The sequence below is a fragment of the Sylvia atricapilla genome, chromosome 13 (assembly GCF_009819655.1).
Source record: "Sylvia atricapilla isolate bSylAtr1 chromosome 13, bSylAtr1.pri, whole genome shotgun sequence".
NCBI lineage: Eukaryota > Metazoa > Chordata > Aves > Passeriformes > Sylviidae > Sylvia > Sylvia atricapilla.
This window is the reverse complement of record NC_089152.1, coordinates 10440271-10542378: the sequence shown is the minus strand read 5'-3', so window position 1 is coordinate 10542378 and position 102108 is coordinate 10440271. Positions and strand designations below refer to the sequence as shown.

Sequence of the window (102108 nt, the reverse complement as noted above, 5' to 3'; positions counted from 1 at the left end):
CGGCCAGCGAGCGCGGCAGGTGCGCTGCGGGCCCGTCTGCTCGCGGGCGGCGCCGGGGGAGGATCAGGCCCACGGTGTCCTTGACATTATCTGGAACAGCGAGGGGAAAGAAAACCAAAAAACCCGCTGTGATTTATTTAGAGGCAGAATTCTAAAAATGTCGCACCAGCGTCTGGAGTGCAGGGCTGTGCTGTGGAGCGGGTCCCGTGTGTGCAGGGACTGGGGCGGCAGCAAAGCGGGGCGAGTCTGAGACGAGAGGTTGGGCACAGCTTGTGTGACGTTCCTTTATTTTTCTTTTTTCTCGTTCGTTTATTTGCCGCCCTGCTTTTAATATGTGGTTAATTATGGGTAACGCCGAATAAATCCGTGAGACCGTGTTCACCCCGCGCCTGCAGAATGGGAGACTGCAGAAATCGGAGCCGGCGCTGCATAACAGCACATGATGCCGTACGTGTGTTGTGCAGGGGATGTCCCCGCACTTCATGGCGCTAATAGGCCTGCTGCCTTGGGTTTAATGGAAATGAGGCGTGATTTATTTACAACTCGGCAACTTACTTGATTCATGGGAAGGAAAAAAAAAAAAAAGCAGAACTAGACTAAGTTCCTTTGTGAAAGAAGTTGACAAAATACACAAAAGCTGTCCCAGATCAGACTCTTGAGCGCTTCCAGGTGAAATACATTATATATGTATTGTGTATTAATAAGAGTCAGGTTCCTGCTTGATAGATGTTCTTTTAAGGAATAAATGGCTTGCTTTTTAAAGAATCAAGTAAGAAAGCCTCTATTTGTATTTGACGGCAGTAAAAGCTATCAAGAATGTCTTGGCAGAGCAATCTTGCTATAGCTTCCTAAATTGAACCTTTTTTTGATAATTATTTAATCTTTCCACATTTATGTTCATGATACCATGTAAGAATTTTTCCTATGTTATAAAAATTTTATTTATTGGATAAACCCACGTAATCCCTTTGTATTTTCAAAGGAGTTGCTCTTGGCCATTAAAACTTTGTATGTAACATATGGGATTATGAAGAAGGCTGTTGCATTGCACAGCAAGATCTCATCTTGCAAACAGATGACACGAACAGAGAATTGTGCAGACTATCACTGCCTTCTGTGCTATTCCATCTACAGCAGCAGCAGCATCATCTAAGTGTAACTTTTGCCTAGATGTCTGCAAAATGACGTATGTTATGTGATTGAAGTTTTTATGAGGTCACAGTACACAAAATCATAGGTCCCACTGAGCATATGGGAAAGAGTGGGCCAGGTTGTAATCCCAATTAAATTTAACTTTCAGGTTTTTACTAACTCAGTGAGGATAGTGTTTTACTACCAGTGAAGAGAGCAGAGCTGCTGCAGTGTCCTGATACAGAAAGCTCATCTGAGCTGGAGAAGCTGCAGCAGTTGTATGCTTTATTTGCATTTCTGGATCCCAGCACTTTTCTTGACAAGATTAAATGGTCAGCAGAACTCATGTAAATGTTTATAATACTGGGAAGCCATTTCAAGGTGGTAAGACAGACTAATTTGAGGTTATGAGGTTATGTTCCCAGGGGCTTTTACACAATGAGATCTGTTATTTCAACACAAGAAGTCATGAAAGTAGAACTGGGTATTAAGCTGGTTGTACACAGAGCTTTCAGCTGATGCAATGGAACAGCATTTCATCAGTAATTGATGAACTTAAATATGAGATGGAAATCTACAGATAAATAATTATGAAACATAAGCTACCTAAACTTCTTCTCACTTAAATAAGAAATCTCTACTGAGAAAAATGCATTTCATTCCCAGTAGTTGAATGTGTTTTGCTTATTTGTGTGAAATAAGGTTGATTTATTTAAACTTACTTTTCATGTCCAAGTAATGTGGGAGAACTTGCCTGACTGGACAGAAAACTGAAAAAAACCCACTGAAACAGCTAGAACAATTGTCTTCTTGTATTAGCACACTAGTGTTTCAGTATGGAATGCAGCTTAATTTGTTCAAATTGATGCTGACCATGGAATATATATTATGACATTTGCTTAAGATAGTTGCTGTGTTTTTAAAAAATAATGACTCATTATGGCAAGGCTGTCCGTTATGAAATTATTCTTTTGTTCCCAAGATACATACCAACAGAAAGGTCACACTTGAAAGGGCTTATGCACACTCAAATAACAGGAATGTCTAAGATCTAAATTGGGCAGTGATTAAATAGACATCAGATCTACATAAATCTATACAATATACATAATACAGAAAGTCATGCTGGGTGACCTGAGTGGCCACCCAAGTGAAAAAAACCTCAACTCTCCCATAAAATTGAACTGTGTTATCACCAAAAAGAAAACAAACCAAAGCTCTCAGAACCAGTTATGTTAGATCCTCTATCCAGAGCTATCACAGATATGCCAGGGTATCTGGTTACAACATCATCTTGATCGAGTCTTGTGTAAGAGAACTTGACAATGTCACAGTTCTCTTAAGGAAGCCATCCAAAAATTCTAAAAACCCTGTTGAATTTTAAAACACTTGGTAGCTGCACATGGTTGAATTTGAACACCCTTGGCAGCTGATTTTGAATACTCAATTATAAGAGTCCCTGGCAGTTTGTAAACAATAACTGCTACTTCTTTGCTGCAACACAGAGTAAGTGAATAGTTAGTAAGCAAAAATGATGGTTGAACTCAGAAGGTGCTGACTGCAATTTTGCTACTAAGTTTTTGGCTTTATTGGTGCATCTACTGGGTAGTGGAGATATCCCTCCTGATCATAAGGGAGGACACAGATCAAATGAAGAAGAAAATCTAGGTCGACACAAAAATAAAAAATGGATGTCTAAACCAAAATATCTCAGCAATATGGAAAATCACTTGGTGTAATGACTGTATTCAGAATTAAAATCACAAGATTACAAGCAAATCTAACAGCAGAAATCTAACAGAACACATGGGTTCTGTTTACATCTAGTGCATACAAAGTCCTATGAAACACAAGGATGGGATTACACGTCTCACTGAAGTCAAGGCAGATTCTTATATGGAAAGCTTGAACATATGTATAAGGTTAATGGCAGTGGCATGGCAGCATGAAATAAGGGTTCTCAGTAACACCCTCTGCCTGAGGTCCAGGCAGGCTCAGACTCCACGGCACAGGCACCACCTGAAGAGGGACTGCCAGCAGCATTAGTGGGGCTGGAGGCTGCCGTGGTGAGCAAGTGGAAAAGGCAGCAGAAATGAAGCAGACTCCAAAATGACAGTTTTACTGGCCTGGGACTAAAATCTTCAGCATAATCACTGAAAAAGACAAGTAGAGAATGCAAAGTATATCTTGGCAAATGAGACCGTATCTGGCGATGTGACATGTGGTGTCCTGCACAGGCAGACACAGCAGGGAACAGAACTGAACCAAAGTGGGAAGGTGAGCTGGGAACGACTCCAGGAACCTGAGAATCACGATTCCAACAGCGATTACTACCTGGCAGCAGCAAGAGTGAGCCCAGCACTCCCACCAAGAGCAGCTGCAGCGAGGCAGCAGAGCCAGCCAGGACAGAACTGCCAGGCAACTCTCCTAACACGGCCAGGAAGGGATTAGCCTTTACTCTTGCTGTCATGCTTACACATATTACATCTAAAATTTAGCACTACATATGCAATTATTCTATCACAGATAGTTTGCAATCCACCTTACCACACAGTTAGAGGTATTTAAGATGGTGATAATCCTTTCTTAAAATCTTAATTAACACTTATATAGTTGTGTAGCTTGTAATGTAGTTTACCTGGTTCACTAACCTGGTTCTAAAATACATTTTTAGCACTTAGAAAATAATAAAATAATACCACACTTTTATATTTCAAATCCATATTACCATCTATATATGGAAATCTAGTTTTGTATTTAGGCTGTATTTTTGAGAAAGCGAGGGGTACTGTCCCAAGTGATGTCATTTTACTCTACTCCTTACATACACAGATCCTACTCAAATTAATTCACTATCTCTCAAAGAAAAAATATGAAAATACAATCTTCGATTAGACATAATGTTTTACAGCTGACAACTCCTGATTAATTACAAAATCAGAGTTTATATACAGACTAAAATTCAAATAACTTTTCTATTATTCTGCTGGGTGTATTTCAGCTGCATTGCCATTTTTCTGGGGGTTGTTGTTCAATGTATTTTCAGGACTTTTTTAAAGGAAAAGGAAATAGAATTGGTTTCAGATCCAATCCCTTAGAACAGGACTTGGAGATGCACAAAGAATACATTTCTTCAAAGTATGTTTGATTAAAAATAATAGTAAAAATCTAAAATGTAGGCACAGCACCCACATCCTCCCAGATTTGTCTATTGTTCAGTTTTAATGCATAAGCTGTGCATTAAAGCTGCCAGCAACTCAAAAGGAGGGTTTATATATACACAGCTTAATCACTGTTGTAATTTTACGTAGGATTACAACAGCCATTAAAATGTTCTTTTGCAAACACTGTTATGGTAAGTAGCTAAAATGCCAGTTTGTCTTGTACCAGCAGCAACAAGAGGTGTATAAAAACACTAAGAAGTTGTGACAAGTGTGGGTCTGATAATTAACAACAATTGCAGAAATTTAATGATTGGACCCAAGATTGAGAATGCAGTGAGGCTGCTTACCATATCTCAACCAACCTGCAGTGCAATGGTGTTTCTTGAAAGGAAAAAAAAAAAAACATTCACCCTTTTCCTTCAAGTGCTGGTTCACTTTTCCTGAGGAGGCAGAAATGACATCAGAACCAGATCTACCAGGGACTGTAGGTGGGCTGTAGCAGCTAGTGTTGTTTTCTGCTGCAGTTGTATGACAACAGCTCCCTCAGTATTTCCCCCGAGAAAATCTTCATCTTCCAGGTTAAGAATTCTGAGAACTCAGAAAAGGGGTAGAATCCCTTAGGGATTATATTAATCTTCCTTATGTGCCTAGAGCACAGATGCTAAGGCACTGTGCACACAGTAAGAGCTGATACATGCCAAAACACACAACCACTTCTTAGAGGCAGACTGACTCTCTTTCTGTCTAAAAACATTGGTAGCCCTCACTGTTCAGACTGACAGTCCTTCAGTAGTGGGACTAATCCTACAATTAGTCCTTGAGAACAAAAAGATAAAATAAGGGAACTAGACTGATATGACAAGATTTACTGCAGTATTCCCATTTCCTTCTTGAAAAAAATAAAAAAAAAGCCAAAATGCCTCCCCAGCAGACATAGCTGGGATGGAAAAGGTTACATCAGGTACAATAGACAAAATCAAGAAGACTTTTATTTTCAGTGATTATAAGTTTATGGACAGTTCTCTTTTTCTCCTTCCTTTAGAAGAGAGGAGTTGTTCTTTCCCACAGAAAGGGTGATGGGAAATGGCAGAGAAAGGAAACCTACTCAAATAAATTGCTGTCACTGTCCCCTATCTCCATGGGAAGGAGAAGCTTGAAATAGCTCTGACAATCCCTTGTCCCCCTGTCCATGGGAGGAAGGACCTTGTAAGATTTGCTATCCAGAATAAAGTCTCTGGCTCTCTAGGTAAGGGTCCCAATGACTGTGCACTGTTGTTAAGTTCACATCACCAGGTATTACTGGAATTTTCAAAGTAAAAACTGCATTACACATCACAGCATTATAAGAAAACAAAACACAAGGTGTTTTAGTCAAATGTTATATACAAATTTTACAGAGGAAAGAAACTTTGCTTAAAAATTTAAGTTTTACTATTGTTTTAAGCTGATAAATTAACACCTATTGGTAAAAAAATACATGAGTGAAGAAGAAATTCTCACCCAAGATTCAACATCACGCTACTACACATTAAGTTTTATGGTGTAAACACTAGGAAAAAAATCACTTGCTTTGACAACTGCAGAGCAAAATAATTTTCTAAGGGACATAACTATTCCTCAGATTGAAGTTAATTTTATCCTATTTAATTAAACTCTGTTACCAATTTAAATCCTGCCCTAGAACATTGAGTTTACCACTCTGCCTTACATGTATATGATGGACATTTGTGATTTATTAAGCTTTTTCATTTTTTTTGAGGTGTTGTTAATTACATACAAATTTTTCCTTGTATTATTACAATGGCTGTGTGTGGCACTGTTTGTGTACCATCACACACTACTCTCAGCTTTAAGCTGGAATACTTGCATTTATGGAAAATTTTACCTTTTTCACTACATTTCTGAGACCTGCAAGAGAATTTTTTTGTCAGCTCTAATGTGCTACAGGAATAAAATTTGCTGTGGTCAACATTATATTTATTTTAAAATAATCTGATGATCCCACAATCTTAGGACACAAAAGGCATGTGGCTATAGTGTGGTAGGGAACAGCAGCTCTGAAGGGATTGCAATACATTCAGACATTTGGGACAGAACAGATTCCATTACCAGCAAGGTCACTGTCCTTGGTGCCCACTCCATACACACAGTGTCATTTTGTGTACACTGAATCTGCTTAAAAAGACCACAGGCTCTGCACCTCTATTCCCACGGAGTTGCGTGGAAAATCTCAATTCCTGAAGTAGCAAAATAAAAACCAAGCATATCCCTGAGAGATGCCAAATACCTACCAACATAATGAGACAGGACAAATAATAGTTTGGCATCTTGAAGACAGAAGTTACTTAGCAAGACTGCTAAATGTCAGCTCTTTAGTATTTATGTTTCACTATTTCAAGGAGGGAAAAAAAAAAAAAAAAAAAAAAAAAAAAAAAAAAAAAAAAAAAAAAGAAGAAAAATCAACAGCACACATACCAAGGGGTTCATACTTAGAATCTCCATACTGTCCTTCACGAATGTGATGAGATCAGGTAATACTTATTTTTTTAAAAAAATAACAAAAGTAAAATTCAAGTATAATGAAAGCACATCAAGAAACAAACTGTACAATTTCTGAACTGCACTGTTTATTTTGCTGCTTGAAACCTAAGTGACAGTATGCCACTATAATTATGGGGTTTCTTCTAAACCTTTACTACACTGCAGGTACAGAAATATATGGACACATTTTTGGAGAACTGACATTTTGCAAAATGCAGCAAACATTTCAATTTATACATGAGAAAAGGAAGTGTTCAAAAGGGTATGCATTTCAAGTTATTGCAGGTTATTTCTGTGAGAGAATTTCTGCAGGTAAAACATGTTTAAATTTAACCAACAGTAACGTGTCAGTGTATTTAAAATCATGACAAAAATCTTCTCTCTGGTCATTAATTGCCCCTTGACAAATTACTAGGATGTTGTATGTTTAGGGCAAGATGTCAATACAGCATAAATCCCGTGGCATTTTGGTTTTCTTCTGGAGATTAAAGCTGTTTTTTTCTTGGGATAAATGCAGCAGCAAAACACAAACCAGCTGATCAAAAAAGCACTTCTGCCATAACTCCAATAATTTCAGGGCACACCAACCGACAGTAGTTTTGCCATTCCCAGTTCTTTTAAGGTTTACATCACTGCACTGTTGCCTTAAGTACGTTTGTAGAAGCTTGGTTTCTGTTAGGCCAGCTTGCTGACTACAGCCTGGTTGAGAGAATTTAGTTGGTTGGTCCATTTATCTAACGCAGTATAACGTGCACCACCTCTCTTCTGATGATCCAGTTCTAGGAGCTGGTTGACTTGATCAATTCGGCCATGTATAGTGCTAGAAGTAAATAAATAACAACTATAAATTGCTAATGGACATGGAAATAGGAGCTACCAAAAACTTAAGAGGTGAAATAAGAGGTCTTAAACAAGAGAGGCACAAAGTTCATTTCAGAATTCAGCACTTACAATTATTGTCCTGGGCAGTACTCCCTATTAAGCTGTCATCATGACTAGAAATCCAATGAACCAGTTCATTGGGCAATGCATATTTTATCTGCTTGGCTATGACCCCACACAGAGTCTGAAGCAGTATGTCATAAACAGTTCTTGAAAGTCAAAGAACCATGAAAAATGGCGATTTACATGAAGAGAAATCAAACAATACAAGCCCATGTATGGATTATATTTTTGTAGTAGTTATAACAAATTACCCTCCAGAAAAATAGGTTTTACAAATTGTAGTTAAATTTCTCGAGTTAAGAGAGCAGATTACCAATCTGTCAACTTGAAAATGCACTCAAAAATACACATGGGTCTAAGCAGCAATTACTAAGAATAACAACCTTCATAATTTCAGAATAATTCAGGGAATTTATTATGTAATTAAGAATTAAAGTAGAAAGATCCCACTCAATCTCCCTGCATAATTTTCTTGGCTCCCATCTTTCAAACATACTTTACTGCTCAGAAAGCAAGCAAATCCAAAGTCAGCACCATTAACTTTCACTTCTAGAATCAACCAGTATTATCACAACGCCCCAAAATCTTGTTTTGTAGCTTCTTCTATAATTTGATAATTTTAAAGTAATCAGAGATCAATAATCAAGAATCAGGTACATACTTATCCAATATGCACTGCACAAGCAAGCTTTCCACATCAGCTACATCTATGTTTAACTCCTGAAACAAAAAAAAAACCTCATTATGCTGCTACTATGTTCGGCAACATTAAAACCCTCCAGTCTTTATCTTCATATACAGAATTTGGTTCAACCTCTGTTTCTTACTGTTCATAAGTAGCAATTCAAGAATGATCTATTAAGCAAAGACCTCCACCCAAAGGACACGTGGTCAAGAACCAAGAAACCAGTAACCTCTCAGAAAGAGCTGAAGAAGCGAAAGCAGAATTTTAGAATCTCTAGAAATGAGTTGCTTTACTGAGTTACTGAGAAAACAAAGATTAAAAAATATCCTCCAAAAAACAACAACAAAATAAACCACAACCACAAAAACCCAGGAAATGAAATAAAACAATAATTATCAGAAAAGAATGGATCTGCACTCAAAACCATTTAGAGACATAATTGCATCCTCTGGCTCAAGCAAGTTCTACAATTGTTAAGTCTAGCTTAAAAAAATAAAAGGCATACAGAGTTCCAAAGAGAATTTAAGCATAAAAAATAGGGATCCCTAATATTTCATGATGTATTTTGTAATGCTGTGAATTTTTTCAGGCGAAATCACAGAACCCACAGGAGATGGAAATAATCATGTATTACCACTGGGTTTGTATTGAATTATTTGCAGATTAGCTAGTGAAATCAGTGATTCTATGGTAATACTTGGTTTGTTCTACTACCACATTTCTGTAACTTGTACAACACAAACATGTGAAGATAGCTTATGAACAAAAGGGATTAAAATTTTAATTTTTACATTCATAAAATTTATGGTCATAATTACATTTTTTATTATACAAGTGTCACTTTTTATACTTTTCTTAAGAAATGTTATTTTCTACACCAAGTAGAATATGGTAGTTGAATATTTTAGAAGTGTATCATAGTACATATTATAAAAAGCAGTTGGATGACACTTGAAATTTACATTTTTGCACTGCAAAGCTGCCAGCATTGCATCATTAGTACTTTATGGTTTAGAGTGTATTTTAGATGTTCTATTTCTGGAAGCACTGTATTTATTTAAAAGCTTTTATTCACAGTTAATCATTTACTTAAGCAAATGCGAGGCTCCACTGACACATACCTTAGAAATAAAAGGAATATGTATTCTTGTGTAAGGCTTAATTAATTTTATAAGCACTTGTGTTCTGATGTTTCGCAAAAGCTCTGTAAGAGAAGAAAACATAAACACTGTAAAAACAACAGTATTGAAATAAAGCTGCTATACCTCTCCATATAGAAAGATATACCAAACACCATGATCTTTGAAAGTAGTAATTCAATGGGTGGGGAAGCTCAGCAAAATAACAATCCCTCCTTTTCCAGGGATCCAAGCAATATGTAACTCTGAAGGTGGACAGAGCTGAAAACTGTTCAAACATGGACCAACATGTTCTCCAGTAAAAAATTAATTAATCAAGTTAACTGGATAAATAATAGAGATCATTGCCTGGTATGTCTGTCCCCCTAATTTATGGCTAGAATGCTTGCCTTGTACAGAAGTGAAAAGGGGCATTCTTAGGGTATTCTTATGCAACTTAAAATTGTCTGTGCATTTAACTTCATGGGGAATATTCACATTTAACGTTAAAAGTCAGGGCCTAACAGTGTCATTACGATGAGGAACTGAAGTCATAAAATGGTCTGCATGGAGACACTGACTTTGCTTAGATAAAATAATGCAGTCATTGTTTTATACATTTTTACATTATTAAAGACAGTTGGGATAAAATAAAAGCATAAATTACAATTATAAATGAACAGAGGAAAAACCTAGATCCCTTTTTACCTGTTTAAACAAGGACTGTTTATATAATAAAATATATGAACACCACACTTAACACCAGATTATGTGTCTCAATAAACTATGGAGATTAAAAGAACAACGAGGCAAGGTATGTAAACATCACCATGAACATGTTGTGTATCACTACAGAGTGAAAATGGAGACACATCAGTAGCATATAAGGAGTGATGCTCAAATTCTCTTCAGTGCCTTAATTCAGCTTCCTCCTCTTGCTCTCCAGTTCTGTCACACCCTCCTCCATGAGCACCCAGCTCTAATCTTACTGAGTCTCCCTCCAAGACTTTGCAGCTCACCAGCAGTTCACATGGAACAGCAGTAGTAGGTTATATTTAGTTTCCCCTTCTGTTTGCCCTGTTCTCTTTTACAAACAAATATAAGAAAACCAGGTCTCTGGATTTAACTCTTTTCTTTCATGTAACTATCCAGCTAAATGATCTTGCACTGCCACAGTCAGACTCACTCTTGGAAACAATTAGTGAAGAACTGAGCACTATATTCAAGTGAAGAGACTCTTCAATTCTCAGGTACATGAAAAATGGATGAGGTGACTTTGTCACATTAATGGAGGAGAAAGGCATGTGTTAATGTGTTCCCATTCTATTAAGCAGAGGTACTATAACTCCAACCATTGTTTACAAGATACAAATGAAAAGTCTGCACCTTTTTACATATTATATTACATTCATTACATTGTCTATGTATTTTGTCTGTAATCTGAAGCAGTAAATTAACTTTATAAACTAGCAAACATCAAACTGGATGAGACTGATACAAACCATCTTTGCAGGCGAGGGCTGCTCTCATTTCACTATTCCAATGGGAAAAGAACAAAAACAACACTCAGAATCTTCAAGTGTCTTAACACCACCATAGGTATCTTACAATATCCACTACTCTAGAACTTTCTCCATCAATCCTGCACATCTTTGCAGTCATGCCACACACCTGGACACAAGTTAGTCCTGACCAACTTCTAAATAACTTGTAAAGGAATCATCCACAAGTAATTACAAGGAACTCTTAGTGCCAAAAAGAAAAATAAACCAAGGTGGGAGGAAGAAAAAAAAAAAAGGAGCTTACAAAGAAGTGAAAAGAAAAATGACTATAATAGCCTTTAAAATACCTTCAATGTGCTCCCTTATGAAGGGATCGTCCATGATGTTGCTGTGATTTGTTTTCAGAATCTTCTCAAATTCAGTGATGTCATTATTCTGATAGGCACTTCAGAAAAAAACCCAAGAGACTGAGTTATTAATTTTAAAAGTTAAACAGACTCATATGATTATGCTCTACAACTCTAAAAAAAACATGTATTAAGCATTGGTGGAAAATATTTATATTCAGAACCTTTATAAGCAAAAACTCTTTGAAGATGAAATGTAACAGAAATTACCTTTCTCCTGTTTCAATTTTAGCAGCATTTACTGAAGTTTAGTATGAACATTTAGTTGTTCCACAAGCACACTCTAGTTTTAAAACTTTTGTACTTTAAGAAGCTATTCTTACATACTCTGTTTTGAAAAGTATCATTATATGAATTTTGGCTTCATGAAGTCATACTTTATGGACTAAATAAGAGCTAAAAAAAATCTACAAGGCTGATGCTGTCTCTACAATGTCCAGCTTAAGCTCAATGCTAAAAATACTGCAAGATGAAAGTAATACAGACTTCCAGGATTATGCATCAGTAATTCTGGCATAATACTACTTTTTAGATTTTTATTTATAGCTTATTTATGTATATATATATATTCACAAGTCAATCCTGTCATCTGAGAAAGCATTGCAAAAAGAAGCTGCCACCACAGCATCACTTAAAGGTCAAGAGCTGGAGCCTCTGAAGAAGTAATTTTTTCTTGAAAAACATTCTTTCCAAACAAAACTTTCAACTTCTGTTCAAGACTAACATCAAACATTTTAGTAACAACATCTACTTGTCCATCATATTCTGTACATTTTGAATTTGTTTTGAAATGGGTAAAAAAAAATTTGTGCATTATTAAAATGGCCAAGAAAAAGACCTGTTTAGTTTAGAGGTAGAATGTGAGCAGTTTATAAATAGTTAGGTGAGTGGCATGGACTGTATCACATGTAAACAGTAAATTTTACTGCATAATAAAAGGAATTTCAGTTCAGTGTATTTTATTGTTTATTTCAGAGGTGTCTTTTTATCATATGTAAAGCATGCAAGTTCCCACTGTAGAGTATAGGAAGGATTAAAAACATAATTGTATCTTTGAAATTAATTTTATCTTCTGTGTATTTCTTATCAACACTGCTTTAATTGCATTATTAATTTTAAAGAAGGAGTTATATTCAAATGTCAAGATAAAAGATATAAATTAGAAATACCAATAAAATCAGATTGGGTAAGGCCATCTGGAGTTCCTTCTGCTTCAAATGAAACATGAAACTGTGACAGTGAATTAAAAAAAACCCACCTAAAGTGGAATGAATTACTGGAAATAGTCCCTTGATAAATTGCCAAATAATTTATTCAATCACCATGTCAATAATGGATGAATATCCCAATTGTTCAGAAACAATTTGTATGTATACAATGGTAAAGCACAACAGCAATATCACAGCAGTTTGTTTCAACACAGGATCAACTGCTTCAAAATGTGAGCAGACATTACTTGTTTTGTAGGAAAAAGATGGGAAAAGGCGCAGAGGCAGGCCAGAGAGGATACAGTAGGTGAGTTTCAAAAGCCAGTGTACAAACCCTGCCTCAGTTCATTGACCTAATGACCTTCATACACTAGGAAGTTCTCAGTTGCCTGTAAGAGGTAATGAGACTTTCTTTTAATTTTCACGTGTTTGAAGGATACAGGAGATCATGGAGAGTTAAGTTTCATATTCCTAACTTAGGAAATCTTCACATATCCATGCAGCAAATTATTCTATTGGCTTTGGTATGAGATGTCAGCTCAATTTTTCTTATGTCATCAGCCAGAGCCTAAAAAGACCAGTTGCAGTACAAGATGGAACAACTTTATTTAAGGGGAGAAATGAGCTTTTTGTCACACCATAAAGTGACAAAAGTACACAGTTTCTGTACCTCTACATAGTAAGAGCATTTATACTGTGGCCTCTCATAGTACGTTTCTAATAAAAAACAGTCCTCAAATATTTGCCCAGTATTTATGAATAACTGCATTAGGTGTGCAGAGAAAAGCCATTTCTAAAAATATTCCCTTTCAGGTTGGACAATCTTTTTTATCTTTGTGTTCTCCAGAAGAATAAAAATCTTACCTTACTAAATTTGTCATTGCTAGAATCTCTGGATCATTTTTGTATGGTTTAGCCTACACAGAACAGAAAGCACAGTATGCAAGTTTAGATTTTTTTTGTTCCACTTCCATCCTTTGGGTAATTTCTCTAAATGTTCATAAAAGGGTGAGGGGATGAGGGGAGGGGGAGGTAGGAGGACAGTGTGAAGGAAAAAGAAAAAAATACCTCCTGAGAATCAAATGGATTTATTCCAGACTTCATGAGCATGTTTGCTAAGACCAAATATTTTAAGCAAGTGGTTCTTCTGGGGCTCCCTGATTCATCATAATTCTTGAATGCTTCAAAAAAATCAGTATGTGCCTTTTCAAACTCTCCTTCTCTTAAGTGCATTTTGCCTCCACATTCTGAAAAGAAAACAGATGAAAAGGAACACTGTGTGCTTGTTGCTGACTACAATAATTGTACTCAAGTTCCATGCTATTTCTAAATAGATTACTGAAACATTTTCAGAAGTCATTTGGTTCTGAAATCACTAGGAAAAAAAAGCATTAGGGCCCTAGCATACAGCACTGCCACTTGAATAAACCCATTCCCAAGAAGAAAAAATAAAACCCAACCTGCACCATAAAACTTAAAGAACACAAATCCTCACAGCCAATAATTATGTCGCCATTATGTTAAAATACTGCAAAAATACTGAGACAGAATTTATCTCCATTTCAGTGGCAACAGCCTTGTATATTTATGGAATTTTCCCTATCTGTTGAGCAAAACCACACACAAAAAAAGAGAAATACTACTATCTATATCTGTTTATTTCTGAAGTACCCACTGCTGCCTGATTGCCTGGCATAACAGTGTTCTGAAGAAAGTTGGGGTTTTTTTCAAGACACATGGCTTGTTTCACTACAGTTCATTACTGCAGATCATAAATAATATTTTCAAGCACATCTTAAAGCCCTTTGGTTCCTGCTGAGTTTTAGCAAGATGAGACACCAATTTATAAAAAGGGACTGCAGGAACAGCAGTCCCTTCTGCTAGCAATCCTGCCAAGGCTTTGTTTTTATCCCCTGCAGATGCCTTTGCAGTCATCTTTTGCTGCCTGCCATGGTGTCATACAGCAAGTTTCTTCTTCCTCTTCTCTTTCTATAGCTTCTCTCCTAACAGTTATTTAGCCAATTGTCCTGCCCTTCTGACCAGTGCCTCTGGAACTTGGGCACCAGAACTGCAGAGCTGAAGTCCTGCAAGAAGAAAACGATGAGCCTGAATCTACAGAAACCTCTGTCTTTATAGCTGGAGCTGGAAAAAAACATTGGTTATGAGATTTTCATGGAACAAATCTCTGCAACAGAAGACAAATGAAAAATTCAAGATGAACTTGCCTCTGATAACTCCCATGATCAGTGGATGAGGAATGGCTGACTTGATGTGCAATGACTGTTCATATAGTGCTTTAAGTTTTTTGTTATTTTTCTGTGCTGTATACATTTGAATTTCCAAAGCATAGATTTCCAATAGCTGAGTACCTTTTTTTAGATCATCTTCCCCATCATCAGTCTAGGATAGATTAAGTAATAAATACTGTGAAATTTTAAGAGAACAGCAATTTCAGTTTTATACTAGTAAAATACTGATAACCAAATACTCTCAGTAATTTCCTGTCAAAAACAAGAATATTCCTGAAACTCTGAAATTCTGATGTAACTACTAACACAAAACATAGCATTCAAAGAACTTACCACAGGCTACATTTTGAAGCCCTTTATTTAAAACATTGTTATTTTTAATGAAATGTTTTCCTTGAAACTTTTCCACTTTCCTTAAACCACACGCCTAGTATATAAATACAATGACTGACACAAATGCATAAATATACAGGTAATACATATGACTCTTCTGCTGCCTCTAACAGAATAATTTCCCAGATATTTGTAACCTATTTTCATACTGAAGGAGGAAAAGTGTCACAAACAAGCCCAGCAGACTGCATGGCTAATTTATTTTTTCCCCTTCCAGATGGGAAAGTAGCAACTGTACTTTCAGTTTTGAACCGAGCTCACTTGGAATCCTTGCTATATTTTAAAATAAATGTCTATGGATTACAGGTTATTGATATGTGATTCTCATCCTTGCACCTGAAGTGAAACTCAATCAGCAGAGGTGAATAATTTTTTAAAACTCATCTTTAAGGAAGGAATAAAGCACTCGGCATTTTTTGTTCATGTTATCAAGCAGATAAAAAATAAAATCAGACACAGTACTTCTTCCCTCTGTACTAAAGCTCAGCAAAATGCCTCAAAGGCCAACAACAGATGTTTTTAAAAAGAAGCCAAACTAATGCATCAATGTTGTTTACTAAGCCACAGTGATTTAGAATATAAAGGTACCTGGCACGACTGATGCAACTGACGCAAAATCTTTTGTAACTTTCCATATTCTTCTCGTTCTAAATATAACTTGCCAAGCTGTAATGAAAAGAAAGTTAAAATACTGAGGTCTATTAAAATTTCACAATTATAATTTATAAGAATTAGCTGAAGGTGTGAAAGAAAAGCAAAAAATAGGAAGTTATATATTTTACCTTTGTGTTTGTCTTAAACCACAATCTATCATTCTTAGCATCTTTCAGAGCTTCAAGTGTTGTTTCATAGAATTCCTGAAGCAAATCCATCTGACATAAAAAATCAGAATTCTATAATTGTAAACAGCAAATTTGTACCTGTTAATAAAGTCAATCTGAACAAACTAAAAGTGCATGCTTGAACTTCAAAATAAAAAAGGTATCTTCATCTTATTTAATGTCTGCATTTAAACTGCAAACAGCTTCTAAAGTAACCAAACTAAATACACTATCTTTTCTTATATGAAACAGATGTAATTAAAAAGTATTCACATTTTAAGGTTTGTACCCGTCTGAGAAAAACGAAAGCCACCTTATAAAATCCATCTTATATAACCAAGATGTTGTGTAACAAACACAGGCAATATTGTTCCCACTTAAAAGAATAAAAATAATTTACATATCAAAAAAAGAATATGCTTTACAAAAAGAGGGAAATGGTCAAAGGAAAAGATGCTGCTTTCTTTCTGGACTAGCAATGTCGAGTGGAAGAACACTCTTGAGCACATCAAACTGTTTCTTTGCAAAAAACCCAAAAATACAACAGCTGAAGTGGAAATTGAAGTGCTGAGTGTTACCTTTCACAAGGGTTCTATCAAGAATGCATTAGTATTGTCCATGGCCACTGTTCCTTTGGGGGTAACAGATCTGTGACTATACATCAAGTTAAGATTTCCAGACTGCCCCTCCAGGTCTGGTTCTGCTACAAACGCGAGACACTGACCTCTGCCAAGAAGGGACAGCCTAAGACAATTCTTTAAACCTCAAGAGTAACCCAACATCCAACTTCCACTTCTAAGAGTGGCAGGACAGGAAGGGTTGTGATAATGACCAAGGACTCAGCCCTCAAGACCAATGATCCTCCATATGAAGGTGCTACTTTGAGATAGTCAATGAGAGCAGCTTCCTACTCTCTAAAGCGTGTATCTATGGACACGTACCTCACTTGCACAGTGCACTGGACAGGCCGTATTTCACACCAACACTTCACTGCAAAGACTCCCCTCTGCCTCAAAATTAATTTTAAACCTCCCATTGTTTAATTAAAAATTATATTTGACAGGGCATTTGCATCATGTAGCTATGCTAAAAAAAGTTCTTATTTATTAAGTTTGAAATTCCAGGTAAATATTGCCAAAAAAGGACAAGTTTATGAAGACCTATCTGTGTTAATAGAATCCACTCTATGTGGGAAATATATTTTCACATATGACAGCAAATGAATACTCAGAATTCCTCTATTATGATCAAAAAAGCCCAAACTAAACACAAAAAATGTCTATAATTAAAAATGCAAAATTGAAAACTATGAAGATGAAAGAATTGATGATCCAACCTGCTTGGAAGTAGAGATATAATCAAGAATAGAATTGATGGATTTTTCAGAGTAATTCCTTGTAACTGCACTCCGTATGTAGGTCAATAGCTGTTTATACCTGTTCATCATTTCAGGAAAGTTAGTCTAAAAGGAAGCACAAAATCACATTATAATTTTTGTTTTAATTATTAAAACTGATATATTTTCAAAGTGTACATACAGGAAAAAAGGCATAAAGAAAGACAATGCACTAGTGACTGCTATTAAACTTTTCTTATCATCACTTTATTCATAATCTGCAGAATCAGAAATAACTTCAGGACTACACAGAACAGAGATTTAAAATATTTATCTCAGTGAAAAAAACAGAGCTGGCCATACAACTCTTGGAATGGTTGCATACCTAGCATATAAATTTTTCACTCTTTTGTCCTGGTGCAGTACACACAGAAAAACATGACCACTTCCAGTGGTGTGACACCTCAGCACAGCAAGGACTGAGCCTCACACTTTCATGGAGTACCAGCTGACTACAGCAGTTATTTTGCAGTCATTTTGCCTTTGACTTGCAAACACCACGTCATTTCCCTGCCATATCTGTAGTAGCCATTAAAGGCTGCAAAAGACAAGTTCTGGTAGATTTAGTTGTCATAGCCATTAATAAGAATAATAACTTAAGACCTCTGGATCAAATACATATTTATGCCATTTACTCCCAAGTGATAGCTGTAATTCCTACCAATTTAAAGTTTATTTTAATCATCTGTTTCAGAGCTTTGAATCCCCATTCTCCCTTTTCGCCTTCAAGCTCCAAAACCTGAAAAAGAAGATTTTTTAGAACAATATTTATAAAAGCTTTATTCAAACTTAAATTGTTTTAAATACTCATATCCCATACATGCCCTTCCCCCCCACTTTGTTCCTTACAAAGTAATGTTTGACTCTGCTCTTTAATTTTATTATTTTCTGGTATTATCGAAAAACTGAGAGTGTATCTCATCAGTTTTCACAACTTAGCTGATGTAGGGAGGGTGAACGTGATTGTTGTTGTTGTTGTCTAACAGCAAACACTTTAATTCCAAACACTCAATTTTAACACCACTCCATAAACACATATGCAAAGATAGTTGTAACACCTCCTGCAAAACTGAGTCAACTAAATTTTGACTAAATTAAGTTAAAAAGTTCATCCAAATTACTACAGTTCCTTCACAAAGGAACTTCTAGGTTTTAATGTAACATGGATAAAGAAATGTTTAAGTAAAAACTTTAGAGAGTTATTTTTTTAAAGTCATGTATATAATTTGGTTATACACTATAAATGAGCCCAAAGATAAAAAAATCTATTTTTTCTTTTAAAAGCTGCATCTAACATACTGCTTTCTCGTAGCAGTGTGCAAACATTAAAAGTTTAAAACAGAGATGAAGAGAAGAAACTCTGTGTCACTTAGTACTTATACATGCAAAGCTTTGGAAGCAAATAGCAAAGCAAATATAATGTTATATAAGACACTGGGGGAAACATAATTTCACTTAAAAAACCCAAATGGATTAAATTTCTATTGCTGATGCATGAAAACACATTTAGAACTGTTTAATTAACTTAGTAAATCCTGAAGATTAAGAAGTCAGATCTGTGATAAGACTATACTATCTCCTATTTATTACTCTAAGAATGATCCTGAAAGGCAGTCAGCCAGAAGTCTAAGATACTCAATAATAAACTTAGCACATTAGTAATTTAAGAGATAAATCCCACTCTTAAACTTTTAGAAAATAGCTCAAATGGTATCAAATATTTTAAAATGTGAATTAATATAAAAAGAAGAGACATAATATGAAGACAGAAAACCTTCTGAAAACTGCTTAATGCTGCTTTGGGGTCATCTTCCTTCAAAGCTTTGGAATTGTAGTATTGATTTTCCAGATCCACATTTGGTTCAGAATTGCTGTCCTCAGAATACTCCTACATTTTAAGGAAAAAACAAAAACAAAAGAGGAATAAAAGGTTCAGAACATCTAATAATCTGCTGAAAATTGTAAATAGTAAGACATATTACTCCAACTGGCATGAAATGCTTGTGTATTAGCAGGCAGTGTCTGGTTTTAGAGCACACAACAGGTATGGACCCGTACAATGATACTCTCTCCATTACTAGGCCAGACACACAATCCACTAACATCTGCCTGATTTCTTTCTAGATTAATGAACTCATAACTCCACCAACTTCACCTTTATGACAAGTACAGATTCTGTTACTGAAATCTGCCCATGCTGGAGTTTTAGCACAGAGACCCAGGAGCACATGTAATTTCTGGGAGGGGAGAGAACATGCTGCCCACTGATCCTCCTAAAGACACTCTATTATCCAGCCTTCACTAGCGACAGAAAAGATTCTGGCTGAGCTGCCACACAAGTAATGATTCAGCTATGGAGGGTATCAACTGCTTCCATGAGTCTCTCTATAATCTGCCTTTCTATGCTGTAACGACTCATCCTTGTCTAAGGAATTAAAAAAAAAAAAAAAAAAAAAGAGTAATGACAGTAACACCAGCTGCTTCTGCACTGAGAAGCAGGAGATGATTGAGAAAATGCTAAAAATGCAGCCAAAGATGTTGGGGTGCAGCATAGGCACAATAATTTAATCAAATAATTATCCATCATGTTCACTAGTGCCAAACAAACTGAAGTATTTACTTCTAACAATTACTACTTAATTTTTTTAAGAAGTACTCTGAGACGACTTCTGATGAAAAAACCCTGCATATTTTATCTTCTTTTGCTAAAGGACAATGCTGCATGCCCAAATTACAAAACGCTAACAAAGCTCAGATAATAATTTCATTTGATGTTTACACAATTCAAAACCACTTCACACCTCTACATTTTCAAGTTAACTCCTCTGAGCAGGATTTTGGCTATTAGGAGGTGAACTGCTTTAACAGAATGTTTAAATCTCAAAGTTACTGTCAGAGTCACTTTCCCTTGCACCAACATAAGCAATGCAGAACCAGGTCCATGCCTTTCGTGTGGATTTTGCTCTTGCTGTACTTTGTCAAGCACATTTATTCTTTTGTTCATTTGTATATTCCTACTATTAATGGACTCCTCCAAAACCATGGGAAGGAATGAAAAAAAGATGAGGCAAAAGAAAAGTTTTAAATTAGCTGTCTCCTCTCTGCACTGCAGGCAATCTCTCAAAGTTTAAGCTTTCTGAAGTTCTAAAGCAAAAATTAATTAGGAGAGCCTACAGTCAAATCAAGTTTTATTAAACGTGGTACTTGAGACATTTGTCCTTCTACCTTTTAATGTTTCTATTTGTAACATGTAGGCAAGTTGCCCAAATATGTATTTATTTTCACCCAACAAAGCACTATCATTAGTGAGAATGAATGGAATGAAGTGTCTTGTGAATTCCACAAACCTCTTTTCTGAATTACCACAGAACTATAAAAACGTGATACTAAAAACACCAAAGAAAACAGGAAGCAAGTGTCCTATTTCACTGGGCAGGCTCTCATTTTGGTTAGCTTGTTTTTGTAAACTCCTTATCCTATTGATCCAGCTCCAATGGAGCAGCTATGGGTGCGTACACATGATGTCAACAGCCCTATCAGGCACCTTATATATCCAGGCTGCCAAAAATCAAACAACAAGCATTTACAATATGCATGATCAGCTGATGTCTTGTTTATGCTTAACTTGGACAATGGGGAATATTTTTGGCAGAAGTGTCTATTTGCAAAGATAAAAGGAAAGCAAACGAAATTAATTCCTTTTAGGAGACAATGTGCTCCGTTAGCCTCAAGCCAGAAACATCTGAACTTTCATCTTAGCTCTGGCAATGATTCTGGATGTGGATTCATGCAAGAAGCCTTTTTTCAGATAGTTTTGCTCAATGCTACTTAAATATCCCATAAGTTCCTTTCATAATATTAATACATAATAAAGACATGTTAAGTCTACTGGTATTTTTTTACTCCCAGTGGAAACGCGTTGAAATATATCAAAGGTACTGGTTTACGTTTTCACAGCTATGTTTCTTCTTCACTGGATGCCTATTTGCCTCATGTTAGACTTAGGATGATGATATGGACTCAAAGCTGTAATGGAGATAAGGCTTTCCTACTTCAAGAAAATATAAGGTAGTTTACTTTAAAAAAGACTTATTTAGACTTAATGGCTACGAAGATAACGTTAAAACCTCAAACCAAGTATGAGCTGATGCCATTAATCTTTAGACAATATGAAAAAAAAAAAAAACCCAGCCATGTCGACACTGAATCTTATTTCAAGCGCTGATGCTAATTACCCCAGTGCTGATAAATTCAGAAGGACGAGCACTCCATCTTCTTTTGATGCAGAGATGGCTTAGTGCAGTAGGATACAAATGTGAGAACATTAAGCTTCTGCCAAGAGCATGAAAGGGGGAAAATATAAAGCTGTGTTCTCTAAGTTCCAATTAAGAAAAATATGAGCTTCCTTCTCAGTTCTGAAAACAATAAAGTTCTTTTAACAATAAACTGAGATAGCAAAAGCCTAGCCTTCCTTCACCCTCATTTTTAACACCCCTGGTTTCTGCCTGAACAACTTCACCAGCTCAAACCTTCTAGATAGGAAGTTTGCTGCAAATTAGGTAGAAATAAATGGTTTACAAACAGGATTTCTACATAATCCCAAAAATCTCCACTACAGCATCCAGACCTAACAATTTGCATAGTGATGAACATCCTTATTTAGAACTTTCTGACATAAAAGCAGCTGGATGATATAATGTATCTCTACCTGATGTAAAAAAGGTAAAAGGCCTAGGAATTTTTAAAACTAAGGTCCTGGTGATACTTTTCAAATGGACATCAACATTATAAGTACAAATAAAAAAAAGAGCAGTCTGAGTGCCCTGATAGAGTTTAAAAAATGCAGTTAAATAAGTCACGATATTTTTTAAGCATTGCTATGTTGAAGATCTACATGTTCTAAATGTAGTCAGTTATATTCAATCCTAAGCCATCCCACGTCTTTTTGGAGGAAAAGAAATACTACACCCGCTCAATTGTAACAGAGATAAAACCTCTGTCTGGAACATCCTACTTTCAAATAGTTTTAATAAAAATTAAATTAGTATCAAGAAATCAATTTAATTAAGAAGCCTTTATTATGTTCCATATGAAGTCTGTGTAAAATTTTCTCTAGTAAACAGCTTTAAAGCATTGAGCCTCAGCTTCTAAAATGAGCACACACACAGAAGTTGATTCACCCAAGTCAGCTTTAGTCATCCCTTTTAGCGCACGGGTCCATTTGCAGTTTGTCCAGCAGCAAAGCCACATTCACAGCACCCAGCGCTCCCAGCTCCTCCCTTCCCGTCCCTGCTGCAGCCCAGGGCCTTGTGCTGTTTGGCTCCTTGCTGGTTTCCAAAACCTGTGGCAGGAGCCTTGTCAATGTGGCCTCCAGAGACTACAGGTCCTGAGGCACAGCCCTGTGCTCAGGGCCAGACGGAGGGACAGGGACATGGAGACCTAACAGAATATCAGTGACATTTAAACGTAGATGTGCGGCATTCTATCTATTACAGTCATACTGGTAAAGTACCTGGTAAAGTTCTACATGAACATAAACAAAGATACAAGTAATTTGTGAAAACTACTCTCATTACCAATTTTCTGGTCTCCTCTCTTACCTGAAGCACTTACCTAACTTCTACATCAAAACTGGAGTGATTACCTAAACTTGTGCTCCTCTGTTTAGCATTCACCACCACTACAGGAACTGAAATTCTACTTTGCAAAACTTTTTTAAAAAACAGGAGTAGGGGGAAAGCAGCTATACAGGGGCAACTTTCCAGAAAAAAAGACAATACAAAGAGTTCTACTTCTGTAAAAAATTATCTTTCAAGGGCATTGTTGAAATACTTATTACTGTCAATTGTCAATTGTTGGTGATTTTACCAAATTTCAACGATTTGGCTGACTCAAACAATTTATTGCTTTATGAACTGCAATTGTTTCTGAGAAGAAGTCTGGTACAAATTTGATATTACTTCAGCTGACTGTTTTTCATAACCGTGGCATTTAGGAGGTCTACTAAGCACAACTTTCTTTGCTTTTGCTCTTCCTGTCCTGCAGGCACTACCAGGTTCTATGTGCATTTGCCAGTTAGTATCCAGGCACATGAATATAAAGAAAGCAATCAGACTGGAATGCAAAAGAACAAAGAGGAAAAGAACAGAGGCAAACCCTGAGAGTAAAAATAAGTGTAAGAAGCCTGCAACTGCTCAGCCGTGCACTGGGAGTCCTGGTTTCTTTTCCACATTCCACTAACTCTGCAAGTCATCCAGTGCCTGCTGGCTCACACCAGGGCTGACACCAGGAATAGAAGTCTGTGAAACCAGCGATTTGCAGTGGCGTCAGAAGAGTTCCACAAAAGACAGTGCTCGGCCTTGTTTTATTTATTTTTTCAGTTGGAAGATGCACAGAAATGAGACAGGAGACTGCAGAAAGAAAAACCTGGTATCACGATATGTAAAGAGAACAGCAAAAAAGTCCTGTTCTTTCTGCCTCTGTTGTGCAGCTCTCCTGTAGTTATGTGCTTCCTTTTCTGAAAGTCCAGTTTTCAGCATAACTTGGATCTAATTTACATCTGTTTAACACCCAACTGCATATCAGATCCTGGAGGGCACCGTTCTGAACACAGCCCTAAATAACTGTCAAAAGAAGCCAACAAAAACCAGAACTTACTGACATTTGTCAATGTTTAGATAGAAAGAATTTACTGACTAATTATTCTCAGGCTTTTTGCCTCAACACTTCCTTCTGAGACATTATGGTAATGAGCAAAAGAAGTCTCAAATATATTAATTCTGTGTTTGAAGATGAGTCTGAAGAGAATGCATAAAAAATATCACAACACATGCTGAATCCACATAAAATATGAAACAATAATGAATTCAGATAACAGTACATCCTGTGTCCTTTGTGATGCACATATTTTTAATCACATACTACTGTAATTAACTAAAATAGAAGAAGGCCAAGTGGATCTGCTTGATTTGGTACTTCCCTAGATCTGAATACTTTTTTTTTCAGCATTACCACATTCTTGTTGCAACATATATTTGTATTTCATAAAATGATGATAAGAGTAAAATATGAGGAATTGGAAAGAGGGGACAACATCCACATGAAATTTCAACTGTATCTATGATAATCCAGGAATAAAAGACAGAATAATACCCGTCTACTGATGAGATTGCTTATCAATTTGGTAACATACAGAAATTCCTTTGGCAATGGACTGTATTTCACTTGGCTGGAAAGAAAGAAAGAGCCAACTCATGTAGCTTGAAATAAGTAGTAAGATGCCTATTTCCCAATATCACCACATCCTGAAACGGGAAATTCTCAATAATCTGAAGGGATGCTCCTCTTATTTGAGTTGTGCCAATCCTCATGAACCTGCAGCCATCTCACCGACGTGCAAACTGATGGCTGTTCATTGGAATTGTTACAGATCTTCCACAAGTCACTGAAACAATACAACTTTGTAAGGTAAAAAGACCAGTTGCTCGGCAAATGTATTTGTCCCACCTTTCCTTGCATTAATTTTAAAGTTGAATTTCTGAAAACAGTAAGATGACTCATTAAGAACACCCCAGATTCCTTATTTATTTAAAAGAAAACAAGAAAATCCAGTAGATGTACTACAACAACTGTCAATGTGTTGTCATTGTGCCTGGAAGAATCAATTTCTGGAGGAAGACTGAGTTTACCTTCCAAGTCAATTCTAAATATAGTCTTTTGTCCCAGACCGAAAACAAAAATGGAATTTACAATGGTCCTTCCCTTTTTTGTCCTTTTCCACCCTCAAGCTGGATCTAGTAAAAAGAACTTGTACTGAAATCATGTAAGGCACCTAGCAGCACCAAGCTAGAAATTAAAATTGAGTGGCTTTCATAATGACCAGTAAACATTATTCTGTTCATTGAAGCATAAAGTGGAATAATTCATGTTATAATCAAAGCTGTCACAGCACATTACTAGCAAATTGTGAATCTAGGTTCATCCACCCGCCAATATAAATGGGATTTCTTCCTGATATCAAGACTCCAGTGAATAAACTCAACTTCAGTAGAGTGGCTGATGTCATTTCCATGTAAAACTTTGCCTTTGGACTCACTGAAAAACTAAACAGAAACAATCCAGTACAACCTGGATAGTCTTCAATCGTTTAACAGTGCAGTAATTACTCTAATTATATAAAATTCCATGATGGAGCTGGGAAAGATCTGGGCCTTTGGAATATCTGTTCACATTTCAGTTCAAGTGTGAAACATTTGCATACTTAAGGAAATTTAACTGACTGGCTCTACATAATCAGCGGGTCAAGTGCACATTAAAGAGGAACAGTCATAATCACCTCTAATAAAAGCTGACAAAATTAATTTTTGGGGGAGTCTTCACTGCTATTGTTATGATGGCAGCTACCCTGGGAGACTTGAACCTAGTTTCACCATATTTTGACAAAAGAGCTACTTCTTTCATTGACTGTTTCTGTAATCACTGCCTCTACTCCAGTTCTTCAGGAAAGTATTCACAGCACTCACATGTGCTCTTTTACTTTCAATTCTGCACTGATATGAGTATTATGTCTTGTACTCACTCTTTGCAAAGCCTCTTGCAGCAGCTGTTAGGCTCAATTTGAGAATCAGGCATCCCCTTACAGTCTTCTCTTAATTTAACTAGATATCAACATGAAAGGAAGAAATCATGCCCTATCTTCACGGCCCTTAACTTTTTTCTGAAACAGTTCTGTGGCGCACAACTATTACAGTCTCAAGCATTTTTGAAAACAACAGTCAGTCACGTTTTGTTAGTCCCAGAATGCTGAAACTAATCTAGCTGGAATATTTTTATTCTTCAATTCTTGAGGGCTTTTTTCCCATCAATTACGAACTGAAATTAAATTTTAAAAATCTGAAGCTTGGGTATTAGTTGATGCTTTACATGGGAGTTACATACTGAAAAGAAAAAAACTAACGTGCTCCTAATTATTACGAGCAATACTTTAAAATTTTTGAAAAGTCTGAGCTAAGGGTTATTAATGAGAATAAAAATGTCCAGTAAAAGTAACTACAGTCAAAAGCGGAAATCTGCCATAAGCAAGGTGTTTCAAGAGGGTTTTTCCAATGAAAAATAAAGTACTTCAGAAGAAAAAAACACAGGATAAAGCACTGAACTAATAATTCTTGGAGAAAACTGACATAAAGCAGTGTAAGTCTGAGCTGCACTTTTATTCATATCTGTAGAGACTGCAAAATGTAATTCCAATGGTTTCTCTACACGTCCAGTTCTCATGTTATGGAAGGATATGGAACATGAATTCTGCTGTGTTGAGTATTCCTTTGATTCTATCACACGGAAAAAAAACCACCACAGTATTTCAAAAGAGGACACAAATTTCAGTGTTAATAAAAATTAACGGAAATTAATTTTGGAACAAAATGTTTTTAATGGTCTCTTTGTATTTCCTTCAGTAACCCTGTTTCTACAGTATGTGAATTCATTAATAGATTGAAAGGGGAACACAGACACTTTTTAGAATAGTGCCACGAGCAGCTCATAGAGTTTTGATGACAATGCCTATCAGACAAGTACTCTCACATGAATGGACAAAAACCTCAAAACTGAAAGTGAATGCTGTTATTCTATATCTAATGTCATCCAACCATTCTAAGCAGTTCCTAACAAAAACTGCCCAGAAACTATTCCAGATAAAATCAGGTAAACATTTTAAGTGAATTCACAAGTGGCAATGACTACTAAATAATGTGTCAAAGCAAATCTTTGAGAAGAAAGTGTCTGGAGTGTTTCAGTGAAACTGCAATACTGTTAAGCTGACATGAATACAGGTTTAGCTGAAATGAATTAAGTAAGACTCTCAAGCTTCTACCATACATAGCTTTTTTTAAAAAGTCTCTAGCTCTAAAAACCCAAAGTTCAGAAAAGAAAAAAAACAAACCAACCCCAAAAGAGCAGACCTCAAGCCCCAATATAACATAAGGGCAATACAATGATAATTAATCAGATAAAGAGCATTTTTTTAATTTTAAAAGCTTAGCACAAAACCTGACATGAACATTTAACTAAATGTAACACGAAAAACCCCAAATCTTTAAAAACAATTGAAAACAAAAAGGAAGTGGTAGAAAGGTTACCAAGATTGTAAACACAAGAAGTTAGAAATAAGTGCACCCTTCGGCGCGTTGGATCAGAAACCGGCCGTGGGGCCATTTCTCCTCACTCCCCGTTCTCTTCCCCCCACTTTTCCCTCCGTTTGTTGCTCACACAAGCACACGAACACTATCTGCCCCCAAGGGCCTCTCGCAGTCGCGGGTGCGGAGAAGGACGGGCAACTTTATCACTTCACTTCGTGGCCGACAGCCGGGCCGGGGCAGGAGGAGGGCGGGAAGGCGGCAGCGCCCCGAGCCCTGCCCTCAGCGGGAGCCCCGCGGGGCCAGCCCGGGCCCGGGGCAGCGGCCGGGCCTATCCCCCTGCCCGGCCCGCACTGGCCTGCTCCTCCGCGGAGAGGGGGCCAAGCGGCTGCTCCGACAGCAGCACCCGCCCCTCGCAGCCCCTGCCCGCATCCTCCTCCCCGGGAGGGAAACTCCTCCTGGATGTCCGCGCTCCCTGCCGGGGCAGCACCCGGCGGGGCGGCTGCTGCGGCGGGCGAGCCGCACCGGCAGCGGCCCGAAGCGGCGCCGCGCCGGCGGCACCCCCGGCCGTATCGCTGAGCCCCCGCGCCGCCCCGCGCCCTACCAGATCGTAGTCCTCCTCATCATCGCACATGAAATCATCCTCCATGTCAGACATCTTGGCCGGAGGACGGGCGGGGGGCGGCGGCGGGGACGGCCCCTTCTCCCACAACCCCGCGCGGCGCTGCCCAATGTGGCTCCGCTCCGCCCGGAACGCGCTGCCGCCCGCGCCTCTCCCGCCCCCGGCCCGGGCCGCCCGGAGCCCAATCCGCGCCGCCCCGTGGCCGGCTCCCTCCCCCTGGTAGCGACCGGCCCTTGGCAACGGCGGCCGGGCGGGGCCTGGGCGCCGCACGCCGGAACCTCCTCGGGCCGCCGCTGCCGCCGCCCGGAGCGCGCCGTGCTGGCGCCGGGGCCGCCTGCTGTGCGCCCGGCGTGGGCGCTGCCAGCCCCGATCCCCCACGGAGGCTGCGAGGCTGGGCACTGGCGCATCTCTGGAAAGGCCGAGAGAAGGATCCTGCCCCTTTACTCAGCCCTGATGAGGCCGCATTTGAGTACTGCGTGCCGTTATGAGTTTTACAGTACAAAAGATACAGAACTCCTAAAGCAGGTCCAGTGGAGAGCTGATAAGTTGGCCAAGAGTCTGGAGATACCTCTCATGAGGAAGGGCTAAGGGAGCCGGGCCTGTTCGGTCTCAAGAAGGGGCAACTGAGAGGAGCTCCTGTGTGAAGTGTGGTTGTCGAGGGGATTGGAATCGGGCTCTGCTTTGTGGTGCCATCCAATAGAACAAGCAATGGGCAGAAATGGATGCACAGAAAGGCCAACCTGAACATGAGGAAGAACTTTACTGTGCAAGTGACCATGTACTGGAACAGATTGCCCAGAGAAGCTGTGGAGGCTCCCTCACTGGAGATACTCCTGAACACAGTCCTGGCCCATGGGATGACCCTGTCTGAGCAGGGAGGTTGGAGCAGATGACCCACGGTGGTCTGTTCCAACCTGACCATCCTGTGAAAGCACGGCCTGCTGCTGTGACCGGCATCACTGCTCAGCTCCATTTTGCTTAACTCAGTGCTGCTGAACAGCTTACCTGGGCTGCATTCAACACAAATAATACCAGAGCAGCAGTTTTAAAGACCTGAACTCTTTAAATCCACAGGCCTTGCAAAGCAATGGCTTTATAAAAAATTTTACATGCTAATTTCTGCTACTACCTTTAACTGAGGAGGTACTTCCCCCAACAGACCAGCTCTGCCACCCATCTCCACAAGGCCTGGGGTTCTCAGAGACACCCAAATGCATCTGCAATATTTGCCGGGTCTCCAGGTTTTCCTGTTGTTGGTAATTTTATATTGTTACGGTTTCTGACAGTGGGTGGGGTTTTTTTTGTTTGTTTGTTTTTTTTGTTTTTTGGGGTTTTTTTGTTTTGTTTTTTTTTTTTTTTTTTTTTTTTTTTTTTCCCTTCAGGTACTGCCAAGTTTTATAAAAGCTGTGTTTGTATTTTGCAACTATACTAATGGGGAAATAAATGTTTTACCTCAGAAAACCCACAATGAAATTTGTTACTGTGCTTCAGTCTGAGCACTTAAAGCTCCCTGAATGGGATGAGGGACAGTAAGGTAAATACCAAAATGGACAAAGATATACCCCAAAACACTGAGTCAGTGAGCCTGTGAAAACTTCTGAAATGCTCAGTTCCTTGCAAGTATCTGCAGCCATTAATCGCAGGGGAACAGGAGCCACGAGGCCGCCTGCTGAGAGGGGAGCTGGAGGAACCACACACCAGAAAAAACGTGGGGACAGAGATACCCATCCCTCCACGCCATGAGGGACGCGACTGTCCATGTATTATTTTCCTTGCACGTGCATTTTGCAGGAGCACGGGCAGGAACACCGGAACACCGAGACCATTTCTTTGGCCCGTGGCCCGTCGCGGCTGGGCTGTGGCGGCCCGGGGCCGAGCGCCGCCGGCGGGGCGGGACGGGGCCGGGCCGCCGGCGCCACCGCCCGGAAGGACGCGGCGTTGGCCTGCCCCGTGACCGCGGTCCGGCCGGAGCCGCCATGGCCGGGGACAGCCCCAGCGCCCTCCCGGTGCAGCTGGTGGAGCAGCCCAGGTGGGTGGGCCGCTCTCGGCTGATCGCGGGGCGGGTGGGCGGGAGGTGGGAAGACGGCTGGGTAAGCCCGTCCTCAAGCCCCGGGCTGAGGTGCGAGGAGGTGTGGTCTCGGAGCGTCCGGAAACGACCGAAGAGTTCTCGGGAAGCCCCCGGCCGGGCCGCGCCGGGCTCCGGCCCCTTCTCCCCGCACAGCGCACGGCCCGCCCTGACGGCCCTCGCAGGGCGGCGCTGGGGCTGCAGGAAGACTCCTTCATTCATTCATTCCTTTATTCATTCATCATTTCGCCTACATAATTTTCCCCCCAGGGTTTTTGGGGAATACTGATTATTCTCTTGTCCTTTTGGCTCTAAAAGGCCCTAGAGCAGCGCTGGCCTGGCCGCGGAATGGTTGCGGCATGTGGCAGCCCCTGCTCCTTGCCCATGGAGTTGCGCTCGCTGTGTGGAATTTAAACGCGCACAAACGAACCTTTTTGCTGGCGTTAGCACCGCACAAGGGGCACTTTTAAAACGCCGGTTACTTGCATACGATTGCACCGTAAATCCCATGGAAACGACGAATCCAACATTTCTAGACTTGGAAGTGTGAAGTTGTGAGGAGTGCCTTTGCTTTAAGGCTTCTGACAACTTCTTTCTTGATGTAGGTGCTTGAGATGCAATGTGTGTGTTGTAACATCAAGGCCAAAGCTTGCAAATAGTCTTTCATCAGGCCTGCTTGAAAAACCCACATGAAAAAAAGAGATCTATCAGCACTTAGATAAACATGCCCTCATGACTGCTTTGTTTGTTGTCTCTTGGTACCAACACTACTATAAAAATATCTGTGAAACAAAGGAGCATTCTAAATACTGACACAAAAAGGAATAAAGTTAACACCTAGAATTCTGCCAACAGATTCCCCCATGGACTATAATATTATTAATGTGATCTAGAGAAAGGATTGAACAATGAAATGGCAGAAATTGCTTTTGTTAATTGGAAGAGCGATGTACCAGTCAATACTAGGGAAGATTGTAAGAAGGGGAAGTCATAGACCTAGTACAGCTTTGTAACTGGGCACAAAGAAAGGTGCTGAAAAACCTGCTTAAAAATATCACAATAAATCATATATTGTAGCTCTCCATTTATAAAAATCTTAACATTTGAATATATGTACCTGAACAGTAACACAGCCTTTACAAAGATGTACCAACTAAATAATTGTGGAATTTTCTAACATCTGTTTCTCACTGCAGTCTTCTTTCTTCCACTTTGCATTAACTAGGCTTCCAGTTCTACATTTAGATTAAATGTAGAAAACTTGTCAGGGTTCCTGTTCCTGGATTTTTGTCAGTAGACTAAAATTTTGCTTTAAGGTAGTTTCAAAATGAATTATTATCAAGTTTCCTATGCTTCACTAAGATAATGGCTTCATCTGTTCTCAGTGCTCATTTTCCTACTGTTCTGCATGACACACTAAAGTATTCCAGCTTTGAAAACATCAGGCAGAAGGTTGGTACCTTTACTGCTGCAGGAGATAAAGCAGTTTGACAAAGTTTATTTGCTTTGAACTTTCAGTGGCACATCAGGCACCTCTAAATGGAAAACCTGGAGTATTTTTTGCTGGAATCCTGTGGAGTAAATACTGTCGTAAGTCATGGGGATAATCTGAGGTTTGACAAATTTTAGTTTTCTTTGTATGTATTTATAGGAAGATGGGGTAGTGTCAAATAGGAAAACTGATAAAAATCAAGATCTAAGTAGAGTCTTCAATGTTATGTGAAGAGCACAAATAAGCAGCTTAATGTCACTCCTGACATAGCAGAGAAAATTCTACATACTTCAGGAAGCTAAATTGAATTTGCTTCAAGAAACATTGAAATTTCCTGTCTTTTATGCAAATATAGTCCTTCTAAATGTTTCTAACCTGCCTTTCAGATTGCAGAAACTGAAGGAGATGTTTATATCAAAGTTTGGATCAGCTCCCAAGTTTTATGCTCGTGCACCAGGACGAGTCAACTTAATAGGTAAATGAGAAAAATTAACCTTGTGTTTTTTACTTCATCCATCATCATGAAAGTCTAGTAGTTTAAAACACAGAATGAAAATTCTGGTCTTAGTTTTTCTTTTCCAAGAAGTTTCTTGTGATAAATGGAAAATCATATATAATTTAGTAGATTTTACTCTATGTTTTTAGAAACAACTCTACATGGATATAAGTTTTGGAGAAAACCATTTATAGACAGTAGTGATGCTTTTGAAAATTAGAGTAACTTGCCAGCTTATGGGTTTTTTTAAAATTAAAGTTACCAAATATAACCATCCCCACAGCAATGCATATGAAAAAGTATGAAATGATTCTACCATCATCTCTTCTTTACTCTTCCATAGCGACGTGTCCACAGAACTTAAAACAGTGGGTGTGATTCAATGGCAGACTGGAGACTCACAATTATTTTGTGTTCAGGACTTACTTTTATTTCTGTAGCAGCCTTATTTTTAAGATTTCTCTGTCCATGTTAGGATTAGGTTCTCCCTGGAGCTCAGTTTCTTGCATACATTCATAAAATAATCCTATGCATTTGAAGGTGTAGTAAAAGGATCCTGAAAAACAGAACTATAAAAGTCAACTAGTTTATTGTGCAGTTAATTTTTATCTCAGTGTTGTGTGAACGTGTCATATAGACTAAATAGACAGCATATGGTAACTGGAAATTATTCCCATACATACATTTTCTATTTGATTGTTACTTTATGTGTTGTATGCAACTGTATTAATGATTATTTAAATGTAGTTGTTATCTTCTTGGAAAAAGGTCCAGAAATTGTATGTACATGACAGTTTGCATTCTTGGACAATAATCTATATGGTGGTTGTTGTTTTTTTTTTTAAACATTTTTGTAAGCCACTGTTAAAACATGAACATTTATAAACAGGTGCAATAAATAAAAATCTCATTAAAAAATTGTCTTGTCTGGTAAACAACACTGAAGCCCCATAAAAGCCCTGTTACTGCTATTCTAGAAAGAATTATTGCAAATTATTTTCTTTGTTTCTTTGCTAGGAGAACACATAGACTACTGTGGTTATGCTGTGCTCCCGATGGCTATAGAACAAGATATCCTGATTGCAGTAGAACCTGTACAAACTCAAGTTGTGCAACTGGCAAATACCAATTCTTCATACTTGTACGTAATTACTTTGTTTATTCATTAATTTTTATGAACCTCTTCATGCATTGCAATACACTTTACCTTTTCAGAGATCTGACAGACTTCCATTGCAACACAGAATCTGATTGTGTAAAACAATTTATATCAGCAGATGGAATCCCACAGACTGACTCCATGCTGTGTGTATTAGTTCAGAGCAATAGCTTTGCAGCTGCTGTCTCCCACCTGTTTGTTCATATTACTCTGTAAGGCCTCTGATTTTTCAGTCCTTGTAAAAGTGAAATTCTGCCTTCCCTTCTTTTATCTCATCTTTCTCGATATAATCCCCATAATTGGCAGCAGCTCAGTTTCTCCTGGAGAAGGGAGTGAAGTGTTTTGTAATCGATTACTGCAAAAATAAGGTAACACTCCCCTGCTCTGGAGAACCTGGGGCTGTGTTTTCACAACACAACAGCTTTAGCAGCAATCTTTGCCCAAAAAATCTGTATTCCCTCACTTCCACTTCCTCCACAGCTGTTCACAGAATTGTAGGCCGATTTAGGTTGGAAGGAACCTTTGAAGATCCCTTGTAAATAATCTTGTTGGCCTTCTGCTGAACTCTCTGCCAATGTCTTTCATGTATTGGGAAACCCCAAAACTGGATGCAATATTCCAGCTATGGTCTCACAAGTGCTGAACAGAGGGAAATAATCCTGACACTCTTTTCAACTTCAGGCACGTTTTTCTGGCTCTCTGTAACAGACTGATACTTGTGTAGTTGCTTGGCAGTTCAGATCAGGTCACTCATCCACATGAGCTTTTGTGGACATTTCGCAAAAATCAGATTCAGCAAAAGCTTAGTTTAAGCCATTTTTATTGAGCCATTGGTTTAATTGGTAAATTAGTTCCTGAAAGCACAGTGTGTGGCAGCACAGGGACAGGAACATACTGTCAAAAGTGGGAAATACTTGAGCACATATTCCTGCTTAAAGCTCAGTTTGTTATAAACATGTTCTGAACTGCTGCCTGTGGCTAAGACATTTGAAAAGAATTTGTACTTCCACGCTAAGTATAAATCCTCAGAGATTTTTCACTTTGTGGAGTATGTACTCACATTATAGCTGGGCTGAATTAAGAGTTTGCCACTGCCAAAAGGCAATTGCTCGGCATCTTTTACTCCTAGTCTCCTTGTACCTGCTTCTAAGACCAACTCAGCCTCTGCCTTTTAGCAGGTGTAGAGTATTTGTTTGATCTTAAGGTAAAGTGCATTATTCCCCCATTTTTTGCTGGGATAATTTTCTGTTGTTTTAGTGAATTGCCATGCACTCAGCACTAAGGCTGACTTGGGGCAAACAGCAGGAGCAAGCAGTGGTGGACAGGCAAGGGCAATGGAAGGTGTGTGTGGGACCCTTCCCTTTCTTAAACAGCAAACTCCCACCAGGGCTTAATCTGTGTTGCAAAACATTCTGCAAGAGACATTTGCTTCAGACTTACAATAGTTTTGATTAGGAAAAGTTGTTCCAATGAACATTAAATAAAGCAGCAATAAAAAGGTAAACATTTTCACTTGGTCTTCAAGCTTTGCTGCATTTTATTGCAATTGAAATGGCCTTCTCAGGACAGTTCCACCAAATGTAGAATTTGATATATGTAGCCTTTGAATTTAAATTGCACACACTGTCACTATATTTTTACATCTGCCCTGGTTTCAGTTTTAAATCATATGCTTTGAGCCATAAACCAAGAAAAGGTCTCAGAACACAGCATTAAGCATCTTGGTTTTGTTGAGACACTATTGCTTAAAAAACAAAGCTAAAACATGCCCATAATTTCATAACAAAGAAATATTTTTCAACACTTTGAATGTTACACCACATACAAAACTGATGACAGTATGTCTTTTTTTCTCAGCCTGTTACACTGGTGGATTTATGCCTGTGGTGAATGCATATCTATAGGCCTTTGGTGAAGAAGGACTAACCAGAATCCTCTGTAGAATCACTGTTTCTTATTTCTTTCTTATTTTGTAAACTGGTAAACTGTGGAACACTTCTGTAGCACTCTTCCACACTGATAGTTCATGTTAACTTTTAGTAGAAATAGGACAGAGAACAGGTTGCTAGAAAAACCACCTATTTGTTTTTTTATCATAAATAATCTCAACTGATCTGATGCCTTTTATGTTATTTTGACTAAAAAGGTATTCAAAACTTACATTCTTTTGAAGTTCCTGATACCTCTCCTTCACAAAAAATCTTTGTAATTGAGAAGTATGTGTAGAGGGAATATCTGACATTATACTTTTCAAAATGCCTTCAGAAGTACCAGAGGATGGTAATTACCAATCACTTTCCATCTCACAACAAAACCTGGAAGTTTGTTTGTTATAACAGGGTATTTGTACAGAAGACTCAAACAGATAAACTAAAAGATTGACAAGACAATAAGGATCTGTGAGAAAAGCCAAATTGATCTCCCAAAAATGAAGATTATTTACTATTCAAACAGTAAAACCATCTCAGTCACAGTACATAAAAATCCCATCTAATTGTATACAGAAAAATAGAAGTTTTTATTTCTGGTTATGGAGAAGTGGCATTGTTTCCCAAGCATTCTTTAAAACAGGAAGGCTGGAACAGACTATATCACAGTACTTTTTAATGGGTATGTTTTTCCCAATCTTTTATTTTATTTTGTTATAAAGTTGTTATATTAAACTGCCCAATTTTCAGTAGGAGGTTTAAAGACAAACCTGAAGATTTACTGATTTAAGATAAAGCTTGGATATTTAGGATCTGGTTTTTATAAAAAACTGAATGTGATAACAAAAAATAGACTTAAGGATTCTGGGGATTTTGACAGTCCCATATTCTGTGTTTATGTGAATTATGTCCATATAAAACCTGCCAAAATCAAAAGCCTTTTTTTTCCTTTCATTTTCCATGTGAGAAGATTGCAAAAAAAAAAAAAAAAAAAAAAAAAGGCATTTTAAGAAGTCACTATTTTAATTTATCCTGAGAACCAGCACATATAGTCATAACACGTCTTCTTATTCATTGAAATTTTACTCCGAGAGGGTAAAAATAATTATGAAGTTAAAATATTTTAAAACTCTTATTTGAGGTAAAGAGTAGTTAAGATGCCTTTTCTCATAATCACTTTTACACATTGCCCTCCACCAACCTTGTTTTTTAAACAACAATTTAGGATTATTGTAGGAAGCAAGCATAAACACAAAATTTTAAAATCTTCATTACTTATGACAAGTCTTTCTTATTTTAAAAGTACCTTGTGGGGGGTTTATTTTATTCAAAAACCATAAGCAAGTCGATGTTTTGATGGAGATCATTCTAAGTACACATGAATCTCGAATTGGAAGAATTTACAGCCATTCTCAAACTTTCTTAGTACTCTAATCTCAATACTCCCTTTCCTATCTTTTGTGTTTCTCTACAAAACCTACCAGTTTCTGACACTAGCTTTATGCAGTTCTTTGCTGCTGCACTGTTGATAAAATCCTGTTTGTGGCACTGAGATAGCAGCTTACATGTTAGAGTGTACACCAGTCTGATGGGTTTGCACTGTAATTAAGGCTGAACTTGAATGTACAGCTGGCAGAATGGGAATTCCAAGTTGATACTCAAAGTGCAAGATCTGTCCTGTGCCATAATAGGCTGGGAGTACAAGTGGAGTTCCTCACTACAGTGGGGTAGGAATAGAGCAAATGAATTGTAGGGCTGCTGCAACACTGCTTGCTGCTTTGGGGGTTGCACGGCACAAAAATTGCAGCCTTTAAGTGCACCAGAATAAAGGGAGCTTTTCAGACACTGCTTGAAGACAATTACATCATCATAAAGATGCTTTATATTTGTATAACTTTTTCTCCATAGGTAACAGAATAATTGACTGATGTCCTTTTGGACAAAAAAAACCCCCAGGAAATCAATAATCTATGTAGTTTATGGGGACCAGTGTAAGAAGGAAAATATCCATCCTCCTAAGAGCTGCAGACTGTCCCCTGAAGTATTACCTCTTGAAACTGGTTTTATTCCTGTTAAATATTTCCAGGAATTCAGCAGCCTCTGTTCATATTCTTTAGCAGACCTTGCCTTGTAGAGCACATCTTAGTCTGGAACTTTACCATGTTAAATTCGATTCCTTGATGTTCTCAGTGTCTTTGCTGTTTCTGTGTTGGGTACCTGCTGTCATGATATCAAGCAAGTAAAGTTCCTGGGTGTTTAAGGGCACAGACTGCCAAACACCTTGCACACCTCTCTGAGGCCTCTGTGTCACCCATGCCCATTTTGACAGCACCTAGCTGTTTTTTAGGGACATTTAAGCTCACAGTTTTTATTATTTTGAAAGTTGGAGTAGGAATTATCCTGGAGGAAACAGATAATACTGAAACTAAATATTTTTGTCTTGTAACATACATAATATAATTCTGCAGCATTAGGCCTGTTTTATTCAGAGCAAAAGTAATGAAGATGAAATCCTGAGCAGGAATTACCAGAGAGCCTGAAGTTTATCTGGTTCTAGTCAAGATTTGATAGATATGATTATTTAAATTTTCAGTTTTAAGAAGTCATAATAGCATACACGTACATGATGGAAGGCATTGCATCCTGCCTTAATTAAGGATGTCAAAGGCAGCTTAATTTCTGGATTTATTTAATATATTCTTTATACTGAAGAATTCTTATGCTTTCATCTAAAATAACCTCATAGAAATGATTAATAAAAAAGACGTGTAAAAGGATCAAACAAGAAAACATTGCACTGAAAACCATCAAACCAGTTTTGTCCATCAGCAGGTGGCAGTAACAAGCCATGTCTTTTCAAACTAAATTTAATACAAATTAAGACCTCAAGATTTTTCTGTTTTTGCAGGGATTTCAGTACTAGTGTTAATAACATTCAGATTAACAAAACCAAACCTCAGTGGCATAACTACTTCCTGTGTGGACTGAAGGGTATTCAGGTAAGCCTTTTAATTTATGAAATTAATATAGAAGAAAAATACAACAAGAATACCTATTTACCCTCAAAATGTTTCCCTGCATTCTATAGCCTTTTTTTTTAACACGCAGTTAACCATTTTTATGTTAAAACTTGAAGGGGAGATATGAGTGGGTTTGCTTTCAAATATTTGTAGAGCACTATTTTTATCTCTATCAAACAAATGACAATAGCAAATAATTGCTCAGGAAAGTAGCGATCAAACATCATCAGGATAACATTTCTGTATTATTTTGAAGTATTATTTAAAAGGAATGCTTTCCTATGGAATTATTTAATTAAAATCTGCTTTGAAAAAGGTTTGGAGGCTTTGCTTTCAGGACATGAAAATCATATCTTAGCCCTTTTCTTTCTATGTAAGCATTTAAAAACCATGGACTTCCATTAAAGCTGAAAACCTGTAATTTGTGTGCAACAGCTGAGTGAAGCTGACTCATACAGTAGGCAAAAGAAAATACAAAAGCCAAGTAAACAGCATACAGAAGAAATAATCCATTAAGAACCATTACTCATCCTGGTTTTCAGGGTTTGGAATTTGAATGAGATTTTCAGAATATCCTGAGTTAAAAGTGCAGCTATGCAGGAAGGGGCACACTTACAGTAAAGGCAGGAGCACAAACACACAGATGTTTTCCTGCCTGCCCAGTCAAGGTTTATCTCCCAGGGGAGCTCTCCAGACTGACCTGACAACCCCTCTGCTGCTTATCAGTGCTGCAGGGAGGCAGCCTTAACTCACCATCAAGGCTCCTGCAAATCTCACCTGCTGTTTGCAGATGAGGCCCAGAATTCATGGCCCTTTGAGGGGGGAAAAAAAAAGAAAGGAAAAAAAGGTGACTTCTCTGCTCGATGTGAATCTAATGATATTTCTGGAAGTGCAAATGGGATAAACAGTGATGGCAGTTCAGGAACAGGTTGCCACAGCCAGCCCAAATTATGGGTTAAAGCACATGAAGTGCTTTTTATTTTAGCACATTTTATTTTTAAAGCACATGAAGTTGCCTCAGGATAGGCCGTCTAGGTCACCCCACAGATGATCCAAGAGATAAGAATTGCAGACTGCTGAAAAGCTTACCACAGATCTGCCACTGGAGTTTTCAAAATACAATATTCAGAACTATTAGCGCCACAAATCACTTTATTACAATTCACAGGTCCTAAACAGCCCCATGCTCCTATGCATAGACCCAAATAAATTACTTATGTGTGCAGTAACATGAGTATTTTCAATTGTATATTACTTAGTAACACAGGCATTTAAATTGCACTGACTGTAGAGATATAGGTTAGGTTTCTTTACAATATATCCTTTCTTATACTCAGGCTTGCATGACCAATTGGCTTTATTTATTTTGCAGTCTGCTACTGAGATTTGTTTCCTAAGGACAAGCTTTCATACTTGAAGGTTAATTTGCAAAGCAGGTTTGCAGACTCTAATACTGGCAGAAAATAAGCATAAATGTTACAGACTTAAGAAACTCTGAAATACAAGTACTCAGAGGGTCCAGTGGGATAATCTGTTTATATTAAGTTGAACATGCTATCCTTTTGGGACAGAACTGTTGCAGAACTTGGCAAAGTCCGTTTTCATTTTTGAAACTGAAGTACGTTTTCTATTTAAACATCGCGTGATAAGTCTGCAAGTCTGATTCACATTCAAGACAATCCAGAAACTCTGGATCAGTTTCTGGTTACTCAAGCATTTTCTGTTTATGAACAAGCCTGTCTAGTGTTCTTCATGAAGGGGTATGGGCAGCCATAGTATTCTAGATATGAATTTCCTTTATTTGTAAAACAGGAAATTCAAAATATAATTTGAAGTGATGGTAGAAGAATCTGAGGAAGGGTCTTTGTGTTTGCTGATCTCTACCATTGATATTTATGGTTTGAAGTTGCTTCAGGAGAAGTAGTAGAAATCTTATTGAAGGTGGACATTTGTTTAAAATACTGTTATTTTTTCTGATTATTGACACTGTAACGTAGTTTATTGATTATAAATTTCATCAGAAGTTAGCTATTCATATACCCCCATATACAGTCAATAATTTTTAATAAGTGCTGCATGTTTGTTTCAAACTAATAGCAGAAAGAAATTTATATAAAAGTGATTATAAATAAAAAGGAATTAAAGAATAATTTAAAAAGTATGTACATGAGGATTTATGACTTCTGGTTTAAATGTATTATCTGTGATATGTATGTTAGAATATTTTAAACTTCATTCAAAAAATAGCATGCCAGAGACCATCCCTGCTGGTAGCTGTGTCTTTGTGACCTCAAAGCACAGAGTTCCTTAAGTACCATTGTGGTTTTCCCAGTGTCAGTCCTGTGGGTGCTTCAGGACACGAGTATCTGGCTCTGAAAACAGCTGCATGGCTACTGGTTCCCTCTCAGCATCATGTGGCTGGCTAATACCACATTGCCAGCATTGGAAGTGAAGCATAAAGTGGACCTTGAGCTCTTTGTGGTGCCTAAAATGAAGAGCTGTCAAGAAAAGGACAAAAGTAGGGTATAAAAGGACTGGTGACTTCACACTGTCACCACGACAGCTCAAAGCAGAGCCAGTTGCTGCAAAACCCACCCACGAAGCTTGGTAAATTCTTGGGCGTGCAGCCCATCCGGAGTTCTGCTTGGGGTGGTTATATGTTTGTGTACAGCAATTGCAGACATACCTTTGGCTGACGCCCCACCATTGGCTTTGGTCTTAAGGAATAGAATAAAAATTCTGCTTTTGCTTTATTTTGGAGATACCAGAAGCAGGTCCTTGCTTCCAGCAACTCAGCAGAAGGATTCTCTTTCTAAGTATCAGATAATTGCAAGCCTGAGCTTGTCTGTACTTGAAACTGAGATTGTTTATTTTTTCATTGTTAGGAACATTTTGGTCTTAATAACCCAACTGGAATGAATTGTCTGCTAGATGGAACCATCCCTCCAAGTTCGGGTCTCTCTAGCTCCAGTGCTTTGGTGTGCTGTGCAGGACTCGTGACACTCAGAGCTAATGGAAAAACCCTCTCTAAGGTAATTTACTGTAAAACACGAGAGTGTCAGCAGTAAAATTCTACTTAAAATTAAATATTGTTAATGCCTGTAAACATTAAAAACACGATACAATTGTTTTGCGAAGAGTTGTTGGATATAAACTTAAGATATTGCACAATTGAGCAAACATCTTCGGCCAAATTTTGGCAGGATTTGAATTTGGCAAGAAAACAGGCTTACATTAAAGCTGAAAAAAGGAGCATTATTGTAAGCCTGTATTTTGGCCAACCATCAGGTCCATGCCTGGACCAGATGTGCTATCTGCAGGCCAGGGCTGAGGATATATGTGCTGAAGCATGTGGTCCACACCCCCGAGGCCTTTACTCTCTCCCTGAATGACTTTTCATGGCTTTAACAGCAGAGCATCTGTTGGAGGCCTGTGGAACAATTTCTTGATAAATTATGTAATCAGCACAAAGTAGAGGTAAAATTCTTCCATCTGACTCTCCTTATTCTCTTCACAGTTTTTTTGGAATGAACATATTTACAATCCAAAATGTATTCCTCACTTTTAAACAAACATTAGTCTAAAAACAAACCCCAAGTATGTGACCTGTTAGCAGTACAATTGTTAGCACTGTTTGGCTTGTGTAATACAGATTTCGGGAGGAGTCATGGTCCTTGAAGGTGCCATATGGGAATGAAGTTCTCTCCATTAGAAATGTCTGGTTAAGTGAAACTAGGATCTTAAATTAGAACATTGTCAGGAAGAGAAAAGAACAGATTTAAATGTGACTGTTACACGTATTTGTGCCTATTGTCTTAGACAGACTTTCCCAAATTGTGGTACAAAGCCAACTGAAAGTGGCACATGATGATGGCAGCTGTTAACTCTACTTTTAACAAGCACTCCTCTGAGCCATGAGGTGAACAGATCCACACAGAAGGTTTTTGCTGATCTGTTGAGATTTTCTTCTCTCTGAGGCTGCAGTTGCAGGAATGCTCTCAGCAGTGAATGCACAGTCCCACACTGCCCAGCTCCCAGGGCTGGCTTGAGGCGTGTCAGGCAGGGCTCAGGCAGAAAGGAGCAGGGTTGGTGAGGCAGGGAAGCTTTTTATGTAGGAGGATGTGGCTACATTGCTGTCACCCTGACTTGTGTCAGTGTGTGATCAAACGTCAGTAAAGGATTGGACACCGTAAGAGAGCCTCTGCTTTGGGAGGTGAGACACGTAGAGCCAGTGGTAGATAAAAACATGGAATTGAGGATCCCTCTTGAATGAATGAGACTGCAACTGAAGGGTTGGAGGTGACAGAAGGTGTACCTGGCCTGACAAGAAGCTTCTGGTTTTGCACAGATGGTCCTACCACAGGTCAGCACTGTCTCTGATGGTGCTCACCTCAAGAACGAAGCTTGGGAACAACTGATCAAAATCACTGGAGTGCACATGTTCAGAAATTGGGTATCTACACAATCGTAAAACTGACAGAGGTCAGAAAGCCTAAATTTTACTAGGTAGTGAAAATCTGTATCTGGAAAACCAGAAGCCAGGTTTTCATTATTCCAATTCTGCACAGTGTTCTTCAGAGAATAAACGATACAGTGTGTATCTTGAGCGGAATTTACACCTGGCTTGGGAGTACCAGCCTGCATTATGCCAGACTTGTAAAGAAAGATGCAAAACTCCTTCTCATTTTCATAGAAAATTATGGAAAAAAACAGAAAGAAGACAGAGACTCCACTGAATGTCTCTTCTTCTCCTCATGTGTCCTGTTCAATCCCCTTCTTGCTAGTTGAAAAATGTGCTGAAAGTTAAGCTTGTGTCTGAAATACAGTTGGACAAACACAAGAGACACAATTGCACATTTTTGTCAGGAAACCCTGCTGTGTGCAGCCAGATATTTTGCACTTGTGATGAAAAATGAGCAATTAATGTACAGATGATACTTCTCAATAGCCACCATAGGAGCAGTTAAGAACATATCCAAGATTTTGTATGCTTGCACAGACCAAGGCACTTGGTTGTCATGGTTAGGAGAGAGGGTGACTGCTCCGAAGACTGATTGCTTTTGTCCAGGCTTTAAGTTTCCCCAAATCTTACAGGACAGTACAAACTCATTCAGTGTTTTTGGCCAATTTATGATTTAGCATTAGAAACTTCTTATATGTAGCTAAATCCAGAGTCTCTGTTGCACTGGATTTATGCTTAGCCTTGCAAAACTGCCTTGTATAAGGCAGGGCTAGTCTGGGTATAAATTAGAGCAGTCTAGGCATGTGAGTTCTCGGAAGTATAAAACGTGCTCTGGCCACTTCTTGCCAGCTCCTAATGCATCCTGTGCTGGTGTCAGATGGGATCTGTGCAGGATCCAGTCCTGCTGGCTCTGTGTCAGCAGGGAGCTCCCTCATGGCAGGGAAATTCTTAATTGAGCACAAGAAGGGGCTTTCCAGATCCTTTCTACTAGAAAGCAAACCAGGACTGTGAGTTTTTAAGGCTCTGGATATTTATGTGTTTGTTTATTTTAAATAAGAAATATCACTTTACCCCTCCCATCCATCTTTTATTTTTTTCCAAATGCTTTATAGTTGTGAAAGTTGTAAATTGTAGTATTTATAAGTAACAATATTTGGTTATGATAGTAATTTTATGAGAAAAGATTGACTTACTGCCCCTCACGAGTCTGATGGACTTTGCAAAATCTTAATATGATGGATTGTAGCAGGAAGACAGGAAACTTTTGGCTTTGGAATCATATTTGGCTGAATCGTAGGGCTTCTGTAGCCAAAGTTATGAAAAAATGACCTTTTACTGAATGGAACATTTATCTGTTTTGTTTCTGTGAAACTATTTTTATGAGAATATTTTAGTTATATGCTCTTTTGCCTGATAAATGTAAGTTTAAAATAGTTGCTGTAGAGTAAAAGTTGTTGAAATTTAGAGCTTTTATGAGATAACACTTCCAGTGTGAGGTTCGGGCCTATGAGATTAAGAGCCAAAACCCCACAAAATTAAAAAACATTGTAAAAGCATGGCTAGAATTTCATGGTGGCTAACTTTAAAAATAGCACTTTTTTGACATTGAAAACAAAATCAGAAAAAAACATGCGCTCACTAATTGTGTGTAGCAGTCTGCAATAGGGCATTGTTTCAGTGTGCATACAATATTTTTTTGAAAAACCCATCATACACATACACAATAGTTAGAGAAAATACCACTTCAAGACAATTCAGCCAGATGTGCAGTGCTAACCAGTTGCAGCAGTGCAATAGCATTCAAATAACAAGATGGAAAATGTAGAATGTGATCTTTAAAAAGAATCCATCTTTCTCCTCCAAACAGGATACCAGTCTAAGGCTGTGTTGGCATCACTCAAACAGCAGCAATGCTCAGTAGTAATAGTTCTTGATTTTAAAGTGATTTTTATTTCCCTGTTACAAAAGCAATCTTTTGTATAACTTTTCATCAGAAGATGATACTTTTTGTAAAGGAAACATCATAATACTCTAAACTGTCCCAGCTTTGTGTTTTGTGGTAGGAATTAGTGAGTACAGAAAATCACTTAGGACTGAGTAACGAGATTTACTTAAAGATGTGATGATAATGTTGTTGTCCAAATGTTAGATCTTGTGAAAGTAAGATCTGTTCAGCCAATATAAGGTATTTTCTGTTACTCAGGGCTGGGTTGGTGTGTACATACGTATTAGGAAGAAGAGATCAAAAGTCAATAGGGTTTATCTAATTTAATGTGAAATGTTGAGCATAGGAAGGGGAATCATATTTGGCTTTATCTAGACTGAGAAAAAGCTAAGTCAGAGTAAATAAAGGACCTAAATCTAATCTTTAATGGCACAGTGTCCTTTGGTTTCACTTTTTTCCAAACTATGGCTCAGATGAATTTGAATGTGGGTGTTAAACATTTTTAAACAGTATTTCAACAGTTAATATACCTGCTAGTGTCACTGGTTTCAGTGGGAGAATAGATAGGCCATCTGGAATCCTTTCTACTTTGTTTCTGAGGCCTCTGTACAGTAAGGAAAGTGCTTGAGTTGAACCCTTTGCTACTCCAAATCCATAGCTGTCTGGCAAGAAAACCTGTGAGTATCCAAAGTATGACTTTGAAATGAGTAACCTGATTGTTACTCATTGATAATTGCTGATAATACTCCTTAGGATTGGATTAAAATTTACTTTATTTTCTTTAAAAATATTTATTTTTATAATTTATTTTATTGATCAATCAAAAATCTTTGATAGATGCAGGCTCAGGCTAATTATATGAGAAACCAAATTGTTTACACAAAAAATGGCACATAGATACTGTATTTTAAAGTACTATTAATACAGAGAAATGCTAAAGTTCCTTTCTCCCTGTGGAATTGAAAAACCAGGGTTCTTACTAAGCCTGACTGTGTGTTTGTAATCAAGGGGAAACAAAGTGCTTCAGAGCAGTGGTAATCAAAGGCCATAATCTCTCATCAACCAAATTGATAACCTTCTATTTGAGCATGTTAGGGGGCAGACAAAGTCAAGTCAAGATTGCTGTGCTTATGAAGACATCCAGATACTATCTGACAAATATATTCCCATTCTGGAAAAAGTAAGCATAATTACCTTGCAAAACATATATGAAGTTCATCTAATTGGGATTTTATGTGCAAACTGGAAGCAGATGGTAACTTTCAGCAACCTATTCCTAGTCAACATGAGATATAAAAAATAAAGGCATCCCTGATGGTAAAAATCATCTCAAAAATTTGGGCATCATTTTATACCTTACTGAATGAAACACAGTACCTTTTATTTCAGAAGGTTTTTTTATACCTATGTAAATATTATAAAATGTGCACAGATTGGAAAAAAACTTATAATTTAGCTAGAGTTGAAATATGTTATATGATGGAGAATGTTTTCTTCTCACTGTAAAACACACATCTTTATCCATAAATGTTTCTTGTGCATTTTCACTCTTGTGTATTGTGAACCAAACTGTAGAATTTAATGGAAAATCTACACTACATTTGCCATTAAATTTCCAACATTATCTGTTGTAAAGGAAAGCAGCAGACTGAGTCTGACTTTTCAGATTAACTTTTCGAAATGTTAAGGAATGTTCATTGAGGAACCATTACTCTATTTCCATAGAGAGAGTAAATATACGCTCAGCACTTTTGACTGAATTTATATTTAAATACTCCAGTTACTTAAATTTGTATGCTGAAGAGAATTCTGAAGCACTGAAAACGACCATGCTAAAAATAACATATTAACAAATTAATTTTCTTCATGGAACTTCCATTCATGAACAATAAAACTTAAAACAAGAAGAAAACTGAGTTCTTTATTTTAAAGATTAGTTACCATTACTACTCCACTGTAGTATATAGAAAATTTAACACACTTAACTTGGGTCAAAATGAACTACATTAAACCACTGAAGCAGATGTAATTTAATACTATCATTTTATGGAGAAGATTGCTTTATTTTGGCTGCTGTCATTCTGGATTTGTGTATATCAAGTTTCTGTGTAATGTAGGGTGAGCTGTTCCAAAAAAATACTAAGCAACACTAATTCTGTTTTACTAACAAATATTTGCCTGTCTCCTACTCACTAATTGTCTTACTCTTTCAAGGGGTTTACTCTTACACAAGTTTACTTCTTTGAAGGGCTGTGTGAGATTGAAAGGGATTGATCACTGGTTTGGAACATGTTAACAGTGACAGTTATATAGGGACAAATTCTATCACAGTTTACACACTGTCCAGACCCATTATTGCATGAGTGAAAATCAGAGCAGTTGGCCCTTGGCCTCTGTGAGCAAGAGGACTACTAAAGGTGAAACTCCCTTATCTGTTCTCACTCAGATAATTCTTTAGGTTTCTATTTTAAGGATTTTTTTAATATGTATAATCAAGTGATCATCTGTTCACTTTGATTATTTCTAGGATATCTAGATACCTTTCTACATCTCGCATTATCACTAACATCAAACGGATAGAAAGTAAAATAAATGATAGGGCAACAGAGAATGAAGTGAGCTGTATGGGGTGGGTTATAATTTATCAGTTCTTGGACTTGAATTACCAAAAAGACTCAGCTGTAACTCTAAACCTGAATTTGAGGTGTTTCATATTGAAACATAAGTAGCGAAAAGCACATATTAGGGAAAATATAATTTTACTGAAAACTCACTTTTTCCATTAAAAATCCCAAACACGGTAACATGATGCAGAGCTACTGATGAGTTCTTATTACAAGAAATCTCTCCATCTAGAGTAACTACACATAAGACAACTAATAATTAAAAATCACAACCTTTCTTTGTCAGAGTAAATTATTATATCTCCAGTGATATGATTTCCCAGATTAGACTTTCTGCATGCTGGATAGGAAATCTTGTGACTCAAAGATAAAACGGATTTAAGTGGTAGTAATTTCTTTCTTCGTAACCCAAGATTGACTTGCTCCTTATCAGGGAGAACCTTAAATTGTTTCAAACAAAAAGCAGGGGCAGTTAGTAGAGTCTTAGATCAAAAGCTAGCCTTTGTCTGCACAGGGGAGCAGTTGCCTGCTAGACAAATGGGTGTTACCTTTTGCAGTAGGATACATTCTGGACAGACTTTAGAATTAAGCTTTGCAAAGAAACAGGCTAAGAAACACATTTTGAAAACTGCTAGTTTACATATTTCCTAGTGCTCCAGCTAACATTGTCTAAAACCTGAAAGCAGCTTCCTTAAGTAATTAATTTACATAAATTTCTTAATGCTAAATTGTTTGTTAGTGAATTGTATGTACTGAGATTCTTCTCCTGCTGATGTGGCTGTATATTGTTTTAATTATGGATAGTCTAATTTATTGTGTTGTATCTTTTTTTGTTGGATAAACAGCAAAAAACCCAATGTTAATATATCATGAAACTCATTGATTCTAAACATCTCCCATGGAAGCACAGCCAACCTGGCATGTGTACTTGCCAACAGCTATAAAAGTAGTGTTTGCGTGGATGATATTTGGTCTGGCATTCAAAAGCTGCAATATTTAGTGTTTCTTGACAGATCACCAGGGAGACTTCAAGGTTTTACTCACCTGTCAGCTACTGCTGCTGTCACATTACACTCATCCCTCCCCCGTGTTCCGTGGCTGAACAGAGCCAGGGTGTGAAGCACCTCAGGGTATTGCTAGAATAACTTCAGGTATTTTCAGTTTCCATTCCAACTACCCTACTCACTGACCTCACTATAGGCAGCAGAAGGGAACAGTTTGCTTCAGCTATGTCACTGTCAGGTTTAAACAAAGGGACTTTGCACAGGAGGGGCAGATGTGGTCACAGAATCGCTCCTGATGACTCCAGTACACTTGTGGAATGATAGTGCTGTGCTGCTCAAGATTGCGTTGCAATGTGCTTATGTTAATACTAATTCACATGCATTTTATGTGGCTCATTTGACACATTTAAATTGCAAATGGTACAGTGACATTTTCTCTAAGGTGTCTAAGAAAAGCTGTAAGTCTACCTTTCTCCTTTCTTACCAACCAAGAGTGTTAAACTGAAAAAGATTTAGGAAAAAGTCCCATTGAAAATGAAAAATACAGAATGACCACCATAAAAGTGTGTTAGGACTCTGGAAAAAATCACTTAAAGGAGGAAGGGTCAGAGATCCATCAAATGATGAATGTAACTGACGGAGTGGGTTGGAATCGTTTGTTGCCCCCTCAAGTGTTTCAAGCCAGAAGATATGAAATAAAGCTAGTCAAGTACACATAAATAATCAACAAAAGGAGACAGTTCTTTACTGGACAAGGTGTAGAAGTCCTTGTTCCTGGATGTTAAAATTATGCATGAGTTAAAAGGGAGTCTGGACAAATTCACATATAAGAAATCTGTTGTTGGTAACTAAGGGTGCAGAACTGACATTCAGCCTAGGGAACTCCCTATCAAAATACAAAGTCCTGGGGAAATAAGGTCTTTACTTGGTCTCTGGTTCATACTAAGAGTCTACTTTCAGTTACAAGATACAGGACTAGAAGTGGTATTGGTTTGATCCACAGAGGCTGCTTTTATCTTCCTATAATCTATATTTTTATCCTGACTCAAGTATTTAAATGAATTTTATCTACCTGACAGTCCCTTACTTGCAGGCACATGATGAGGTTCTGGGGCTTGTCCTCAGCAGGGCCAGGAGAGGGACTCGAAGATCCTTGGGGGTTCCTTCCACATCAGGATATTCTGGGATTCTGTGATTATATGCACTTTTCTTCTTGGCTGGGTTGTTGGGTTCTTTGGGGGTTTTTTGCAAGGGGGTGAGACCAAAGGAAATATCTCCTGATGTTTGAGATTTTTGAATTACTGTGTTAAATATATCCCTTTACTTGTTTAATGGTGTAGATGACAGTTTAGGATTTACCATCTGCATGATAGTTATAGTTCACCTGGTCTAGTTACTCCTGTTGGAACAACTTCCTGAAACAATACAGAAATTCAGAGGGCAGTAACATATGTAGACCTCACAATAGGTAAGCTAAGAAAATTTTTAATTTATCAAAGTAGTTTTTTTGTAGAATCATAATGCTACTATTCAGACCCATTTTAACTATGATTTTAGTATCTTTCTGTTCCACTTTTCAATACCATCATATGAATATGATTTTAATTCTACCCTGCAACTGTTTCCCTGAGACTATATTCTTTACAGAATAAGCCACAATGCTGGAAGTAGGGAGGTTTTTGAATTTTCATTTCAGCTTTGTGACTGATTCACATGACTTTGAACAAATCATGTAAGTATCTGTGCTGTCTCTAAGTTGAAGATAACAGCAGCCTTATAGGAATGCTTTTAAAGTAAACTATGTAAAATTCTATGAAGATTTAAGTTGTGATTTACTATTATTTTTGAAATACTGCTTTAGGGAGAGAAAAGCATGCTAATGAGCCTTGGGTGCATAGAACTAGCTCTGTTTTGTGGCTGGCTCAGAGTGATCTCTCATATGAATCAGAATGTGTGGGATGCAAGTGGAGTCTGTGTGCAGATGGGGTTTATTCATTCTCTGTATTTGTCATGGTGCTTCATGAGGAACAAATATCTGAGTTCAGTGAGAAAGCCTGTTCTAGGACTTCTGCAGAACTCAGTAGAGCTAACATTGTTTATTTTATACACATAAAAATTGTATATGAAGTCTACCAAGGAGTGTCAGGCCTCCTCTAAGCTACCAGCCTGACAGGTGATGCTGTGGTGCAGCCTGGGGTGCAGTCCCCTTGAATGTGACTGTGAGAGTGCTCTGAGTTACTTCTCTGCAGGAACTGCAGTGCATCCAGAAGGAAGGCGTTCTGTGCCCAGGTATTGCTCAGACAGACATTGGAGATGTTGGCAAATTGTGCAGTGAAATCTGGGATCCAAGAAGTTCTGTATTTTTACAGGTCAGACGTACACTGAAAAGATATAAATAGCAGATGAACAGTCCCTGCCCTAAAGAGCTTCTGAGTGTTCCAAGTTGAATGGAAACAAGGCATTGCTCTGAGATAGGCAAAAGCTATTTCCTTTTATTACATGGTTCTCACAGACTTTTTTCCTTAGAGATATTTTCTGTGGAAGCCTAAACTCCAATAACTTGTGCAGTAAAATGTGGGATTTTCACTTTCTAGTAATGAAGTCACACATATTTATAGCATTATCATGCAAGAATCCCAAGTAGCAATTACTAATTAGGAAAAGAGGAAAGATGCTCCTCATTTTACTGAGGAAATGGAGCCATGATGAATTAAAGAGACTTTCCCTGACTTACAAGAAACTTAGTGTGAAGCTAGAAATTGAGCCCAGACCTCCTGAAATTCAGTTCACTGTTTCAGTTGTATGACCATCCTTTTCCAATGTATCAAATATGTACACAAGGCTCTCCAGTTTAGTCTTCACATTAGTTTCCAATGAAACTTTGCCCTTTCACTCGTTTTAGCAGAAAGGCAAACATTTGCCCATTTGTCTCAATAGTAAGTAGAAACTGCTCTCTATACAGATGACAATTTCCTCTCCATTCACATGCTTCTCATCCTAGTATTAAAGGCCGGCCTGTGTCAGCAAGGGCCCGTTTAAATTAGAAACCAAATAATATTTCAGGGATGCCTTAGGCTGTCTTGTGGAGAGGGTTCTTGCAACCCTTGCCAGTTACTACTTGGTGGTCCTGCCAATCCTTGCTAAGTTTCAAAACAGAAGTTGCTCAAGCTGGAGCAGCGCTGCTTGCCTGCCATACGCAGCTGGACAGCTGGAGAGCCGGGACCGAGCGAGGCCCGGCGCTCAACCAGGCACAGTTCACCAGACCTTGTGAAGGGACAGGGGAGTGGCACTGTCCTCATTGTTAACATTTCTCCTCTGCAAGACTTCTCCTGATACTTATTTAATAAGCCTAGGCTCATAAAGTCTAAGCAATTTAGGCAATTAAGTGGCTAGCTGATGTGTATGTGGGGATAGAGATGCAGCCAGACCAAGTGAAGAGTGAAATGCCTAATTTCTGACTTTGCCAAGCTTTATCTGGCAGTTGCAGATGAAGTAAAACCTCAGGCAGCTGTGCCCAAGAATGAAATTAATGTTGTGAGCACCTCAGGGGCTTCAGGCCAGGTTTGCACAGCCACAGCTCCTACTTTAGTGTGCGTGGCACATCTGCCAGTATGGTCTTCTCATCCAGTGAGTTATACTCAGAAGCTCTAGTCTGAAAGCTCCTGCCAGTGACAAAAAAAGTTAGGGATGTGGTATTGCTGTGTTCTCAAAGGGACAAAAGGCAGGTTCAGCAGAACTGGCTGAAACATGCAGCCATTCCTACGTCACAGCAACACTTGTTTGTAAATAGACACAACTTCATATGTAGAAAAGAGTGAGCATCTAGAGACTGTTGTGTGTGGAGGTTTGTTATTTTCTGTGGAGCTGTTGCTGAGTATTTTAGCATTAAATGGGAAAAAAGCATAATTGCATTCATTAGCATTTCATTCAAAATTATTTTCAGCTCATAGTGGAGCAGGGAGATACAGTAATTAGGTGTTAAACTTTCATTGATGGGATGAAGAAATGTGAGGTTCAAACTGGAAATAGACTTGAGTGAACATGGGACAAGGAGGAAATATGAATTTTCATGAACCTGGGAAATGCTTTTTTTGTTAGAAAGAGCACCAAAATACATGAAGTGTCTATAGCTTCTCAGGAAAAATAAAAGAAACATTATTTCAGCTTATCTTCAAAATACACAAAGGAAAGGCAGAGCCAAAAAGCAGAATATTTTTACTGATTGTACTTTCAATGTTCTCTCATTAATGGTCCTGTTTTCGTAAGAGGTTGTATAGCATGTTTGATTCAAAGAGATCCACTCTGCATAGTTTCACAGTAACTTTGTTAATATTTTTTGATAACTTCTGCTTATCAGCCTAAGGCTTATTGGCTACAACTGCATTGTGAGCTGACTAAATCGGTTGTTAGTGCATTTGCAAACAGTTCAGTCTGATTACATTCATCTAAGCACCAATTTTACAGCTGTGTCAGTGGGGCCATTACAGGACTTGAGCAAGCAAGCAGGCAGGCACCCTGCACATACCTCTCTCAGCATTGTGATTTACTGCCTCTATCTGCTGCCTTTTACAGCTGTGTGCTGGCTAGTGTCCCTGTCTTGCTGCTTAGCTTGTTTCAGCCCTGTAATGCTACATCCTTACTGTGGAATCTGAATCTGACTTTGCCACTGGACTGCAAAATGGTCTGTGGCTTGTCTAAAGTTCTTTTCCCATCTTCCCTGTGGTTACCTTGTGGTTAGAAAAAAACTGCTAGGGGTCATAATAGGTGGACACAAATACTTTCCTTTTGACCCACTTCTTTTTTACTAGGCTGTGTTCTTTGACCATTTTCCAAAGTTTCTCTTGTGTTTTGTTTTCACTTGGCCTGATAGCTGAAAGCCTTACTGTTAATTATTATTTTTGACAGTTATGACATTGATATTCCACCCTCCCATAGCATCCTCTGACCTGCAGGTATTAGAATGCACAAAGATATGCCTAAAATGTCACAAAGGAATGCACATCACATATAGTTACGAATTAGTTCAGATAAACAGAGTACAGTATCTCAAGAAGACATGATAAGCATCACTGACTTGAATATCTGCAGTGAGAAACAGTTTTGGAGTAATTTCTGATTATAGAGTCAGTACATTAAAAAATATGGAGTAATAACTCCACATATATTTTTTGCTAAGCTGAGATTTGTATGTAGATGGATTCATCTAAAGACATCAACAAAACATTGGCTATTGGGATGGAAGGATTTGAAGTGCAGAAGGAAGGTGGAAGGAGGACAGCTGAGAGTTAAGTGTCTAAACAAGGATACCCTGAAAATCATTTGGCTATGGTGGGTCCTCTGTGAGGCTGAGTAGTTGGTTCTTTTTTGCTTCAGAACAAAAGGGGAAAGGGGCTATGTGGCATCCTGGTTGATAGCAGCTTATGTTAATTGCTTATGTTATGACATGCAAGAGATAATAGTTTTAGAACTCTGACATTGTTTCCTTTGTTTTCTCACTAATCAATATGTAACCAGAATAAAAGTATCATCCTTAACTGTGGCTGAAGGTTCACATGTTAATACTTTTTCAGGTGGAACTTGCAGAAATTTGCACAAAGAGCGAACGTTATATTGGCACAGAAGGTGGAGGAATGGACCAGTCAATCTCTTTTCTGGCAGAAGAAGGAACTGTATGTGTACCTTCATAATCTAAACTAATGTAATATTATTTTATATAAGGAAAAATACTTTCATTGGTATCTAGAAGCAAAACAAGATAAGAAACTGGAATACCTTGGTAAGCAGTATAAGCACCATTGGTTTACAAATGAATCACGAATTAAACTTATAAACTTGAGTACAATCGAGTATGACAAGTTTAAATGAATATGATGAGGAAAATCAGAAATGGCAAAGAGGAAGGAAAAGATGTGGGAAAAGACGTGCTCTAGAAGAGCACCAGGTCCCACTATTTGGCTAATTCATGCTGAACTTAGAACGTTTCCCATATAATGAAATCTGAATGGTCGGCATGCCTTGTATTCAGTGCAAATGGGATAATTATTACAAAAATGCTTTCTTGAAACTTCTTATAACCAAACTGTTCTAGGAAGTTTTGCCAGGTTCAGTTACAAAGACAATGGAGACTTTTTTTTTCACAGTTTTGCTAATTCCAGACAGTTCTGTGGCTTGATTTTGATGTAGAAGGCATTTAGCAGTCTTAAACGTGGTGACAGAAGGTGAACTAGCTGTGATAAACAGGACCTGCCAAGTTATGCATGAGTGCTTGCAGTGGAATTTACAGTGAGGTTCATCTGCTGTCCCAGAAAGTGCACAGGACTGCAACTGTTCAAAGCTCAGACTCATAAAATACTTTTACTGGAATTAATGTAGTGTTTCATAACAACCTTTACTTTCCTTATGGTTGTGGCATTATATCTCTACAGCTTTTGTTCCTTAGTGACAAATCTTGGATGAGCTTACACAGAAAAAACTCTATTTCCTAGAATTACACCAAACATTTAATGCCATCATGAGACATATATTTTCAATTTCACATCCCCTGTACCTACTCTCCACCTTTCCTTCATGTTTATACTGTTAGTTGTAAAAACATGGCTACATTAATAATGAAAGAAGGAAGCAGCATAGTTTCCTACCATACACAGAGATGATTATGTAAGTGGAAGCTTTTCTGATATATGGCAGGGGTGACCAAGAAGACAAAGAAAATGTTAGAACAGATGAGAAAAGAAATGGTGAACAAACCAGAAAATATCTTTGCTTCAGTGTACTTGCAGCTGAATGCAGCTCTAGCCTCTCATCTTATAAAAACAAGTACAGTAAAGGAAACTGAGGTTTATCAAAGCAATTTTTTTATATGAGCAGTGACTGAATAATTTCAAACTTCTCAGCTTGGAAAACAAACTTTGAGGGTGATACTTTGAAGTTTGTAAATTCCCTAAACAAGTAGAGAGAAGGTAAATGGTGGATTCAATGTTTTTCATATCTGAAGAACTAATAGAAACACAATGACATTAGCAAGCAGCTTGTAAAAAACAAACAAGGAAGTTTGGGTTTTTTTCCAAAACATTCATTGTTAAATTGAGAAATACCATACATTGTGGAAGGCAGAAGTTTTAAAAGGATTCAAAAAATACTTTTGTGGATACACTAATAGAGCGTTAAACTATATGTAGCTATTTAATATAATAGATGTTTCTTCCAGTGTAAGTACAACCATTGTGATCTCTGCTTATGAGAATCTGGAACAACATACCTCATGAAAAGAGTGCTTTGTATATGTTCTATTTTTATATTCTCCCTAAATAGCCATTTATGGCTACTGTCAGAATCAGGACACTAGACCAGCTTAGTGGTACGCTCCGGTCTAATGTAGCAGATCTTAAAGGGTATATTTAAATATAAGCAAGTCTGTCTGTCTTGATAGTAATTCTGTGATGGGGTCCAGAATCTCAGTGGCAGGGAGTAACACACATGCTGTACATAATGTACAAGCGGATTGTCATTGTTTATTTAGCACTCTGGCTGCTCAAGGGACTCTCTGGGGGTGAACAATGCCAAAACCCATAAGACATCCCTGCTTGCACAGTTACAGCCTATTCTACAAAGCCAAAGCAGGGCACATGATTTCCAACTTATCCCAGTGAAAAACCAGATGTGAATTTAATCTCTTGATTACATTACATCCTGAATTATTTAATTAATGGAAGCCTAACTTATTCCATGAAAAGGTCACAAATGTTAGGAACATCTTATGCAGCTTGTGTAAGCATATGCAAGGCAAGAAGTCTCCTATGTCAGAAAGAAGGAAACAGTAACTACATTCTTACACATAGTTTTATTTAGTTGCTTGGTTTGATCGTCTGTATGTACCATAATCATTGCCTCAAATCAGTCCTAAAATGTTGGTACCATACTGTACCTCAGTGAACTAATCTCACTGTAGTGCAAAATCAGGAGACAGAGGGGGAGATGGACATTGATGAAGGGGCAGGGAATGCAAAGCCCCTTGTTTCTAGTGGCATGCACATTAGCTTCAGCCAGGCCTGGTACTTCTCTGCAGATCAAAGTGAAACTGTTGTCTTAAACAGGCAAGAAAAATAGGTTGGGTGGGGTTCTGTAAAATGCTGAAAAAACCCAAAGACTTAGTGGAAACATTTTAAAACCCAGCTACAGGGAAAGGTTTGAAATGTATGTGTAACTTGACCAATGAGGTTAAACCTCTTTTCTTGCTGTTTCATGTCAGTTTTCTTTTCTTAACTGTCCCTGGATTTTCAGGAGAAAAAAACATGCAAATTTGCATTTGATTTATAGAACTAAGTGCACTGTTAGCTAGTAGTAAATTAAAACTAACCATTAATTTTTCTTTCAATAGGCCAAGTTGATAGAGTTCAGTCCACTGAGGGCAACTGATGTTAGACTTCCAAGTGGAGCAACGTTTGTTATTGCTAACAGTTGTGTTGAAATGAATAAAGCAGCAACTTCTCATTACAATATTAGGGTAATGGAGTGTCGGCTGGCTACAAAGGTAATGCATGGCTTATGTCAAACTCTAATGAAACCTTCATCTAAATATGTGCTTTTTTCCACTTCTGGCCAGTTGTGTCTTTAACACCTGGCTAGGTGCTACTCTTAGTATAATTTTTCTTTCCAGAACCAGACACTTCCATCTGCAGGAACAGAACTCCTGCCGAGCTTAATGGAAGTGCAAGGACTGCATCCTTAGATAGATTATGTGATTTATTTCTATTAAATTTATTTTTTTATTATATTTCAGTGGAGGAAATAAGTCTGTTTTTCAGGAAAAAAAAATTCCCAGTTAATAAGATAGACTGTTTCTAATTAAAGCTGTATAATGACAAATAATGGAAAGCAGCCAGTATGGTCACATGTTTATATGTGTATATGGCAATAGATGTGTATTTTCTAGGATTTAGAGAACATCCAAGCTAGTAGTTGAAGGCCTGGAAGTAATCTTAGAAATGCTGAATAGCAGCATGTATGTCAATGTAAAGTTTAAAAACAGGCTTCAATTAAACCCCAGCATTTAAGGTGTACTGCCAGCTTACAGTTTGAAATTATCTGTAAAATGTATGGAAATTGAACAGGGGAAATCTAAATTCTGCTTTAATTCTGGATTTTGTATGTTCAGGAGTATGTAGATGTAGAGTTTGAGTTTTTTGTGGGAACACATTTTTCTTTGATAGGAGTAAATGAGGAGTAAGCATAAAGATTCACTGCAGTTGTACCTAATATAGGATGCTGTGGGAAAGAACAGAATGTGGGTCACAAAGTCTAAAAGAAAGCTTTGAAAAATGCAGCATGGAACTCCTTGCCACAGAACATTAGACCAATATCTGATCAATATTCAAAGGTAATTTGAACATCTGCTGGCATTGTGATTCTGTAAAAAAAAAATTTCTTACAAGTTTTAGTTAGTGCTAAAAGAATAGTTGAAGATCTGGTCAGACACTGTCAAAATGTTTTATTAAATAATGTGCTGAAATATTTTTTGAGGAGGGAAGCTAAACTTCAGATGACCTTTTAAATGGGCTTTAAACTCAAGTATAAAAGGAATAGTTACATTTCAGTTGTATCTAAGACATGATAAAAAATAGCACCAATGACCACAGTTAAAGCTTTTGTCACTGAAGTTAATAAGAAGATTTTTAAGCCATTAAGAAAATGAAGTACCTGTCTATTTGTTAGATCTGTTATAACTGATAAATCTTTAATTTGTCATTGCTAATTGACAAAATACATGTTTTTAAGAGGAGCTTCTTTTGTAAGTTTGGTTTTGGTTTTTTTTTTGTGTGTGGTTTTTTTTTTTTTTTTGCAAAAGGAATAGAGAACCTTCACAGATAATCTGTTGTAAAAGGCACTGTACGATGAGTGCATTAAGCTGTGAGAGCTTTTGAAGTTATTGTTCCATATACCAGACCTTGTGAATTGAATCACAGTTTTCTAAGTTGCTTTAAATTATTAATCCTGTACAGTAAACTGAAGAGGTAGTAAGGAAACATCTTTTCTTTTACATTCCTGTTAGCTATGATGCAATCTCTAAAAATGCACTTTTAGCAGATGCCTGATTTTAAGGAGGCTAACAACATACACCTGTCTGTTTTTAAACATATGCTACCCAGATGGAAAGCTGCACACACTATAAAAATACATTGAGCCAGGAAAAGACTGTCTTTAGGAAGAGGTCACAGGGGGGTGAAGGAGGGCAGGTATGTAAGTGGAAACAGGGAAGTCTTTTAAGCACTATTAAGCTAATGGAACTCTGAACTAACGTGCTGGTCCTTGCAATAGTGCTTTAAAAGAAATTCTCATTGTAAGTGCCTTAGGATAGGCTTTTTTTCCCCTATTCTACTTTAGGTAATTCTAGAATTTCATACTGGTTTACTATGTAGGTAAAGATACCAACACAACATAGTCCTGCTAACATTAGTGTAGAACATTTTGATATCTGTCCTACAGTGAGCTCTTCACCATCCTGGCAAATTATCTCAGATTCTGTTTCTTCCCCTTCCCTCTAGAGAATCATTCTTTTACCTTTATCTTTCCCTTTCTCTATTGTTGTAGCAGCCCTGAGTGCTCTCCTGCACTCTGTTGGAGTGAGTTTAAAGACATTTAAACTGGGGATGTGGTGCTCTCCCTGCTTCTCCCTCAGCAGTGTCTGCAGCTGCACAGCCACCACCAGCTCCTGGGCATAGATGCTCAAATGGCATTACAGAGATGTTATATGTAAGGGAGTGATGTTGCTATAAAACTATTCCTGGACTTATTTCTATTCAGACTTTCTTGTATTTATATTTGTCCCATCGTTTACCAAGTATGCTTTCCTCTCAGTCACTTACAGTTCTCCAGTGTGCCTATGTTGAACAATAAAGAACAATAAATCCCAGAGATTCTATATCCTGGCAGTTAAGAGCCAGCTGCTTGATGTCCAGATCTTTAATCCATCTAGTCAGAGATCATCAAGAAAATATCCAGCTGTGAGAGAAGTATTGGGATTAGTTTTTGTACGTTAAAGAGATGGATTTTTTTTTCCCATTTCTGTTCCATGTCCATTACAATTCGAGCTGCTGCACTAGACTGTTTTCAAAAACCATTTCTGTTTGCCCATAATATTTTTCCCACTGCTGTTATAGTCAAAACTTTGCTATAAGCAGGATAGACCTTTCCAGCAAAGCCATGCCCACTGGCCCAATGGGGTCAGTTTCCATTTGGAACATTTGACCTGTAAAACCCCAGTGTCGTTGGCTTGCCTGAAATACAGCATGTCTCTTGAAGTACAGAAATGGGAACAGATGTGACAATGCATGTGGCATATTTCTGCAGGGGATTATTTATTGAAAAAGGAAGTAGAAAAAATTTTGTTGCCTTATAGAATATTATTGTTTGTAAATTCTGTTTATCTTCTCATAATAAAGTCCAGGAGATGCTGAGTATTGGGATTAAAGCATGAGGAAAATAGTTTCCATTAATTTAGCACATCGAAGAAGCTTTATATGCACCAACATTAAACATATTTAAGTAAAATGAAGCAGTAATTTTATTCTAACTTACCAGTAAGTAAGCTAAAATACAAATCACATAAAGGCTGTGGAGTTCTAGGTACTCAGAGCCTTTGAAAAGGAGGCCAAAAGTGACTTCACCAGTCTTCTACAGAAAAAATTCTCTCATGCTGATTTCTGCATTAGACACTAAACAGTTCTGCTTCTTTCTCTACCACTGAACATATAAAAATTGTATTTTAAATGGCAACAGTGTTACATTATTAGGATTTTGTTTGTTTTGCTCAGCTGAGCCTCACATAAATCTCAGCAAGTCACTAGATGGCACCAAAAGTAGTTAATTTTTAGGTACTGCACTAAAGCAAAACTGGAAGAGCCTCTGCAAAAAAAGCACTGTTGGGGGAAAGTGAGAATCTACACCAGATAGCTGGGCAGCAGATTTGCTTAGATTTCATGCTGTAACTTTACACAAAACAAAGCAACTACTTTCCAGACATGTATGCAAATCCCATGACTTTTTAACTCAGAAAATTAAATGGCTTAGTTGAATCAAGACAAATTATTTCAAATCAATCTCAGTCCGAACCTGATCTTACTGAAAAGAATAAAACACACTGGATGAAATCTTGTCCTTGTGGATAAAATGTTTGAATGCTGATTTGTATAGAAAAAGAATTTCATTCCCTGGTCTTTCTGTACAGGTTTAAACTTATTCCAGACATACAGCTTGATCTAGAAGTTTTAAACTGAATTTAAATAGTGCAGCACTGGAGATACACCATGTGCCTATGAACACAGTGAAAGGACATTGGTGTGTACCTGCTAATCTTTGTTTTACTTTGTAATCTGTTGAAATTACAGGTGGTATGTCACTGACCACTGACTGTTCTGTAATTCATAACATCAAACTGTTTCACCTTATGAGGAAAGCTGCTTTACCACTTTCATTAGACACATGGGAGCATCAACACATATTTCAGCCTTCCAGAGAAAAGCCTATTGGACATTCTGCCTTTCAGGATTCTGGTGTGTTGAAGTAACAACAGTCAACTGCCAAAACATCACAAAGATACAAAAAGCATGTTATCATTACCAGGAGTGGGGACAGCAGATCCATCTATAACTAATGAATATCACAGCAACCATGTAGGAATGGAACAGATTCAGACCAACATTGTACTCTTCCTGTAAAGGCCCAAAAGTTCCTTTAAATTGGATGTTAAAGAAGGTACTTAAATTTTACTTAAAACCAGAGATTGAGAAAGGTTATGGTTATTCTCCCCACAAATCTTACGACTTTTGTATTTTTAAGGCTATTATGAGAAAAGGTTGTAATAACAACCTCAAACGTTCATCAGAAAATTCCAGGAGTGTATTGGAAATGTCAAACTGAAATGTTAGAGCAAATATTAATAGTATGGAAATAGACTTTTTAAGGACTTTCAGTGTTACAACATCATAGCACTTGTATAAACAGTTGTCCAGATGGGATTGTAAAAGGTTAGTGAGTGCTTGAAGTAACAAAGTCCATGGAAGAGGATAAATCACTGATCACACAAATAATGCCAGTAGGGCTTTTACAGACAGTATCTGATTTGAGGGAAGAATATCTGTCATTCACAGACCTTTAAGAATAAATATAAGTATTGACTGCTCTGTACTGATAGAAAGTAGGTTCTGATGGTTCTCAGTTAAGAAGTGAAAAGAGAAAATGGGTCTTAAAGATACTTATGGACATCTAATAGTTTTAAACAGGAAAACTAATAGTTTAAAACAAGAAAGCACAATATTTTCTGTTTTCTTTTTTTTATTGTTTTTAAATTTAGCTTCTCTCAAAGTCAAAAGGCTTGGAGTGGAGAAAAATGTTGAGACTCCATGATGTGCAAATCAAGCTAGGAGTTAGCCTAGAGGAAATGCTGACCATTGTCGAGGAGGTATTACATCCTGAGCCTTACAGCGCAGAGGAAATTTGTAAATGCCTGGGAATTAGCCTGGAGGAGCTCCGCTCTCAGATCCTCAGTCAAAACATGCAAGATGGTGAGCATATATGAAATGGTGGGGTTTACTGTACAGTGTTTGTATTATATAAAAATTTTATGCTTTAATAAGTAATGCAAGTGGAAGTCTTGTCAGAATACTTGGCTGGAATCTTGGCTGGGAAGTGAAAGAATTGATACCATCATCAACTGATATTTTCATTCTAACTTTTAACTTAAAATACAGCAGACTTTGATTTTGATTGAACTGTTTCTAAATGATTAAAATAGCAGATTACTTAACTGGTGTTTAAGACCAGCACAGATGGGCTTGGGCTTCTGTTCTTAACTGACAAATACATGATCACTTCCTAAAACATGCACTGGGTAGCAAGTCATCTTGGTCTTTCCTGAGAAAGTTCCTGTCACTTTTACCATTTCTTTTAGGAAGACGTTGGTGGAGTTGAACAATTTACTATCTAAGTATTTCCCATATTTAGGATTATACCATGCAGTCATGAGCATTGTCACACATGAAATGTATCTTGGATGCATACAGTAGTGTTGCTAATAATATCAAGTAATAGAGAATTTATGAAATAATTTGTTTGTTTTCATAACAGGTTTCCAACTGAGATCAGAATCTTTCTGTAAGAACTTCATAGAATCCTTTTTCCTTGTTTCCATTTTGTAGCATTAATACCTGTATTCTTTTGGAGCCAAATTACATCCTTGTTAGTCCTTCCCAAGACTGCTTTCAGGAATGTGTACACTGGATTTATATGGATCTTTAACATTTTCTATCTATGCTGACAATTAAATAATCTGGAATGATTGTAAATTTTCTATATTGACTAAGGACCAGGTCCTGAATCTGTAACCTGTTCTGAACCTTACTGGCATCAGACACTATGAGACTATGTTATTGTTTCATTACACTGCCAGAAGATACCAGGATGGAATAAGATATTTTAGGCCAGCTCTTTATCTCCATAGAAAGAGTTTTGATAACTTTGTACTGTCTGTACATGAGGAATATATGAACCATGTACATGCACTCTGCAGCATTTTCCTGGGAAACTGCAAGGTTGTAAATCTTACACTGTCCCTGCACTCTCCCCTTCATGAGGCAGTGCAAGACTATTAACTTACAGATGTTTATACTCCTTAATACCTGGTTTATAAAACAAAATTCTACCGTTCTGCAAAATTGAGTTGTTTATACAGGTTATCTTGACTTTTTTCAAAAAACAAAGTCTAGATGAAAAATTTAGACATAAAAGCCATAGAAGAAACTCAAAGGAAATTTTATACTGTAGCTCTGAATACCATTTGCAGATGTTTGCTGAACAGAATCTCTTAAACTTGCATGACTGTGATTTCGTTTGATAAGACCAATTAAAAAGGATTATGCTGAAAGCCTTTTTGCATGTACAATATGAAATTAAGTAACATTTCTGTAAAACTTAAGCAGAAGAAACAAGACAGACACAGAAAGACTCTAAATTTGCTGGGTTTGTTACACACTATACAAATTATATGTTATGTTGGCTTTGGAACACCAGAGGCTGTTTGAAGAAAACATTTTTCTTACTTCTCCTCTACTTTCCCACTCTATATTTAATGACAATGCCTGGCTTCTTCATGTGAGAGAGAAAACATACTGTTAAATAAGGAACCTCTGCAGAGAATTTCACAGTGTCGTTGAATTTCTTTGTTCAACATGAAGAACAAACCATAAGATTTAGGGGATCTTTTAATGCCCAGGGATCATTACAAATACCATTTTGTTCTGGCATTGTGTCTCATGTTTAAGGATCTAAAAGTGCTCTGTAGACACTAGTTTAGCCTTAAGTCCAGCTTCCCCTCCTCTACTCCTCCAGTGACAGTACTGTATACTTACATAAAGTTTTATCAGTATGTAAGGATGACCAGATAAAAACTCTCAAAGGAACATTCTATGGACTGGCTTTGGTCAAGTCCCAGGCCAGGTCTGGAAGCCCACAGCAACTTTGCACCCCTTTTACAGCAAGTATTCAAGGATTTCTGCAGTTCCCCATATTTGGAGAAGTACAGATCTGTATAAAGCCTCTCTAAACTTCCTGCAGTTGTTCTTTGGTCAACTCAAAATCCTGAGTTTAAAGCTCCCTTGCAAATGTTTACACATGGATTGCACTTGTGGCTTCTGAACATCTCTAGAAAAATAATATTTATCACTTTCTAAGGTGCACTGTGCCATAATTTTGGCTTGGACTCAAGTGCTTCACAGAACACATAGTGTGTGGTGATTGTGGGACATTAAGTACTTATAAGCTTCACCACAAACGGATATTCTCCTGTAAAACAGCGTATTCCTTTAACCATGAAATGTTTTTCTTCTTAAATGAGGTATTTTTTAAAACCCATTTTTCCTTTTCACATAAAAAAAATTTAATCTAATTCTGACATTTAAACCTGAGAATGAAATTGCCATGGGAGGAGCAGGCATACATTTGCTCTGTGGATTTGGCTGTTTAACTCCTATTTGTCCCCAGGAAAGAGAATTTTAAATCTGTGCTGCAAATTGCATGAGTGGTGCTTGAACAGCCGTTCATGGGTGTTGATGGTGACCTGAGTGCAGGAAGAGTCTCCACACTCCCTGCACTGACAGGGGTAGGTGAGGGGGTCTCAAGTGTTCTGTCAGGCAACTCCGGGGTACAAAAGCTCTCTCCATGCATCACTAGATGCCCTGCATAACCAGAAGTTACACCTCCAAACTGATAGAGCTCAGACCACTTCCCAGTTTAAGGGTCCAGGTGCCTAGTTCAGCCTCACCCTGATCCATGTCATGGAGAAATTTTGGGACATACCACAGAAACAGAGATGTGGCTGCTTCAGGCAGATCCCATACCTGGAGGGGTGAGCCTTTTGGGGTGTGCCACAGGTTAGGCACTGAATAGTCCAGGTTAGTTGCAAAAGCCTTGTAAAGCTATCATTCCTCTGGAGGAAAAATCACTTTAAACCAGTAGTTATCATAACCTCAAAACAGGTGTCTGCTAAATGTGTCACTGAATCCAGCGAGGACTTGTCCCCTGGTTTATTTTCAGAAAGCCAGATTGCAAACAGTTACTTGAGCAGTCCCAGTAGAGTAACTGTTCCCCACTTGAAGTAGGGGGTTCACAATCTGGCTCAAATTAAAGCCATCTGGGAGCATTTTCTTATATATATTACGAGCCAGAAACCTTCACCCTCATCATGTTCAATCAGCAGGATGCCTAACAGAGAAGGGTACAATTCCACGTGAGTAATGGTGCTAGAAACTGTCCCCTACACAACTGCGTGTCCGTGAGTTTTTCCGGTTGTAAATTTCTAACAGTCCCATCAGCCATGTGTAGCTCATTAATCTACAGTGAAATGTATCTTTAGAAGCTGCCAAAGCAACTAGAAAAAAAAATATATAGCCTGGAGAGGTTGGTCTTTAGCTAAAGGTCAGATAGAATTGTACAGGAAGCCTCTAAAGAAAGGAATCTGCTGAAGCTGAAGTTGTAACAAATAATATGAGTTGCTGAGAAGCCACAAGGTTTACTTATGCAGAGAAAAAAAAAGTCCTTTAAATGGACTGTACAGGTTTGCACAATTTTGTAAAGCTAAGATTAAAAATAGGACCATACAGTTAAAAATCTACAGTAAACATTTATGTTATATTTAGTTAACCCTCAATTATTTGGGACTAACAGCCCAGATTTGAACAAGCTTTCGTTAACATTAATCTGCTGGGTCACAGCAACTTGGAAGGTTCTTGCTGCAATACTATCTATTAGTGCTCTGGAGAATGGCACCATTCTTTCAAGGGTATTTGGTGTTTTTTAAGCGAACTGAATTTACATGTTCATGGGTGATCTGACAGAAATCCTCTCCAGCAGCACAGCTCAGAGAACCTGGAAATAAGTTGAAGTGGGAGAAACTAGGCCTTTATTACAGTTGAGTGGATTAGGAAGGTATACTTACATTTTCGACTAATTAATTACCTAATTCCATGCATTAAAATAGATTTAAGGATCCACATGCTTTTAAGAATCTGGCATTAGTTCCCTAAACCCTGCTTTTTATGCTCTCCTTTGAACACCACAGAGGGTGAGACCATATAACCCAGTTCTCTGCAATCCTGCAAGGGTTTCTTTGAGGGTTTCAGCTTTTCCTCTTGCAGAGCACTCCAGCCTTGGCTCAGATATAAACTGATCAGATGTGGGCTCTCTGGTTTTGTTTCTTTTAACCGTGACAGAGTATGGCTTAGGAAATCAATGGTGCCAATATACAAGCTGTGATGTAGCAAACAGATTGCAATATAGATGTGATTTTAGAAATATCATATGTACTCTATCTTCAGTTAGGCAGAGGGGGTTTATTTGGACTGCTCATCCAAACAGAAGAGATAGAAGAAGGTTTCTGTATTATCAGAGGCATTTGGTGTTGAAAGCTGAAAATACGTGAATCATTTCACTATTTTAGAATAAGGCTTAGAGGGTACTGAGCTGTTTGCTGTCCTGAAGACAATTTTGCCTGAAAAGAAAACTGCCTGAGAAGAAAAGCAAGCTGTAACAAAAATTCTTAAAACACAAACGCTATTTTTTTTTTAACTAAACTGTTGCCTATAACAGACTAATGCCAGGATCCCAGCCTTTAACCAGTACTAATTTGGTAAACGTCCACAGAGGAGTCTGCAAATAACCCACAGCCACTCTCTGCTGCCTGGAAGGACGTGATCCCAGCCAGAGGAAGCTGTGTCAAGGTAGCAAATTCCCCCTCCACCGAGGGGCTCTCCTGGGAGCCAGCAGTGCCCAGGACACAGCTCAGGTCCCTGGCTGGCAGCCAGAGCCCAGTGCCCATTGTGGTTGCCAATTCCTGACATGACAAGCACAACACAACGCCAGAGATTTTAAGGTAATCTGGCCAGTAGAGCATTGCTCTACCAAAGGGTGGTCTCCGAATCAATCACAGCCTTTGGCAAGTCTGTGGCCCGACAATTGAAACCAGACATGTTTTCAGTTCATTCTTTGGGTTACTACTGTTCAATGGTGATTTACAAGAGAGTGTGAGCTATGGCAATCTCTCACGCAACTTTAGATATTCCCTAAACGAATGCACATTTAGAAATCTCCTTGCTCTAAAACAATGCCTCATAAGAAAAGAATATTTAAAGAGAAACTACCCTTAAAAATAGGCCAAGCTGTCTTTCTTCAGCATTCAGAAATACTGAGGCACCACTTTGGAAAACACAGTGCAACTAACTCCAGCAGCAACAAAATCAAAAACCAAAATATGCTCTTCCTGTGTGATACTCTCAAGTCCATGTTTCTGTGGGGCACTCAATTTTCTCATTTCTGTCCTAGTTTGAAATGCTTTCAGAAGGCCTGTTCACATGACAAACAGCACAGGATTTCTCAGTAGCAGGCTGTATTGAATTACAAAATAAATAGGAGCAGAAGCAGTATCAGCAGTAGCAGAACATTGCTATGTTAAATGTTTCTGTCTCATTTTAGACTACTTGTGTCTCAGCACTATTTTCAGCATTTACAGTTGTGAAATACTCTGGAGAAATAAATAGGCATTATAGAGGTGCTGATGAAGTTTTAGTCTGTAAGGGTTGCTGTCTGGAGTGTGCAACACAAGAGACTTCATATTGGACCTAATTTTCTTTCCAATCTTTCAAGGAAGATTTCTACATGTATTTGCAAATGTAGATTACTGAAAGTGACAGAAGTGGTTCCAGAATTTGGCAGTCTCCAAAGAACAGCCAAGTAGGAACTCTGTGGGTCTGAGTCAGACAGCAAGTTCTATTTTAAATACAGGGCTGGTCTTGCATCTCCTTTTACCTCTATTTGAGTGCTTTATCAGCCATTTTAGAAAGCAAGAGAGACCAGGAGCTGAATTGAGAGAGAAACTTCACTCTAAAGAAGAAGATAGAGGATGTTCTGAAGTGCTCTAGCAAGATCTTTGCTGTGCTATAATAAGGAAACAGTGCAGTAGGTGCCCCATGTGGAGGTTAAAGTCCCTTAATACTTGCCACCCAAACAGCTCATGCAAACCAATTTAGTCAGAAATTAAATTATGTCATGCATGCTTCTGGTGAACAATACTTACTAAATAGTAGCCATGGTATTAAAGCAAACAGAACTATATTGGGAGAGGAAAACAATGAACTACAGCACAAGCTTGGGAACAGCAGATCAATTCTCAGATATTAGTTGTAAACCAAACCTTCCTGTAAATATGGGTGGCTTGTGGTGTCTTTAACCACAACCATCTCCTTCCTTTTTATGCCTCATTATTCAGGCTTGATGGAGGTCTCTGCCCTGACAGCCATGCAGGTTTGGACACCCCCCTGACCCTTCCCAGCAGAATTGCTTTCTTATGGCACAATAGAAAAAGTTTAGCCAAAATCCTTGCACTAGTCTTTGATCTCAGTAGGTCAGTACTAGCCAGTACCTGTCTGGGCTTGGCATCTCTTCACATCCACACAGGCAGCACTAATGCTTTGGCAAGTGGCCTGTACCAAAAAATAAACCCTGAAAACCAAAGTGAAAGCACCTGTTCTCTTCACTGTACCTTTAATCTAGTACTATCTGCAGTCACAGTAGGCCTGCATTGTTGAGAAAAGAAAAAAAAGAAAAAAAGTGGGTGATGATTTTTGTGGTTTGGTGGCTGTTGGGTTTTTTTTTTTCAAGCAAAGGTCCATCTGCACAGTTCCATAATTGATGGAGATTTGGCCTGGAGCAGCCACAGACAAGGCCCTGAGCCAGCAGGTGCTGGCTGACAGCTGCCTGCAGGGCACTGGGGACCCTCCAGGTGTTCTCCTGCCTCTATTCTGCTGCTATTTGAAAACCTGAAAGCTTTAGATTAATGCCCTAATGCTGTCACTGCCAAACCTTGAGCTTCTGCCTTGCCTCTGCAAAGTAAGAGGAGAGATTGAGCCCATTCAGTGGGCTCAGCAAATAACCACAGCATGTGCATGAAGCTGTCAAAACTAAAAAAGATGTGTACATTGCATTTTGATAACCTCTAAACATTATTTTTTACTAGGGCTTTTAAAGAAGATGTAGGTGAACTTTTGCAGAAGACTTTCAGCCTAGAGAGTTCTCATATAAAGGATAAATTGCTAAAACCCCACAATTTTGTTACGTTTTCATATGTTGCTTTTGTAGTGAACAATAATGCATTTTCCTTTTGTGTAGTTTCCACCTTTAAGCTGTACCAGCGTGCAAAGCACGTGTACAGTGAGGCTGCCAGAGTGCTGGAATTTCAGAAGATTTGCAGTGAAGCACCTGCCAACGCACTCCAGCTGCTGGGAGAATTAATGAAGCAGAGCCATATCAGCTGCAGGGAGATGTATGAGTGCAGCTGTCCTGAACTGGATCGCCTGGTCGACATCTGCCTGTAAGTTCTGACCACAAGGAAGAGTAATCGTCTGTGGAGAATACAGCTCGAATTGAGGAGAAAATATGACATCCTTGGCTATTGCAATCTTAAAATGAAAGTATTCTTGTCTCTTCTTACAAAATTAATCTCCTGCAGGGACATTACATGGTCAATTGTTTCCCTGCTGACATCTGTGTAATACTTTCAGATGAAAGCTACGGTTTATGGCTTTATTACAGATTTTGCTTTTGGACTGACTCATCGTCACAAGTGTTACGTTAGACTGTCGGCTACTCTTTTTTAAGTTGCAGAAGAAGTCATAAGTGGTTTTCTTAAAACATCATCTTACTTGTTCTGTCTGAACTGTTATTTTTCTTTATTTCTTTATAGCATCATAACACGATTTGAGTTGGAAGGGACCTTAAAGATTATCGTGTTCCAACTCCCTGCCATGGGCAGGGACACCTTGCACAAGACCAGGTTGCTCAGAGACCCGTCCAAATTGGCCACAAATACTTCCAGGGATGGGGCATCCACAGTTTCTCTGGGCAACCTATTCCAGTACCTCACAACTCTCATAGGAAAGAACTTCTTTCCAATATCTAATCTAAATCTACCTTTTTCATGTTTCTTAACCAGTTCAGCACTGCTGCCACAGGAGTTCCAGAGCATAAGCAAGTTGTCCTACAATCTTAGATTGTCTTGGAATTATGATGAAATGTAGTGAAATGCTGTTTGCATTTTTCCAATTCAAAAATAAGTTGTCCAGTATATCAGATAGGTTGGACAGCATTTTACTGTTTAAAAATTGAGTATGCTAACTGTTACACTCTGCTTCTCTCTGTATTGCCTGAGCTTTCCACATATAATTAAGGCCCCATCTCTGCCCCAGCATTCTTCTTTCTGCTGTGATCCCTTTCTAACTCTGTTCCCTCATGACCAAACTATCTCAATTCCAAAGCACATTCCCTGAGTGTCATTTTGTCCCTTGTCCCACACACAGGTTGTTGTGGTATCAGGCTGTTGTTTCCATGACTCAGCTACAGGGGTTGATGAGATCTGGTACAATCGTGTGTTAATCCACAAAGTAAAAACAAGCACTTAGTATTCACATCCTTCATAGCATTTCATCCCTCCCACAGGGTCAGCATCAAACAATGTAAACATTTCAGTCCTTCTTTATTTCTCTTTTTATGGTATATTTAATCCCAGGACAGACACCTGATGCTAACTTGGATCTAAATTCAGCGCCTATAGAAGGAATTTAGTGGTTGGTGATTATTTCAACAGTGGCTGGGGGAAATAAGCAGTTGCCTACCTGGGCTGTCCCACCTCTACTCCATCCCTGCCTCTGCCTCTGCCCCAGCTGCTTACCACAGACCCATAAAGGTGATGCTGCCCTCCTAACTTGTGCCCCTAAATTGTTCCTCGTTCTCTTTGGAGAAGGGTGTGCTTAATTTGGGAGACTGCCCTAAGCCAGAGCATTACTGCCCTGCCAGAAGGGAAGTGTGGGGTGACAAGTGTTTGCAGGCCTGAGGTCAAGAAATGTTGTTTCACTGTCTTTTAGAAGCAGATATCCCATTCTCTCCCTACATCTTTTCAGTCTTGAAGAAAATAAGTGGTTTCAATTTGAAGTTTAAAAAACTAATTATCTTACCACCTTTACCAGCTTTTTTTTCTTTTTTTTTTAATAACTGAGAAATTAATCTGGCTTAGAATGAAAAACATTAATTTTACAAGCATGCAATTTACCATATGCTTTTTTCTTCTGCACTCATGGATTTTTTTAAGTTGCAGTACCCATTTACCAGGTTTGTAAAGCAATAGAGTACAAAATACGATTATTTAGGTGAGTCTGATTTCTTTTGCAGACAAGATGGAATGGCCTCTGAGGCAGAAAGCTACAAAAACTGAACAGAAGACTTCTGGACATTGACAGATTATTTTGCATGTGAGATACATGTGCTGTTTTGTGCTAAAACACAAAGCAGCCTGATAGCCACTGGACAGACTGATAGCAACTAAGCAGAACAAGTTTTGATTCATCTCATGGGACCCAGTCAAGGGTGTAACTCCCAGGCTGTGTTCAGTTTATTGATTCAGTTTATTGTATCATAATAATGATCACATCATACAATAAGCTGTGACAGTCACTCAGCAGGGCAGTTCCACCAGAGTTACCCCAGCTGCTCAAAGGGAACTGCTGATCCATGTGTGAGAGGGGATAACTATCTCCAGGGTCAGCTGAAGACAGAAGCTGAGCTCTACTGAATTATCAAAGATCTTGAGCAACAAAGTCTTGATCTCATGCAGAGCACTGGCACAGCCACTTCTTGAGGCACCACTGGCAGGGCAGGAGCCTTCAATTAACATCTGCACTGCTTTAGGTACAGTTACTACCCAGAGCTGGTGCTTCAGTCTGTGGCATCCAGTGACTGCACTTGGCAGACCTGAGGAATCCATTCTGACAGGGCCTCTTCTCAGAAATGCAGGGAGGAAACTGTCCTGCCCTGTGCAGAGGAAAACAAGCAGGTACAGCCTGGCCAGATGGGCTCTGCAGCATGGAGTTACACACTGTAACTCCACATTGCAGTGAAGCAGCAAGGATGGCAGTGACAGCCTCTTGCAGCAGGAAGCTCAGCACAGGAATGGAAACTGTGTTCCCCATTTGGGCTGAGCTCTGTGCTTCCATGGTGACACAGCTCCAGCCAGCTCAGGCAGGGGGACACTGGTTGGCAGGCAGGAGTGCAGCCACAGCACCAAAAGGAAAGCAGCAGTTGGGATTTTTCTAAATTAATTTCTGTTCCAGCGAGCAAAATATAAATAGTAAAGGAAAAAATGTGATGTGTGTGCCCATGTTACATCAGATTTCTGATTTACCAGCAGAAGAGGCCAACAGCATATGATGGGCAGAGTTAAGTACCACAGTGGAGTGTCATTCACATGGAAAAACTTTAAACTTATATATTAAAATTAGTTCATCTGGGGCTTTTTTTTTTATTGTATTCTTTGCACAGAAAAAGGCAAATTGTTTGTTCATTATTCTTTGCAGTCTTGTCCCACCAAGAATATTTCCTAAGAAATGCATCTTTCTTCTCTAGAAGTTTAGTATTAAATCTTTCTCTGATGGAGTAATTAGATTTCTAAAAGTGTATAGCTATTCTGGATGAATGCAGCTTAAGCCAGTGTTTAATTTTTGGAAAAAAACCCCTCTTCTTAAGTTGTACATTGAAAAACCTAAAGGACATAAAATCACTAGTCACTCTAGGAAGACTTGGCTGATGTGATTATAGAAATGGCCAGGAACTACATAAATTACATTCTTTCCTTACGATGATATACAGCCGCCCTGTAACTTTCAAAAGCTTTTCCAAAAATACATTCCACAGAATTGCCTGAGTCTACTGCTGCTCCCTCCTTACAAGGTTTAAACTGTGAAGAATAATCTGCATATCCAGATGTTTTCTGTTTTGCCTAGATCTTTATGTTTTACTGTATAACCTCTGCCAAGAAAGAAAGGGATCCATACTTGCTGTGGTTTGTAGTGCTGAAAACTGTAACCACGAGTTGGTCAGTTGTTTTTTTTTCATTCTGCAAAGATTGAAGACTTGTGCTCTCTCTAACCCATCTCATGCTATTATCTGGTTTACCTGTTAGTCTTCCAAAGGAGGTAACACAGCAGATTTACTAAACAATTAAGGGACAAAAAATTGAATGTGAGCTCCTAAGTAAGTTAGGTGCTTTTAAAAATCTCTCAGTCCTTAGTGTTGCACATAACTTACTTTCGTTTTCTTATTCTCCATCTTTTGGTGTTATAAATCCTGGTAATTTTTGTGTTCCCAGCCATGCCTTTTACATGACAGACAGCTGAATCCCCTCTGACCACTTTTAAAATATACAGATTGTACATTACATCCAGATGCATTATGGTAGGCAACACAGTTCTGCATTTTATCAAGACTCTTACCATTTCCACTGATGATTTTCTTAAAGCTGCAGAGTCTGCGATCATGGCATAATTTGAAATTTCAACAAAGACAGAAATGCTTAAAGCTGCTATTCAAACGCAAGCTAAACTACAAAGCAGAATAAGCACAATCTCCCCAATTTATATATTTAAATCTTACCATATTAACTCCATAATTTCAGAAAAGCTACTTCATAATTTTAAGTATTTCCAATTAACAATATTGCTCGGGGGGGCGGGGGGGTTTCACCTCTTAAAAACACTAAAAACTTAAAAACTCTTTTAAAAGTTATTTTTAAAATGGACTACTGCCATGTCTTGCCTACTTTCCATATACCAAACTATGGGATTTTAATTTTTACTCTCTTTTAATTCTTTTATTCTTCTTTCCTTTGCTGCAGTACTCATATTTTTGCTCTCATTTACACCCCCATAAGCTAATTCTCTTTGTGTCCAGTGAAGACTGGAACAAGATACATAAACACTTGGAAAAGCAAAGGCCAGAACCTGGGACTGGAAGCTGAGTGCCCCCAGCACTGGACTCCAGCCACGTTATCCTTCTCCCTCCATTCTGTGTCGTGGTGCTGCAGCCCAGCAGCACATGGGCCCTTTCCCCACCTCCCACTGCATGGCTGAGCTCCCCATCCACAGGACTGCTCACACTCCTCTTCCAAAACCTTTCTAGGTGCCAGTGCACAAGAGGAGTGTCTGGCCAGGAATCCCACTTTACCAGAGGGGTCCAGCTTAGCATTGAACTGATTAAAACTTTATTGAGGCAGTTTCAGACCTGTTCCAAAGACAACTTCCTTGTGTTTGATCTAGATACCTCCCAGGCACCACATCTTCTGCAGACACTGAATTAGGTGCTCCCTCCTGGATCCATGTAGTATCAGGTACCCAGTTTTTAGATGGTGTAGCACTGCCCATCAGGTTCCTCAGCAGCCCCAAGTAGCTGCTATCACCACATTTGACACTGTTATGCCACAGTATTTTGAAACACAGTGACTTCAGCTCAGCAACAAGCATATTTTCTGTCTACTTTATGCTTTATTTCAACTAAGTATTCGAAAATGACTCAGTAAAAATGAGGCATGAGCATGACCACAGAGAATTATGAAATCAATAAAAGGTTCAGAACAATTCTGAAGGGATTTCAGTTGCCTACCAAAATAAAAGCCAGACACCATGTGAAATATGAAGTTCCGTCTGAGGTAACAAACCAAATGAGTACAGACAGTTGATTTAACAGACTCTGAAAAGTGGATTGGGTCTTATAAAGTCAATGGGAATTTTCTTATTTATTGCAACTGAGACTGGATTGGATCCTGCTCGTTTTAGGAGGTTGCTCCATGGACTAGAACCTACCAAAATTGCATCAGAGAATGAGTGGCTTACAGGAATAACAATAAGTAAAATAAAACACCAACAGGAAATGCAGAATGAACATAAAATCGAGTCAATATGAAGGGTGGCACCACAAAGACACACTGAAGAAAGTGTTTCTGTTCAAGAAGAGATGTATGTTTAGAATCAAACACATATGCAAGTACTTGCTTGAAATATGACCTAACCTTTACTAACTCAGCACTACACCAGATTCATTTAACATAAAATGCACACATGAAAAATTACAACAGCCCACTCCAAATGAGCTGTCATTTTCCAATGCTATTCACATGATGTTGTCTCTCCCTCTAACATGTTCTAGGGCTGGTCAATCTCTCTGTGCATGGCTATTGGAAACACATCAAAAGTATTTGTAAGTCAGATTAGATCTCCCACATGAATAAGATTTCAGATGAGTTTTCTAAATCTGACTGGTTCTGTTCTCACTAGGTTAGAAAAGCCCCAAAGTAACTTATTACATAGTATTTTCCTACTTTTTCTGAGTCTAAGTAAAGATCAGGAACACAGGTAAGCAAACTATTGATAGCAGTTCTAAATTCTAATGAGATGGCATCTGAGTCCTGCAGCATTACAGCATGGGATTTGCACTAGGACATTTCTAGCAGGCCAGTGTCTTGAGGCTGGGAATGGTTTATATTTCACGTCATTCATTTGTCATTGTTCTTTCTGTTCACACTCCTCATTATGAGCATTTTTTTCTTTTGGGACTACATTCATACTTTACCTCTGCTGCTGTCAGTCTTAAGTTCATGAGCAACTACCCAGCTCTGTTCATTCAGCATGAACAGAAGTTTATGTGAGTTTATTTTTACAGAGTGCAGTGACTCTATGACTTTTTGAGAGTCTCTGAACTCTCCTTTGCTTGACTGGCACGCTCAGCAGTCCTGCAGAAGCCTGTGAATCTTCAGCATGGTTTAGATCTGTCCTGGAAGAATAGAGCTATTTGTCTTTGCCACATTAGAAAATGGCTTGCATGCCTACATCCTGTGCAATTAGTTTATGAACCCTCTTTTGTTATTTTTGTCATGTATTTCTGTTTTCACTTCTGATGTCTTATGAATGTTGCTAACACAATTCCTTTCTTCTCCTGCTTTCTTCATCTCAGCTGTGCTGTGATCCTAAAAACAGCTGATGCTGAAGCATTACAAAACAGGGGGACTTTTGGAACTGATAGAAATTACTATATTGCAGTTTAAAGCGTCAGCACTTTTCTTTGGTCCAAAAGGGCAACTGCAAATTGCTGCAATGTTACAAACAAGTGAACATCAAAAAAGTCTGATGACATGGGAATACTCAAAACAATCTGAAATTTCTATAAGAATTTTATATATGATAAAGTACCTCTTTTTGGTTTATTTTACATGATTTTTTTTCCCCTATTATTTTCTTTTAGGCAATTTGGGGCCATTGGGTCACGTCTGACTGGAGCTGGATGGGGTGGCTGCACTGTGTCAATGGTGCCTACTGACAAGCTGAACACTTTCCTAAAAAATGTAAAAAAAGCTTATTACCAAACGGATGGGCAAAGGTTAGCAGTGGAGAATAATAGTCTGTTTGCTACTAAACCTGGAAGAGGAGCTTTGGTTTTTGTTGAGGCCTAAAGAACTTAAAAATTTTAAAGGAACTATGTAGAGCATGTAGAACTGGCAGTACTTCCCATGCCACAGTACATGAATGCTTTTTCTGGTTTGTATTGTAATGAGCAGTTGCTATTATCAAAACATATTTCTGAAGAAGCAATTAAAAGAAAACTCTTTGATTATAAAAGCCTTTTTTCCTCCATATTAAATATATCTTTTAGTATAAATATTGATTTACTAAAACATATTGACAGCGAAAACTGAAATTGAAATAAAGATGATGATTTGTTACAGTGTCTGTCTCTTCTTTTCCCTTTTACTGTAATAAAAGAGACCAGGTGAGCAATGAGCTGCCTCAGTGGAGGGAGGGGACCTTGCAGTGTTTGTTCAGTGCTTTTTCTCTTCAAGTCCTGGACATTTTTTTGCTTGGAGTGTTCTTTAAAAAAAAAGGAAGATTAAACTGAAGCATTCCAAAAATTGGAGGGACCTTGCTAAATATTCAAAGTTTTCTACTCTCCACAAGAAGGATAATTACTGCTGTAATTAATGATGATATTGGAGGAGCACCTGCAGGCCAAATAAAGCATTAGGAATACATTATATCATATAGGACAGCTTTTCTCCTAGTGATATTTTGTAGGTATCTTTGTGCAGGTTTCCACAAAAATGAATGCTTTTCATGAGCTGTATGATATGACAAACTAAGTGAATGAGCAAATAATGAAGCAAAGTTGGATTTTGAGTTATCCAAACACCGCACTCTCATGCTTGAGTCCCCGCTGTGCATCTACATTATAGAACACTTGCATTTTATGGAAAACTATTATAAAGGACTAAATATGATCCACTGTCCATGTAAAAAAAAAAAAAAAATTATAGTTAGTGAATTTATTCAGTTGTACTAACAAAAGTAAGTTCTAGGTAGGACTCAGGGAAAATGTCATTGACATTACTGACAAATTCTGATTTTGCTCCTGCTTTCTGCTCCTGCCATCCCCTGTAACTGCTCATAAACTGCCTCCTCAGCAGGAGAAATGGTTGTGATTGCAGAAAGGGGACTGTACATCAGGGTTCCCCCAAAGATGTCCTAACCCTGTTCCCAAGGGGAAAGTCAGGCTCCTGTGGCCTCTCTCTTGCACAAAATTCCACTTCTTTACTCTCTCCAAAGAAAACCAAAGAGAAGATTTGGTCAAGTCACAGCCCTTGCAGCCATAAAAGACACAGCAAGAGTTGGCCCTGGGCACGTTTTTGTGATGCTAAGCACAAGTTAATGTCCAGAAGTCTGCATCAAATTAGAGATCTCTCAGATTTTCTGTACATTACCCATGCTAATTCAGGCCAAACCCAAATTCTCAGAGGCTCCTAATTCTGTGAGAAGACTCTGCCAAATTTGAGCACAGAAGATGAATGACAGCCAATGCAAACTATGAGATCTTTTCAGGAACCTCAGAGGGGAATGTCATGGCAGTAATATCAGTAGAGAAGATCTCTTATTTCTGACAACCAGGAAAAGTGGAACAGAGTGCTTGGGTCAAGTAAATCAAACACTGGGCACAAGGAGGGGAAATGAAAAGATGATTTGGAGGGAGGACAGTTAAAAGGATGCATGTGAGAGGGGGAAGCAAAGGAAAGGGGAAACAGTTCTGAACAATGAGCAGCATTATAGAACGGGCTAATCTTAAGCATTCCCAATTGCCATCTTTGAAATTTAGTATCTTGTAACCCATTTGTAATGTACAGTAGATATACTGTGCATTCAAATAAACTTGTAAATGTAGGACTCCAAAAAGTAAAATCGGGTATCTTCAACAATGTTTAAGATAACCACAGATATTTTGAAGAAAATATTGCCATTGCTTTGTTACCAACTGCCTAATGAAATACAATGCTGAGCTTACTTCAGTGAGTTCCTATTTATTATCCTGTCATAAAAATGGAGTAGAATACAGTAAATACCAGTCCTTTCATTAAGATACTTGCATAGAACTTTGTTCAGCTGGATTAATGGAAGCAGTAATCAGTGTATGAGCAGAATAAAAATATATTATGGTGGTTTTTTCTTCTTCTTTTTAAGTTGAGCATGACACACAAAGTCATAGAATCTTCCACAAAACACGCAGGCTGCAGTACATTTCAAAATTTTTCTGACAATGAATCTTATAAATTATATTCTTGTAAACAAAGAAAAGGAACCCAAATATAAAAGGAAAATCGGAGAAAAGAATAAAACCAAAAGTTCTAAACTTGTGATGAATCTCTTTCCCAGGAAAATTTGGACATAGCTTTCATGGAAAAACCTACAGGATTCAAACTATTTACATAAAAAAGTGCATTTAGGGATTTTTATTTACTAACTATATATAGGAAGCAAATGTTTCTTTTTAAACAAACAAAGTGTTTCGGGGTTCTTTTTGTTTGCTTTTTAAGCCTTTAAAGACATGTTTCTACATAATGGTAAAACTCCCAATGGATCAGAGCATAAGAATGATAAGGGGCAAAGGTATTAGTAGCATCTCTAACGATAAAGCAAAAGAAGATTTTGATGAAAATTTCAAAGTCTAGAGCATATTGCCTAAGCAAGATTTTCCAGGTCTGTATTTTCAGTAACTTTTCCTGGCTACCTTCTAAAAATCTCTTCTATAGCTAGAGTAATGCTAATTGGTAAATCAGATCATAGAATTGTTTAGGTTGGAAAGATCTCTTAAGACCATCAAGTCCAATCACTGAGCCAGCACAGACAAGTGCACCACAGACCATGTCCCCAAGTGCCACATCTACACAGCTTTTAAATCCCTCCAGGAATGGTGACTCCAGCACTGTCCCGGCAGCCTGTTCCAGTGCTTGACAATCCTTGCCATGAAGAAGCTTTTTTCAAATATCCAATCTAAACCTGCTCTGGTGGAACTGCTGATCAGTGATGGAAAGTGGCTCAGTGAGCACTTCCACCAGGTCTCTCGGTTCCCTGGGGCGGATCCATCCAGCCCCAGAGACTTGTGAGTATTGAAGCCAAGTGGCAGTGAAGTCACTGATGATCTCCCCTTGGATTACGGGTTCCATTCTGATCCCTGTCCCTCTCCTCCCTGCTCAGCGGGTTCGGTACCCAGAGAACAACTGCTCTTACTATTAATGCCTTCCGAGCCTCAGTCTTTTAGTACCTCAGGCGTTTCCTCATCCTTTGTCACTATGTTACCCCCTGCACCCAATAAAGGTTAGCACAAGCTGTGATTATCCATGGAATGTAATTTTATTTTAAGGCCTGACTGTAATTCATTCAATCACAAGTTTAATCTTAGTGTGCGGTAAATGGGCTCTAAACCTTTCCAAAAAGGATCTGGAATGGAGACGCCGTTAGACATCCGAGTGCAGCATCATTGCCTGGTGCCATATTAATACTCTGTATTATGGTAATCCCACTGACATGTACATCTTCATCACTGCATTTGCTGACTGTGTCTCTGTACACAGGAATATGCTCAGCCTCTGAAATAGCAAGAGAGCAATTTTACCATTCACTCAACGGGAGGGGATCACGACTGTGCATTTGACGTTTGCTGTCTTGGACACAGCACACACACACATGGACATATGGCAACCTAATATATAATAATTACTTACATAACATTTTTGGGAATATTGGTTTCAGTTAATATGATCTGAATGCCAACTTTTATTTTAGCAACTGCTGAGTACTTAGTCAGTATAATCCTTCTGAAATTCCTCTCCCAGTCCATGTGTCTCTTTAATAACATCTTGATATGTTGGAGCAACTGCTGCACTACAGCTTCAGTCAAGATTTGTATTTTCAGCTAACTACGAAGTTTATTTGTGTGCTAAATCCCAACCAGATCTAAAGATACACGACATTCACAAGAGTATCCTGATACCTTGCAAATCATAGCTGTTCTGGGCAGGACTGAAGTAGTATTCCCTGATTCTTGTCGTTATAAGGTTCATCAAGAAAAAAACGAACTCTATAAAAGATCTTACACTAAAAAGTACCAGTAGCATTAAAACTGGACTGTTAAGACAATGTTATGAAACCTGTGCATCATGCAGCACATTGAACTGAGATTGAAGGCTAGGTATTGATAAGAGAGGTTAGTTCACGATGCAGAAAGGACTGCAGTGGGGAATGTGAAACCAACTGTGAATTGCTCACTGTGATAGAGCCCTGATTGACTGATTTTCCCAGTGCACACAGAACTGGCAGAGGAAGCTCTGCCAAGCAATGCTGCCAACACATCTGTCCTCCCTCAACTCTGCAGTTCAGCCAGCTCTTTCACTGAATGCTCTTCTGAGATTCAGTATCTCATAAAATAGAGACAAGAGAATAATTCTGGTACTGATCTTATCTCTTGTACTCTGCCCTGTGCTTTCGGACTTGTGTCACAAGTAATGTAGATCCTCTGAGACACGAGAGCGCACAGGCTCCCTGCCGGCCCCGGGTTTACAGACAGCTGTCCCAGTGCCCAGGGCGGGCAGTGCCCAGGCAGCTCCTGTGCAGCCTCCGGGTGCCCGGGGTGCAGCGCTGCCCGGCCTCACCAGCAGGGCAGAGCAGGAGCTGCTACAGCGGCCACCGCTGCTGCTGGAGCACGAGTTATCCCTCAGCTCACCCACGATCGTTTGCCCAGTTAAACCTGTGGGTGAACCTTTTCTGGAGCTCCTGAAGCCTCTGCAGGTTTGGTCACTGATTTCAGCATAAAGTGGACCGACCCAGCCCATACTCCCTGCAAACACTTCAAGCAATACAATAACAAATAGTGAGACTTTGCACATAGAGATAATGGGCCCAAATCTTACCAGTAATTTAAGGCGTTCAGACCAAATTCATCATAGGTGTTAGACATAGTAATGGAAAAACTGTAGACACATAAAAAATGTTTAAGCTTCAGATGAGAAGACCTTAAGGAGCTTTCAGAATTAACTGATTACTGAAATGCTTGAGATTGATTTCCAATAGCAGTGCTCCCTATAGAAGCAACAATCTGATGAGGATTCGTACAGAAGCACTGGATATATTTATTGTATTTTAAGGCTAATGCATCTTGAGAACTGCTATCATCTCCTAAACTTTTTTTGTTGGCCAAAATGACACTTTAATATTAAAAGGGAAAAAAAAAAATCTCTTCCCACTAAAGCACAACTTTATGCACTTGGCACACGAGGATCACATAACTCAATAAAGATTAGATGTACTTCAGACTGAAACACAACTAGTGCCCAAGCAGCTGTCTTTCCAGCCAAGCTGTGTGTGATTTGGGGTGGGAATAAAAATACATTCTATCAGCCAATGATCAAGCCAGATGTGTGGGGTTGTTTTTGTTTTAATGCAAATTAATTTTTCAAGGGACACTGAAACAGGTTTGTATGAAGCTCTTACAGCAATTCCTCAGGAATATTATTAAATACCTTATTTTTTGCCAAATTCCATATGGTGGAAGGTTTTGTTCACATTGTTCTACATTTCCTGGTTTCTTATCTGTCCCTCATGTGACAAATACATGTATTTATTTTTGTTGTCTGAGCTGTTCTGACATTGAGCAGGATTTGTTAATTGTGTTCTACTGATCGATTATCAACAGCATTGAATTGTTCTGATTAAATGCCAAAGCATTTTCTACTGACTTTCTCCCAGGGAACATTCTTTTCTGTCTCCTTCCTTTTCAGGCTTCTATCTAGAAAAGAATTCAGATAAGACCCTTTACTTGAGGGAAAAAAAATTTAAAAACAGAGCACTACTTCTAAACATCTATATCAGCTGCAAGAATAATTTTTTTTTTATGAAGGCCTAACCTAATTTTATTTAGGAACATAAAGCTTTAATTTTTGTAGCTGAATTAAAAAGTCTAACCAAAAACAGAAGCTAAAGTCAGAACCGAAAACATCTAGAAAGGATTTACAGAACTTCTGTCAGATTAAGTTAAAGCTCCACAGCTGAATCATAAACTTAGTCAGAGCCAAATACTAACTGTGAATGAAAAAATTTGAGGACAAACAGTTAAAGGTCAAGGAAAAAATACCTATTGGGCTTTTTTTCAAGTTGGTTATGGTCAGGCCTTGGCCCTACAAATATATCCAGTCAAATTCCTTTGCAATCTTTCCACAGCAAATCTAACTATGTCAGCAGCAAAACAGATGAGGAGCTTTGAATAGCCTTGATTTAAAAAAATTTTTTTTTTTCATTTATTTTCAGAAGACCATTTAAGAGAGTGAGTGAAGGCCTGGCCAGCTTTTGTTTCTGAAGATCTATAACCCGATGATGGCCAGCAGGGAGAGAGGGGTCACTGGCTGCAAATGATTTTCAATACTTCCTCTAGAGGGAATTGGATGGTTTCTGGGAGCTGCTTCAGGAGATGGACCTACAGGCCTCTTGCTATTGTTACTGAAAACCTTCAAAATTTATTGTCCTGCCTAAAAGTCATAAAATGTTTAACTTTCTTGATTATAAGATTGCAGTGGTATGCCTTCCTAAAGCTGATTTTTCATAAAACAAATTAAATGGTTAAATAAATAAATTTTTTTCTGACAGAACAACACTGTCATGATTTGTGGGATTTCTTAGTACCACCTTCAGCTATCAGCCCCTTGCACACAGCTGCTGTGGGCACTCTCCTTTCTCCTTGCCTTAGCTATGCTCATTCAGCAAGAACAATCCTTGGCTGCTCTGGGAGGACACAGCTGTGACAGGAAATGCACACCAGCCACTGGAGCTGCAGTGAGGGGCACAGAGGGGCTTTGCACAGCTCTCCCCCATCCCAAGGAAAATAGCAGGGCTATTTTCAGCTATTTTACTCCATAAGCTCTTTCTGGCGAGCCTAAAGGTTTTGGTTAGCGGAGTTTGAATCTCAACTATCTGCTTTAGCTCCACTAATGAGATTTATTTTATTTCTATGTAGGTGGTCTTTTATTTCTTAAATACAATTAGCATACAGTTGTTGCCTGATGGTTTTATTTATTTTTGAAAGTGCCGACTACTGGACTTGCTTTCATAGTTCTCGCATTTCCAGAATCGACTTTTGTGCTCCACAAGCCTATTTTCAGGAAATATTTTGTAAGAGGGATGATATTTTGAACTCTACTTTTAAGGCCGCAAAGGCTTCTGCTTTTTTCGTTCCTTTGTCTGTTCATTAGGGGCCATCTTTAATTCCTAGATGTGTTTTTTTAGTCAAGTTCGTTTCCTTTGAAACATACCATGAAAACAAAACATTAAAAATACTTTCAGACTTTAGGCAAAGTTCTATGTTTATTTTATGAGATTCTGTGCTATATAAGGTTTCAGGTGGGGCACTGAAATTTACATATTTGTCCCTTTCTAGGTTTTCTCTGAACGTTTCCTGACATGTTCATTAGCTGCCTTTTGCTCATTCCATAAATTCATAAAAAACTATCTGACCTGCTCAGCTCCAGCTGTATGTTGAATAGAAAGTTTTAGGCTTTTATTCAAACTATGAAAATTTCAACATCCCCATTTTTTGAGGATGACATAGATGAGTGCTATGTAGTGTTTCCAGCTCCTGAGTTGTATTACAGTCTTGATTTTTGTGATTCATGAATTTATAATTCATACTCTCAAAAAAGAAAATGGAACATTTTTGAAAATCAACATCATGCATATTGCAAACTACAATAAACATGTCAGCAAAAGTGGATATACTAACAGTTTATGGTGACCAATTTGCTACTTTATTCTTTTTTATAAATGGACAAATTATGACTACCCATTGTGGTCACATTAAAGGGAGAATGGTGTGGAAATTTCTGTTCTCAATAAACCCATAAAGAAGTGGACAGAACTTATTTTTAGACAGAATTGTGCTCATAATGCTAATAGTCACCTAAAATCTGCTGAGAAAAACATAATCAGTTTCACAAGAAGTCTAAAATTTTCTTTTTATCCCATTAGTCAGCCTAATAACAAGTTTTACAATTTGTCCTTGTGAAGTTCATAAAAACAATGACAAATATAAAAATGCCACACTGAAAGTTGGAAAAAAAACCAGTTTTCCACTCTTCTATATGATGTTGCGAAATTTGTTGAAGTCAGTGAAGTTAAAGTACCATAACACAAGCTGACCTCTGAATTCACTGAATAAGGGCTCTCCCGTTGTAACAGAAGCTGCTGAGATTTTACAAGCAAGCTGAGGCGTCCCTATGCTGAATATGCTGAAAAGCAGTGGCAAACTGGTTTTCCTTTAATGTGTTGTGTGCAAACTCTTCAATATACAGAAAACTGAAATGCTAAGAATCCCTTGAGAAAAGGTTTCAGAGAAACTCAAGTAAGTCTTCATTAAATCCTCCAGAAACATTAATTAAAGAAGTTCTATGTGTGTCAGGGAAGAAATTGAATTAATTAGCAAATCTTTGCTTGTGAAACCTCTTTGTTTTAAGATAAAAAGAACAAAGGGCTCTGAATATCTGTACCATACAACAGATAAGTCCTTTCTACATTCAGAAGGACACATGCCAGATAGAAATACGGCCAAATTCAGAAAATACTTGAAGCTTCCTCAAGATTTATAGATGTTTGGATCCAAAGAGTATATATAATTCAGGGCTATAATAGAACCAAGTCCATATATAAAGCTAGAATCCAGATATGAGAAGAGTTTTGTTACATTCTGGGAGGTTTGATTTATGTTTCTCATTCAGCCTTATTCCCCAAAAATCGAACAGAAATAAAGTAACCAAGCTGAAGTGCAATCTCACTTCAGACATTTTAAATCATATGTTAGGTTAAAGGATAACGAGATGAGGAACCAATCAAACATTTTTTCTGTATTTTTAAGTTTCTGTCTTTTAGGCAAACCACTTGCTGAGATTGTCTGCATTACTGTGGTCTGTCTCAGTCTAGAAAAGAGAAAACTGTCCCAGCTATTGTGGATCATAGCAGAAAAAGGAAACAAAATAAATGGGTGAGACTTGAGTAATGCATTCCTCTCCTCCCTGCCCCAGCTGGTTTAAACCATCTTGGCAAAACCTTCTGAAGAAAGGTTTTTAAGCACAACACAGGTTGGTCAGGGAGACCAAAAGGATATATTTGTTTGTAAATTTGAGTACAATTACTCTTCAAGTCGCGGGATATGACACAGTGTTATCAGTATTGTGGCCATGAAGAAAGTAGGAGATAAAGGACTTTGGCCACCAAATTCTGAGGAGCACAGAGGCGCATTCGACTCTGAACCAGTACAAGAGGGCTGTAAAAATGGGAGAAATGCCAATAAAGGATATTATCAAACTGAGAAGACTAGCAGAAGGGACTAAGAAATTATACATTCATATTACAAAATATTTATATTGAGTTTTTTTTTTTTACTAAGGTTTTTTTTTGGTTTTTTTTTTTTTTTTTCACCAAAATGAAATACTGTACTACTTAATGGTGATACCAGTATAAGAAGGGATCAGAATTTCTGGCAAAGATTGATGGCAATGATCTAATGTGTTACAGGAGACCATTCTCCATTTCAAGCAGAAAAACTGCAGACATCAATAAGCATTGAACATAAACACCTGCAAGTCTGAGTTATTTTAAAAATTAATGCTGACTTTTGTGTACAACTATTTAAGAAGAATCAAAGTGTGTGATAAAGTTTTATCAAGAATTAAACTAGTGTATCATATTTTAAGCTGCAGTTTACTACAATCATGCCCTTACCTTAATCTAATTGATTCTTATCTCCAGCCAAAGCATTTGCCTTTCGTGAACATTGAAAGCATTAAAATATGTTGGAAAGGAGAACTAAAAAAACCCACCAGAACAAATACTAGTTATAAAAGGAAAAGTCCAACACAAAATGCAGCACGGTTCAAAAGCTCTGATGGTATAACCTACACAACAGACTTAAAGATGATGTTCACCTCTGGCTTTTCTGCCTGGTTTTTTAAATATACCACACCTGGTGTTACTTCAACTGCCAGATCAGTAGAGAAAAGGAACATTTTGTTGCTGAGTTTTTCTTCAGTTACATGCATTGCTATTTCGCCCCTGCCTCATAATCCTCTGTAGTCTGTCAATCATTTTATAACATAGTTTATAAATATTGACAGAATCACGGCTTTTCTTAGCACGTTACCCATGGTATGACCCTTTTAATATCAGAGGTATGTAAAGCAAACCTGTTATGGCTTTGGATTCCTTTGGCATGTATTTATATGTTCACAACATTCACTTATTTCTTCATCTGCCATGTATTTCCTATCTTTAGGTAGATTTTTGCAAATTGAATCCTTTTCTAACAAAAATATAAAAACCATGCTTAAAGTTTTCTTGGTTCTTTAGGATACACATCACCCTTCCAGTGAAATGCTAATAAACTGAATTAGTACATTTTCCCCTTGGTACACTTTTTTTTATCCCAGACAAAATGCTATGCAAAGAGATTTCACTACAGATAATGAATTAGTTAATGAAAAATGGTGCTAAGAAGGTCATTTGATCCACTCAAACACTAGCAATAAACCACAGATAGTTATATCTGTCTCAGATGTTTTTTAAAGACTATGTCTGGACAGACTAGCATTAACAATCCTGGATTTCTATGGTAGTGAAGAGTAGTATTTATCCAGTCTTACAAGGTGGGTGCCTTTCTGTCTGTCTGTCCCCACCCCACCTGCCCATGAAGGGAAAGATAAATGTAAAGCAGAGGTGTGTGCAAAGCCTTCCAGTATCCGAAGAGGCTACAGGAGCGCTGGAGATGAACCTTTTAGGAAGATGCAAAGTCATGGGACAAGGGGTGATGGCTTAAAACTGAAAGAGGGCAGGTTTAGATTACATAATAGGAAGAACATCTTCCCTGTCAGGTTGGTGAGGCACTGGAACAGGCTGCCCAGAGAGGTTGTGGATGCCCCCTCTCAGAAATGTTCAAGGCCAAGCTGGATGGAGCTTTGAGCAGGTGGGAGGTGTCCCTGCCCATGGCAGGGAGCTGGGACTGGATGACCTTTTAGGTTGCTTCCAGCCCAAACCATTCTGTAACTCTGTGGTTTTTCCTCTGCTCCGTAAACAAACGTGGCACTTTGTGCAGTGCACAGGTCTCTGTCCAAGCCTTATGCTTTAAAGCTTCCCCTGGGATTCTTTTTTACAGCAACAAAGGAATAAAATTATTACTGGACACATGGTATGCAAGCACTACATGCTGATAATTTTATGTAGATTTTCAGTACCCTCATGTTCATTCAGAAAAGTTGTTAAAGAAAAGCAAAGTTGTTCACTTCTTGAAGGTCTTGAAACAAACAAGCAGGAGTTCTAACTTGCAGTTTTACAGTAAGTTGTCAGACATCCACAAAGACAAAACTAGATCTTAACTGGGCAAGTACATCTTAGCAACAGGTTATAAAGTAGATACAGATGTACAAAACTATCAAGACAGGAAAACAAAAGTTTGGAAGAACAGTGAAAAAAGCTTTACATTTTTGCATAACAGGAAATCCACTGAACAAAAAAGAATTACAAATAACCACTAACATGTCTCATTTGCCTTAAAGAAATACAAAAGCTCCTAAAATGAAAAATAACATCATTGAAAAAGAACCACAAAATGAAGAATTTTATTTCAAAAAATGTCTTTGAACACAGCAGCTCAGTGCAGAGAAGATGATGGAGTTGAAGACAAAGAACTGCTAAAATAGAACTGAAATGAAAGCCAAGATGAAATAACCTCCTCAAGTTCTGATGCTGGCAGACAAACACCATTCAATAAAAGTTTTCCAGCAATGACAATTATCCCATAGGGCTTCAAAACAATTTATATACTCACAAGAAGAATACGTGTGAGAACAATGTTCCAGATTGCTGAAAATTAGCAAGAAGGGGAAGAAGCTACCAAGCACTTCCAAATCAGTTATTTTGAATTCTTAGAAAGATCTTAGAAACAGCCTGAGTTTCCAGATCTGGCCCAGGACTTTTTGAAACCCATAAGCATAGAAACTCTTTAGCTCCAAAATGTGAGTTTAGGAAAGAAATGTTATAATGTTGTGACTCAAACTGAATTACAATCTAACCTTACTCACAGGATGGAGTTTGGAGACACACTATCTAGAATCTGTGTGCTCCATGAAAATCTTCCACTGCACACAGAAGTGACATGCACAAAACAAGCCAGTTCCATGGAAAGGTGCAGCAGCAAGCAGCCAGACAAGGGCCTAAAAGGCTGATCAACAGGAGAGTAACAAATGTTATATGTCATACGTGCAGGGTTCATCTCAGGAGGAAACACCCTCCTACCAGAAACAAAGATGAGGAACTCCTCTGACAGAGTACTGAGGACAGAAGTTTTACTGCTTATTAAAACCAGGAGTGATCTCAAATCCTTGCAGTGCTCTCCTGCTCTGCAGCAGTGTTCTCTCTGGAAAGAAGAAAGTGGACAGAACGGAACAGGATCAGTAACCAACAACATGAGGTTGCTGAGATTGATGACAGAAAAGCTACTGTCATCCAAGAGTGCCAGATGATCTGACAGGAACAAAACCAGAGAATTACGACAAAGAAGATGAACACTCTCTCCTTCCTTGATCCTGACAGAATCCCAGTGTACCAGGCTGAGAGAGACACACAGAGGCAGTATCCAGCTCAATTTGCCACTTTAGTGAGAAGAGCAGTGGAAAAGTCACATCTCAGAGCATGGCTGAGCCCTGCAGCCTGACAAGTCAGTTTAGAAAGCCTTTGTTGACAAGATTTGGGTACAATTTGAATCACTGAATATCTCGTCAGACAGAGGAAGGAGTGCCAGATCACCACTGGTATCCTTTTTTTCCTTTACTGTAACCACCAAGCTCAGTGGTGCTGCCATCAAAGCAACCTCAGAGGCCACACTTAAATGCACCCCAACATTTTCTAGATTGCTGGCTCTTTATCTGATAACATGATTCCAACTGGATTTAAAGAAGGACTTACATGTCTGAAAGCTGACATTTTTCAAATTACGTAATTTGATTTAACTAAAATACTGACTCTTCCCACAAATATCTCCTTTGTGTTATATATGAGCACTAGATACTCAAATCCTTGAGAAATTTAAACTTAACAAGATGGCAGCCTGTCAATGGGGCTTATTTTATAACTCCTGTGACCTCATCCAACAATCCTTATGTGCAACAGAAAAATAATAGCTCTGAGGTTTATTCCTCTTCTTTTTACATTCCTCCATAGCAGACAAGTCTAGAAACCAATACAACAAATGTGTTTAAAAGGGTTAATAAGACTTAATTAAGGAAGACTTAATTAAGACTAATCAGGACAAGACAAATCCTGATTTTGATAAGCCTCTCATCAACAGCATTAACATTCACTTACATTACAGTGATGGACAGTTTAACTAAAGGCACAATATACCCTGAAGGACCTTTTTATTACTGACAGTAATACTTGGATTAAAATTAGCACAGTGTGATTTTTAAATCCCAAATTGAGTCTGCAGAGAAGGCAGTTAAAAAAGGGTGGGTTTTTTTTAATACTCACAAATTGAGCAAACTTGATCTGGAAGTCATTAACAGATAATAAACATAACCTTCCCCCACTCACTCCCAAGATGCCATCTCTACAGTCACTTTTCAGCATACAGTTGTATTTTTACAACTTGTCATCCTACAGAGAAAAGCCTCACAGGCTTTCATTTTCTCCGATTTCTCCCTAACTGGTAAGGAATTAGTGTCTGCTTTTCAACAGGACTCAGTTCCTAAGAAGGAAAAAGAAGTGAATTGAAAGGAGAAGAAAAAATTTGGTTTGCTTAGTGAAAAAGTTACGAAGTTCACTTTAGGATGACAAAAATCATTCTGAAAAGAAAGTAAAAAATTAAAGCAGGTCAGCTTTAAAGTGAGCTGCAACAACTGCCTCATACAGACTCTTCATTCACACAGCCCATTGTGGAACAGACTCAAGAGAACCAAAGGCAGTCACCACTTCTCACAAGATCTTTTCTCACAAAGAAAAAAACAGTCTGTAAAAGCAGCTTTGGAAATTTTAAATTACTCTTTCACAGAATGTATCTGCGCCCTTTTGGCATCCCAAACCAAATTGCTTCTTTTGTATGACAGCTTTGTAAATGAAATTGTAATCTGGTTTTCTGCATCACAACTGTCTACTGTCAGACTAGGCTTGGAGATGCACCTTTTTTAACTCCTTACTTTCCCAAGAGAAAAAGAAAATTTGAAAACAGCAGTATTGATGGGCTAATTAAGTAACTTACATAAATAGAATTGAACAAGCATTAAAGGTTCTATAGATGAGAGCCTATTTTACTACAATCTTTTATTTTGTCATTAAAAAAATATGAAGAGCTTATCCTCACTATGTAAGGGTAAGTTACCTTTTCCCACTGTGTAAGGGACACAAGATGCAATATGATGCTAACATCCCGTCACCTGTTTCTCTTGTTTGAAATTATTTACATTGCAGCTCCTGTGAGTCTTGGAGAAACATTTGGTTTGTTAAAAGAAGTATGAACTAGTTACCCAAGGAATATTAAAGGGAAAGGCTTCAGTACTGAAGGTAATAAATTCAGGACAAGTAAACCACAAAGCATCAAACAGGGGCTGGACATTCAAAACTCGATGCTCAAGAAGAGACCAATGATAGAAGGATATTTTGCAACATAACCAACACATCATTCTAACACAGTTCAAATGCAAAAGAACTGGTCAACCATCAGATACCACTCAGTTCCTCTGAATCTTCTCAAAGCCTTAAGAAAAAAGAGAGAAAAAGATGGCTTTCTAAACAAGCCTATGGAGCCAAATCATGCAGGCTCTGAGTAAGAGTGGATCTAGATAATTTAAAAATCAATAAAATTTGCCATCAGTTCCTTCTTATTAAAATGTAGAATCTGTAGATTAGTAAGTCTGCTCATCAGCAGATTAGAAGACATTAAAAATCAAAATTAACAAACTGAGAGTTTGTATGACTGTCACCAGACAGCTTAATGCTGCATCTGCTTTACTCGTCTTAAAAATCTGACTCCTCTCAGCAGAACAAAAAATAAAACATATCTGGTTTGTTTCCTGTTACAACAGAAGAATACAAGAATAGCTGTACTCGGTCAAACCAAAGGTACACAGAGCACAAGATCCAATTTCCAGCTCTGACCAACATCGGATGCCTAAGGAAGACTAAAAACATGGCAAGCACATAGTGATATTTCCACAGAAATATTTCTTGGCCACAAGCATTTTGTGGCTCAGGAAGCAGAGGTAGTGACTCTCTTTGACAGCTCTGTACAAGTTTCTTAAAACTACTTCAGTAATCTTTGGAACCTTTTAAAAATTAATATCTCCAGTGTCCTTTGGTGCTTAATATTATTGCATGAAGAGACATTTTTCTTTTATTTTTAGTTTAATCTGATATTTTGGTAGTCTTACTTGTTTAGACATTAGGGAATAATCAGAGGACTTCTTGTAACATATAAAATCTTGCTATAGACAGCTGAAGACTTTTGTATATTGAGATATCATGCAAACATAAAGCCGTTCCTCATTACAGGTTCCTTTTCCTGATTCTGTTCATTTAATAGTCCCAAAATAATAGAGAAGAATTTCCATTTTCTTGAGTCAATACTTCTCAGTTCTTATACTATAAACAAAACTTCTAATAGCGTTTTACCAAATATTTTGATGTTTGACTATATGTTTCTGAGAGAAGATTTTACATCTTTTAGCCAGACAAAAATCACCCATTCTACAGACAGGCCAAAGTGTTTCCTGGCATTCAGGTACATTCAATCCACAAGTAACCCCATGCCATTAGAATGTTCTGTGCAAGCCAGCTACTGCAGTGTAGTATCTTCCTGCTGCTACCCAGACTTCTGCCTCTACAGACCCAATACTGTTGTTATCAACACAAGGATTTATTCTCCCCTCAATTACTTTGTCTCTTACAAGCCGAATTTTACTGTAAAACACATAGTAAGTAAAAAAACACCTGGAGTTCAGTGATCACCTTGATCCTTGAGAAAAAAACGTGCCTCCCAGCAAGTATGGGAAATCTTTCAGACCAGGCTGTTCTAGGTCTGAAACACGTGCAATGCTTCATCTCAGTGGCACAGCTACTGCGCTGCTCTCAATTCCAGAGTGACTTCAGGAATAGGGATTTTTAAATCTGAAGCCTTCAGAGAGCACTGCAAATTATATGGTGCATATGAGAAAAACATACTCCTTACTCCATGATCAAATGTCTAAGCAGACATGTTAGTGGCTGTTGGTATTTTCATCACACCAGAAATATCAGCAATAACTAGAGGTGCAGCTCAAGTTTGTAGATGGCATTCAGTACTTTGCTAATATATCATCCTTAGAGTTATCTCCCACACACAATTAGGACATAGTGTGGAAACTTGACCTACAGCTATATTATGACCTAACAAAATATGGCAGTAAGAGTAAAACCTTGAAACAAATCTGATGTTATTAATTCAGACAGTGTCTTTCTTGATATTTTATCCACACCTTATCTCCCCAATACTGAAATGTGTGGTGGGAAGGAACGAAATGTGTTCCTCTCTGAGTGACCTGAAAGCATCTTGAGTGATATTTGGACTAGATCTGCTGCAGAGAAGACATGTAGGCCACCCAGACAGACCAGATGTTATGACTGACCTCCAGAAGGTTTTGCCTCCTTTGCAGTGCAAGGTAATAACTGGATCAGAGTGTGGCTTTAACATCTGCTGCTGGTTGGTATCTCTGACTGGCCTTTCCAGCTTCAATCTGAGACACATTTTGAACATTATTAATTTCCATGACCTAGTGTCAAAGTCTGATAGAGAAAGTGATCTGGTTGTGTTATCTTCCAGTATTTAATATCAGTTCTGGATAGAAACAGCTGGAAACAATATCACTTTTGCTACAATAAATTTTCAGAGGAATTTGTTGAAAATATCTCATATGTACAAAGAGCTGATTTCAAAAACAGACTTACAAGCTGAAGGTGTAGAGGAAAAGCCACAAACTGCTCGAGATGAGTACCTGATCCTGTTATACAGGACATATTCAGAAGTAAATTCATACATTAGAAACTCATATGGAAGTCTAGGTATAATTTAATTCCAAATTCTGAATCAAAATTTTCTAATTAAAATGAAGCAGAGTCAGATTATCTCATACTTACTATTTATTTATCATTAAGCTGTGGATGGGTTCTGCAATATCTCTTCATGTGCAGCTGTCATTGATTTCAGTAGATGCTTAGCATGCAGAAACTTAGAATGAACTCTGAGCCTGCTCTAGTATCATGCAGAAATTGTACTATATAAGCTTTAACGCTGCTGGGATTTTTCCAACTTAAATGAAAGCATTTAACTCTTAAAAATGTTTTTGATTTAAAAACCAGAGTACCTAGGCTGTCATTAGTTATTGCAGGATGCCATGAAATAACCACAAATGAAAGTAAGAAATGAGGAATTATTAACAACTGAAAGTGAGGCTTTATTTATAATTACCTAGTCAAAAAAGTATGACAATTTTGATGGGTCAAGTTCCCCTGCTCCTTTGATGAGATGAGGCAAACGAGTGTTGCATGCCTATCTAGGAAATTCCACCAGCAGTGTGTGCGCTGTCACAGAGATTACACGGTGGATGAATGCTTCCAGAACCTCTCCAAGCAGCACTTGCATGCTGGCAGGGAAAAAAAAAATCTCTCTTTGTTTTCAGCTTGGGAGGTACTAAAATATTTCAACAATCTAGGGTAGCAGTTTTAGAGTATAGAAATGGGCTAAGGCCAAATAAAAAATTTAGAAAATAAATTTGCTCTCTCTTTTTTATTGGCCATGAAGTAATTGATATAAAGTGCTTTGCATATTTTTGCATGAGAGAAGAATAAAAAGAGTAGAAGATATGTGTATTGTTTCTTTCTTTTTGATGAAACACTGCATGTAATCCTCTAACAGCAGAAACAGTACTGGCAGGAGAAAGCTGATGAATTCTTAACATGACGGCAAAAATTTTTTATATGGGAGTCTTGGAAAGTGGGTAGTGATATTTTGGTCATTCAAATATGCATACATAAAAACCCCACACCTCAATAAACAGGTACAGAAATTCTGTTCTCCATTACTGCCATTTAGATTTCAAGAGACTTTTGAGTGAAAGAGCAACGTCCAAGAAGCTTTAGGAATTCAGCTTGCTTCCATTTTTTCATTAAATTATGAAACACTCCAAGGCCTTTCTATTCTCTGGGGCTATTTGAGGCTTAGAAAAAGGAAAGAGCTAAGATTCTGTTTCTAATTATTACAGTAATTTTGAATGAACAACTATCAGGTGATGAGAACCTGGTAACACTTTAAGACATTCCCCGATTTTTGAAGATGGAAGCAGAAAAGAACTGCTGCAGTACTGCAGTAGCTGGAACTCAAATCTTTCTGAGATCTACTTTTCTTAGTACAAATACATAAAACTACTTAATGTGTCTTTCCTGAAAGTGCCAACATTTAATACCAGATTTTCTACACTTCTGTATTTCTTGCACAGTAACAGAAAGTCTGCTTTTTTTCTCCCTGTCTGCTTGAATGCCAGAAGATAGTTTATAGTTCTTAATCCTTCATTCATTATTACTGCCACTAATACAGCAATCTGAGTGCTTTTAGAAGATCACCACCAGAAGAAGAGTTCATTACAGATATGCTCTCTTGGGAAGCATCCAAGTTGAATGCAAATTTAATCATATGTGATTATATTATTTTGAGGGTCTGACACTTCAGCTCACACACAATTATTTTCTGGACAACAGACTCAACATCTGAGCAAAGATAGCATGTACTTCTGTAGGTATATTACTGGCTTCCACGCTTGAATCTAGTATGAGGTGCCAAATAAAATATGGATTGCACTTGTCTTCAGTGTCAAAGTAAGGGAAAAGCATTGTAATGAAGTTAATCAGGAAAGATTTACACCCCTGCAAATGGCAGTATCTCTGGCAGTGACAATTAGCAACTTCATTAGTGCAGTCATGCAGTTATTGCTGCTTCTAAGTGGAGAGGAAAGTTAGAACTGCAGTACACCTCAAGATGGACAATAAAGCACAGACCCTCCTCTTTTTTATGTAAATCTGCATCTTGCTTTTGATCACCTGAAATGCAAGAAGCTGGTTTTGGTTAACAGAAATCACTGTCTTGAACAAGGGTTATAAACAGAATATGATTTCAGCTTTGCTCCTTATCTCTAGTACTGCTCACTAAACTGTACCATCAATTTAGAGATTAGAACATCCAAATATCCAAAACCTTTTAGTCTACAATTGCAGTATGATCAGAGGAAGAAGAAAGGAAGAAAGAAAGAATCATTCACTTTTTTCCTTTAAAATGAATCATGACTGGGAAAGCGTGATGCTATCCCAGTCTCTGAATGCACTGGTTACTGTTGCCCAGGGGCACCAGAAATCCATCTCCATTTAAAAAGCAGCCTCATTGCCACACACACAAATGTATTCTCAGAATAGCAAAAAGCTGGAACAGGTGCAATGGGCCAGGGAACTGCATGTGTACACTGGCATGTGGCAGAGAGTTGGGCCAGAGTCCAGCTCTGTGACACCAGACACTCTCCTACAACTTGAAACTTTATCTCCAGATATTTAATTTACATATTTATCTGTTTGCAATCAAAAATAATTTTAAAAACCAGACCAAGTTAAACTCCAAAACTGACTCATTTCTTCAAGAAGATGCCAGAAAAATTTAATCTATCAAGCAATACAACTGACTGAACCCATATCAGCCCTAATTCCCTTGTCACTCTCATGAATGGAGTAAAACAACTATAAAAAATCAAACAGGAAAGCTGCATTACACAGCCTTTAAATAGTGAGGAAATGCAAAAGTAACATTTTAACTTAGGTTACAAAAGATTTCCCTTATTATGTAACATAGGCTAAATATACAATGAATTCTAAATTAACATGAATTTCCTTGGACTGAGTACGAAAAAAATACTTTGATTTTAGAAAGTCATTCTGTGATAGTGTTTAATTTAAACAAATCTGGCATATTCCAAGAGCAGTTAATCAAAAGGGATTGATTTCTAGCAGCTGTTATTGTTTGAAAAGTTAATATCTAGGAATTTTGTATTGGTTTAAAAAGGCATCTGTTTCTCAAACGTGTAAAGTTTGATAAAGCAGAGATAATTTATCTGCTTTCATTTTGTACAATAAAGCTGCTCTTAATATTCTTATCTTATAATATTGGATGTTAAATAGAGTAACTTTATCACACCATCAGTTTTTAAGAAAGAATCATTGAAGTCAGGTGGGTTTTCTGTTTCAGAATAGAGGCATTATGTGATCCACTATCCTCTTACTTGTAATGAGAAAGTGAAAGAAAACCAACAAAACAGAAAAGGCTGTATGTACTATGCCATTGATTTATGAATAGATTGCACATTAAGAAAATGAGAAATTTTGCTTTATAAACTAACCCTATATTTATATTCCACAGTAGCTACTTGGAGAAAGTGAGTTCACACCAAATACTTCCTTAAGTATTTCTTCTACTTACCATACAACTTATTTACTCATTTATTCAGCAAAATTCCAAATTGGCACCATACACACAGAGAGAACAATTTTAGGAAACCAAACACTTCTTGAGCCAAAGGAAAAATTGAACTGGCTTCCATAAACAAGACAGTAGCATCTTTCAAAATAAAAGGTGTAGCTAATGATTTTCATGGGGGAGAAAAGGAGGGCAAGTATTCTGAAAAAAATTGTCAAAAATAACATCTGCTCTGACAATGAAGTCAAGAAGAGAATTGTAAAAAACTACATGTTTGAGCTGCAACCAGCTGAGCAACATACTGGAGGTGAGGTGGGATACGATTTAGTTCTTAAAAGTTGCGAAAGTTCCACAGCTTAATAACTTTCTGAGCCTTTATCCCATTCTAGGAATGTGTTTTATTTAACGATTTACATGCTGTCCCTAAGTACATGTATATAGAAAATTGTACAGATATGTTCTTCTGTTAATAGAACCAAAAAAAGGAAAAAAAAATGATGACAAAAGGGAAAGCCAGAAAGCAAAATGCACACTCGAGATACAGCCCAAGCAGTTTATCTCATTCTGAAAGTTCCTGCAGTGGGGCCACCTGCACTTAACTCCAAGATCTATGGCTACATCACCTCACAGCCATGGAAAATGTACATCTCCTCTCTGTACCTCAATTTCCCCAGCTATGATATCAAGTTACAAGGACTTTCTCTGTCATTTCTTCAGAATGCCTGCTGCTTGCATATGCCTTTTGGTATGCAGTCAGGAAACTCTGAAGAAAAACACCAAATATCAGAAATCATACATCTACATATAGGAAGCATTATTTCCCTTTCCCTATTTACACAGTTATTCCCTAAGTATTCTGAAAGCATTTTTATAGAACTTAAATTGTGATACAGATGAGAAATATACTAGAGGAGGCAATTAAAGAAATTAAACACAAGAAATTAAACCAACAATCCGAAAAGATAAATTTTGTTCGTATTCAGGATACAATTTCAACATCAGAAACAATGCACACCTACAGCTTGAAGAACAACCCAGATTGGAAACTTGTTTCAGTATCCACAGCTTGAAATTGCCTACTAGGGAAATTTAAATTTGCCAAAGGGACAGTACAGCAATTCTTCACCCCCTCCTTCAGTAGAAACAAAAATATTTTTTGACTCATTAATGTCCTTTAAAAATGAAACTTTCTAAAGATGAGAACAGTTTTTAAAATACAGATTAAATTCTGAAATTACATAGAGTCACTATAAGAAAAAAGTAAAACAAATTATAAAATCCAGTTCACAAATGCAACCAGGAATGTTGCATCAGTTCAAATAAGAGAAAGGAATACCACTTGATAATCTTCTGGAGATTCTCTCTTGTAAACGGGTAGCGGAAAATACATTTCATCAGTTTAACCAACTTCATGTTTCAAGATGCTGGAATAAAATAATTCAAGAGATTCTCTCTGCCAGCATAAGGCTGTGATACTATATATACCCTGCACTTGTTCCTGGTTTATTTAAAAATGCAAACCAAAAACTTCAGTGATGAGAGATACTGCAGCTCCCTTGCTTTAGTGTGCAGTCATTGGATATCCCTGACCTGATATTCTGACCTTGAGCACAGATTACTTACAGAAGTTCAGACACAGAGTTTCAAAAGCTTAGGTCCTCTGAAATTTGCATTGCTTTGCTCTGATGTTTTTTATAATTTATTCTCTTAGAACTGTGAGGAAAATGGCTTGCATTATTCCACAGAATACAACCATGGAAGTGTCAAGGTATTACTCAGTCGTTTTAAGATAGGATAGTAAGTTGATAAATTAAGAGCAGAGTTTCTTAGAGAACTAGAGAAACCCCCTGCTCAGGTTCACTTGTGCACTTTCTCCATACTCTCTTACCAAGAACATGGACCTTCAGGAGAATTCCAGTGACTGCAGTTGTTGCTCTCTAAAACATAACCATTTCTGTCTAAAAACTGAGTGCAAAATTTTAATGTTTCTTTTCATTTCGGGCTTTAGCTCTTCCTAACACCACGTTAGAGAAGAAAGAAGGTCATGAACATCAACTATCACTTGTAAATTTAGTCTCTAAAAGAATTAATGTATAACTTCATCATCCTGTCAAGAATGCCACTCCTCACTTGATCAGACCAGTATTAAATTTGACCACCCAATTCAGGATACACTACAACCTTCTTCATTGAGAAACTTTGTTGAAGAGCAAAGGTAGAAGCAAAGAGACAGTTCCAATAAATATTCGGAAGGCTGAAAGATATTTTTAGATAGCTCTGATAACAGAAGATTCTTTTTCAACAAATAGGAGTATGTTCTCCTCACCTCTCAAAGCTATTTTTAAAGGACAGCCTCTTCAGTTTATTGTGTTATTGTGTGGCATTCTAGTCTGGAGATGGCATCAGAATGATACATTTTAAAGTGACAATGCAATTTGAACATGACTGAGAGGCCCACACTTCAACAAACGCCTTGTCAGCAGAAGTACTGGGAGTGGCTGCTTTGCTGGACCATTCATGTGGGAATTGCAGAGATAAAAGTTTTCACTTTTACATAATTGCTAAATATGCATTAGTTAGAGAAAACAGTAGAAGTCTCTCCTCTTTGTTGCTGGTTTAGACCAAGACAGGAAATAGAGAAAAGAAGTCCTACCACTTGAAGGCTGTTTGGCAACCCATCTCAGTTTATCTGCCCGCATGCAGCTTTGTAATAAAGTAACCACTGTCACTTTCTGGCATTCTTACCATATATGCTGAGTATTGAATCAACTAACAAAGTGAAGAAAAACAAGAGCAAGACCTCCATCCAACTCTGTCACCTCTAGAGGCAGAACTATGTCAAATAAAAGGCAGAAGTAGTTTACATCTAAACCATCACTGGGGCTGGTTTACCCAACTTCTTTGTCAAGTGATTTCTTCAGTTTGCACAACTGTCAGTTTTGCACTTTCTGTAAGTACTGAAATGCTCAGGCACTTCAGGAATTACTGACAGTTTGAAGGGTCTGCCTATGTGGATGTCAGATATTCCCTGTTATGAGGACCCAGGGTGAGTTTAATCTACAAAGAGATCAGTTGGCCGACATCATTAACACACTTCTACAAACAGTGGATAAAACAGTTTTAAATTACCAGAAGTTGCATCATTACAGATTATTATTTTAGCATTGTTAGCCTTCTATAATCTGATGTTGCTCCCACTGGAATACTGATTAAAATAAGAACCAGATGTACTTTTCATGACCAGATTGAAAAAGATAAACAACTAGAAAATCAATTCAAATAAAAAGGATGCCCTGGGGGTGTTTCTCGAAACTGAAGAGGGAGAGTGTATGTATCTTGTAGAAGGGTGGGGTAGGAACTGAAAAACACTCAAGCTCAGAAACCTCCTCTTTCACAAAAAAAAAAAAATCCCTAAGAACCATGAAGCAATCTAGTTCTTTAGACACCTATTTTGATTATACTCCAATGCACCATTATCTTAAAACTGAGTGTACTGGCCAACACTAAAACAAAGAAAAATCTCTATTTTCAGTTTTGCTCATAAATCCACAAGAAATAAAGCTCACAGGAAAAAGACTAATTTACATTTAGAACCTCAGCATTTTACAGGAATACAAGTTTGGTTTACTGGACTGTAAGTAAGATAATTTTTTTGGAACCTACATATCAATCTTCAACTCCAGAGAGGCACAAAATGGAAATCTTTGTGCCAATCCTGATGGGAGCTCTTTTTCTGCTAAATGCAGGCCAGTATCTGCAATCTTGAAGATTAAGTATGAGTTAATGGCACTGTTTTGCAGAATAGACCATCTGTTTCTTTACACAGAATAGAAAAGAACAAAATTTCAAGTCACAAAGGAACAGGGAGCACAAACCACGAAGGAAAATACAGGACCACTCCTCAACATCACAGCCTCTACTGCAGATAGTGTGGCCCTAATGAAGCTGATTTTTTTCCCTTGTGCCTTTAGATCTAGGCCAGGAACCAGAGACCAGTGAAGAGGGTGGAAGCTTCCTTTGGCAAGCATAGAGAAGAAGGGATTTCTTCATTGGGTAGATAAAATAATAATTTTTAAAATAGATTTTTAAAAATCTCTCTCACATATCTACCCATTAAAAAGAACCAAAACAAAACAAAAAAACCAAAAACACCAACTAGAAAGGAGACTGGGTTAGCTCTGTTCAGCACAAGCTCTAATGAGCACTGCCCCAGTTGTGCCAGGTCATTTTGCTGCAGCTCAGTGTCACTTTGTCACTTACAGTGGGAAATGCACAAGCCACACAGTCAGGCCTGCAAAACTTGAAATAGCATGCCATATAAAGGCAGAAGGGATAACTTAGGAGTAACTTATCTCTTTTAGCTATCAGCATCTTATTTTTTGGGTGAACAAAGCTTCATCACCATGTGGTACAGTAATCATTCCATTCATTCAATGGGAATGATTACTGACTCCCAGGGATTCCCAGTGAATCCCTGGGAGTCCTTCACTGCAGGTTACTAAAGCCAAAATACAAACTTTGAAATGAAAGATATCCTGCACTACAGGCTAATACAGATTTGATTTGCCAAATGATGTTATTTCTCTTAGATATATTTTGAAAAAGCATCAGACAGAAGAAGAGAGGATTTGTATGAGAAATTCCATGATTTCTTCCTGTATCTTCTTAAAGTGACGTCCAATGTTCCCCGACTTCCCAGCTCCCATTTCTTCTGATATACTGCATACATTAGGACCTTGTTACAGAGTTTCTGTACTCAGACAATAACATTCCTGAGAAGCAGCACTAGTGGATTTTGAAACACTGGTATTAGAACAAACTTCCTGTTTTTGAGACATCCCCTGCTACTTTTGACATGCTGGAGCCAACGGTGTAAATCAGCAATTACAACTATCAATTAGTTCAATATCAGAAGAAAATTAAGATCATAAAGTCAAACACTGAATTTTGGAAACACCAGAATTAACATTTTTCATGATGCCTTACTTGAACTTGTTTATGTACACAGGTGATTTTTCTTTGCATTACCACAGGGTTTTTTTTTACATCTGTATTACACGAGACTCCTACAAAAGATACCTTCTTTTAGCTTTTGAAGTAATGGCTATCAAAACCATGTTGGTATTAGGGATTATTGATAAAACCTCACAATTCTCACAGAGGAGTCAGAATTGTAGCAAGTCCCTAAATTTCAGGACACTTTGAAAGAGCTGTCTTTTCCTCCACAGGTTTCTCATGAAGAAAATATTAAAAATTGTTACCATTAGGAATAATGAGGAAGGACACAGCAGACTT

At 38.1% G+C, this 102108-nt stretch overlaps 2 protein-coding genes across 3 annotated transcripts; one reads left to right on the top strand and one right to left on the bottom strand.

Annotated features, from left to right (window-relative positions):
• Window positions 1–6900: 6900 nt before the first annotated feature.
• On the bottom strand, window positions 6901–28531 carry COPS2 (COP9 signalosome subunit 2). Of its 2 annotated transcripts, none has more exons than XM_066328409.1 (13): window positions 28295–28531; window positions 19335–19448; window positions 18222–18299; window positions 17501–17626; window positions 16126–16236; window positions 15932–16009; window positions 14927–15101; window positions 13770–13948; window positions 13566–13618; window positions 11434–11531; window positions 9588–9670; window positions 8443–8501; window positions 6901–7656 (listed from the first exon to the last, which is right to left on the bottom strand). In XM_066328409.1, the coding sequence occupies exons 1-13, from the start codon at window positions 28346–28348 to the stop codon at window positions 7512–7514; spliced, it is 1353 nt and encodes a 450-aa protein (XP_066184506.1). In that variant the 5' UTR covers window positions 28349–28531; the 3' UTR covers window positions 6901–7511. The 2 variants fall into 2 exon arrangements, with proteins under 2 accessions (XP_066184506.1, XP_066184507.1); XM_066328410.1 differs by having other exon boundaries at window positions 16126–16215.
• A 1674-nt stretch (window positions 28532–30205) lies between these two features.
• GALK2 (galactokinase 2) lies at window positions 30206–76645 on the top strand. The gene is made up of 10 exons (XM_066328407.1): window positions 30206–30341; window positions 32256–32344; window positions 33383–33506; window positions 38361–38451; window positions 41358–41504; window positions 54078–54176; window positions 56885–57037; window positions 61856–62066; window positions 69217–69418; window positions 76168–76645. The coding sequence occupies exons 1-10, from the start codon at window positions 30289–30291 to the stop codon at window positions 76373–76375; spliced, it is 1377 nt and encodes a 458-aa protein (XP_066184504.1). The 5' UTR covers window positions 30206–30288; the 3' UTR covers window positions 76376–76645.
• Window positions 76646–102108: the final 25463 nt, after the last annotated feature.

Excerpts from the sequence above, each read along its gene's own strand:
- COPS2 (XM_066328409.1), bottom strand. The coding sequence starts at position 28,348 with ATGTCTGACATGGAGGATGATTTCATGTGCGATGATGAGGAGGACTAC. Across the intron at positions 18,300-19,334 it reads CATTAAGCAGTTTTCAGAAG|GTTTTGGAGCTTGAAGGCGA; the intron begins GTTTTCTGTCTT and ends CTTCTTTTTCAG. Across the intron at positions 13,619-13,769 it reads ATCCATTTGATTCTCAGGAG|GCTAAACCATACAAAAATGA; the intron begins GTATTTTTTTCT and ends TGTTCTGTGTAG.
- GALK2 (XM_066328407.1), top strand. The coding sequence starts at position 30,289 with ATGGCCGGGGACAGCCCCAGCGCCCTCCCGGTGCAGCTGGTGGAGCAG. Across the intron at positions 33,507-38,360 it reads AATACCAATTCTTCATACTT|GGATTTCAGTACTAGTGTTA; the intron begins GTACGTAATTAC and ends CTGTTTTTGCAG. Across the intron at positions 54,177-56,884 it reads TTCTGGCAGAAGAAGGAACT|GCCAAGTTGATAGAGTTCAG; the intron begins GTATGTGTACCT and ends TTCTTTCAATAG.